The sequence below is a fragment of the Siphateles boraxobius genome, unplaced genomic scaffold (genome assembly GCF_051911475.1).
Source record: "Siphateles boraxobius isolate OS27281-9 unplaced genomic scaffold, OSU_SipBor_1 88, whole genome shotgun sequence".
Taxonomy (NCBI): domain Eukaryota; kingdom Metazoa; phylum Chordata; class Actinopteri; order Cypriniformes; family Leuciscidae; genus Siphateles; species Siphateles boraxobius.
In genome coordinates, this window is record NW_027509217.1 from 423,001 (window position 1) to 567,179 (window position 144,179).

A 144,179-nucleotide genomic window follows, 5' to 3' on the forward strand; every position below is an offset into this window, starting at 1 on the left:
AAACCGTGTTCAATAGAACAAAATTGACACTTCCTGGGAAATTGTTGCAGAATATCAGTAATATCTGTAAGTTTCTGCAATGTGGCTCTTTTTCCTCCACATAAACGAGTGTGTCTCAAGTGTCAGACGAAACACCATAAACGCTGTCGTGTTCTCTTGCGTTCGGGAACACACTCGCGTGAGACGCTTCTGGAGGGAATCAAACAAAGTCATTCTGATCACACACTTTGACGCCGGCGTTTCAGAAACTCCAAACCAACACCTGAGATGCTGTGATGCCATTGGTCCGCTGGTTACTCCAGTTATCCAATCACAGCCTCTGCTGAGGAAGTCGTGTGTTTTTGTTTAGTTTTTTGCATATGAAGTGGTTTATTTGGTAAATGTTTATGCGCATGTCATCTTATCAGATCCGCCTCAATTCAGCGCATACTTTTTAAATGCACATTTTGAGTTTATGCACATCCAGTGTCTTATGCACTAATGAGATGTTGCTTGTGTTTGCGTGCGGTGTGTGTGTGTGTGTGACGCTGTAGGAGGTGCTGAACATCCTGAAGGAGAGCAAGGCTGATATCTTCGTGGATCCGGTTCTTCACACAGCCTGTGCGCTGGACATTAAACACCAGTGCGCTGCGATCCCGCCAGGAAGAGGACGACGTGAGTCATTCTGGGAAGGATTGGACGCTCTGTGAGACGTGTAGATATTAATCCCTGTGTTCTGTGTGTGTGTGTGTGTGTGTGTGTGTGTGTGTGTGTGTGTGTGTGTGTGTGTGTGTGTGTGTGTGTGTGTGTGTGTGTGTGTGTGTGTGTGTGTGCAGAGATGTCCTGTCTAATGGAGGCTCTCCAGGACAAGCGTGTGAGACTCCAGCCCGAGTGTAAGAAGAGATTACAGGACCGGATTGACATGTGGAGTTACGCTGCGAAGGTGAACGTGCACACACACAACCAGACACAACACACACCACCAAACACAACAGATAACTGACTGGCAGAAGCAGAACAATATTATTATTCCATATGATCAATGTTAATTACAATTTAGCCATACTGTTCCAGAAACATTATGCTGTCTTTTAAAGGTCCCATATTGTGTAACTTTCTGAAGTTTTATTTTAGGTTTTGATGTCCTTAACAAATATATATTTGCGGTATAAGTACCAAAAACCATCTCAATATATGTTTACAGCTCCTTTCTTAGGAGCTCTGCCAAGAACAGGTCGGTTTTGGCCCGTCTACTTAATATTCATGAGCCTCTCTTCTGATTGGCCTGTTGTTTTCTGAGTGACGCACCATTGGTGACAGTTGTTCTGACATCACATTTATACAGAAGTCACAACGGCTCGTGAAAAGGCACAGCTACTTTACGCAGGCTGTGTGCATGTGTCTGTGGATCGACTGTTCTGAAACGTATATGGTGGTTTCATAGACCTCAGTTATGAACACAGCCAGGGCATTTCACACTATATGGGACCTTAAAGAGAGCGCTTTGTGGCTAAATTATAAACCTGCTTTACATGTATTATGAGGTTTGTATATAACCATTCTTACAAGAACGTTACCTCAGAATGACTGTCTTGCCTAAACAATTTGAACAAATCTTCTGAATTTTAATCAATTTGCCGAATTTACGTCAGAATGGTTTAACAAACAATTAACATAAAAAAAAATCGTGCATAAATGCAAGTGTTTATGAAAAGCTGGTTGTCGGAGTATTTGCACAAATCGTCAGAAAATTGTTGCATTCAATGCGGTGACAATTACTCTGAGGTTTTACAGACAAATTACATAAATCTAAAAGTTGCTGAACTGAATCCAATGCAACAGCGAACCATAAACTTCATTAATAAAATATCCATAAATTTACAGTTATTTGCACACAAATTGGAGCTTCCTGAAAACTGTCCTCCAGATTCACAGATAAACCTCAGGTTTGTAGTGAGATTCAAGACACGTGTTCACGCTCATTCACAATCAGCATTTTACACACGCCGCCTACGCATAATTTACTTAGAAAATCTTTGCATGAATTTTTGCGTTCAATTCAAGAGATTTTACGGGCAAATTACGCAATTCTTACTCATGTTTCTGTATTTAACTCAATATGCAAGTTTGTCCACATTTTCAACCGTTACGTTTCACGATTTACATTTGAGCATCTTTAGTAAATGCTTCAGTGAAAGATGTTTGTACGAACAGTTTGCATAAATCTTACAAAAAACTGTTGCATTCTATCCAATATGACGATTAACGCAAGCAAGATTTTACAAACAAATTACATAAATCTTGCTGAAGTTTCTGAACTCAATCCAGTGTTACATTTTATGCAAGAATAATCTTCCAAACAGTGAGCCTCATGCGACTCAATTTGTGCATAAAATGTTCCTTCCGTCAGTCACTCGTAAAGAGTGCTCACATTATATGCTCATTAATTATACATTAAATATTACATAATGTTGCAAGCACCATTTTTGTGAATGTGTGTGTATTTTGTGCGTATATGCACATTGTGTGTTGGATGTTGCTCCTGGTACTCCACACACACACACCGGAGTGTAGTATGCAGGAGTTTCTCACACACACACACACACGAGTGTAGTATGCAGGAGTTTCTCACACACACACACACACACGAGTGTAGTATGCAGGAGTTCCTCTCTCTCACACACACACACACACACACACCGGAGTGTAGTATGCAGGAGTTTCTCACACACACACACACACGAGTGTAGTATGCAGGAGTTTCTCACACACACACACACACACACGAGTGTAGTATGCAGGAGTTTCTCTCACACACACACACGAGTGTGGTATGCAGGAGTTTCTCACACACACACACACACACACGAGTGTAGTATGCAGGAGTTTCTCACACACACACACACACACACGAGTGTAGTATGCAGGAGTTTCACACACACACGAGTGTTATATGCAGGAGTTTCTCACACACACACGAGTGTAGTATGCAGGAGTTTCTCACACACACACACACACACACGAGTGTAGTATGCAGGAGTTTCACACACACACACACACGAGTGTTATATGCAGGAGTTTCTCACACACACACACACACGAGTGTAGTATGCAGGAGTTTCTCACACACACACACACACACACACGAGTGTTATATGCAGGAGTTTCTCTATCACCCACACACACACATACACGAGTGTAGTATGCAGGAGTTTCTCACACACACACCGGAGTGTAGTGTACAGGAATTTCTCTCAGACACACACACACACGAGTGTAGTATGCAGGAGTTCCTCTCTCTCACACACACACACACACACACCGGAGTGTAGTATGCAGGAGTTTCTCTCACACACACACACACACCGGAGTGTAGTATGCAGGAGTTTCACACACACACACACACACGAGTGTTATATGCAGGAGTTTCTCACACACACACACACACACACACAAGTGTAGTATGCAGGAGTTTCTCACACACACACACACACACACACGAGTGTAGTATGCAGGAGTTTCACACACACACACACACACACACGAGTGTTATATGCAGGAGTTTCTCACACACACACACACACACACGAGTGTAGTATGCAGGAGTTTCTCACACACACACACACACACACGAGTGTAGTATGCAGGAGTTTCTCACACACACACACACACACGAGTGTAGTATGCAGGAGTTTCTCACACACACACACACACACACACGAGTGTTATATGCAGGAGTTTCTCTATCACCCACACACACACACACACGAGTGTAGTATGCAGGAGTTTCTCACACACACACCGGAGTGTAGTGTACAGGAATTTCTCTCAGACACACACACACACGAGTGTAGTATGCAGGAGTTCCTCTCTCTCACACACACACACACACACACTGGAGTGTAGTATGCAGGAGTTTCTCTCACACACACACACACACCGGAGTGTAGTATGCAGGAGTTTCTCTCTCTCACACACACACCGGAGTGTAGTATGCAGGAGTTCCTCTCTCTCACACACACACACACACACACACACCGGAGTGTAGTATGCAGGAGTTTCTCTCACACACACACACACACCGGAGTGTAGTATGCAGGAGTTTCTCTCTCTCACACACACACACACACCGGAGTGTAGTATGCAGGAGTTCCTCTCTCTCACACACACACACACACACACCGGAGTGTAGTATGCAGGAGTTTCTCTCACACACACACACCGGAGTGTAGTATGCAGGAGTTTCTCTCTCTCACACACACACACACACACACACACCGGAGTGTAGTATGCAGGAGTTTCTCACACACACACACACACACACCGGAGTGCAGTATGCAGGATTTTATCTCGCACACACACAAACACCGGAGTGTAGTATGCAGGAGTTTCTCTCACACACACACACACCGGAGTGTAGTATGCTGGAGTTTCTCACGCACACACACACACACACACCGGAGTGTAGTATGCATGGGTTTCTCTCTCTCACTCACACACACACACACACACACACACACACACACACCGGAGTGTAGTGTACAGGAGTTTCTCACACACACCAGAGTGTAGTATGCAGGAGTTTCTCACACACACACACACACCGGAGTGTAGTATGCATGGGTTTCTCTCTCACACACACACACACACACACGAGTGTAGTATGCAGGAGTTTCTCACACACACACACACACCGGAGTGTAGTGTACAGGAGTTTCTCACACACACACACACACCGGAGTGTAGTGTACAGGAGTTTCTCACACACACACACACACCGGAGTGTAGTGTACAGGAGTTTCTCACACACACACACACACACACACACACCGGAGTGTAGTATGCAGGAGTTTCTCACACACACACCGGAGTGTAGTGTACAGGAGTTTCTCACACACACACCGGAGTGTAGTGTACAGGAGTTTCTCACACACACACACACACACACACCAGAGTGTAGTGTACAGGAGTTTCTCACACACACACTGGAGTGTAGTGTACAGGAGTTTCTCACACACACACACACAAACACACACCGGAGTGTAGTATGCAGGAGTTTCTCTCACACACACACACACACCGGAGTGTAGTATGCTGGAGTTTCTCACGCACACACACACACACCGGAGTGTAGTATGCATGGGTTTCTCTCTCTCACTCACACACACACACACACACACACACACACACACACCGGAGTGTAGTGTACAGGAGTTTCTCACACACACCAGAGTGTAGTATGCAGGAGTTTCTCACACACACACACACCGGAGTGTAGTATGCATGGGTTTCTCTCTCACACACACACACACACACACGAGTGTAGTATGCAGGAGTTTCTCACACACACACACACACCGGAGTGTAGTGTACAGGAGTTTCTCACACACACACACACACACACACACCGGAGTGTAGTGTACAGGAGTTTCTCACACACACACACACACCGGAGTGTAGTATGCAGGAGTTTCTCACACACACACCGGAGTGTAGTGTACAGGAGTTTCTCACACACACACCGGAGTGTAGTGTACAGGAGTTTCTCACACACACACACACACACACACCAGAGTGTAGTGTACAGGAGTTTCTCACACACACACACACACACACCGGAGTGTTGTATGCATGGGTTTCTCTCTCTCTCACACACACACACACACCGGAGTGTTGTATGCATGGGTTTCTCTCTCTCTCACACACACACACACACACACCGGAGTGTTGTATGCATGGGTTTCTCTCTCACACACACACACTGTTCCTCTTCTCCTCCACAGGTGGCTCCAGCAGAAGGCTTCTCTGACCTGGCAGGTCAGGTGTTCACGTCTCCAGCTAAGGGCTACATCCTGAGCATGCTAGCGGTGTGTGTGTTGCTGCTGTTCCTCATGGGTCTGCTGTGCGGCCGCATCACCAAGCGTGTGACGCAGGAGCTGAAGGACAGGTAGAGGGATCCGCCCATGGCCCAGACACACACTCGTCCCCGTCCCGGGCCGGGGGAGGACACTGGGTGACGGGGAGGCAGACTCGTGCTGTGTGTGTGTGTGAGTGTGTGTGTGTGGGGACCCAGTTTTAATTGCTACACACACTGTATTTCCCCTGACTGTGCTTGTCCTCATCGTCCCCGCGAGCGCTCCCGGACGCCCACTCATCGCTTCATCAGCTCATCACAGAGACTCGCTTCGCCCTCCAGCTGAACTGTTATTTATTGTTGGTGTTTTGGATGCGCGGGAGGTTTCGCTCTGGTTCGCAGGGACGGCGAGCGGTTTTCCACCTCCATGTTTTAGGAAACAGACAGTTACTGAAGATGTGCATATTGACCAAGATGGAGCGATTGAACGAATGCGTGTTTGTGCCTTTTTGCCCGTCCGAGTGAGAGAGCTGGCTTCGTGTGTGTGACAGGGACTGATGATTTTTGTTTTATCATGGGCTTCTTGTTTCTTTTTCTCCATGTCGCTGAGAACATTATTTTCCCCATTTTTGTTTGCAGCAGGGGCTATAAATATTTTCTTATTCTGTCATTTGTTTGTTTTATTTGATATGGGGAGGGTTTGTGTGTCATGAATTGTTGACAGCAGAGAACGGGTCTAAACTGAGCCACGAGATGATAATGATCCAGATGTTGATTCTGGACTGTGTTTATATATCATGTGGTACGAGCCACTCCATTCATGTTTCCATTGTGCCATTCTCACATTAACACACAACATCCATACGAAGAGTTTTCTGTCAATCAAAGTCACGGTTCTGACGGTTCACCCACATTGTAGATGTCATGTGATCACATCTGTGGATTATTCTCTGATGCCCTGCTCGCATGTCATTGGGGGAAGTTTTGGGGGAATTGTTGGTTTTAAACGCTCTGTTTCGTACAGATTTTTGAAATGCGCTTTCTTGACAGTCGGTCCATCTCTTCTGTGGTTTGGAAACATGTAAAGCTCAGTGCCGTCCATAAACGCCACAGTTTCAGCTTTATCATACTGTCTTTCCATTCGCAGCCATTGGTTTTTGTTGTTTATTTGTGATGCATTAAAACTGAGTTTTTCTGATGTGCTGACACTAAACACCAGTTATTGACTGGATTCATAGCTTCGAAACTCTTTTCCCTGAGTCACTGAAGGCTTTAATGCATAAACCCCATATTTGTTCCCCATTAAAACTAAATTTCACTCTTCGGAGTGACATCATACTATTAAAACCGCAATCGAGCTGTAACCCTTACAGTCCCTGTGCATCTCTGCCTTTTAAATTCATTTGGCTTTTGTATTATTGTTATATTTGTATGCTTTTGTAAAAAATGACATTAAAGTGGACTTTGGTTATAGTGTTTGTGCATTCAAGCTGTGCTTTAATAATCTGAATTCATATCATAATGCTGTACTGTCCGTACTGTAAATAGCTTTATGATTTTACTAGAGGATTGTGGGTCTCACAAACTCTGCCTTAACTTTGGCATTTCTTCTTTTCTTTGCAGAAGACTTGCTCAGCCATCGGTTGCTCCTAAAATCAAGGACAGGAAAGGATACATTCTTATTCATTAACAAAAATAGCCACTTTTATTCAAACCACATCAAATGGCTTGTGCTTAGTGTGTTTCTGCATGAATTAAAAAAAAATAATTCTAGGCCATACATTGAATGTATCCACATTGGCAAAGTTCTTTAAATCAAAAGATGTTGCGCTCAATTGCTTTTTATCTTCACGTGCTTTTCATACTCCTGCTTATAAATGCTTCAGTTCATCATGACTGATCTGGGTTGATCAAAGATGAGGAAATTGATTTCAGCCAAATCCTTTACGCTTCCATTTTTATCCATTTACTAGTTCAGTTGTTGTAGTTCTATCCACTAGCAGCATGAAAACAAGGTCCTTCATCTCCTCCGTCTGTAAATCATCTCTTTCAACAAGCTGTTTTTAATTGGTTTATATTGATACAAATTACTTGAACTGTGCTGTTTGTGTATTTGTAGTACCATATTCATTTAAACCATTGTCCGCTTGGACTCGACATTAGAAATAAACAGCTACTTTTGGTTATTTAATTTATAAATGCATGTCTGGTTCATATTTCACCCTAAAATAAAAACTAAGCAATTTTTTGAGCATTTAACCAATAATAGTAATACTAATTTAGCTTAATTTTTCTCACCTTGATCAGATACTTAAAAAAAAAAATTGCTTCATTTTGATTTAAAAATATATTAAAGTATCTGACCAAGCCAATCTCAATTTCATATTCCTTTGAGAACGTGACCTGCAAGTAGTTTGTATCAATTATAAGGTGGTTTTCTGTGTTATGGCTGTCGGCGCTGGGTCAGGTTTTTTTTTTGTTGTTGTTTTTTCCTAGACCTGTTTTTCCATTATTTTTGAACGAGTTATTACTGGAAAACGTGTGAGTGCGTTTCATCTGCTCACCGCCATCATTCACAACCAATGCTTTCTGTCTGTCAAGCTGATATATGACATAGAAATGATCAAATGATAAATGCCGGACTGTTTTTGTATTTCCTTTCCGTGCACAAATTTATTATGAAAGCATTTCTCCTGGAATCTGATCAAGCCGTGTACTATAAAGATATAACACAATAACTGCGCTTTTCTTTTGCCATTTTTCATTTTTTGTTCTGTTCAAGTCGAATTGGACCGTTGTTAATAAAATTGATCTGATGGTTTGTATCTGCTGCATTTTGTCCTGTTTGAACTTGAAAATAACAAGTGTGAATTGTGATTTGGGTGTGTGTGGTCTGTGAGTGTCTTCATATCCTCCTCCTCACACAGTAAAGGTCAGGAGTGTCGACACGGTGCGACATTCCCTTCAACCAGTTTCTGAACCTAGACTTTGTATGACATTCACTTTTCTGTTGGTGCTTCAGTGGAGCCACATCTGCTCTGTCGTCAGATAAAAATGAGTACTTGTGGAGGGAATTATTTTTATGTGTCTTTCAATGGAACCAGTGTGCTTCTGAAACTATTTTTGCCAGCAAAGTTTCTGGTTTTCTCTTCAGAAGAATCAATGACGTCCCACATTTTTTTGTGGATCTATTAATTCAAATTTTAATTTAATTTAATTTAAAACCTCTGTCATGAACAATTTCTGAATTAAAAAGGAATTAAGGGTTAATTAATTAACGTGAAATTGACTTTCATTAATTTTCTGGACATTTATGAAGATATTTTTAATGAAATCTGAGAGATTCCTGTCCCTCCATTGACAGCCACGCAACTACCAATTTGACGCTTTAGAAAAAGTTCATAAAGAGATCGTAAAACTAATCCATTTGAATTGAGCGATTTAGTCCAAAAATTCTGAAGAGATTCGGACGCTTTATATGAAAACATTTTTATGTGAATAAAAGCCTAAATTCAATCTATCAACTCACACATCAGTTGTGGTAAACGGAAGCTCAAGCATGTTCGCTTGACAAGCAAGAACCAATGAGGTTCATTCTTGTTACGCAGCACGTTTGAGCTTCAGCAAGAACCAATGAGGTTAATTCTCGTGTTACGCAGCACGTTTGAGCTTCAGCAAGAACCAATGAGGTTCATTCTTGTGTTACGCAGCACGTTTGAGCTTCAGCAAGAACCAATGAGGATCATTCTTGTTACGCAGCACGTTTGAGCTTCAGCAAGATCCAATGAGGTTCATTCTTGTGTTACGCAGCACGTTTGAGCTTCAGCAAGAACCAATGAGGATCATTCTTGTTACGCAGCTTGTTTGAGCTTCAGCAAGAACCAATGAGGTTCATTCTTGTGTTACGCAGCACGTTTGAGCTTCAGCAAGAACCAATGAGGATAATTCTTGTGATACGCAGCTTGTTTGAGCTTCAGCAAAAACCAATGAGGTTCATTCTTGTGTTACGCAGCACGTTTGAGCTTCAGCAAGAACCAATGAGGATAATTCTTGTGATACGCAGCTCGTTTGAGCTTCAGCAAAAACCAATGAGGTTCATTCTCGTGTTACGCAGCACGTTTGAGCTTCAGCAAGAACCAATGAGGATCATTCTTGTTATGCAGCACGTTTGAGCTTCAGCAAGAACCAATGAGGATCATTCTTGTTATGCAGCACGTTTGAGCTTCAGCAAGAACCAATGAGGATCATTCTTGTTACGCAGCTCGTTTGAGCTTCAGCAAGAACCAATGAGGTTCATTCTTGTGTTACGCAGCTTGTTTGAGCTTCAGCAAGAACCAATGAGGTTCATTCTTGTGTTACGCAGCACGTTTGAGCTTCAGCAAGAACCAATGAGGTTCATTCTTGTGTTACGCAGCTTGTTTGAGCTTCAGCAAGAACCAATGAGGTTCATTCTCGTGTTACGCAGCATGTTTGAGATTCAGCAAGAACCAGTGAGGTTCATTCTTGTGTTACGCAGCACGTTTGAGCTTCAGCAAAAACCAATGAGGTTCATTCTCGTGTTACGCAGCACGTTTGAGCTTCAGCAAGAACCAATGAGGATCATTCTTGTTACGCAGCACGTTTGAGCTTCAGCAAGAACCAATGAGGATCATTCTTGTTATGCAGCACGTTTGAGCTTCAGCAAGAACCAATGAGGATCATTCTTGTTACGCAGCTCGTTTGAGCTTCAGCAAGAACCAATGAGGTTCATTCTTGTGTTACGCAGCTTGTTTGAGCTTCAGCAAGAACCAATGAGGTTCATTCTTGTGTTACGCAGCTTGTTTGAGCTTCAGCAAGAACCAATGAGGTTCATTCTCGTGTTACGCAGCATGTTTGAGATTCAGCAAGAACCAGTGAGGTTCATTCTTGTGTTACGCAGCACGTTTGAGCTTCAGCAAGAACCAATGAGGTTCATTCTCGTGTTACGCAGCATGTTTGAGATTCAGCAAGAACCAATGAGGTTCATTCTCGTGTTACGCAGCACGTTTGAGCTTCAGCAAGAACCAATGAGGTTCATTCTCGTGTTACGCAGCACGTTTGAGCTTCCGCATGAACCAATGAGGATCATTCTTGTGTTACGCAGCTCGTTTGAGCTTCAGCAAGAACTAATGAGGTTCATTCTCGTGTTACGCAGCACGTTTGAGCTTCAGCAAGAACCAATGAGGTTCATTCTCGTGTTACGCAGCACGTTTGAGCTTCCGCATGAACCAATGAGGTTCATTCTCGTGTTACGCAGCACGTTTGAGCTTCAGTAAGAACCAATGAGGATCATTCTTGTGTTACGCAGCACGTTTGAGCTTCAGTAAGAACCAATGAGGATCATTCTTGTTACGCAGCTTGTTTGAGCTTCAGCAAGAACCAATGAGGATAATTCTTGTTACGCAGCTTGTTTGAGCTTCCGCATGAACCAATGAGGTTCATTCTCGTGTTACGCAGCACGTTTGAGCTTCAGTAAGAACCAATGAGGATCATTCTTGTTACGCAGCTTGTTTGAGCTTCAGCAAGAACCAATGAGGATAATTCTTGTTACGCAGCTTGTTTGAGCTTCCGCATGAACACATGAGGTTCATTCTCGTGTTACGCAGCACGTTTGAGCTTCAGTAAGAACCAATGAGGTTCATTCTCGTGTTACGCAGCACGTTTGAGCTTCAGTAAGAACCAATGAGGATCATTCTTGTTACGCAGCTTGTTTGAGCTTCAGCAAGAACCAATGAGGATCATTCTTGTGTTACGCAGCTCGTTTGAGCTTCAGCAAGAACCAATGAGGTTCATTCTCGTGTTACGCAGCTAGTTTGAGCTTCAGCAAGAACCAATGAGGATCATTCTTGTTACGCAGCTCGTTTGAGCTTCAGTAAGAACCAATGAGGATCATTCTTGTTACGCAGCTTGTTTGAGCTTCAGCAAGAACCAATGAGGATCATTCTTGTGTTACGCAGCTCGTTTGAGCTTCAGCAAGAACCAATGAGGATCATTCTTGTGTTACGCAGCTCGTTTGAGCTTCAGCAAGAACCAATGAGGTTCATTCTTGTGTTACGCAGCTCGTTTGAGCTTCAGTAAGAACCAATGAGGATCATTCTTGTGTTACGCAGCACGTTTGAGCTTCAGTAAGAACCAATGAGGATCATTCTTGTTACGCAGCTTGTTTGAGCTTCAGCAAGAACCAATGAGGATCATTCTTGTGTTACGCAGCTCGTTTGAGCTTCAGCAAGAACCAATGAGGTTCATTCTCGTGTTACGCAGCTAGTTTGAGCTTCAGCAAGAACCAATGAGGATCATTCTTGTTACGCAGCTCGTTTGAGCTTCAACAAGAACCAATGAGGATCATTCTTGTTACGCAGCTCGTTTGAGCTTCAGCAAGAACCAATGAGGTTCATTCTTGTGTTACGCAGCACGTTTGAGCTTCAACAAGAACCAATGAGGTTCATTCTTGTTACGCAGCTCGTTTGAGCTTCAGCAAGAACCAATGAGGATCATTCTTGTGTTACGCAGCACGTTTGAGCTTCAGCAAGAACCAATGAGGATCATTCTTGTGTTACGCAGCACGTTTGAGCTTCAGCAAGATCCAATGAGGTTCATTCTTGTGTTACGCAGCACGTTTGAGCTTCAGCAAGAACCAATGAGGATCATTCTTGTGTTACGCAGCACGTTTGAGCTTCAGCAAGAACCAATGAGGATCATTCTTGTGTTACGCAGCACGTTTGAGCTTCTGCAAGAACCAATGAGGATCATTCTTGTTACGCAGCTCGTTTGAGCTTCTGCAAGAACCAATGAGGATCATTCTTGTTACGCAGCTCGTTTGAGCTTCAGCAAGAACCAATGAGGATCATTCTTGTGTTACGCAGCACGTTTGAGCTTCTGCAAGAACCAATGAGGATCATTCTCGTGTTACGCAGCACGTTTGAGCTTCTGCAAGAACCAATGAGGATCATTCTTGTGTTACGCAGCACGTTTGAGCTTCTGCAAGAACCAATGAGGATCATTCTTGTTACGCAGCTCGTTTGAGCTTCTGCAAGAACCAATGAGGATCATTCTTGTTACGCAGCTCGTTTGAGCTTCAGCAAGAACCAATGAGGATCATTCTTGTTACGCAGCTCGTTTGATTAAAAATGTGTTCATCATATACAGGCTTCTCTTCAGAAAATGTGGACTTTACCGCTCAAATAATTTGGTTAGTTTTACAATCAATTCATTAACTTTTTGAAGAGTCAAACTGGTAGTTGAGTAGCTGTCAATAAAGGGACAGAAATCTCTTCGATTTCATCAAAAAGATCTTCATTTGTGTTTTCGAAGATGAACGAAAGTTTTAGGGGGTTGGAACAACTTGAGGGTGAGTAAATTATGACAATTACAATTTTTGGGTGAACTAACCCTTTAATGTAGAAATGTCAAGGTGGAGATCTTAAGTCTCATGAAAAGACTGAAATATTTGAGGAAATGATCTTTATTTTGTAAAAATATGTAGTGAAGCAATTGTTTCAATGTCATGTGGTGCAACTCTCCAAAAACTACACAAGTGACAATTTTAAAAGTGTTTTTAAAAATAATACACATTCATAGTATAAAGAATTGTATTATTTACTTGATCTTACAACACATTTAAAGTCAGTAAATGCTATTCTTGAAAATTGTTTTTAAACCCATAAAACCAACTTGAATTAATTTATAAAAAAAACTGACATTTTCAAACTAAATTTTAATATATTATTGTCTCCGACTAAGTTATTTGTCCCAGAAATATTTTTTATGTGAAATGAAGTAATTTTTCCACATTTCAAAATTACATGTCATTGTCTTAACTTCAACACTGCATAAATGTTTCGGTCCAAATGCAAGGTTTTTGTTTCCTATTCTGTGGGCTTAAATTACTCCGACCATTCGTACGGTTTCTTTTGTCCTGGTAAATTGGCACCTCAGGAATAGTATAATAGTGCCTCTATCTCTCCTCGGCAGGGTCAGTCCCCAGTATCTCGCCTGTGAATGATTTCCCAGCACTGTCTTCTGCGACTCAGAAGCTGTATGGTGAAACAAAGACGGTGACTTTCGTGACGTATCGCCCAAGCAGAACCTTTCTTTCCATCTCGCTCATCTGGATGTCGACCTCGAGCGTGGCGGGCCCCTGGACGGGCTTCACCAGCACCAGCTGCCCCGTCTGTCTGCCGGCGCGCTGGACGCTGAAGTGCTGAACTCCAGCATGACCCAGCAGCCCAAAGCGCAGCACGTCGCCCAGCACACGGGCCGCAGACAGGCGGAAGAGCACGGTGGGCGCCGACATGTTGGACACCACCGCCATGAAGTGGAAGTTAACAGAGACCGGGGCCTGCAGACAGGACTCGTCTCCCTGGACACACGGGTTACGGTCACAACGCCTGGGTGGAGGAAGAGAACCAGAATAAGGCGCTGGGAAGCCAGAACAAACTTTAACCTGAAATGATGTCTTGGAAATATAGCAAGTCGGTCGGCACAGAGCAGTTAATCCAGACATTTAGATTTAAAACAAATGTGGAGCAAATTATAACTTAAGGAAAAAGAATGCTAGCATTGCTACAATGCTAAAAACACGTTTCCCATCTGTTGCTTTATAAAAATCCTTTTAGCTACACCAACTCGGTTTTCAAATCTGTCAGTATGAACTGAAATTGAGCTAGCATAGATAGTTTGTTTACATGTTTGTGTTGTTTTTCTGTCTTAATGCAGCCTTCGGATTAATTGTCTGATATGACTGTTTGTTTTGGTGTCTTCTGGAATAGGATCCTACAGCCAGCTCTTGAGACCCGCTCACCCTGAGATCAGTGCTAATTTGAGTGACGCTGGCAGTGCTGTAACTTACAGCGGTGAGGTTTTGATGTATGTGGCGTTGTGGAAGCGAGGACAGTCCACCGGCTCACAGCGATGACCTCCGTATGTGTTAACACACACCTGCTCACTGCTGCAGTTATGGCTCGCCCTCACACACTCGTCAATGTCTACACAAAGCACATGATAAAAACAACTTTTTATTTAAAAGGTTCCTTTTATCTACTGTGAAAATATTAGATTTTAGTTTTCCCATTTTTAAGTTAGTTGACTAAAGTAAGTTAGTTCATATCTTGGTCAATCTAGCTTTGATCTGAATCCTAGTGAGCGGTTTTACTAAGGCAGCATTTTAAGGAACTGTCTCAAGATGACGTTCACCTTATTTTGGGCAAAATCTACGGCCACATTGTATTCCCAGCATGCCCTGTAAAGACCTCAGCGGCTGCATTCAAGCCCACTTTTTTATGCCATTGCCTCCCTAACTTTGTTCAGTGTCGTTCACTTAGATGTACATCATTGCTTGCGTTGCATGAGCGCCCACTACTGGCCGAACCCTTGCAATGTGTTTAAATTGAGCTGTCTCGGCACTTGATCACTTGTGGGTCAATTAAGTGCGAGTCTGGTAGTTGCTGTTGTGACGTCACAACCGTGTTGCACGGTGGTCCATGGATCTGCCTGAACTGTACGTATTGAGTAGACTTGCTCCTTTGGTCAAAATCGAGGGGTCGAGTTTGTGTCCAAATAAACTTCCCTCGCCCACTTGACGAAGTTGAACGCACTTCGCAATGGTGGTGGGGATCCAGCCGAGAAGTGCTTAGGGAAGTTCACGAGTGCATGTCTAAAAGTGGAGTTAAACACGGTGAAGGAAACCATCCAAGATCGCAGACGTGTGTGAGAAAAACATAGTTTAATCAAAAAACCGTTGATTTAAATATCATTCAATATAATTAAAAAAAAACTTGTCTTGAGTATTTTGTTTATTCTCTCCATAAAGATTTCTTTAAAAACTTTACGATGAATCACATTACAAACTGTTTGGAAGCAGAAGATTATGGGTAATGTAGTTTTCCACTGGGAATCTGGCATATACATTATTGTTGTCACCTCTGAAACAATTTTCTATGGAGACAACGAATGGGGTTTTCGCCTGCTGTTGCGAATCCCCAGTGTTTCAACAGAAGTGCTATTTATGTGGCGTGTAGAACTGATGTAGAGCGTTACAAATCACTCCATCACTGAGGAACGTTGTATTTAGGATGCTGCCCTAGACAGCAGCTGCATCTGTGAGCAGCACACTAGATAGGCAGCACACTAGGTAATGAAACAGACCCTCTGTCGTTAGTTTAAGATGATTATACAGAAGCAGATAATGCAGGTTTGGTGATGAACGCACCATGGCAGCTCCTGCTATCGCGGCCCAGGCGGTATCCGGCGGGACACTGGCACCGGAAACTTCCAGCTGTATTCACACAGCTGTGCAAACACAGACGGCCAGGTGGAGTTAGGCGGAAGAGCTCGCATTCGTCAATGTCTGAAATGCACACACACACACACACACACAACCACAGCGCTGCTGTCATTTAACTCCTAATACGACTGCTGTTGCATTTGCAAATGAAAACTGTTCAAATATGAAACTCATTAATCATACATCAAACCTACCATGCTGTATTAATTAATTTCTGTTCTGTTTCATTTCATTCATGATCACACTGAATAATTTAGCATTTTAAAAATACATTTAATTGACCATTGGCTGACATGCTCTTTTATCACTGGCATGAGAGCCAGTAATAACACTGATGAATTACTGGAATAAGCTGATTTTCATGGTTACGGCAGGTATTATAGAAGCAAAAATTATAGTATAAATATCTTATTCATATATATATATATATATATATTCCTGCAATTATAGTTGATTAATATATATATATATATATAAATTGAAGAACACAATTATTTGTTATATTTAAGAAATAATCCAGTTGCGAGTCGTAAGACTAACATGCAGTGGTCCGAGCAGAAGTCTGGTCTGCCACTGATCAGGATTGTTCTCCTGTGGACTCTCGTCAGATACTGTACATGCTCTGTGTAATACTGGATACAGTCAGAGTTATGTTTCTGTGGCAAAGAAAAATAACCTTTCTGAGAGTTGATAGACAATCAATACTGAGTGTGAAACAATACTGGGCAAACAGATTAATTGATTGTAATGTTAATTCTGCTACATTGAGTTAACTCTATTTACTGATCCAAATATTTATTATTAATTATGAGTTCAAATTAATTATTCAAATTTCCCTTCAGCTAATTTGCTACTATATCTGTATATGTACTGTATGTTTATGTGTATATACATATATGTGTGTGTATGTATATGTACTGTGTAAATGTGTATATATACGTTGTAATCAAAACTATTCAACCCCCATTGCAAATCAGGTTTATTGCCAAAATGTACAGACTTTCAGCTGTTTGCAATGAACAAATCAAACAAAAGTAATTAAAATAGCTCAATACAAGACTCTTCGAACGGGTTTCCCCCAAAATCCAACTGAAAATGCGACTTTTAAAGTCCCTTTGTGGTGGAAATCAAGTTATTAATGTTGTTTATATGTGGTGTTTTTAATATGCTTTAAGACAAGCCATGTGTAAATTCATAAGTCGACAGCATTGCTGAGTATTTTCTGCTTAAAACTGCAGTGAACCAAAGACAGACTCAAAAACACGGTTTGAAATCGCTGGTGTTTCTGACGTCACAAACTACCTTGTAACCAGGGGTTACTGTATTGGTTACTGTATTGTTTTCCCTTGCCACTGTTCTATAGGGTCGGACTCGGCAGTCTTACAAAGATCAATAACCGGATTAGTTTTAACATTATGGAAACATTATCGACATTAAATATTCGTTCAAAATCACCGTGCATTAATACAGTATCTATACCCGAGAATGCTTTGACGCGTTTCCACAACACATGCCTAAGGGAACGTCTGCCAATTCCACCAACTGCGTTAAACGTAGCCTATAATTTTTATTATTTAAAATTACTTTTCAAATTCCAAAGCTTGTAGAAGGTTCCTATTGGCAATGCTGATCTGGTAGCCTTGAGTAAATTAACTAATCTATGAAAATGATTCATAAAACTCATCAGTTGAGCCTATGTTTACTTTCTTCGCTGACACAGACGAAAATGAAAAGACTATCAGTCAAAGTTCAGCTTTAGGAGGGGAAGAAATATGGACCAAAATAAAACCATTAAAATATCAAGTAAATAAGTATTGTGATTTGAGGTGCCACAGTGACACTCTTGTCCCAAACATTATTGCTATACCACGAAACTCAATATGTTGTCCCACGGTGAGTCATTTTTCCCTGTTGCACCTACACAAAATGTGACGGTTCCCCCACCTGCCAAATCCCACTTTAACCACTGCTTGTAACCAATCAGATCAACGTGTGATCGTCAACGAGTGGATCTCTGAGCTGACTGAGTGAGTGGAGGTGGGGCTCATTTGCATATTCATAGAACCACATTCTAAATGAGGCAAGGGTGTCGAGTTACATTCAAGATATTTTAAGGCATGAAAAAATGTTTTTCACAGGAAAAAACGTTTAAATATGTCATTTTGGTAATCAAAGATGAGTTTTAAGGGATAAAATTATTAACATCAGGGCGACTTTAATGACTTCTGCAGTCTCAAAATTGTTCAACCCATTCATGCCAAGCATCTTTAGTACTTAGTATAACACCCTTTTGCTGTTATGGATTTCCTGATACTTCATTAAATCCATCTCTCCTTCCACACGCTGCAGGTTTCCAGTGCCGGCGGATATAAAGCAGCCCAGAGCATCACTGATCCATCATGCTGAACTGTAGACCGTGTTCATTTCAGCTTATGAAACTTCTGTGGCTTTCTTATTTATATGATTTTGAGCACTTTTGGGTCAGTAGTGGTGTACGTCGTTGAGTATATGCGTTTAGTACAGGCCTTACTATGCAAGCTGAGACCTCAGTGTCACCAAGTCTTGCTGCAGGTCTTTTTCAGGCACTCGAGGGTTTATCTGAACCTGACTTCTCAGAAATCTGGTTGCAGCCGTTGATAGCTTCCTTTCTCTGCCCTGTCCAGGTAGTGTAACCACTGTTCCTTCAACTCTGAACTTGCACACTTCGCTTCCAATGGTGTCTCTAGGAACATTTACTGCATTCGCTCTTTTTGTGTCCTGTTCCTTGCTTGTGAAGGGTGATGGTATCTTCTCTTAACTTTTTGGAGCATTATTTTGACTTTGTCACGTTTGACTGCATGTTAGAAATATGGCTCTCAACAAACATCGCCAGTTCAGATATTTCATGTGTTCTAGCTCAAGCACACCTGGTGCAACTAATGAAGCCCTTGATTAGTGAGATAACACCTGTTTTGCAGATTTGTGCTGTTGTGATGGACTCTATTCAGGGGGTTGAATAATTTTTAGACTGCAGAAGTCATTGAAAGTTTCATTTTCAGTTGAATGTGGGGAAACCACTTGAAACATTTTTTGTGTTGAGCTATTTCAATTACTTTTGTTCGATTTGTTCATTGCAAACAGCTGAAAGTCTGTAAATTTTGTAAATAAACCTGATTTGCAATGAATCATTTTAATAACAACGGTATGCAGTGTGTTAGAGTGTGTGTTGTGAGTGCGTGTGTGTCTGCGTGCGTGTGTGACCTGTGCACAGTGTGTTGTTGTGGCTGGAGATGCTGAACCCCGGCTCACAGCTGCAGTGACTGGAGCCCAGGAACTGGATGCAGTGCGACGGCCTCTCAGACGCGGATCCGTCAGTGTTTACAGGGGTGTCCACAACTGAGACCACACAAATAGAAGACAAACTGAAATGGCCCCACATCAGCACAACAGAACACTGGAATGAACTTCATTCACTAAACCAGTGTGTGACTGTTTAAGGCCCCGTCCACACTACTGCGTTTTCGTTTAAAAACGGAGACCTTTTGCTACGTTTGCACCTCCCGTCCACACTAAAACGGGAAAAACGAAGACCCAAAACGGAGAAGTTTAGAAACGCTGCAGCTCCGTTTTTCGTTTTGAATCTCCGGAGGGCGTTTTAGTGTAGACGGGACAAAACGGAGGAGTTTAGAAACGATGACGTAGAAGGTCACGCTCGGCTCTATGATTGGGTGTCATCACCCATGACGTATCCTTCCCTGATTCGTCAGCCACCCATCACATGTCCCGTCACCGGAAGAAAACAAACAAAAACATCCTGGACTACGTAGCTGATGTTAGTGAGTGCAACATGGATAACGAATTACAAGCGTTACTGACTTTGATGTCTTTGTTAGCAGCTGTTGTGCAAGCAAATTCTGCATTTTACAATGCTATAACTGCCTACATGCGCCGGAGGCAAACTATTATTCGAGCGATCTATGACAATTCCCGTGTGCAGCGGCGGTCCATGAAAAGAAATCTCTGGTCTTCGACATTTTCTAATCTTTGCAGAGGTAGCTAACGTTACTTGCTTCCTCGTCAAATCTGAGGAATAGTCCATCCGTTTCCTGTTTACACCGGCACGCGCATGCACAGTGTTGGAGAATGGTCACGTGATCCGAGTTTTCAGTCGTTTTAATGTGGACGGAGATCAATTCTAATACGCAGCTAAAACGCTGGTGTGGACGGAGATCGTTTTCGTTTTAATTCTCCGTTTTTAAACGAAAACGCAGTAGTGTGGACGGGGCCTAAGTAAGAGAGTTGTTAAAAGGATTTGCACACATTATCCGGCTTGTGTTTAATGAAAAGGTAGAAAGGGTTGCTTTGAATTAAAGCAGGTTTTATAAACTATTTGCACAAAAAATGCTCAGCTTGTGTTTAATGAATGATTCTTAAATTGTTTTAAATGTGCACATGAAAAGATTTTATGAATAATTTATTCATGAAACCAAAGAGGAAGGAATGCCTGAGTAAAGCATAAATTATTGTTAAACTGAATGTAATAATTTATGCCAGAGGTTTTACGAAGGATTTACACTAATTTGTTTGGCTCGTGTTTCACAAATAAGGCATAAACCGTTATACTGAATTGAATGCAAAAATTTATGCAAAAGATTTAATGAATAATTGATCTTGTGTTTCATGAATGATGCGTACATTGTTACACTTGACAATTAATGCCAAAGGGTTTTATGAAGGAATTACACAGATTTTTTTGCTCATGTTTTATAAACGAGGCGTTTATTTTTGCAATTAATTCAATGTTTTTGCTAAACGTTTTACAAAAAAATTTATACTATTTTGTTCAGCTTCTGCTTCATAAATTAAGTGTATTTTTTTTGTTTATTTGAACGCAACAATTTATGCAATATTTTTTGGCTTGAATTTCATGAATAAGCCATAAATTGATACATTAAATTGAATGCAACAATTTAAACAAGGTTTTTCAGATTTGTTCTGCTTGTTACACTGAATCAAACAATTTCACCAAACGAGATTCACAAACAATTTACACTTTTACACAATTTAAACTTATATTTCTGAAGTCTAGACCTGATATGATATGATCATATGATATGAAATATGACCAAGGCGGTTATATGATTTCATGTATAAAGACCCATATATTACTGTGGACAATTAATATTACAAATGTGTAAAATATTTAGTTTCTATGACATTTCTACTCAGTGCAGTGCTGAACTCTTATATAGAAAAGTTAGATGTATTTTATTCATTTATTTACTTTCAATCAAATAATTTTAATTTAAGTCTTTTTAATTTTAGTCAAATTTAATTTTACCAAACTTTTTTTTATTTTAATCAGTTTGTTCATTTATTTACTTATTTAGTTTAATCTTATTTTTATGCTTATTTTCTTAACATTTCGTAATTTAGTTTTGTCCAATTTATTTTATTTAGCTACATGAAACTTTATTTGTAATGATTTTGTATTTATTTAAAAAAAAAATCTAAATATAGAAATAACTAAATAAATCATTTTAGTTCTCAATTTTTTATTTTTATCAAATGTTTTTTTATTTAAAAATTGTTTATTTATTTGAATAAATTTATTTTAAGCTAACATAGGCTATTAATTCATTATTTATTTATTTACAATTTGATTTATTTAAATTTTTTGTTCATTTTAATCAAATGGTTTTTATTTAAAATTGTATTAATTTTAAACAATTTATTTTAATCTAACATTTACGTACAATTTTATTTATTTTAATCAAATTTCTTTCATTATTTTTACACTGCTTTTCCATGGACTTGCACTGGACCCTGAGGGTGTCTGGAGCCCAGTTTGAAAACCCCTGGTCTGGACCAAGCGTGCCGCACAAGCCCTGAAAAGTGAAGCCAAAGCGTCTCGATCGCCCCCCGGTGACCGGTCCTAGTATAGCTCATAAACCCCGCCTCCCCGTGTAATTCAACGGGACATGAGACCAATTAAACAATTAAATTACACTTCACATATCTTTTTTCCAAAGATAGTTTCTGTCATTTACTGTAGTTTCCATCACGCTGATGTAATTTCAAGTGTTTGTTTTTAAAATAAGTTTGTTTTTAGTTAGTTATTTGATGCTATAAAAACGGAGCTGTGGCGTACATGATAGACAGCTGTGATTGACAGGTTCTCTGAGCGAAGTGCTCACTGAAGCAACAACGGACTTTTTCTCTGCATCTTTGGAGGACTGAGGAGATTGGAGGTTTAAATTTAATATCTAAATTTCTATAATTAATTATTTCACACCGACATAATGGGTTATTCTGCAGCAGAGGCGTGAGCTTGTGATTGATTTGCGAGAGAGAGGGCGGGACCAGAGCGGGACGATGATTTCGTGGCTTTACTTCCTGCTCACTACTGCGCATGTCTGGTCCCGAAATCGCAACTGCGCAGACTCAAGTCCCAAGATGTCAGCGCCATATCGGGACAATGGCGGCTTCACTTCTCGCCAATGGAAGAGAGCGAAGGGGCGTCGTCCATCTTTTTTTACAGTCTATGTTCTAGACATTCATGTGTAAAACATCGGCTACATACTAAGTACTGATGTCAGAGTGTAGTGTGAGTGTGAATGACAGGTAAAGTGTGTGTGCAGTAGTCGTACCCCTGCAGGACGGCTTTGCTCCGCTCCAGCTCCGCGACTCCAGGCAGACTCTGGTCTCCGGCCCCGTCCGCTCAAAGCCAGGGCTGCACACGAAGTGGACCTCGTGTCCCGACTCAAACACACTCCCGAGGACCCGGCCGTTAGCCAGCGGTTCAGGAGGAGGACAGGCCGAGACTGGGAACGAGACGAGCAGTTCCTACAGCCTGTACTTCAACATTGACATGGTGTAAAGGACAGTGGTCTGTGTTGGGCCGTGGCGCTGCTGACCTGTGCTGCTGTGTTTGGCTGTGCTGTTCTGCAACAGGCCCAGTTTCTTGCGGAGGCTCCGCAGACTCTGTAGGAAGGACGTCTCGTGGGCCGAGAGGAGCTTCTGTACCTGCCGAAGAGCGTTCAGCACCTCCGTTCCACTGCGACAGGCCTGAGCAATCAAACACAGAAACACACAACACCAGCTCAAAACATATGAGGAACGGCTAATCACTCACATAATTATCTGTAGATAGTTTTATTAGACTTATAATATTTCTCTTAAAATATAAAAAGATAAATACTAAAATATAATATATATATATATATATATATATATACACACACACACACACACACACACACACACACACACAGAGTGCATCTGGAAAGTATTCACAGCGCTTCACTTTTTCCACATTTTTTTATGTTACAGCCTGATTCCAAAACTGATTAAATTAATTATTTTCCTCAAAATTCTACAAATAATACCCCATAAAGACAATGTGAAAGAACTTTGTTTAAAAAAAACGTTGCAAATTTAATAAAAATAAAAAACGGAAAAATATCACATGTCCATAAGTATTCACAGCCTTTGCCATGACACTCAAAATTGAGCTCAGGTGCATCCAGTTTACACTGATCATGCTTGAGATGTTTCTGCAACTTGTTTGGAGTTCACCTGTGGTAAATTCAGTTTATTGTACATGATTTGGACATAACTTGTACCGTGCCAGCCTTTTAGTCTAGGGGTAATAGGCATAGCCATAAATTATGGATAGAGAGAGAGCACAGGAACTTTTTGTCTCCAGCCCCAGTAACACACATCCAGAAAGAATGAACTTAAGTTGGTGTTTATTGAATCAAAAGAATATAAACTGGAAACATAAGTTCCAGGAGGGGGCAAAGGCCAACACAACAAACGAAAAGGTGTCTATTTTAACCATAACTTACCTATACATTAACAAAAATTAAAACAAATGAACTTGCCTATCTCCCTGACTACACATAACCAGGAGAAAACAAGGTTTCTAATGGCAACCTCCCAACAAGTTTCCTTAAAAGAAGACCTTAAATTCTGAACAAAGGTGTAAATGTAACTGGGAGCCAGTGTAAAGACCTGCACACTGGTGTGATGTGTTTATGTTTTCTGGTTCTGCTCAGCGTTCTGTATGAGCTGCAACTGTCTTATGGTGTTTTTGGGAAGGCCAGTGAGAAGTCCATTACAATAATCCACCCTGCTGGTGATGAAAGCATGCACAAGTTTCTCTAAGTCTTGACTGGAAACAAAGCATCTAATTCTTGCAATATTTTTCAGGTGACAATATGCTGATTTAGTTATTGCTTTGACATGACTACTGAAACGAAGGTCTGACTCCAGAGACACACCCAGATTCCTGACTTGATTTTTAGTTGTTTGACCCCTAGACTGAAGGTATGCGTTCACCTTGAGAACTTCATCTTTGTTTCCAAACGCAATGACTTCAGTTTTGTCTTTGTTTAACTGAAGAACATTTTGGCACATCCAACTGTTTACTTCATCAATGCATTGGAACAGGGAGTCAATGGGGCTGTAATCGTTAGGCGATAGGGATAAGTAGAGCTGTGTGTCGTCTGCATAGCTGTGGTAAGAGATTTGGTTATTTCTCATTATTTGGCTCATTGGGAGCATGTATAGGTTGAATAGGAGTGGCGCAAGAATTGAGCCTTGAGGGACTCCGCATGTCATGGATGTCCACTCAGACTTATGGTCTCCTATACTCACATAATAACCTCTCCCTACCAAGTATGACCTGAACCATTTTAGGACTATCCCAGAAAGCCCGACCCAGTTTTCCAGCCTGTCAAGAAGTATGTTGTGATCGACAGTGTCAAATGCAGCACTGAGGTCGAGTAGTACCAGCACTGATAATTTGCTTGTATCAGTATTCAAGCGAATATCGTTTATTATCTTTATGAGCGCTGTCTCTGTGCTGTGGAGCGGTCGGAAACCAGATTGAAAATTGTCAAAGTATCCATTCGAGCTTAAGAATTTGTTCAGCTGATTGAAGACAACTTTTTCAATGATCTTGGCTATGAAAGGAAGATTTGAGATCGGTCTATAGTTGTTTAATATGGTTTTATCCAGATTGCTCTTTTTCAGGAGGGGCTTGACAACTGCAGTTTTCAGGGAGTTTGGAAGAAGTGAGGAGTTTACCACTTCTAGGAGATCTGCTTCTAAGCAGTTTAACACACTTTTGAAAAAGGAGGTGGGGAGTGTGTCCAGGTTGATGTTTTAAGGTGCTGTACTGTTTCTTCTAAAATGTTACCATTCATTTCTTCGAAATCAGACATAGTGACTACTTTCTCAGGTTGTGGTCTGATCTGTCTGACACCAGCGCAACTCAAGGATGAGCTGATCACCTTTCTGATATTATTGATTTTCTCAGAGAAGAAAGAAGCAAACTCACTGCACTTGCTGTCTGAGAGCATTTCACTGGGAATCTGGCTTGGGGGGTTTGTCAGTCTCTCTACAGTAGCAAAAAACTTTTTACGTGTGTTATTTATGTTTCTGTTTATAATATTTGAGAATAAAGTCTGTCTAGATTTGCCTAGTTCCACATTGAAAGCACGAAGAGTGTCTTTATAGATGTTATAATGAGTTATATTATATGAGTTAATGAGTTATATATACAAGTTTTGTCTTCCGCCACATGCGCTCTGCTTTTCTGCATTGTCTTTTCATATTTTGCACTGCTGTTGAGTTTCTCCAAGGTGCTTTTTGCCTGCCATTCTTCTTCCTGACTTTCACAGGAGCAATATCATCAATTATACTTATAAGTTTTGAGTTAAAAGAATCAAGGAGAAAGTCAACAGAGTCCACAGATATGCTTGGTGTTAAAGATATGGTTCTCATTTAAGCATCTCTTCTTGACAGACACAGATCTAGCTTCAATAGTAGGAGAGATCAATATATCAAAGAAAATACTGAAATGAGAGCTGATTTTAGAGAGGCATTAAAACTATTAACCTTATCATGTACAGTAGGTATTTCATTCAAAGACTCAGATGCCCTTTATCATGTGTAGGTCCATTGACATGTTATGTAAAATTAAAAGAATTTAAAACCTCTAAAAACTCCACTGCTTTACGATCAGCTTTGTAATCGACATGAATATTAAAATCACCAACAATCAGGATTTTTTTATTATAGTTGGTAACAGAGTTAAAAGTTAAGAAAACTCGGATATAAAGCACAACCCGTGCTTAGGAGGTCGATATATAATAAAAACGAAACATTTACTTTCTAATATTTCTATTGCTAAATACTCAAATGTAGTAAAATCTTTGATAACAATCTCTTTACAGGCCAGTGACGGCAAAAATATATAGCGGCTACTCCGCCACCCCTCTTGCAACAGCAAACCTTTTGAAAAAAACGTATAAGCTGGTGGGCATGCCTCGATAAGAGATATTGTCCCATTTTGATCAAGCTAGGTTTCCGTTAAAAACATCAGATTTAACTGTTTCTCAAATAAAATATCATAAATAAGAAATGTTTTCCATGTAATTGATCTTATATTAAAAAGTGCCATCTTGAACCTGTCTGTCAAAGAAGCCTTAAAGGAATTATTTGAATCCTTTCTCACTATCGATACCAAATTTGATTTTCTCCGATGATTGTTTCGTCTATTTGTATTGTTCCTGGAGGAGACAACAACTTCAATGTTATTAACCGGCTTGCATCCCAGTTCTAAATTCAGAGGTTTCAAGATGTGGCTTCTTACAGGGATGCTACATACGGTACTTGTCATAAATTGTCCAATGCTGTTTTTATGTTTCTCGAGAAGAAGTATGCTCCATTCTACTTGGATGCATACCGTCTGCACGATAAAATCACGCTCTCTCCCTGAAGAGATTCCAATTGTTAATGAAACCCAAGTTCTGCATCTTGCAGAATGATTCTAGCCAGTTATTTAATGCAAAAAGTCTGCTGAAGTATTCATTACCTCTTCTGTATGTTGGCAGTGGTCCGGAGATTAAAATCCTTGTTCCCGGTGATGTGTTGCGCACAGCTTCCACCAGTTCATTAAAATCCTTTTTCAGAATTTCTGATTGTCGCAGTCTAATGTTATTCACACCAGCATGCAGAACAACTGTGTCCACTTTTTTTGTCATGGTTTAAAACCGTTGGGATGTGGACAGCAATGTCAATTACCCGAGCTCCCGGAAAGCAATGTTTTTTGCACAGTAGTGTGATTTGTCTGAACTTCTAAATGTCGGGTAACAGAGTCCCCAATGATAAGCGTTTTACCGGGTCAAGAAAGTGACGGCAAAGTCGTAGCATTTGGAGATCTGAGTGCCTCAAATCCATTAATCGTAGTGAGGTCAAACTTCGGGATTGTTGAAGTTAATGTCCTGGCTCTAAACTGGGATTTCCTCCGTTGGTATAGCCAAGGTCCATTGTATGAAGGAGCAGGTGTATAACAAACCTGAGCCGTCTTTATCCGAGGTGCATTCCTTTCATGAATGAAAATCCCCGGTGTAGATGTTGATGGTGCTTCAAAGCGGTTCTCCCATGAAGTATCCATGACACAGGAAGTTTCCAACAAAGTTTTCCGTTCACATAGCTTTGAATGCTTCTCCAGTAGCCATTGTATTTGTGTTTGTACGACTGAAAGTTGGTCCTCAATTGAACGTACCTCAAGATCTATTTGTGCAATTGAGCAAAACTCCGTCTCCGACTCGCAACACAGCCACGCCATTGCTGACGCCATTGCTAATACCGAATGTTGCCGGTATTCACATATTACCATGAGTTTAGACAGTTGGAAAAAGAAGAGAAGTTGTTGTTTTTCCTCTCTCTGTGGTGTGGCGTCCACCCTCTGGCTGTGTCTTCATACTCCGTCATTGGAGCCAGGTGATATGTAACAGGCAGCAGATTAGATGGGTTTGCCGTCCGGCTTGAGAAGACCTTAGACTTTCTTACATGTAATAGAACAGAAATAGAGAAAGATACAGGCACACTGGGTTCCCGCTTGTTCTGTAAACATTTGAGTACTTGTTCTGTAAACAAAAGTTACTGTTATCATAGCAGGGACCGACACATATCCCTGAGAGCTGGTGTCAGTTGTGTGTGGTTCACCTCGAGCCGCTGGAGGAGGGTGTGGGCCCTGGCGCTGTGGCAGAGGCCGAAGAGCTCTCACAGGAGGAGGGGGAGGGCGTGCTAGCCTTTGTAAGGCCCTTGTAAGGCCCTTAGCCTTTGGTCGCCCTTGTAATATGCTGTCCTGGTTTCCCTGGCTGTTTTCCAGAAAGTCGTCCTTGGGTGCTGAATCTTGGAGCAGTTCTAATATGTCACAGTCTGTCTGTGGTGAGCTCTGTGGGCAGGGCTCAGCTGAGATTGTGTCCGTGAGCAGAGGTTGTTGTGGCTGAGTGGTGTTATCATTGTCCTTGTGTGATGTGTCAACCGTATGTCCATTCAGGTGCTGAAGTGAAATCCTGTGGTCATTCATACTGTATCCAGGTGTGTGTGTGCCATTCAGGTTGAGTGGATTGGCACATACTGCAGAAGGAAATCTGAGGGAGAAGTAGATATTGTCCTTAAGAACTCTTGAACCAAGTTTCTTTGGGTGGTGGCCATCCTGTTGAAACAGTTGCCTCGGACTCCAGAAAAGATTGAAGTTTTCAATGAAGTTCACTCCTTTTATATTGCAGGTTTTTTCCAGCCATGTATTAAGCCCAAGAAACCGTTAAAACCTGTTTGTTCCTCTTGCTGGGAGTGGTCCACTGATGAATGTTTGAACTTTCAGACTTTTAATGGTTTCAAAAAGCTTAAGAAGTTCTGACTGCTCTTTATGAATATCGTTCTTCCCAACATGAATGATGAGCCGATTTGAAGTCTTATGTTTCATCAGAATGTTGTGAAGTTCCCAGTTTACCCAGAAGTTGTTGCTTGTGGAAGGCAGCACGTAGTTGTATCCCTGCTACTAATGTGCCTGATTATGGAGTCGCCCACTAACAGAGTCCTGGGCGCGGCTGCGCTCTGAGTTGAGTGCCGCTGTCTGCTCAACCTTGAGCCCCAGTTAGCATCAGTGTTATCTACAGGCTTATTCAGTCTGTGTTTGATCACATTCATCTCGTTTAGGGATTCCTCATCTACATTCATTAATAATTCAAAACTGTTCTCAAGATGTATAGGCGGTGGTAAGAGACCAGTGTTTGCAATCCTTGTCAGAGCCGTATCTGGGGTAGAGGATGCTACTGCAGCAATATGTGATGCTTGTGACAATCTGATGTCTCGAGTGCCTTTGGGTCTCGCTCCCTGTTTTGTAAGTCAAACGGTTTGTTTCTCTACACTCAGTATGGCCTGTCTAGGAGCACTAGATTCATAGGATTTACTGGCTGTAAGCTGAGGGCGTCCATGACGAAGCTCTGTTGTGTGTTTCCATCTGGTTTGGTGGTCCCATAAGTAACTTTTTTTCAAGAACTGCAATCCTGTGTAAAAGTCTGTGGCAGTCAGAGCAGCAAGTAGATTCTAGAAGAGGCATTTTCTTTCTTCTCCTTTTGAATGTACACAGCTGTGTTTTCCCTTCTTCGGGAGGTAAGCTGATGGCAGTGGGAGGCTGGTCGGATAGGAAACCCGGTTTTTTGTAGTAATCTTCCAGTTACAAAAGTTTCTAGTTTTTACATTGATGCCAAGCTATGTCGATTTAGCAGTGTGCCGATTTGCTGAAGTTAAAATTAGGAGATAAAATATAAAAGCAATAGAGCAAGGTTCGGAGCAGTAAGTAAGAGCGTCCGAACAGTAGCTGAGCAGGAAGCAGTGGTGTTGTGTGGTGCAGTGGTGTTGTGTGGTGCAGTGGTGTTGTATGGTGCAGTGGTGTTGTATGGTGCAGTGGTGCTGGCCAGAGCCCAGACTTGAACCCGATTGAACATCTCTGGAGATCTGAAAAAGGCTGTTCACCGACGTTCCCCATCCAACCTGATGGAGCTTGAGAGGTTCTGCAAAGAAGAATGGGAGAAACTGCCCAAAAACAGGTGTGTAGAATCATACTCAAAAAGACTTGAGGCTGTAATTGGTGCCAAAGGTGCTTCAACAAAGTATTGAGCAAAGGCTGAGAATATGTATGTACATATGATTTTTTCCGTGTTTTTTATTTTTAATAAATTTGCAAAGATTTCAAACAAACTTCTTTCAGATTGTCATTATGAGGTGTTGTTTGTAGAAGTTTAAGGAAAATAATAAATGTAATCAATTTTGAAATAAGGCTGTAACATAACAAAATGTGGAAAAAGTGAAGCACTGTGTATACTTTCCGGATGCACTGTATATACAGGTGCTGGTCATATAATTAGAATATCATCAAAAAGTTGATTTATGTCAGTAATTCCATTCAAAAAGTGAAACTTGGATATTATATTAATTCATTACACACAGACTGATATATTTCAAATGTTTATTTCATTTAATTGTGATGATTAAAACTGACAACTAATAAAAATCCCAAATTCAGTATCTCCGAAAATTTTAATATTACTTAAGACCAATACAACAAAAGGATTTTTAGAAATGTTGGCCAACTGAAAAGTATGAACATGAAAAGTATGAGCATGTACAGCACTCAATACTTAGTTGGGGCTTCTTTTGCCTGAATTACTGCAGCAATGTGGCGTGGAATGGAGTCGATCATGTCTGTGGCACTGCTCACGTGTTATGAGAGCCCAGGTTGCTCTGATAGTGGCCTTCAGCTCTTCTGCATTGTTGGGTCTGGCGTATCGCATCTTCCTCTTCACAATACCCCATAGATTTTCTATAGGGTTAAGGTCAGGCGAGTTTGCTGGCCAATTAAGAACAGGGATACCATGGTCCTTAAACAAGGTACTGGTAGCTTTGGCACTGTGTGCAGGTGCCAAATCCTGTTGGATCTGCATCTCCATAAAGTTGGTCATCAGCAGGAAGCATGAAGTGCCCTAAAACTTCCTGGTAGACGGCTGCATTGACCTTGGACCTCAGAAAACACAGTGGACCAACACCAGCAGATGACATGGCACCCCAAACCATCACTGACTATGGGAACTTTACACTGGACTTCAAGCAACGTGTATTCTGTGCCACTCCTCTCTTCCTCCAGACTCTGGGACCTTGATTTCCAAAGGAAATGCAAAATTTACTTTCATCAGAGAACATAACTTTGGACCACTCAACAGCAGTCCAGTCCTTTTTGTCTTTAGCCCAAGCAAGACGCTTCTGACGCTGTGTCATGTTCATGAGTGGCTTGACACAAGGAATGCTACAGCTGAAACCCATGTCTTGCATACGTCTGTGCGTGGTGGTTCTTGAAGCACTGACTCCAGCTGCAGTCCACTCTTTGTGAATCTGCCCCACATTTTTGAATGGGTTTTGTTTCACAATCCTCTCCAGGGTGCGGTTATCCCTATTGCTTGTACACTTTTTTTCTACCACATCTTTTCTTTCCCTTCGCCTCTCTATTAATGCGCTTGGACACAGAGCTCTGTGAACAGCCAGCCTCTTTAGCAATGACCTTTTGTGTCTTGACCTCCTTGTGCAAGATGTCTTTTGGACAGCTGTCAAGTCAGCAGTCTTCCCCATGATTGTGTAGCCTACAGAACTAGACTGAGAGACCATTTAAAGGCCTTGAGGTGTTTTGAGTTAATTAGCTGATTAGAGTGTGGCACCAGGTGTCTTCAATGTTGAACCTTTTCACAATATTCAAATTTTCTGAGGTACTGATTTTGGGGTTTTTCATTAGTTGTCAGTTATAATCATCAAAATTAAAAGGAATGAACACTAGAAATATATCAGTCTGTGTGTAATGAATGAATATAATATCCAAATTTCACTTTTTGAATTGAATTACTGAAATCAATCAACTTTTTGATGATATTCTAATTATATGACCAGCACCTGTATATATATATATATGTATATATATATATATATGTGTGTGTGTGTGTGTGTATGTGTTCATGTGCATTTTACAGAAGAATGCAAAGTCCGTTCCAAACAAAGTTTAAGGCTATTCTGAGCTTCATTACCCTGTCATTTGGATTGTTCACTGCAAATCTGGTTAGTCTTGGACTAGATCTACTCTGTGTTTTGGGAAAATTTAAGAGCCTGGTGTTAAAACCAAAGGCAAACACCACAGCGGTTTCACAGTGTGAAAAAAATATTTGCAGACTGAGCTGGAAGATTTTTTCAAGTGAGAATCATGATGTTTATGAACAGAGCTTAACAGGAACTTTGTTATGATTACTAAACTCATTGATATGCTATTGTTTAACATATATTTAAAATGTTGAGTATTCAGCATTAGGCCCTGGAGAACCGGAATAATATATTAAATGATTAAGTATTTTGATTAATAGACTATCATATTCATATTCATTCTTATATTTATATTGATTTTCGTAATAAAATGTATAATATTTAAATAAAATAAAATAAATATTATTGTTAAAATCATTAAATGATGAAATATTTTATAGGCCAAATATATTATAATAGATTATTATTATTATTATTATTATTATTATTATTACTATTACTATTATTATTATTAATGAATACAAAAGCTTTTTTAAGATCGTTTTCTGTTTCTGTTGATGGTTAGACTATACCCTATTGTTTTAAAGTTACTTACTTGCCCCTGAGGTGTGAAGAGTTGGCTTGTAAAAATTATCATGCAAATAAATACCACCTTCATCCTTAAAACAAAAGTCCTCAAAATCTTTTGAGGAATGTCAGAAAACTCGAGATTGCTGTTATTCTTCCAGTGTAGAATAGATCCAGTGCGAGTCCTGACTGAACATCTATGCTGTCTTTGCTTGTTTTGAGAAGATGTTTTCAACCCGCCCTTCAGATCAGAGCGCGCTCAAATCAGCACGCGAACGCGCGTCTGAGAGAACTCAAACGACAAATAGATTTAAGAAAGAAGGTATTTTAAAAGATACTCGGCGTATGAAAGATATTGAATTCGATGTCGATTTAATTTATTTTCCTTTGGATAAACATGGATATAGTATTTTAATTTCTTTCAAGGAAAAAAATCTAATGTTGCAAAATACACAGGAAACCCTGTCAGCTGGTACATTTTTATTAAAGGTTAATTAATAACTGATTTGTAATTGCATATAAGGCGGTTTTATAATAATAATGTTATGATAATAAAAATGTAATGGTATTTGAGTAAAAATATAAAGTATGTAAAGTGCTTTTTTTTCTAAATGCTCTTCTCTAGATCAGGGCCGATATTCTATGGTTTCAGTATATAGGAGCGCTCATCTACCAATGAGGGTATGATTAAAAAAAATTAAATATATTGTTTGTATACTATGGTAGGCGTGAACAAAACAGTTGGTTCTCGCTACCTATCAAGTCAATCCCTGAATATTGAGTTGATTTCTAATCATTTTAAATAACCAGCTAATATTCAGTATTTATATCAATTAAGAATATAGACAACTTTATAATACTGTAATTGTTTAGATTGGCAATATGTGGGTAAAACATTTTTTTTTCAACACGTAACGTTTTAAATTAGTATTTTTTTAAACAATTTTTAAATTTTAAACAAGATCTAAATTTCTCATTTTTTATTCATAGAGATAATGTTGAAAATGCTCCATGCTTAATGGAGGATTTCTGTGACCACCTGGTGGAAATTAAGCACTTTTAAAGTCACCCTGTAGTCAATAATTGTAGGCTATTCCTTAAAACTCATTTTTTGATCACCAAATTGACAAATGTAAATGTTTTTTTCCTTAAATGTCTTCATGCCTTAAAGGCCCCCTGAAATCAAAATGTAAGTTTTTTTAGCTCTTAGGATGAATATGTTAGCATTAATGTTATGAATAAGCTGATGTGTTCCAAAACAATGACAAAATTACTGGAGTAACATATACTCCGGTATATTGTTTATTTCGAGTCAGCGTGACTGTCCGGCACGTCCAAAAGCGAGTAACTTTAGAAAACTGGATCAGCTGACTCAATTTTGAATGATTCAGTTCGATTTGGTGAACTGGTTCGACCGATTCACAAAAAAAGAACCGGTTTAAAAGAACGATCCGTTCACAAACCGGACATCACTACCGTGTCACGTCGCAGAGCAATATGGGTTGGTGTGTGTGTTCGATTGCTCAAACGCTCGAGTTTTATTCCGTTTTCAGAAAGAAATAGCTAGAATTTATTCACACCTCTAACGTTACTATTGAATCCAACATATCTGCGCTAGGATTCGTTTCCTTGGTGCTGTCAAGTACGACTTGCCATCTGTGTTGTAAACTAAACGCCATTCAATATGTCCCGCCTTAGCTTCCTGATGTTTCAATGGAAATTACATCAACACATAAAACAAAGCTGCGCGTTTTAAGGCACTTCAGTGGGTCTTTAAAATATCTTGAATGTAACTCGACACTCTAGCCTCATTTAGTATGTGTGGTTCTATGAATATGCAAATGTGCCCCGCCTCCACTCACTCGATCCACTCGTTGACGATCACACGTTGATCTGATTGGTTAAAAGGTAGTTTGTGACGTCAGAAACACCAGAGATTTCAAAGCGTGTTTTTGAGACTGTCTTTGGTTCACTGCAGTTTTAAGCAGAAAATACTCAGCAATGTGTTTTTCCTGCTTAAGATTGGACACTATAACTATATCAATAAACATTTTCATTAATTTGTAAGTCATTATTTATTTAAAGTGTGTTGGCCACAACAGACAAATTGACACATTTGACATTTTCATGTAGAAAAAAGAAATATATTTATTGAAAATGTCAATTTCTTTAACCAGATACTTGAACAAACACATTTATTCAGTTTTTAAGGTATTACAAATTTCATATTTAATAAAAAAAGTAACATTTCATATCCAGCTGTTGCTCTCCGGCAACATTGCACCATCGTGGAATACCAAAGTTTTACTATCATATCATCAAATTATCATATCAATCATATCCATCTTCATCCTCATCTCCATCTTCGCTCTCACCCTCACAAATATGTAGAAAATAAATGTAGCCATAAGATGTGATCTGTGCACATGTGCTGAAACAGGGCACTAAATGGACCCCTGTGGGTCATGGGACCATTTTTTTGCACTTTCATTGATTAGTATTTGAGTTATTCTCCCCTCAGATAGGTTTGACCAATAATTGGGTGCCACATTTTATTAAAAATAAACTAAAATAGACCACTGTATGTTAACTGGAGCCAACAACATACCAATACATAGGGTTAACATGAAAATGACATGAAATTACAACTATAACCAGTAGATGGCAGCAGAGGATCACTCCCTTTTTATACTTCTTTCACGCTTTGCTTTTGGATTTATTATAAAAAGCAAGTTTATTGCATTGAAGTAAGAAGTATAGCAAGAGTAGGAAAAGTCACAAAGTCTCATGCCATTTAGATGAAAGGAATTTGATAAAAATAAATAAATAAACCCAGATTTTACAGTGGATGGGAAACCGTCTTGATTTTCTTCTGCATCATATTATGTAAACTGCATTTATGACAAAGAACTGCACAGATGCAGATAACATAACAATCTATCAATAGGCTAAATGCACACACACGCTGTCCTCTGCTGCACTGCCACGGATTGAAGAACACGCTGGATAACACAGGCTAATACAGGAATGAGCTGAAACTTGCCGCCGGTTGAGTTTTAAACGGGACTGAAGCAATCACTAATTAGTGTACAGATTATGGAGGTAATCGCAAATATTTAGGGGAGCTGGGTGGAAATTCATCCTAAATGGGCCTGGTAACGCGCCTGCTCTAGAGTACATTTTTATCGCCAACTATACAGTTTATAGACAATGAATGACTTTTCTGTGGTAACTGAAAGAGCGCCAACATGCCATTTATTGTTTGAATTTCACAATAAAACGTACAAAATTTGAAAGCTGAGACTTTCATATGGAAAGTAGCCTGCTCTGTCTACTGGTTGTCTTTTTAAGCAGGCTATGGACCATAGGGGAGAGCGGGGTAAGATGAGACATTTTCTTTACTTATGTGGTGATCGAGATAAGGGCAATTGAGGCAATGAAAGTATCTAAAGTTATGTCAGCATGTTTCCTATCATTTTAAATGATCCGAATACATCTATGACAAAGGGTTCTAAAAATATGGCTTCTCATAAAAAAGTGTTCATGTGGCTCAATTTCCCCCAAGTTAGGGGTAAGTTGCACCATCTGGGTGTAAACTGACCATCTAAATATATCTGAATCAAACCCCTTTTATAAATCGTTGTATTTCTTTTCTTAAAGCCAACTTAAATGGTAAATGGACTGCATTTTCTTAAAGCCAATTAAACAACATAAAACCAAGCAAATTAACTTCAATGTCTTTTATTGTTTGCATTTATGAAACAATATATTGAACACCAAAGTTGTAAACTTCCCAAAAACAGACTAAACAGAGAGTTTGTTGAGTAAAATTAAATAAAAACTGAATTAGAATGAATGAATAAATGTTACTGAAACTTATAAACATTTTAGTCATAAGGTTCTTGGTATGTTTTTCTGCAATGTCCAACATCTTAGGCCATTAGGGACTACAGGGGGAAAGATTCTTATAAGAGAAGGATTTAGTGTGTTTAGCTCAACAACAACAACCAAAAAAATATTAAATACTAAATCAGTCACATACATTGAAATTATACCAGTTTGTACTTCAAAGATTGGATCATAAATATGTTTAGACCTGGACAAATTTGCTTTAATGTAACAGTCATTACATCTGGTATGCTAATATTTTACTTTTACAACCCCCAAAAAAGTAAATGTGTGTCTTCCACACCTCATACAAGTGTTTGGTTGCCAAGATAAAGAGGGTGTGTTAACTTACCCACTGGCTCATCTTACCCCAATCTCCCCTTTCTTATACCAACATATGAATGGGTAGTTGTCCAGCTGCAAAGTTCAAAGGGGAGCGGGGGAAATACCTTAAAAGTGGCCAATGTATGGTCCTCTTTCTTTGACTTCGACAGAAAGTCACATGAGGATGAGTAGCGAAATGATGTCAGGATTATTTATTTTTGCTTCATTTATTTATGTTTTAGTTTTAGTTATAGATTCAATTATTGCTATCAAAGCAGTCAACGAAACGTTATATCTTTTCATAGAAATCCATTAATCATCTGAATGTGTTCCCAAGACTAACATTCTCAGAAATCACAGCTGTCACAGACCACAGCTTTTTAAATCCCAAACCCAGACAGTTTTACATCATCAGCATTTTATAAGCGTGATTTCCCCCGCTGGAGCTCAAAGCTAAAGGTAGTTTTCATCTGTCATCCTCTCAGTCACATTAGCGCAGAAACTGAGGGGGGACTCGAGGGAATGAGTTTAAAGCTCCCCGAATAACAAGAAAAGAACCAGTCAGCTGTATCATGTTAAAACGGGAACCGACAGTTTTATATTAAGTTTTCGTTTCATTGATTTCCTTAATAAGGAAAGGAAATGTGGCAAACGCTAATGAAAGAACAGAGGATGTGCGTGCGTGTGTGTGTGTGTGTGTGTGCGCGCGCGCGCATGTGTGTGTGTGTGTGTGTGCACGCGCTGAGCAGACAGTGATTTATGAGGTCTCAGCTGAATTTTGCTTTACAACTTTCATTTTTCCCGTCTGTATTTCTCCTGTCCTCTCCTGTAGGAAATGGATCCGTCCAGCAGCCCCTTTGAATTTGATGGTTCGACCCCCCAGTGTATAAGACGTAGTAAGAGCTCGGTCTCTCTCTCTCTCTCTCTCTCTCTCTCTCTCTCTCTCTCTCTCTCTCTCTCTCTCTCTCTCTCTGAGGTTAGACATATATAAAGAGCGCATTTCGAGGGAATCTACAGAGCAGATTAACAGGATGAGCAGAATATAAGACTGTAATGAGCCTGTGAGAAGCCAGCATCGCAGCCTTCAGTGTAAGTCTGTTATTGTTTGTCATTCTTCTCATTCTCTCTCACTCATTCTCATCAGCATTTACAGCGAGCTGAGATGTTGTCAGATGTGAGCTGGTATTAAGGAATGTCTTATTCTGTGTGTGTGTGTGTGTGTGTGTGTGTGTGTGTGTGTGTGTGAGTGAGAGAGAGAGAGAGAGAGAGAGAGAGAGAGAGAGAGAGAGAGAGAGAGAGAGAGAGTGTGGAGGAGGAGAGATAGATCTTTTATTACTACATTTAAAAACATGTCTTTCACATTTTACTAAAAAAAAATAAAAAATAAGAAGAAAGTATATTTTACGTAATTATCATTAGAATTAAAATAAATTTAACTCATAAAAAAATAAAAATATTTTAGCTAATAATTTTAAAAAAATAAATAGATAAAAGTGCTCAGACAGGATGGTTTTAATTACTATTTACTGTATTCATTTTTTATTTTTGGGTTGAAATAATACCTGGATATTTATTTTAGTATTATTTAATTGCTACTGTAATATTTATTAATATTTTGAGCTTTTATTTAGTTTTTTTATTTGTTTTTTTATTATATCACTTTAATATTTAGTAATTGTGTTATTTTTTTGTTTGTTGTTGTTGTCATTTTTTATTAGTTTTTGGTTTTGTAATATTTTTATTGAGCTTTAATTTTATTGAGATTTATTAAAGCCATACGAACACATGGTTAACATGAAAGAATTTTCCGTATTATTTTTTGCTTTGTGTTGTGTTTTAGGCATGTCTGTAAACTTAATGGATAATGTCCCGGCAGAAAATTAGCTATACATTTTTCAGCTTTTTACAGATTTATTATTTTTGTGTGTACTTTTAGTACTTGAACTCATTTTATTTCATTTCTAAATGTATCTAATTTTTTATAAGATTTTTTTTACCTATTATTTTTTTAATTAAGCTTTAAATTTTCAACAAAATAGATTTATATTTTAGACTTATATTTTATATCAGCTTTATGACAAAAAATATTTTATTTTTATTTTAGTACCAATAACAACACTCTTAAATCGACTACTTCAGGTCAGACCAACATACGTAATGTTGTAATGTACAGATCAGGAAGACGTCTCACAGTTTCACTTTCTACACTCTAATAACATATAAATCATTTAATATTAGACTACTGCTATAATATGAGACTAATATTAGACTACTGGACAGTGACTTTCTGCAGTCCTCTGATGATTTAGCAACTGCTATTCTACTAATGTGTATTATTTCACATGTCAAAAGAAGTAAAGATCAACTTTACAAAGTAAAAAGTGCACAGGACAAACACTGCAGGTGTTTTATTGTAGACATTACTTGTTAAATGGCCTATATCACTAGGACAATGATGCGTTAGTGGTGAAAGTGCACTGAATAGTGACAGAGATATTAATCTTGAGAAACAGATGATTAACTCTAACCAAGCAACAGATGTTGGGTAACGTCATTTGTGTTCATACTGACAGTGAAATAATGAGACAGTGTTTCTTAAAATATATTTGGACAATTTTCATTGTCACTAAAGATATATTGTATGTCTATTTTCGCCATTCTAACACACAATTTTCCCTTCTCCTGTTTGTTGATATTCGAGCACACATTCAGTGTGAGGCAGCAGCGTATGTTGCTGTGACAGGAGGAGTGCTGTTGTATTATTCAGCTCATTGTGCTGTCTCTCCTATTTAGACCAAAGCATGACGGGTGTTTTGCGAAGCTCCAAACAGAAACCCGGTATGAAGCGCCCTCGAAACCAGCCTTACAGGTACAGACACACACATTTCTCATTACTCACAGGCATATTTCTCAACTCGCATCATGAAGACATGTAATATCTGCTCTATTTTTGACATTCTGTCACTGTGATTTTCTCATCTTTGTCTTTCTCTTGTCTCTCCATCTCATTTCATTCCTCGCCAATATCCATTTCCGCGTGTTTTTGCTAGTTATGAGCTAGATTGGACAGTTAGATTTGTGTGAGGCTTTTCTAAAACCTTGTCTCACATAGTCAAACTTCTGACTATGGGCATAAAGTCTGGTTCAGTCGGCAGCTTGCTAGCCCACTTTTTTAGTGGCGCTGGATCCTGAAGCATCTTTCCCATTCATTTTTCCTATAGGCATTTAAAAAAGTCTGTGTTAAAGAGTTACAAGCCATGAATCAATCTAGCCAGCCAGCAACAAGATAATTTTAAATATTCGTCAAATTTAAAATAAAAATCCAAAATTGAATTCAAAAACAGTGGATTTGAATTTTAGGTGTGCATCAGGCATCTTTATCAGTGGCGCACGAGATGTGATGACAATGTAAGAGTTGTTGAGTTTATTTGTTTTTGTTAGTCTATCATCGAACCCACTTGATGCGACGCTGCTGTTCATTCAAATCATTGCAGGAATAGAGAAGATAAATGCAGAGAAGATCTTAGTTATGTCAAAACCTTGGCCAAGCTGTTCACATAGAACGCATTTTCTGCACTGCTTTTCCATTGTTTTCTATGTAAACATGCGCTAGACGGACATCTTTGACGTTGCACTCGTGTCTCGCACAAGAGAGCTGCGTGTTTAGAAAACATGTCTCGAGACTTTGGGGTTTTCTATGTCACTGCATCTCATCTTTTTAAATGCATAATTGCAAATGTTCATAATTGTTTATGCAATTTATAAAATAATATTTGATTTATAAATGTTAGTTTAAACGTTATGCACTTTCTTTGTACAGTCAGTCATGTTATTTCATTGCTTTGAATAAAGTTTAATGCAGTGCATTAATATTTTCCTCTGTGGCCTCAGGAGACCACCCAAAAGCTTCTCCCCCCAACTGCAATCATTTCTTTTAAATTCAAGTATAATTTGAATATTATTAATTAATAAGTATAAAATAAAAAATATTTTTTTAGTAAGTGCAGAACTTAGCACACTCGCCACGTCTTTAAAATAAAAAAAACATTTCCGAATCCTTCATTAAAATGCTTTATAATTGTACAAAATCCTTGTTAATTTACACATAAACTTCATCCTAGTCTGAAAGACTCTACATTTTAATATTAGAAACAGTAGCTTACTTATGGTATTAGATGCGAGATATATTATATATTCATATAAGCTTAATTTTTGACTCTGGATAATCTTTATTTATTTTTTTAGAATAGAGCTAATGGTTCCCATTCAGTCAGTCACGTTCAACATCATGTCAATACTGACGTATTAGGCTCTCGCCTGGGAGCAGAGTTTCCGCTAGAAAAAATGGTGCCGGTCAAAGTGACATTTTGATGATATGCCGGTCAAATATCGCCTCTTAATTAGTGAAGTTGAGGAAAACTGGAGGGAGGCTGTGTAATTTAAAAAACGACATAATCAGGTCGTATAGAATGCAACATGTTTATTAGCCTAACTTTCAAATAGATGGAAAAAAACATGAACGTCCGATTGGCGTCAATCAACGCCAATTGTTTTTACTATGATTTCACATTCATAGTTTAACAAACCAATCCCCCTTCCCCACATAAAATATCTGAATAGTAGCCTGTTGTTTTTACTCAAGCGAACTTAATTATACACTCTCAGTATGTCTCATTTAGCTGGTAACATTTAAATTGGCCACCGTGAAATGACTCCTTGTCAAATGAACTGGAACAAACAAATGGCTAGGCCTATAACATTGTCTCGCTTCATTTTAGGCTACTTTTTACGCTGTTTTGCAGTGTTGTGCAGCTGCCGACTTAAAATCAAAACTTCCCAGTGTCTCTTCACAACTTGTAATGCGGATAAGCCGCGTAACCTTGTTCTCCGCAAGGCGACTTCGCTGCTTCGTCTTGATCCGATTCTGCAGCGAGAACCCCCTCTCTGCAGGAACACTCGAGACAGGGATTACACAGGGTATCTTGGCGAGCTTGGCCCACGCTGGAACGTCTCACTCAATCGTTCGTTGTTTAGGTCTATATTACAGCCGTTTTAGGCGTGCGCTTTATTTGAAATGCAGCATGCGATGTTGTTTAATAACTTTCAAATGGTAGAGCCTGTTCCTTTATAACTTAGCCAACAGTTGGTGAATTTTTGCTTTATACATTTTAGGCTTATTCTCAAATTCAGATTGTGTTAGGGGGGCGGGATTATTAGGCAATTTTAACCGGACAATGTGACCGGAGAGATTTAATTTTGTCGGACATTTCATTTTTTTCCCGGCCAATGTCCGGTAATTACCGGACAACGGAAACCCTGCCTGGGAGCCCAATCACCTCTGAGTGGTAACTAAACGAGTCAATTGTATTACCCAATGAGATTTGCACACCGAGTCACTCCTACCCTGACATACGGGTATAAATAAGGCCGGCTCGCACTCACTCATTCATACTTTGCTTCGGAGCCAAGCGGTTTCGACTAAAGTGGATTCTTGTGGCAGAGAAACAGCTATTTTAATTGCTATAAAGAGCAAGTCCTGTGGGGATCTCGCCTGCCGGTCTGAGAGTGCATCCAGCGGTGGATGGAGAAGTACAACATTTCACCACTCAGCACTTCGGCGTGTAAGAGCAGATTTCCTAAAAGAGCAAGTAGAGGTGTGTGTTTCTGGATGCGGTCGTTTCCTGGCTTCATCTGACGGCCACGATCTCCTTCTTTGCGGTGGCATGAGTCCCCTCTGCTGTTACCCAGGCTGCCACCACTCATAGCAGAGCCATGGATCTGGTTAACTCTTTGGGAGGCCTGAGGGCACCTTGTGTCTCATTCAGCGCTCCAGATGTGGACCAGATGTAAATCGCTGCATTGGAGAGCCTAGCGGGCTCCTAGGGAATGGTTGCTCACGCTGAATCGGATTCAGAGTTGATGGTCATGCTTGCCTGGGCATCGGGCTCGAGTGGGTCTCTCCACCTTACCTTGAGTGCTCATGGTTGGATGATTGGTTCCTGGGTGGTTAACAGCCTCGTTCTGCCCTATAGCTTTTCTTCCCGGAAGAGCATGAGGAGATTTAGAAGTCATAGAAGGCACCTTTTACTGCCCGTAGCTGCTCTGTTGCCTCCTCTACTCTCATTGCCCTCGATGGCGGGACTGCATGGAGATCCCACAGGTGGAGCGAGCAGTTGCGGTACATTTATGCCCACAGAGTCCTGCCACCCGGCCGAATCCCCCACATCTCCAGTCCAAGGCCTGTAAGAAGACAGCAGCCCCGGCTGCCATGGCCATCCTTCAGGTCCATCAGGAAAAAACTCTCAACGAGCTGAAGGAGGGTAGTTCTGAGCCAGGGTTGATGCAGGAACTGCGCACCTCACCTTCCGGGTAATGAAAGTCACGTCACCGGCCCACAGACAATGTCCACCTCAGTGGTCAAGAAGCCCCATCTCTGGTTGGACCTGGCTGAGGTGAAGGACGTCAACAAAGTCTGCTTTCTTGACGCCCCCATCTCCCAGGCCAGCCTCTCGGTGACAAAGTTGAGGACTTCGCCTAGCAGTTCTCGGCAGTCCAGAAGCAAACTGAGGCCATAAAACACATCCACGACCTGAGTCCTCATCCCGTTCGCCCTGTCGCGCCCCCGCAGGAAGGTGAAGCAGCCCATCCAGGCCACCTAACCCTAACCCGTCCATCTAAGCTGCCCTGAGATCGGTGACCCAGAGATGGAGAGAGCTGTTCTGAACCAGGTCAGAGTGAACGACCGAACCTTCCCCCGGAGGAGAAACGGCTGGAGAATCTTCAGTTTAGTTATATTCCTGTTCCAGTACCCACTTTCTCAATAAAAGAGCAGTTTCCTTAACCTCTTCCTCACTCCCAGCCACCCATTCTCTCTACATGGCCCAGTCCTGAGATGGGCATGACCATCACACCAAGCTGTCGCCAGACATTCAGCCCCTGGTCAGACCTGGCCTTTCTCCGGGCTGGAGTGCTCTTAGAACAGGTGTCCAGGCATGTTGTTGTTACAACAGATGGTTCCAAAATAAGTTTTTTTTAAAGTCGACATTTATCAATGAACAAATAAGCCTGAACCTTGAGCTGAGACTGAACGCTGGTTGCCTTGTGTACATCTATTGTATATGACACAGTGCTCCTACATTATAGCTTATTTTTATCAGTTCTTTTTCTTTGGGTCGTTATGTTTCTCACAGATTTCTCTGCTACTTTATCTATAAAGTTATATTTCTCAGAGTAAAGATTACATTTCTATGAATGCATTAGAGAGTGAGCGATTGCGTCTGAACTGCACCTAGTAGCGTCTCTCTACTAATATTGAAGCTGTGGGTTTTAAAAAGTATGAAATATATGCTAGAACTTTTCAGTTTCTAAGCTATTTTATTGATAAATCACAGAACAATGTTGACAATACATTTCTGCGCTACTGAATGATTCTGTGTGCGCTACTGTTTGTGTGTGTGCGTAATGCACCTGTACAATAAGCTTTTTAAACGTGCCTTCACCCGATCAATTTTGAGCATCCAGAAGGAATAATCAAACATGTCTTATGGAGTGCTCTTGGAGTATGCATTTATTTGTCATTTAACTGCTGGAAACGGAGCTTAAAAGTGGACTTTTATACTAAAAGAGAAAGTAAAACATTTATTATCCTGTTGCGCCCTCTATAGGCCAAGACCAGTGACCAGTCAACATCAAGCTTACAGCGTCATGGCAGAGCATTAAAGTTGACTAGTCTGTTCAACCCCTACTCCAGAACGGGTTGGGGTTCTGTATGAAACGGGCGTGCAACTTCGGGGTCCTGGACGGGACCACGACTGCAATGGCATATCACTTTCAACCGTTGCCTCAGGGCAAGCACGTGTTGGTCCGCACAGACAACACTGCAATTGTTGCACAACTCGCCCACCATCTCCTCCTCCTCAGCAGCAGCTCAAGTCATTGCGTGCTGTTACGACAGCTCAAACTCCCAGGAGAATGGAGATCGCACCCCCAGGTTGTCCAGCAGAACTGAAGTCGATTCGGGGATGCACAGGTAGACCTGTTTGCCTCTCCGAAGTCTTCCCACTCTCACTATTCGCTGACCGAGGGGACCCTTGCCATGGATATGCTGGCACACAACGCAAGTAGCATTTCTAACTGCGTTTCCACCGCAGGAACTTTCCCCAGGAACTAGGGACTTTGTGGTGGTGCTCGGTGTGTTTCCACCGCAGGAACTAGGGTCTAAATGAAGTTCTGGGTTAAATTTCCCCCTCAGAAAGTCCCTGCTGGCAAAGTAGTACTTTTTCAAAGTTCAGGAATTTTCAGGGGTGAGACTTGGGCACTGAACAAGCTGATTGGTTGAGTTCATGCTCCATTTCGATTGGTTGACTCCACGCAGCAATTTATTTCAACCACCATTTTTTTAAATCTGTTGCGGTGTATGCAATAAGAGTTGTTTGCAATTCAAATCAACAATGGAATTTAAAAAATATGACCGATGGACTGATGACGAGGTTCAGGCTTTATTAAGCTTAAATTCAGAGAATGAAATCCAGCAGGAACTGTAAAGTAGTGCGCAGTCTTATGTCACCGGTCTAATTTGCCTAATCTTCACGGTACTTTAGACCGCAGGGGAAACGCAGACAGCAACAGGTCTGTGGGAAAAAAGTTCCAGGGAAAAAAGTTTCTGGGACAAATTGTTTCTGTGGAAATGCGGCTTCTGATGAACATCTATGATGAGCCCTGCAGACTAAATTGAATGTCCTCTATCTACCCATAATGCACTTTAAAAAGTACAAGGTCTATAATGCAGTTTCACAGTCCATTTAATCTCATTTACCTTCCTAAGCATCCTAGCAGCACTTAAACACACACTCTCACACACAGACGACAGGAATTTACTCCGCTCATCTGCATAATGTTACGGCGCGGCTTTGACTGGCATCTTCTCTCTTGGCTCTGGGCTCTGTGTGACTCACACTGCTGGGCTTATTTGCGTCTTGTTAAGTGTTTTCACACATCAGGAACTTTCTTCTCTATTTCAATCTCATCAGAAGATCTGACGTCTCATTGGTTATTGCCTGCGGTCAGATTCGGCGGTGGGTTGTTGTTACTGCATTAGTGTGCGCTGAGACTCAACACTACGCCTGGATTCGATCTGCATTTTAAACGCCCTCCCGTAGGGCCATGCATCCCGTTGTATAGAGAAAACCTCTCACACGCGTTTGGCAGCATGCATTAGTGAGGCACAGAGCCGTCTCTCCGGTGGCCGCTCTTTTTAGATTGGAGATGTGTGTGTGTCTGCCATAACAAACGTCTAAATTTAACCCTCAACTGTGCAAAATGTTGCCTCTGGCTAACAATCCCATTTTCTTCCATTTGGAAGCATATAAGAGAGCAATAAAGTGTTTCACAAGGGATTACTTTGAATAAACAATGAAAAGGTCTTTCTTGGCGCTCATCTTTTTCTGTCATCAGGTCGAGGATGCACACTTTTGCTGCTCACAGAAGATGCACCCTTTCAAAAATATGATTCACATTTGTCAATGAGTGAACATTTGAAAATCGTCATAAAATATTTGCATGTTGTATCGCAGCTGAATGAATATGGATGCAGCAATAGGGAAAACTGCAGTTCATATCATACAGTGGGCTCCGAAAATATTGGCACCCTTTGTACTCAAAAACAAGAGAGAAATACACCAATAAAACCAACATGAACACCAGGGAACAGAAAGTTTATAATATTTTTTTTAAATTAATAATAATAAATATAAATATTTAATAAAAAAAGTTGGATTATATTATACATTTTTATATTTTATCCTGAATTTTTAGAAACCTGACCTGACCACATGCAAAAAAAAAAAAAGGAAAGGAAAAAGTTCTGGACAAAAAGTAGGAGATAAAAACTCACAATTACTTTTTTATATTTTTATAGTATTGCAGAAACAAGCTTCCATACCATACAGCAATGCCTCCAAAAAAAGATAAATTATGTAAGTTTTTATGTTGTTTTTTTTAGCATGTTGCTATGCAGTTTCCGCACAACAAAGGAATAGCAACAAAATAGTCTATTTAAATCCCCAAGGAAACACAGGAGATCGACAACTAAGAACTAAAGAAAACTCAGGGCTTAAATAAAGGGGAGTTAAATTGGAATAAAACCACATGTGTTGTGCAATGAAATTTAACGTGTTGGTATGCGGTTTTGGTTTAAATGACGAAATATGAGTGACAGTAATAGTGATGTTGGCTTTTGCAGGTTCAGACACAGTGTTTGTGGCTCAGATCAGCAGCCGAGAGCAGGTTATTTTAAGAGCTGGATGTCAGTCTCGTAAGACTCTTTTATCCTAGAGCTTAGAGCAGCAATCTGACCCGCTCTGATCCCACTGCGGTCTAAGGTATATCTTCCTCAATCAACCTAGTCCTCCGAGGAAAAGTCATTTACAGCTCCCTATCTGAGGATCAGAGAGTCTATTTGGACTGTGTTGGATCCAGGGAAAACTGTAGGGCCCATAAAACAGTGGAATAGGACCAATATGCTGTTTGAACAACACTTGCACAAAGCAAAAACTCTGCACAAGTGTAAATAAATGATATGGTAATTTCTCAGTTTATGTACATATGCGTGATGGAGACTAATGAAATTTATAAGCAATTTTATGCTTGAGAAACTGAAAAGGGATGCTGTATATTGTTCATATATGAATATGCTTATTGTGAAGATAAACACATGTAAAGGTGTAATCCACCCATTAACTTACCAACCAACCAATCTACTTTACCAGCCAGACAACCAACTACCTATCAATCATTCAGTTAGCCGGCCAACCAACCAATCAACCAATCAATCAATCATTAAGGGTATGTTTACACAACAACGATATGCTTAAAATGGAGAAGTTTTTCGTTTGAGTTTTCCTTGTACAGACGACACTATTGTCAAAATTATCCCCAGTCACACGGATCCGAGAAAATGAATAAAAACATTGTATTCTGCTGCCAGGCCACTAGACACCGATGAAACACTATAGATTGAACAGGTAATACGCATGTGCATGACATCATCATCTTCAGAGATTCAGGTTTTTGTTGTTTACACGGAGACCGTTTTCAAAAACTTGCACTTTGAACCCCGTTTTGTGGGGTTGTGGGGTTCCAAGTTTGTGTTTTCAGGCCCCCAAAACGCTGTTGTCGTGTAAACGAATGGCCAAAATGCATAAAAGTTTTACGTTTTCAGTTGAAAACGGTGTTGTGTAAACAGCCCCGCAGTCAGCTTAACAGCCTCACACAACTAGCTAGCTGAATCGCTGTGGTGCTCACACTACACAACAAGGTTTCTTGCCATCTGTCATCATCAAACAAGTTTGAAAATATTGTTGTGACTCTGGGTTTTGTCACAGACCTTAGAAATCTGTCTGCGACAGCAAAATCTAGCCAAAAGTCGTTTAGTGTGAGCTTGCCTTAAATCAATCAGTCACAGACTAACTACCTAAGCAACAAACCAGTCAGTCAGTCAACCAACCAATCCATCAGCCAGTCAACCCAACAACCTACCAATTAACCAACAAACTCATCAATAAAACAGTCCGTCAGTGTACTCCTCAACCTAACAATTGTTATATCAACCAACCAGTCAACCAAACAATCAATTAGTCAATAAGTGAGTCTACCAAACAACCTACCAACTGTTCTATCAACTATCCATCCATCCAACCAGCTACCCAATCAATTTACAGGGGAGTGTTTCCCGTACAACGCCGTAACTCGCTGTTTTACTATCATAGTACGATGCATCGTTGAAGAAATCAACTAGCTAGTCCCGACTGTTTGCTGAAACCATGTTGTCGCAAATTGGTTAGTTAATGATGTCATCCAGGAGTGGAGTAATACCTACTTTTAATGAATCTGTTTGAGATCAAATTAATGCTAGACGTTCGGACAAGGCATCTGAGGACTATTTCTCATTTTTCTAATTTCTCTCTTTGTCTGAGCATTATTCCCACTCATTTGCAGAGTCCGCTTCACACACACATGATTTGTTACAGGTTTTACGTTGGATGCCCTTTCTGTCACAATCACTGAGAGTGCTGGGACATTCACAATCACACTCACACTAGGACAATTTGGTATATCCAATCAACCTTTCCTGCATATCTTTAGACAGTGGGGGAAACACATGCAAACTCCACACAGAAAGGCCTCCGGGCTCAGCCGGGGCTCAGCCGGGGCTCGAACTGCGGACCTTCTTGCTGTGAGGCGACCGTGCTTCCCACTGAGCCACCGTGCCGCCCGCACTTTTCTCAGTTATTTTGCTTTATTTCCTGAATCTTGGCTTGTTATTACATACTAGAGCACGTTTGCACATGCGCACTCTTCAAAAACTTTTCTATCAACCAACCAGCCAGTCAATTATCCAGCCAATCAATATGTCAGTCTACCAATCAACATACAGTCGATTGTTCTATGTTCTATCAATGAACTAACCAGCCAGCCAATTAACCAATCAATCTAGTAGTCAGTAAGTCACCATTTAACCTACTGGCTGTTCATTCAACCAGCCAGCCAACCACCAACTAACCAACCCATCAATCCATCACATTTAGCTGTTTTAGAGTCAAATTACTGTAAAGAGAAAGGATGATGTAAATAATGGCTGATAACACTTTTCAGGTTCAATTTGTTAATATCAGCAGTTAATGCATTAGGTATCATAAACTAGAAATGACCAGCAATTGTATATTAACAATTTATGAATCTAAATTCTGAATAAGGTACTGCATTAAATAATGTTACCATATATAACAGTATTGTTAAGTGTTACCGAACTGCAGAACTATTTGCTACCTTATCTGCCTCAAAACAAACTGTTTTTCATCCATTTATATTCGACACTTTAGCAAAGCTCAGCAGGAATGTTTCAGTTAACTCTCCATATTGTGATACAAATACAAATGATTATTTTTGATCTCTCAGGTCATATTGTAAGGCTTGCGCAAGCATCCACAGACAGCAGCGTTTACAGATTTCAGTTCTGTGGATGCAACAGTGCATTTGAGTTCTTGCCGTTATTTTCCTGTTCATCTGAAATGGCCATGTTTTGATTTTTAACTGCTGAAATAGCAAAAGATTTCCTTCCACTCCATTAACCTCCATCCTGCTTCTGTGATCCCCATTCATTTCAGCGAAACCACTTTCCCCCTGTGTGCACACTCAATCTGAATTAATCGATCTGAATAACCTCAGGGAGAGAATCAATCATGTCCAACACATGAAGGACAAGTGAGCAGTTTCACATTTACACCACGTCCCAATATCCGTTCAATGAATTTGTCCCATTTAACACCTTCTGTCCTGCAATGATTTACACAGCAAATTTAGTCAACAACAAACAGATGCACTAATGATACAGCAAACAATTTCTGAAATAGATCAGAATGGTTCATGCCAATTAGATTTTTTTTATTTTTAAGCTCATAAAGAGAGATATCATCGCCATGTCTTTATGGCTCCTGCTGTTCTACAATTTATTGAACTGCTTTGCAATAAAATGAAAGCTGATATCTGTCCAAATGTACATGAACGAGCGTTGATAAAACGGCATACAGTGAAGCGTTTGATCGAGACGCATCTGCTGCTCGCTCTCTCCCTGTGAGCCGTCAGATACAGACTGAACTCTGGATAATGAAGCTTGTCTGAGAGATCAGCCTGTCACTTTACAACAAAATCTCATTAGTTTGAAGAGACCTCTCCGTGTGGCGTGTGATCCCATTTCCTCCTCCGAGAGAGGCAGAAAAGAGCATTAGCAGTTACGGAGCCATGGCCTAGCGGTTAGTTCAAGCCGTGATGCTCATGTGGGAATCTGAGGTTTGATTCCAGCCTGCTTTGTGTCCCAATTCCATTACCTCTTGTTTCTCTATACATACTGTATTCATCCTTATGACAGTTACAAAAGTTAGTCAAGAGTAATGAGTGATTTTTTTGTCTTTTGTTGTTTGATTAACATTAAAACGCAGACAGGATCACAGCGGGAATATTCGAGTGTAATCTTGGATTATGCAACAGACATTATACAGCTCAGTGCTTTCAACCAGTTAATTAATAAACCATCAATTTGTTATATCGGCCTATTTCGTGCTATAGCCAATATGCCAAGGGTTGTAAATTGATCAAAAATCGTCCGATACATCGGTGCATCTAGTACCAAGTCAAATATATTCTTAATTATGCTGGTTTAATATGGTTTAAGATGAAATCTGCTGTGTTTTATGTAGGTGCAGATTCCATCCGGCCCTGCTTATGTCTCAATTTCTGTCAAGTCTCGTTTCTTTCGCCCTATCCTACCCCGTTTTTTTAATTGCATGCTCCATCACGCTCTTGACACGAGCAGCAGATTTCTCTCATCTGCTGATATCTCTCTCCGGTCACAAACCGCTAGGCCTCAGGGCATAATGGGAAAACTCTCCGGTTTCATAGAAACTGCTAATCTTTAAATAAAAGCCTTGCTACTTTTTAGAAAGCTCTTTGTTGCCAAGTTTTTTCCAGAGACGTTCGCAGCATGCCGAGGATGTGACAGAGCGTGTGAAGCGGGAGACAGAGTGATCAGTAAAGTGGCGTACTGCTAATGTATGTGTCATGCAGAATCAGCTGTGATGTTCCTCAGTCGCAGACCTGGAGTAGGCCCTAGCTGCCAATAATAACCAGGCCTTGTGAAGCACAACTTAGAGCATCGTGGAAGAATATCGTACTATTTCTTTCAGTTTGACTGATCTGGTTTTCATTTTCAGGGTTTTCGATTATCAACATGTTCCGGTCTCTGTGACGTGTGACTTTGCTCCTTTCGGACGGCCGTGTTCCTCTCCCTCTCCATCTTCTGCAGACCTGCGGCAAAGCAGAGACAAACCTCAGAGCAAACACAAGTCCAGGAGCAGAGGAACCCAGCGTAAGAAGCACCGGCGTCTTTCAAATCTTAAAGAGGCCATATTATGCCCTCTCACAAAGTCTTGATGTTGTTTCAGGCTCTACTAGAACAAGTTTTCCTGCTTGAATGTTGATTATTTTCCTCATATTCTCCATTGTTGCGGCTCCTCTCTTCCCAGTCTGTCAGTAACGCTCTGTTTACTTCCTGTCTCTATGAAGCCCCTCCTTCTGAAAAGCACACTGTGCTCTGATTGGTCGACTGGATCAGTGTGTTGTGATTAGACGAGCGCTTCGAGCATGTTTGGGAAATGTCTCGCCCCTTACCATAACAACCAGTTTAACACACTACTAACTAACTCAACCAGGCCCCGCCCCTTTATTCTGCGTATGAATTATTAAAATGAGGAATATTGTGACGTGTTCGTTCCCGGAAGAAACTCAAGACTACAGAGTTCAGAAACACTGACACTCATATAGAGAAGAACTGGAGCTTTCAAGAACTTTTTCATGCTCAAACAACAACATTACACACTAAAGAAAGATGAACATAGAGAAAAGCAGAATAGGTCCTTTATGGCATTAAAATTAAAACAAAAATCTAAATTTGAAAGTGTTTAGTTTTGGGGGGGGGGGGGGGGACTTTGAAAAATACAACTACAACTAAATACAACTTACTATATTCAACTAATACTATATATTATAGTAAGTATGTATGCATATACATACACAACTGTAAGGGGTATACAGTTAAAGACCCAGAACCAGATATGAAGAATGAAGACCCAGAGTCAGAATTATAAAAAATTAAAGAAAATATTTACTGAAGATAGTTTGCAGTTTCATCAGCAGAAGTCAGCTTCAATACTCGCATAGGAGTTCGTAGGCCGCCCCGCTTACAGTTACAAAGATCACAGCAGTTATACGATTTCCAAGGTCTAAGCTACGTCATTGCTTACAGGATGAATGATTCTCATTGGCTATGAAATAGATAAACACAGTAATTTTCCACACATATACAGATAGACTGAAGCATATCTCCATCGATTATGCAGCTGAAGTTAGGCACGTCATGACCTTCCAGGTCGCAGATTTGGGTTCCTGGGCGCCAGCATGTCCAGAACAACAACTCAGTCAATCTCCAATAATGCCAGTGGTTCCTTAACCTGTAACCAAGAAGACTAACACACACACCGACACACAGCTTTTCCAAGGTTGGATTTGGCCAGGCTCTCACTATAAACAGGAGAGTCCTCTCAAAACATCAAGATAATGCGTTCTTTCTCTGAAGGATAGCTAAACTTTAGTCTAACTGGAAAGAAAGGCTTTAACGAAGAAATGGCCCCTTAAACTATTGGCTTCAATGACCCCTATATGTTTAAACACATTGAAGACCTTTCTCAAACACAAAACAAGTCCCTATTTCATTTCTGGAAGCTGGGTTAAATAAGCAAGCACTGCATTCAGATATCAAATACAGACATTAAAGAATACATGAAAAGAACATTTCAGTAATCACAATGTTAACTTATATAAATAAAGTAAAATCTCCAGAGAAGTCATTCAACTCATTTGATATTTAGAAGGAAAAATATTGATTAATACCTTAATTATAATCAATCATTACATATACATTGAAGCAGCAGTGGATTCTAATCCGACCCCCTTCACAATTAATCAATTGACTTTTCTCTTCAACGAAAAACGGCAGAAAATATTAATGACATAATCTCGCACTAAGGGGAATATGCACTTTTTGGTCCAGTAAAATACTCTCAAGAATAAGAATTTGACTAATAATAGCAAATAGCAAATCATGGTTTTGCTGCGCTACATAAACTAAACCCAATTGTTTTTTTTATGTTACGCATAAACTTGACAATCTAAAGATGACAATGCTATTTAAAGTTAGTTAAACTGTCAGTATGTTTATAGCAAGCTCCGCAATTTGAAGTTAACTCTATCGCCCCCTTCAGTACTGGAGTCTGTCACTGTAATCTGTGTCTCTGTCTCATGATAAATATCAGCATGTCTCTCGTCTCCATGTTTTCTACCCCAGGATGTATGTTGCATATATAAGTGTGTGTGTGTGTGTGTGTGTGTGTGTGTGTGTGTGTGTGTGTGTGTGTGTGTGTGTGTGTGTGTGTGTGTGTGTGTGTGCGTGCGTGCGTGCGTGCGTGTGTGTGTGTGTACGTGCATGCATGCTCCTCTGCTGTCGAAGTCCAGATGGTTTCTTCATTAAAATCCTCCCTTCGCTATAGGACTACTCCCTCCATAATCAAACCTAGCCTATCACCGAAAGCAATTATAGCAAATTAATAGTGCATAACCAATAAGAAGCGTTTATAGTGCTTTATTACAAGGCCTAATAGTTTTTACTGCCAGCAGATCACAGTAGAATGAGTTTGCCTTTGTATCTGGGAGGTCAAACCGCTTTTTAATGGCTGCTGCTGAGCTGGAATGGTTTTTTTATCCAGCTGGGATTGGAGGGGTGTTTGTGTAGTATTACCACACTGTGCAAAAGCCCAATCTAAGTTTCCATCATTAGAGACATTAGAAGAGTTGCTGATATCTAGGCTTGTGCAGAGAATGAATTAATCCCTGAAACATCTCCTTATTTGACTCTTGAAAGTCCAGCAGTTTCAATTTTGTTAAAAAAAAAAACGTTTAAAGCAAAATTAGGTTATTTTTGTCCTTAAACCCTCATTCTCCCCTATTTTTTTTCATCAGAGGGGTCCAAGACCCCAGGACTTTTGTTGAACTTAAACCACGAATACACACACACATTTTTTTTTTCATTAATTCTGAGAGTTTTGTGGTTGAAATTTAAAAAAGTAACAACGCGGGTCAATTTGACACCCATAGGAATGAATGGAATGCGAGGAATGCTTCAGTTCACATAGAAAAACCACATAGAATAATCAAAATTCAAACTAAAAATGCTAAAACTTTACCAAAAAATTATTTTATAATGTCTACATGTGTATCTAACTTAGAGATGCGCGGATGGGCTATTATTTCATCTGCAACTGCACCGAATTTAATTAAAATATAATTTTTCGTAAGGTCATCCGCCCGATCTGTAACCGCCAACAGCGCATCTCTAATCTGGATGCATACTGAAGTGAACTGGCTTTAGGACCCAGCGGAACAGCTCATTTGCTCCATATAGAGATATAAGGCCATCTAGTGGCAAGAGTCATGAAATATCATGTTATATTATTTTATTCCACAAGAGGTCGGCAAAGACACCCAATGTAAGATATTGTGAGTTGAATTACAGTTTTTCTGAATTGCTAAAGCATATTTCTTCAAATCATCACTCAATTTCTCAAAACCTTAAACACAAAACCAAATTTTCAAACCACATACACAGAACCTCTGACACTTCTGGCAAAATCAAACAATTGCCTAAAAAAAAACATTTTATCTGTGCTAAAAATCAAACAATGCTTTCAGACCATACACACAGAGAGTCAATATTATTAACACTACAGATCATTCATTAAACACTACATCAAAAAATGGATAACACAGAATCAATAGAATGCAGTTACAGAAAAAGACTATATTGTAACAAAGTAAACAAATTTTGCAATTACGTAAAAAAAGTATAGTAATGACAGCTTGCAGTTGTAAGATGCATACATACTGTAGCCCATGCACTGCAAGAATAGTATTGTACTGAATATTGAATAGTAGACCTATCGAATGTCTGTATAATCACCACTTGCATACTGTGAAAATAGTGACCCAACTGCAAAAGCCAAAAAGGTTACAGTAAAAAACTCTAAATGAAAAGCATGTTACAGTACATTCAGAAGAGTTGTGCAACATTCAAACTCAAGGTCATTCATCATGTCTTCATGCTGGTCCGGCCGGAGGAGTTTGTCCACATCTCAGACACTGTCATCTCTGCAGGAGAAGGGAAAACCCTAAAGCAGACCCGGCCTTGACAACACTACACACCCCTGCTCTTCCTCATCCTCCTCCTCTTTTCTGTTACACATCTCTTCCTTCTCTGCCTCTTATATTGTTTCCATGCAACATTTTGAGTAAAGTTCAAATGGGACTCTGAACTGACTTGTATTATGTACAGTTGGTTTGGTCACATCATTAGGAATGTGAACGATTTTGAGTCGTTGTGTGTAAACGATGACAACTGTGTTGCAGTTGTGTTTAACTTTCACCTGCCTGTGTTTAGCATTTGAAACAAAAGTGCAAAATGTGTTTTAGTGAGTGAGAATGTGCTTAGAGTTTTGCAAAAAGAGTTCATGAGATTTGCTAACAGTGTTTTAACTACCTGAACTTGTTTAATGTTTTACAGAAAGAGTTATGCATTCGACAAATTGGATTAGGCTATTGATAATTTGGTTCAGAGAATGGGCTTTAGTGTTTTAGCAATTCAGAAAAATTGTAAAAGGGTTATGCAACGAATTGTGAGCAATTTTGAATTTAAGTTGAAAGAATGTGAGGAATGTATTTATTATTTATTGATCAAATCTAGTAATTTAAAGGTAAATAAAAAAATTGCATTAAAAAATATTATCAAAATGAAATAAAATAAGCTTTCTGGACAAAAAAAAGTATAATTGTAGGGCTTTGGTTCATTTTGCCCCTTGAGGGAAAGATGTGTTACAAAGTGCGAGGGAAGGATCAGGGTTAAAATGGTGAAAACACTCAATTGTGGCCTAACCAATGATGTGTGTTTGGGGCGGGGCTACATGTTTGTCCAACCAATGACAGGCGGGGGGTGGGACAGGTTGACAGCAGGGAAACAACTAATTTTTGCAGTTTGTTTGTTTTTGCTACTAGCACAGATGTATATATGCATATATGTACTTATTTCAATGCATCAGTATCATATGCATGTATGTTTACATACATTTATTAAATATATGGGAAACAAATATGTATGTCACATATTTATACTTAATGTTGTACATATATGCGTGAAACCAATACTAGCCTATACTGTAATATATGCAGATATATGGTATCATATATGGATGAACTCTAATATTTTCTTCACATGTTTGGACACATAAATGTTCATATATGTTGCAGGCATATATTGTGTTCTCAGATAAGTCAAATATATATATAGATATATGTTATGCTATTTAAAATATAAGTATATATATGGCCATATGTTACATTTTTGTATGGGAAGGTTTGTGTAAGTTAGCATAATGGCTACATCTTAGCATCTTAATTTAAAGCTGCAGTATGTAATTTCTACTCCATAGTGGTGCCAGTATACTTGTTTGATTAGCCTGACATAGCAATATTGGTGTAATTGTTTTTTACCCCAATGCCTTTAGTTTGGAGCGGGACCATCTGTCAGACCGATAGCTTTATTCACACCATGTCCTAATTACCACACATACTACATGCAAACCCAGAAGTTCTACATGGTGCTGTTGATGTCCTTGGACCAAAATGCCAATTAAACAAAACCACAATACAACAAATACCAGTCATTAATACATTACCATGCAAATACATTATTGATAAAATGTTAAAGTTTATTTAGCAGGACATTCGACATAATTAATCCAACTCTTTAATAGCTACATTAAACTGTATTGTATGTCCTTTGCTTATTTTTAGATTGAAATTGCATCATTAAGGATTAACAACATTCAGAAAATTCCAAGTTGTAATTACGAGTTCGAAGAGAACATGAGCCTTTTTTACAAGTCAGAATGTCATATTTACAGTAATTCCGACATGGTGTTAACATCCCTAATGACTTTATATATATGACTTTTTTACATTACCTAACCCACACTTCAACTTTAATGTAAGTACCTCTTATTTTTCAGCTGCTGCTGATTGTCACTGTATATGCTGAACTCAACAGATGCGCTGACCCTGTCCTTCTCTCTCCGCAGTAAGAATGGAGGAGCTGATGTGCATTAAGAAGGAACTGACCATGATTAAATCACAGATAGATGAGCTGCTGGACAGTCTGGAGCAGATGGACCCTCAAAACCAAGAGCTGTGCGGTAAAACACTCATTCTTTCATCATCAGAGCGAAATGAACCAGGCCAGAGACTAGCTCATATTTGTGATGTTATGTCTCACAGTTTGGGCAAGTGGGATGTCCAAAGAGACGCTGCCTTGTCTCTGTCCTTCATCTTCTGTTTGATGCCATTTAGCGCTCTTGTGTGTGTGTGTGTGTGTGTGTGTGTGTGTGTGTGTGTGTGTGTCTCAGGAGACGGTGTGGCGTTCTCTCCGCTCCACGGCTCTGTGAGCAGTGCGGACGACTCATCTGGTAGCTCTCCTCCCTCGAGGACCGACAGAGAGACACACAGTCCACAGACAGCAGACAACAGTGATGAAGACAGACAGCATGTAAAACACACACACACACACACACACACATGTTGTGTTTTCATGTTTTATAAGGACTTTCCATAGACATAATGATTTTTCTAGAAATTACCGTAACAGATTGTTTAGGCTTTACAACAGATCTAGGATAAAGTTATTGTCCAGCTAAAGATAGTCTTGATTGACGACACGACACCATTCTAACAGAAAAACCCCTAACACACTCCGGCCGCCCATCCACATAAAACAGTGCCTGATCTCTCGAGAATACACTCCCTGAAATAGGTTCGAAGGTGAAAATGATTATCTGTTTTCTCTGCACAAACCTCAAAAACGCACACCCGCGAAAACACAGACGGCGCGCACATGCGCATCACTTGTTCAGTCGATAGGTATGCGTGTTTGAACATATATGTGCGCAGACGTGTAGTCCTTCTTCACAAATCAACCCTCTACAAACTACTTGTCTGGGCTTAAAAATGTATAATACATAAATTTTTGTTATGTCTGTGTAGCCACGCGGACCGTAATTATCCCGACAACGTTTTATCAGTACAGAGGTAAAGGGAAGGAGGCCTTCACAGGGGAGAGACTAGTTGACACTTCAGGACTGCGTTGTTGTCGTGTCCAGGCGCAGGTCCTTCATCAGATCTGGATACGGCTTGGATCCGGCGGACTGCGGTAAATCTCGGGATGAACAGAGAGACTAATATTAGCGTAGACGCCATCCTTCTTATGATGTACCAAGTACATCAGGATTTATGGGAAGTGTTCCCGGTCCCGGCTAATCTAAACTATGCAGCCTAACATTGAATTATAGAAGTCTATAATGTGTTATGTGTGTGCTAAGCCAAAGAGATGTGTTTTTAGTCTAGATTTGAACTGACAGACTGTGTCTGCTTCCCGGACAATGTTAGGAAGACTGTTCCAAAGTTTTGGTGCTAAATAGGAAAAGGATCTACCGCCAGCAGTCGATTTAGATATTGTAGGTATTACCAACTTGCCAGAATTTTGAGATTGCAATAGACGTGAAGGACTATAAGGCGTTAAGAGCTCGCTCAAGTACTGGGGAGCTAAACCATTTAGAGCTTTGTGTTGACAGAACCGGGCTAATATGGTCATACTTCATGGTTCTGGTAAGAAATCTAGCGGCTGCGTTTTAGACCAGCTGTAGTTTGTTTATTAAGCGTGCAGGGCAACCACCCATAATAGGATTACAATAATCTAGCCTTGATGAACTAATTGTTCTGCATTTTTCTTTGAGAGCATATGACGTAATTTAAATATAATTTTAAGATGGAATAATGCGGTTTTACAGATACTAGACACGTGACTTTCAAATGAAAGATTGGTATCAAAGAGCACACACACACACACACACACCCAGGTTCCTAACCGACAACAAGGACTTGACAGAGCAGCCATCAAGTGTTAGACAGTATTCTAGGTTATTACGAGGAAGTTTTTTGTCCAATAATTAGAATCTCTGTTTTTTCAGAATTAAGTAGTAGGAAATTACTAGTCATCCAGTTTTTTATATCTGCTGTGCATTCCCTTAATTTTGTGAATTGGTCAATTTCATCAGAAATATAGAGCTGAGTATCAACAGCATAAAAGTGAAAACTAATGCCATGCTTCCTAATGATATTTCCAAAGGGTAGCATGTACAGAGTGAACAGCAACGGTCCTAGTACTGAGCCTTGTGGTACGCCATACTGAACTTTTGATGGATAAGACATCTCTTAATTTACTGCTACAAACTGATGACGGTCAGATAAGTATGATTTAAACCATGCTCGTGCAATTCCACTAATGCCAACATAATTTTCGAGTCTTTTTAAAAGAATGTTGTCAAATGTCAAATGCAGCACTAAGATCAAGTAACACTAATAGAGAGCTACAACCACGATCGGATGATAAGAGCAAATCATTTGTGGCTCTAATGAGAGCTGTTTCTAAATCCTGATTGAAAATCCTCGCAGATACCATTTCTTTCTAAAAAGGAACATAGTTGTGAAGATACTGCCTTTTCTAGTATCTTTGACATTAAAGGTAGATTGGAGATCGGCCTTTAATTGACTAATTCTGTAGGATCAAGTTGCGTTTTTTTAATAAGCGGTTCAATCATAGCCAGCTTAAAAGTTTTTGGTACGTATCCTAATGACGAAGATGAATGAATGATATTAAGAAGAGGATCTATGACCTCTGGAAGCTCTAAGTCGGTATAGGGTCTAACATACATGTTAGATGTTTAGATGATTTAACGAGTTTAGAAAATTCTTCCTCTCCTATAGCAATGAATGAATCGAATTTTTCATCAGTGAGACTACAATGCACTGCCTGATGCAATACTGTAGTAGACGGTTGCATAGTTATAATTTTCTCCCTGATATTATCAATCTTGTAAGTAAAGAAATTCATAATGTCATTACTGCTGTACTGCTTGGAAACGTCTGGAGTTGAAGCTTTACTTTTCTTTAGTTTAGCCACTGTTTCAAATAAATACCTAGGGTTTTGTTTATTTTCTTCTAATAGGGTTGAAAACTAAGCAGATCTAGCAGTTTTAGGGCCTCTCTGTATGCAATAGTGCTCTCTTTCCATGAAATGCGAAATGCCTCTAGTTTAGTTTTCTTCCAGTTGCGCTCCATTTTTCTGGCTGTTCTCTTAAGGGCCCGGTGTGCTCGTTGTACCATGGCGTTGGACTATTTTCTTTAATCTTCTTTAAGCGCAAAGGAGCAACTGTGTCTAAAGTGCTGGAAAAGAGAGAGTTAAAAGTTCACTAGATATTGTTACATTAAGCACCAACACTTCAAAAAATATATATTTGAAACTAGACTTATTAGTAATTCTGAAAATACTACTATAAATTACAGCAACACCTCTCCCTTTGCCTTTCAGACAAGGTTCATGTTTATAACTGTAATATGGGGGGGTGGATTCATTAAAAGTAATGTAATTGTTTGGTTTTAGCCAGGTGACTGTCAAACATAGCACATCTAGGTTATAGTCTGTAATCATATAATTAACAATAAGTGCTTTTGTAGTAAGAGATCGAATATTCAGCAACCCGAGCTTTATCATTTGTTCATTTGTATTATATCTATTTTTTATTTGTTGAACCTCAATTAAATTTTTACCCTTAGATGGGTTTGGAAGTTTTTTGTATTTCCTAATTCGGGGAACAGACACAGTCTCTATATGATGATATCTAGGTGAAAGAGTCTGGGATGGGATTTATCTGACCTTGGTGACGTGAGACACTTAGCAGATGGTCGGTTTAGCCAGTTTGTCTGCTTCCTGACCTGAACCCCAGTTCATGTTTGAGATCTAAGACTATGTGCCATATTTCTAGAGAGAAGAGCAGCACCATCCCAAGAGGGATGAATATAATATAATATAATACCAAAGCAGTATCTAAAGCCCTTGCACTCAATTAACCTCAATTAAAGTTTGGATGCGTGTCTCTAGTTCTGAAATCTTCTCCGTCAGCCTGACTATCTCCCTGCATTTATCACATGTAAATCCTGTGCTGACAGAGAAGGCTATGCTATACGTTACATGAAGTGCAAGTGACAATAAGAGAAGATGATGACATGACTCACCGTGTTTGTTGACTGATTCTTGCTCACCACAGTTGTTGATGGACTTATAAAAGGTGCAAGCGAAATAAATAAATAAATAAAGAGCACACGGATAACAGGCTAGCGAATTACCAGCAACAATTTAGATTGAAGCTAGCGTTGTCAGGTTAATATGTGATGTTATATTAGTAGTATAACATCTTAGTTATATTTAGTAGTATAAACAACAGGGAATGATAGTAAATATTGATTCAAAACAGAAAGATATACGAAGCTTACAGACGCAAACCAACTCAACAGCAGCAGCAGCAGCAGGCAGATTCTCCCCTTACACTAACCCTACCCCTAAACCTTCCCATCACACAAAACTTTCTGCATTTTTATATTTTCAAAAAAACACAATTTATTATGTTTATTAATACATTTCCCTTATGAGGGCCAGCCAGCGGTCCTCACAATGTAGGTAATATCAGGTTTTACTATCCTTGTGGGGACATTTGGTCCTCACAACTATACAGTGGGGGAAATAATTATTTGATTCCTTGCTGATTTTGTAAGTTCGCCCACTTACAAAGAAATGAAGGGTCATTTTTATGGTGAGGTTTATTTTAACGGATAGAGACAGAATAATCCAGAAAAATACATTATATAAATGTTGCAAATTGATTAGCATTTGATCGAGTGAAATAAGTATTTGATCCCCTACTAACCAGCAAAAATTCTGCCTCCCACAGATTGGTTATATCAGAGCCCGTCTAACGGAGAGCCTTGGCACTTCCTATTACCCCCATTGTATATAATCTTGGTTGCAGTTCCATTAGAATTCCACTGGAGGTGATCGCGGGCGAGTGCAGAATGAATGGGAGTCTATGGAGCTAGACAGCTAAATGTATCCCTTTCTCCTGCTTGTCGTTGAATCAACGTAGATTTTATTGTTGATTCCGCAAGTTCAATATAGATTATAGTCCAAAAGTCGAATGAACGAGTACTTATGTCCTTTCGATTTCTTACAGGTTAGGTCGTTGTTGGCCGGAACACGCTAGCATTCTGCTATTATGTGACGTCATCACATTTTTGAATGGATTTTTAGGACAGATAAGTGAACTTAAAAATGCAATTTTCAGCTGAGTATATTATCTTAGCCCCCCCCCTTTTGAATGCAACTTTCAAATTACTTGACAAAAAATTACATCCTGAGAAAAGTGGATTTCTGGGGGTGAAACCCCATAGACTCCCATTCATTCTGCACTCGCCTGCGAGCGCTCCCGCATGGACAGAGACGTGTTACTGCAGCCAGTCCAGAAACCGGAAGTAACCAGACAGTGCCAATTCTCTTCTATTGGACATTCTCTGGTTATATGCCCATGTGGAACACAGATTAGTCCTGTGACTTTAAGAAAGTATTCCTAATGTCAGCTCATTATGTGTATAAAAGACACCTGTCCACAGAATCTGTATCTTCCATTCCAACCTCTCTACCACCATGGGCAAGACCAAAGAGCTGTCAAATGTCAGGGACCAGATTGTAGACCTGCACAAGGCTGAAATGGGCTACAAGACCATCAGCAAGAAGCTTGGTGAGAAGGAGACTTTTGTTGGTGTGATTATTCAGAAATGGAAGAAATACAAAATGAAAAATCAATTGCCCTCGTCCTGTAGCTCCATGAAAGATCTTGCCTCATGAGGAAGGTGAGGGATCAGCCTAGAACTACACGGGAGGAGCTTCTTAATGATCTCAAGTAGGGGTGTCACGATTCTCCAAATCCTCGATTCGATTACATTTTCGATTCTAAGGTCACGGTTCGATTCGATTCTTGATTTTTACATTTATTTTTTTAAGCACAGGTTGCTGTTGCTCCTAAAAAGCTGACATCAGTTAATCGCAATCTCACACATCTCTGTTATTATCAATGAAGCTGACTGCACAATGAATCTTTCATAATATATAGCCTACACTTTGTTTGTTATAATTAGAGGATTTGCCAGCTTACAGAATTCAGCACTGAACAAAAAGTCCGTTTTGAGCAGTGAGGAGAGTCTATCTTAAATGCTTCTGATTGGCTATTGCGTTCAAGAAATCAACACATATGTCTGTGATTGGCTAAATCGCTCAACGCTGCAAACATGTTATAAATAGAATCTCTGGCCTGTACATCGTTTCTATTTTGTTTTAGTTGTTCTTGTTGCTTTTCTGCAACAGATAAATACAAATTTATTAGTTTTTATATGTTTTATTCATAGATATTTCTAGTTTGCGGGAGTCCGCGAATCATTTTTTTCTCCCGCACACACAGAGTGAGTGCATTACCGCCCGCGCTCGCACTCGGCCATCAAATCTAGTCCCGCGCCGCACTCTATTGCGTTGGGAGTGCACGTCTATAGATCAAGAGCCTGGCCCGAGGATAGTGACGGGAAATATCGGCCCGGATCGGGCCAAGTTCGGACTCGGGCACAGAATCTAAGTCGGAGGAATCACAGCCTTTCAACACGTGTGTTCATTGCCTCTGTCACGCGACAAATGAACAAAAGACTCGGAATGTCAAGTAATTATTAATGTTCCCTGTAAATTATTTTTGACTGCATTATAATGATTTCTTAATTCAGAATATGATCAAGATTGCGTAGGTGGATGTGTTCGGGGAATTTGCCTGTTAAAAGTTTTAAAGCCCCTGAAATGACTAGAAAAAAGATTAGTTAATTTTGATGTCCGAGACTGAACAATAGAGTCAGTAGAACGATCCGAACTTTCCATCACGGGCGCGACATGGGGGCGTGGAAGCATCGACGATTCCATTTTTTATTTCGATTTTTGAGATTGTGAATTAATTTCGATCGATTTCGATTTAAAATCGAAATCGTGACACCATTAATCTCAAGGCAGTTGGGACCACAGTCACCAAGCAAACCATTGGTAACACACTATGCCGCAATGGATTGAAATCCTGCAGCGCCCGCAAGGTCCCCCTGCTCAAGAAGGCACATGTTCAAGCCCATCTGAAGGTTGCCAATAAACATCTAATGATTCAGAGAAGGCTTGGGAGAAAGTGCTGTGGTCAGATGAGACCAAAATTTAGCTCTTTGGCATCAACTCAACTCGAGAAAAGCTGACTATGACCCCAAAAACACCATCCCTACAGTCAAGCACAGAGGTGGAAACATTATGCTCTGGAGCTGTTTCTCTGCAAAGGGTACAGGACGGCTTTACTGTATTGAGGGGCTGATGGACGGGGCCATGTACTGTAAAATCTTGGATGAGAACCTCCTTCCCTCAGCCAGAACACTGAAGATGGGTCGTGGATGGGTCTTCCAGCATGAGAATGACCAAAAACATATCGCCAAGACAACACAGGATATTCTGTCTCTATCTGTTAAAATAAACCTACCATAAAAATTATAGACCCTTCATTTCTTTGTAAGTGGGCGAACTTACAAAATCAGCAGGGGATCAAATAATTATTTCCCCCACTATAACTAAACATGCCCACTCACACACACACACACACACACACACACACACACACACACACACACACACACACACACACACACACACGCACGCACACACACACACACAATCCTGATGCTCAATTCTGACTCAAATACAGAGGAACAATGTGATTAAATAAATTTTACCCGTAAATTAAAACTGCATTTCCCTTTCGAATGGGAACTCATACAGCGTGACCGGTGTCTGAAATGCGTGTCTAAATGCGACAATTGTATTGGTTCGCAACAGCCTATAACGTCACTACCAGTACAAGAGTACAAAAGGGCACCTGAGGAACACGTCATCCTCTTCTTGTCTTTAGGCTCTTTGTCTGTATGCACGTATCAGACAGAAACGCCACGGGTAAAACGTGTTTGACTCCTCCAGCAAGCTGGATATGCTCACTTGAAAGAGACTGGTAAGAAGCTTTGTGCTTCTTTTTTCTCTCCTGAGGGATAGTAGTCATCGCTTGCACAAGCGCATACAGCTCTTGAGGGAGAGAAAGGCACTCTTAGCGATGCATTCATGGCAGCAGACTCTGTTCTTACTTGTTTTCTAATTAGAGCGATAAGAGTCTAGTGTTGAACGGAGCGTGTTCGGCTCTCGAGGGAGTTAAATGTCTCCTATGTAATGCGGTCGCGGTGAGAAGCTCCACCCATATCAGCGTTTGTACGAGCACATTTAGCCCTGGAAAGAGTTGAAAAAATTCTCGTAGCGATGCATTCATGACAGTAGACTCTGTTCTTGCTTGTGTCTCGTTACAGAGATCAGAATCTAGCGTTTGAACGGAGGGTGCAGCTCTGGAGGGAGTTATGCTGTGTGGTGCGATCGCTATGCTTGACTTTCTCTTTAGTGAGAGGTGAGCATCTGCACCCTGTGGTCTGGGTCCCGGAGCTGGCATAGCATCAAGGCGGGATCGATCGGGGGTCTGTAGGTTGAGTGTGGGAGGAGTCTGATGGGAAGTCCTTTCTTTTTTGGACTCTTCCTGCTAGCTCTGATTAAGTCAATATGCTGTGTACTCCATAGGGCTGGACTACCGATGGATTTGGCAAAGATAATATCTGCCTTCGGATGGTTCGGCTCAGGTCTTTAAAATGAGCATATGATTTCTTATCCAGAGTTGAAGAGTTTTTCTATCTTCTTCTGGTGGCATTTCTCCTCTGAGTTATTTAGCATGAAGTTGTATGGCTCTTGCTGAGCCTCCTTAATGTTATGGTATTGAAGTTATGGTTTTTGTCAGGTTGGCCCACTGGGGGCCTCCCTGACAAAGCATTATAAAACTACCCCGATTAAGTTAAGTTGAATGGCTTTTGCTAAACCTCCTTGACAATCTCATTTAGTCAAGTGTTGGTTGTACTCCCGTCAGAGGGTCTTCATACTGAGTACCCCACTCCCTAAGAGCTTTATTATCAGGTGAATGGCTTTCTAAGAAAAAAAAGTGCCTTCACCAGCATGATCATAGTTAAGCGTTAGTTTTCATTACTCCCCTCATACGCAGGGTCTTTATACTGAGTCCTCGCTCCCTAAGAGGTCTGTTCTTTGTAAAATAAAGTGAGTGGCTTTCTGAGGGCCTCTTTAGGGGCTTATGCACCGGGTAGTTCTAGGAGTTTAGTTCTAGGAACTAGCTACCAGGGTGGTTCCCAGAGAACTAATGGTTCCCTTAGGAACATTTTCCTGGTTGCATTCGCACCGCCAGTAGGAACTCTGAAGTGACGTAAGCCGCATTGTAGCGACTTTTATTTTTGACGGCGCTGAGAACGTCTGAGCCTGAGCTCACAGCGCTCGCATTTTCAGTGTTCAATACTTTATGATCTGTCTAACAGTCCTGTCTAATACGTTATTAGATAGAATTGGTATACATAGAAAGTAGACCGTGTATATGAAAAGTTATTAGCGTATGCCTTGTGGTTGATGTCCAGTGTTGCTAGCTGAGCATAAATACACAATCATGTTTCGTTTGGTCCCCTCAAAATTGCTTTTCTTTTTCCCCTCAGTGTAAAGATTAAGAGGCACATCTATCAATGTTTTCCATGTGTGTAAAGTTAGTTTCTGGAGTAAATATATGGGCTATAGTCTGCGTTTACAGTTTACTGTAGTGTACTAATCAGCTTATACTAACATAGCGGATAGTTCCTTTGGTGCTGGTTTAGACCCTTCTCTGTAGTAGGAGCTAAATTAGTTCCTCCAAAAGGATTTTCTAGAACTAAAATCGTTCCTAGTTCCTGTGGTGCGAACACGCCAAAATCCGGGTACTTCCACCAATAGTTCCAGGACTAAGAAAAGGTTCCTCCGGTGCGAAAGCCCCTCTTAATAAGTTATTTTGATTGAGCATTTCTTTTAAAGGGTCATCATGCTGACACCTTCGCTCTCTAGTGCTCCGTATGGTTAGGCATTGGAATTAACAAGGTTACCTCTAATTTTTGTGAGTCGTTTTGCAGCTCATTAGATCTCCTTCACTTGTGCCTCCATGACTGCGGTTGATCCTGCTTGGGTTCTCTCCTCTGAGCTCTGCTGTTTCGAGTGGCAAGGCTTTCTGTGAGCCTCCTCAATAAAATGTTTTTAGGATATGGAGTTATTAGAGGAGGATCTCGTTCTGGAGAGTCATTCTATGAGGTTTTCACTCTTCTACTACTAATATGATGTTTCAAGTGGAACGGCTTTCAGTAAGACCTAATAGGATGGCTTCCTTAGAGTAGTGTCGTCAAGCCTCTTTTCATTCTAGAGAATGATCAGGATGAGGCCTCCACTATCTAGAGCTCTTTCTTAAAACTAGCATTGGCTACTTTTTGAAAAGCAGAGCCAATAGGCTCTCGGTCTTTTCGAAGTTAGGCTTTCGGTCATCCATTGAGAGTCGTTTGTTTGAAGTCTCTACTTCCTTGAGCTAACCACTGGGATAGTGAATTCGAACGGCCTGGCTTTCCTTGCGAAAGGCTTCAGCTCTCCTAATGTGGGCAACAACAAGTGAAATAGCTCTCTGTGAGCCTCCTCGTTAAGCAGCCCTAGTATGAGGAAGTATTACCTTCCTTCATTTAGAGAGTCTTCCTGCCGAAGTCTGCAATCCCTGAGCTCTGTCTGGATAGCTATGTCCAGTGGTATGATTCTCCGGGACCCTTGGCAGGATGTCCCTAGTATAATACGTAGTTAGGCCTCCTCTTGTTCTAGAGAGTCAAGTTTGGTATGCAGAGTGCATTGCTCTCTCAGATCAGTTAATCTTTATTCATTTCCCGAAGGCAATTTGGTTGCAGCATACAAGCATGTCATACAAGAAAATGCATACACACAATACAAGGGAAGAAAAAAAACACAATTTCCTTTCTAAAAAGTACCTTCCCATAATTACCTTAAAGCTGCAGTCCGTAACTTTTTTGGGTTAAAAATTATCCCCCCCCCCCCCCCCCCCCGTTATTTTACTTCCCTGGTTTACAATCCTCTCAAGACAATTTTTGTTTTTCACATTTAGAGAATTAAACCTGCACAACAGTGAAAAAGATAACAGTGACTCAACATAGGATCTGTAGGACATACACATCAATGTTTTATCCACGTTAAATAACCTTATTTTCCGCAAGCAATACAAACTTTGCTGCCCCTTTTACACAAAGCTTCAGTATTTGGAGAAAAAGACAATTTGTTATCGAAGACAGTACACGGATACTTGTACTGTTCAACACTCTCAATACCCACTCCATTAGAGCCCATATAACCTGATTGTCTTGTGATGGGCTTTCAGCCTCCTGGACAAATTGTTTTTTTAGCCAAGCCTGTGTGGCACTCACCTCATTTAGAGGGTTGTTGCTGAGTGCTTTGCCCTACAGTATTCAACGGTGGGCCTGCTGGCGCCTCTTTTAACAACATATTTATTTCAAGTCGAGAGACTTTCTATAGGCCTCCTTGTCAGTTTTCCTCTTGTTCTCGAGGGTCATCATGTAGAGTATTCCACTCCCCCAGAGCTACTTCAGTGTAGAGACCTCCCGCAGTATTCTGTCCCACTCCCACAAAAAATATGTTACCCTCTCCCGCTCTCGCCCGCAACATTCATGTTTTGTCCCGCTCCTGCCCCCGCCCGCAAAAGCCTGCATAGAAGTATAAATAGATTTTTTTCTGTAGGTCCATACTTGCAAGTTAGCCTACGTGTTGCCACAGCCTACACATCAGCATAAATGCTTCAGATTAATTATTTGTTATTACATTTACATTTAATCATTTAGCAGACGCTTTTATCCAAAGCGACTTACAACTGAGGAGAACAATAGAAGAGCGCAACAGTATACAAGTGCTGTAACAAGTCTCAGTTAGTCTTGTACAGGTAAAACATTACAGGTTTTTTTGTTTGTTTTATGTCAGAAAAACAAATAGAATAGAATAGGCAAGTGCTAGTAATTGTGCTTATTAAAGCATCAACATTGACAAACCACTTTTAATTTAACATAAAAGCAAGCATAGGCTACTGTGTGCATGGTTTGGCATGGCAGAATGCGCACAAAGTGTGCTCCCTTAATAATTTCTAAAAAGCTGACATCTCAGTTCATCTCGATCTCACAAATCTCTATTATTATCAATGAAGCTGGGTGCACAATGAATCGTTCATAATGTCTACACTTTGTTTGTTATAATCAGAGGATTTGCCCGCATGCAGAATTTAGCACTGAACAAAAACTCAGTTTTGAGCAGTGAGTGGATTCTATCTTAAATGCATTTGATTGGCCGTTGCGTTCAAGAAATCACCACATATGTCTGCGATTGGCTACAGTGCACAATGCTGCAAAAACATGTTATCAATAGAAATTGCCTGTACATTTTTTTTTTTGTTCTTGTTGCTTATGTGCAACAAATGAATAACAATTTATTTGATTTTAGATGTTTTATTTATAGATATTTCATTTTGCGGGAGTCCCGCGAATCGTTTTATTGTCCCGCAACCTGCACACACACAAGCACCTTACCGCCCGCACTCAGCCATCAAATCTAGTCCCGCGCCGCACTCTGTTGTGTTGGGTCCCGCAGGATTGCAGGTCTCTAACTTCACAACGCTCTGCAAGGCCTGGAGAACACGTTTATGGGCTGAGCAGTGTGACTCCCCTCGCTTGGAGGGTCGATACTCGCTTGGAAGAATGTCTCTGGAATCCGGTGTGAAATGGTTACTGCCTGTTGCAATACCTTCTCATTGGAGGCCTCTGTGATTCAGCTGTTTGGTAACACTTCATTTTAAGGGTCCAGAATTATGCATTATTTAAGCATAAATAAACTAGTAATTAATGATTAATTTGTTCACAATTATGCATTAGTTAAGCATGAACACACTTGTAATTAATGATTAACTTAACATATATTTAGGACATATTAGCTATTGAAGGATCCACATTCATGCGATAAATAAGCTAGTAAATAATTATTAACTTAATGTACAGTAAACTCGTTTTAGCCATTATTTACAACTTAGCAAACTATATATTATGTTTCTGTAGTAATGTACTTAGTTATATTTCAGTGATTCCCCATCTATAAAGTTAACTGAACAATTTGAAGCTAGTAACTGTTAAATTAATGCTGGTTTACTGTTATAAATTGCTAAACTAGTGTAGAGCCGTCTAACTCGATCCAATGGCGGTATTCGAATTAGCGGTGAAGGTCTTTGCGTATTACTGTCTTTTCTCGCGGCAAAGTATTTTTGGTTAAATTCAATAAATTTTTTCATATGTATATACTCGTTATTTCATCTGACTCCATAAATGAAAAGGCTTTAATGATATCTGTGCATCATTAAATGTGAGCGAATGTTTTACTATTCTTTTAAACTCTTGAATGAAAATAATGTCAAAGTCAATTAGAATAATCAAATGTCACAATTTAATATGTCAGGTAAATGTATCATTACAATTTCATAATCAATTCAAAGATAATCAATGCAAAACATCAAATGCTCTAGAACAAAGAGGAAAAAGTTTACCCGACAAGAAATGCGTGAGGCTGAGAGTCTCGCAACTCTCAGCCTCACGGGCCGATCTCAGATACAGAAAAGGCCCGAGCTCTCGCTGCATTACATACCCAGACCTCATTTCAAATCTAAACATCATCCACAGTGGTAAGTCACCATTTGCTAGCAGTGGAAAATTACCATTCAGTCAAATGGTCAGAAGGTGTTAACTCAAAGACACACCCTCCATTGTGGAAGATGTTTCTAAACTTCCTAAGATATTTATTACCTTTTGGTTTACTTCTTAGGGAATGAGATATTTGTACCAGTCGCACCGAGACATTTCAAATAATACCAAACATGTATAAAACTCGATGATAATCATTCACATTAAACCATTTAGATTCTTGTGTGAGTTTGGGAGATCTCTGCCAGGATGAAGAATGGGGGAGAGAAATGTAGATTAGGATGAGGGAGGTGAGACCTTCGTCTCAATAGTGCATGAGGGGGAGTTCAAATGTTAATTTCCTTTGTTTTCTCAGAGAGTGGCCCTCTCTTAAACTCCTTCCAGTTTTTCCAGTCTTACACTAGTGTAATAAAGACAATTTGATCTAAATAAGCCAATAATTATGGCTAAACTGTCACTAATACAGTACTAATAAAGTAATAAATACTAATGCTTTCGAGGTGCCTGCCACACTTTAGACAACAAGAGGATGATGTGTTCCTCAGGTGCGCTCTTATACTCACGGCCACACTGGTAGTGACAACATAGGCTATTGCCGGCCAATACAATTGTTGCGTTTACACACATGCTTCAGACACCGGTCACGCTTAGGAGCCTTGTCCCCTTCTCAGGAACCCTAGGTTACATTTGTAACCCAAGATGTTTTATAAATGTACTGTTCATATTTCATTATAGATATTATGGCTGCTGTTAAAGTTCAATTAAAAATTCTTAAGATTGTGAAGCTTCTTATAATTACTGATGGAGGATTTGTATTCATTTATTATGATTTTACAGTAGTTGAGTCAAAACCTGTCAAGAACCTGCCCAGGTTTCTTGAGACTCGCCTAGTAACAATATCTGTAGTAATAATGGCGTTTTAATGTAAACTATGGTCACCTTGGTAAATTTCTGTTATTGTGATCGAGCAAACTTATTTTTTGGACTAAAACATCTTCCTACAATATTTCAGGATATACAAAAATGATATAATACTATAGCAATTTAAGATTTTTTGTTTAACATGTGTCCATGCATGTGTTTGCCAGGTTAATGACTATGAACCAGATTTGTTCTACATGTAAAGACTTCAGGTAAGTTAAAACCTGTAACTATTTGTGTTAAATAAACTGTATGAAACTGATATTTTTTTCTAACTGCTCTGTTGCTCTTTCTCACAGACACGCCAAGTTATTTGGGAAAAGCCACAGGATTAATCAGTGATGGTGTAAAGAAAAGGACCATTAAAAACGAGGAGATGTCTGGATAATTTCCACTGATCCGTTGAAGCTGTCATCTTGTAAACTAAACATGAGTGCAGAGCTGAGTGATATCAGCTCGTATCTTCACGAGTTCAGTAGTTCAGTGATGGACTGATGCTGAAACACTCATTCAGGATCATTGATTTCAGCTTGAAGTGTTTGAATCCAGTTCAGGAGCAGCTGTCCAAACACACCGAAACAAACTCAATTTTGTTGTCAAACGCTGCTGATAATTTTATGACTTATTTTAACTACATGGTGTTTTTCCACATTTCAATCAGTAAAGTACTGATACGATAATATTGAAGGAGATGGAAACACAGACACACCATGTTATTGCAAATATCCTACATACATAATTTTACGATATGTACGCAATAGTTATGGGTTACTGATATGAGTTGTTAAACGGCTGATGCCAATAACGATATCTAAATAAATCTATATCAACTGATAACCCCATACCGAAGAACTAACCCTTCTGCCCTGACATATATAAAATTAATTCAATTACTTATATTTATTAAATTTATGTGAGATTTAAGATTTAAAATGAGATGTATTTAAAACACTTATTAGAACCCAAATGTAATTTACTATCTGCTCATCAATCAGTCTGGCCAATTTAGTTTCATGACTAGATTTATGACCAGCATATGTCATTTTTTCATGTAAAAATGTATCACTTATGGAAACCGTTCTTTGAAATAAGGCATAACATGGTAAAGCGGTTTCCCGCTGCATGCTTGTGTATCTTTCGTAATATATATCTGTGATTATGTAAAATATAATGGGAATGCTACATTTGTTTGTATCACACAATTCTGAATGTATTCACCAACAGAAATAAAAATACATTCATGTATAGTATGCTGCCTGAATATAATAATGAAAGAGTTTAAATACTATTCAAAAGCCATTATCTGTACAATCATCATGGTTTTGAACCTGAAGGCAGTCTAGCAGAGGATAGAAGTTCAATCTTCATGACATTTTAACTACTTGTTAACTTTATAATTAATGATCTGTTGAGCACAATATAGTGTAATAATGTAAGTTAATGTTCCTAATGGAATAAAATGTAGCTCTGTCTCTCTGAAGACTGAAACCATTGATCTGAACTCCAGCTGTTTTGTCACTGTGACTAGCGTTAACCTTCATGTTTTTCCACTCATCTAAACAACCAAATCAAACAAGTTACTAGAGGTCAAAGTCCATCTGCCCTCTAACAGGATTTCAACTCGGACTTCAAGGTAGGATTGTAGATTCAGATATCTTGTCTTTGTTTTGTTGTAATTTATATAAGGTTTGTGATACTGGAACTTTTTAACGCCGGTTTGCTTAAATATTAACCCTGCATGTGTGCTTACGCTGGTTTGTTTTGTTGATTAACTCATTGAAACTAATCAAACAGTGTCCAGATCATCCTCATATAAACGGCGACACACAGCCAGATGACACTGACTTCATAACAGGTAAGATCTCAATATCTTCTTACTCAACTCTTCAGTCATTCAGTGAGTCGAGTCATTTTAAATGTGGTTCAGGTTTAACATGTGGAAGTTGCCCGTACATGGTCTTATAATAAATGCATGGGACGGGCTGATTCTCCTGTGTTGTAGGGTTGAGAGCGATGGGTTCAGTGAAAGGTCCCCTCACTACGCATGTGCTGAACACCGGGGACGGGGTCCCAGCGGCACGGATGGCCCTCAGTCTACACCGCCTGGACCCCCGCATGACCGTCTGGAGCCTAGTGACCGTCGGGTGAGTCCACGCATCTCATCTTTGGCTGTTTTTGAGCGTTTCAGCATCTCCCTGACGCAGTAACACTGGCTCAACCAATCATGTGAGTTTGGGGTGGGACTATCTGTTTCGAAAACCTGTTTGAAAATAGTCATTATTTTTGTCAATTCCGAAATTACACTTCACCTTTAAAACAGCCATTGAGCATTCATACAATTAATACAACTTTGTTGTGGCTCTCGATTCCAAAACTGCTGCAAATGTCTAATACTTTTGGACAAATTATGAGAATAAAACATCAATAATATTAGTAATAATAAAGCATTGCCTGTATCCTACACAGAGAAAGCAATGTCAGAATGTGTAGCGACAAGCAGTGAAAAAAAAAAAATCCTAAATGGCAATTAATATATTTGAAATCTTTCAAGTATTAAAAAGTATTAGTACTAATTATTTAGTCTCATTAAAATGGACTGTTGTATCCAATATTTAGTAAATTTTCATGTAGAGTTGTGTACAGGCGTGCATGCCAACTAGGTTTTTACTAAAAATAACACTATGAAAAATAGTAAATAATAACCACTGCAAATAGCAAACAGACCAAAACAGTATATTCTAAAACAATATGTTCACTATATTCAAAAATATTCTGCAAAAATAAACCAAAATAAATAAGAAAATATAAATAAAACCAAATTTAACAAATAATCTAATTGTATTTAACATTTTAATTACTATGACTATATTGTATACAGTAATTACAATTTTTCTGAAATTTTGAAACGTTTTTGCAGGGTATTTTGAACGTGCTGTAAAACAGCAATATTTCCAGGGAAAGGGACAAGTTCAGTCAGAACAGGACAACAAAAACCAGGATTGTCCTTAGTAAAAAGGGGTTTCTGGTCACCCTAGCTAGCATGCTAATGCTAATACTCAGCTCTGTTGAGATCACTTGTGTCAAGTCTTCGCTCTGTCCAAAAAAATGTTTAATTATTGTAACAGTGTTCTGAAAACTGTTGCTATCGAAAATGTCCAAAGTGGTTTGGGTCAAACTAGGAGAGGTTTAAAATAAAAACCCTGGAAAATAAATGTCATGATGTTGGTGTGTCACTGATTTCTCCAGAAACACGGATGAGGACGGACGCTGTCCAGGACTGATAACCAGCGACGCCTTCACTCCAGGAATGTACAAGATGCGCTTCGAGACGGGCCAGTACTGGGAGAGTTTGGGACAGTCCAGCTTTTACCCTTATGTTGAGGTTTGTACGAAAGACTAATGACGAACTGATTGTATTTACAGTCTGAATGCTAATGTGTTTATTCTTCTTGATTTAGATTGTCTTCACTGTAAGCGCTGCTGATCAGAGCTTTCATGTGCCGCTGCTGGTGAGCAGATACTCGTACAACACCTACAGGGGGAGCTAGAGAGCACACACACTGCATTCAACAAACTGAGCTTGAGTTCGCCAAGATATCCTCACAAATATGAGCTTCACACATCTGTCACATTCCAATGGGTCCAAGAAGTCACCTTAAAAATACCTAAGCGATCAGTTATCTGAACCTCATTCTGATGTTGTTTGTTAGTTATTCTTTTAACTGACAGTAAAAAATAATCAAATAAATCAATTCATGTAATTGAGTGTTTGTCCAGGTGTGAATTTATTCGTACTCTAAATTACTCTTTTAAAGACTAGGTTACAACAGACATTAAAGTCAACATGAAATCAAAATGGATCATTCTTATTTTTTATGGAATATTGCAGTGTTTATTATAGATAATTTATCTGTGCACATCATTATTGTGTTAAATTCCTGTTCCTGGTAATCTTGAATCAGAATAACTTCCTCTTGCAGCATCTCTTCTCTTCTCTGATGACGAGGGCGGGGCAACTTGTCAATCACATGAGATCAGCCAATAGCAAACCACAATCATCAAATCAATTCCCCACAGACAGAATATGGAGATATTTTAGTGTTTTGCTCTTATAAAAACTCACCCTGCATGCAATAAAGCCATAAAACGCACCCTGGACAGAAGATCGCAAAGAAAGAGCACAGGACATTGTCTTGTCCAAACTTTTCTCCTTCCTTATCTCTGCATCCCCCTCTCCCTCCTCCCTTCCTTTCCCCCTGATCCAAGTTCACTGAGAATGTCTATATATCACATATGATGTCTCTTGTGAATCTATTGGTTTTCCTCTTCATGTTTGGTATCATTTTAAATGTCTGTGCGATTGGTAAAATGGTCTTAATTTCATTGCAGTCATTGGTATTATGAGAAAGATTGAACACTTAGGAGAATCCTGTTCTCCTCTTTGGGTGGTGTCTCTTCAAGTTATCTGATAATTCTCTCCTCTCCCCTGAAACCAGGTGTTACCCCCCTGGGGTACACGAATAGACCCAAAACAACTCTAAAACATATTTGTACAAGCCTTTTGTTCTGGTCTGGGTATATAAGGGTAAGTGGCAGAGCAGTCTTGGGGAAACTGTAACCAGGAAAACCCCCATGCAGTGCTGGGTCAGTGGAACACACACACACACACACACACACACATACACACACAGCACTGTGTGTCTCTGTCAGGAATGTATTTCTTACTCTTAGAGTCATCTTTGAGCAATTGATGTTATGTATTTATTATTTCTGAATTGGCTTTTAATCATTTACTTGTGTTATGTTATAAAAGGTTATATTTGATTTATTCTGCATTATTCTGAAATCATTTTTCTAGTATGGATTAATGTGTAGTCTGGTGTTTCCGCAAATCTCTTCCAGGATAGATCACACTGAAGGCACTAATGAATGGAGCATGGAGCGCATCAAGGAGACCTTCCGATTTCTGACTACTGATTTAGCACATTGCATCTTGCGACTATTACAAAAATTACACCTTTTGTTATGAGCCAGCATTGAGTGGCATCTTAAGGGTAAAATAGTTCGCACTGCATCCTCTGACTATTTCAGAACTGGCTAGTTTGTGATCGTGAGTGCACATTCGCGACGTGACGTCTCAAAGCGTTACTGGGTCCTTTAATGAACGTATAATTGAAAGTATGGGATACTCAGAATAATTACAGATCTAAATTAAATCATAATTAATATTTATGATTATTTTCTAATAAGAAACACAATCTAAATTTTATTTTCATTTGAAATTGGAGTCAGATTAAGCGTAGAGCTAAAATAATAGTAAAACTAAATTCTATTAAATAAAGTGAACTTCACTGAAGCGCTGAAAACACATACACGCAAAATACCCTTGCCCACACCATTGGATTCTGTCGTTGGTTGGGCCAATGGGTGGTCTTTACAGTACATAGTTGGACGAAAAACTAGCTTTTAATGTACGCAATGATAATCTGACAACAAAGCTTAAACTATTCTCCGCCATTCCCTGTGATAACAATTATAAGTTGATAATAGGGGGCGACTTTAACTGTGTACTCAACACCGTGTTAGACATATCAAACAAGGCCCAACCCCTCACTAAATCTGCAAAAGTTGTCAATGATTTCATAGCTCACAATGGTGTTTCGGGACATTTGGAGATTCAAATTTAAAAATCAAAAAGTATTCTCCTACTCTAATGTCCATCACACTTACACTCGCATTGACTATTTTCTCTTAGACAATTTGATTTTGAAATTCTTAGGTGTAATTTTGGACCCCGAACTTAAAATTGATAAACGTTAAAAAACTATGCAAAACTGTAAAGACTAATTTGAACTGTTTTAGAATGATTAGACATTTCATACCCCTCAAGGCAGCTCAACTGTTTATGCATGCCATGATATTTTCCTATCTTTCTTATTGTGTTACTGTATGGAGACAGGCTTCACAGTCAACTGTTAAACCCATTATTTCACTATATAAACACACACTGAAAATAATGGATCAAAAACAAACAAAATGGCATCATTGTATAATACTGTAAAAATCCATGCACTTTGTAAATGTACGGGGTGCTAGAGAAAGACCGAACGGTAGGACAGTTTATTGATAAGCCCCTTAAAGGTGAATCTCAAAAATGGCCTGTGATGGGGCGCTATCTGTATATGAAAGTAGGCGTCTTTCAGATCCACTGTGAAAAACCAATCCCCCGGACGATCTTGCACGAGGATTTGTCTGGTATTTAGCATTGATTAGCATTGATTTTGGTTGAATGAAAATTGGGGATGGGCCACCTAGCATAGGGGGACCTATTACCCGTGTGTTGTGTTTTGTGCACATACTCATTTCTGGACTGGATAGAGATAAAGTGACAACTGGGGATGGGCCGCCTACAATCTCTTTTTGTGCTCTTTTTGTGGGGGGGGGGGGGGGGGGGGGGGGGGGGGGGGGGGGGCTACTGTGCAACGGGCCCATTGACTGCAGTAGAAAATTCCACAGCCGCCATAACTAAACAGGGAGCTGGGAGATTTAGGTGAGCTATTTTTGAGGGTTGTCCGGCCGCGCCGAGACTCAATACCTCTCTCTTTCCTCCTGCTGCTAGGAGGTCTTCGGGGGCTCAGGGTCCAACACAATCCTAGGTCGGGGGCCCTGGGTGCAGATAGTGCTCAGCCGGCCGTGAGCGGCGATAGGTGTCAGCCACAGGGCGGGGCTGAGAGACCCAAAGCGCTGCATTTTAAAGCTGAGGAGGCGACGTTCTCTTGGGGTGAATCGAGGCAGAGCTGGAGCGTTTGGGCAGGAAGTGCCGCATAGACTGTGACGACGTCTGCGCTTCAGAGAAGCGCTCCGAGAACACCTTAACAGCTGGGCCGAAGAGGCCGGTGGAGGGTCTTTGAATGACTCAGGATTCAGGCCAGACTCGTCCATAGCCTGGAGAAGCTTGGCCTGGAAAACCTGCAACACCACCATGGTGTGCAGGGCCGAAGCAGCCTGGCTGGAAGTGGTAAAGGCGCCTCCAGCGAGGGCTGAGGTGTTTCGGTAGGGGTTGGATGGGTGAACTGCTCTAGCTCTCCATCCAGCAGCGGTGGGCGGGCAGAGATGAGCGGCGACCGCTTCTTCGAGGGGAGGCAGCTTTTCGTATCCCTTTTCCACGGCACACCGTCAACAGAGGAGAGCGTTGCGGAAGCAGAAGAGCTTGTGCGCGCCGAGTAAGGGCCGCGCCATGACTTTGTGAGCTCATTGTGTACCTCAGGGAAAAAACAGTGCTGGCTTGTGATGGGGGGCCTGCTGGCGTCCGGGCAGAAACCATCCGTCCAACCGGCTCTTAGCAGGTTCTTCGGGCAAGGCCCACTCTCGCCACGACCGCGGGGAGGATGCAAAGCATCTCCATGTCGGAATTAGTCCTGGCCACACTCGCACTTGACTGGGAGAGAAGGGCGGGGTCAACTGATTCGCTTAAATCCATAAGCTCGGGCTGCCGCTGGCTGAGGCGCTGCTTCTTCAGCGGCTGAAGTAGGGAGGGAAATGGAAGCGAGGTCGAAGCGGTGTTGCCAACTTGTTTGAAGAGAGCTAACCGCGTCCGCAGCATGGAGATGGGCAGACCCTCGCACTGAGAGCAGCTTTCGGCAGAGAGTGCGGCATCAGCGTGCGCGGGAGTGCTCGCACTCCTTGTGGCCATCCGCCTCGTGCAGAAGAGAACCGCACGAGGTGCAGAGAGACGAGGCTTTTGCAAACAACACTCGTGCTCTCTGAAATTTGCTCTTTTATAAACTGTGTCGCAACGGCAAACACACAGTATCGTGAAAAAGGATATAGCGTAGTCGCCGGATGGCCACATGAGAACAGCGACAAAAGAGAAGCGGCTTCTAGCAGTGAAGAAGGCGTTGGTCCGCTGCAGTTAGGCTCGTTCTGGCTGATTAAGGCTTGATTTCACGGCGACAGCTTCGTGAGGAGGCAGAGCCGTGAAGGTCGCTGAAGGAAATTAACCTTAACGCCGGCGTGACCAGCTTGCTTTTTTTCTTATCAGTGCAAAAGAGACTCAAAATACTCTGTTGATTTTGATCTTACATATAAGTGTTACACATCATTCGATCATGTTAATTGTCTATTTTTTTGTGTATACTCACAATAAAAACAAAGTGTTGTGCTTTTTGTCAAATATAGAAAAATAAACATGATGCGAATTTTGCCTTCTCTGTCAGTTAAGTCCATTCTGAAACGCGCCCGAAAATGAACTAACTCAGCGAATACTTGTCACACAGGCACGAGAGATTTTTCTTTATGAAGCTTGAATTCTCTTCTTTTAAATGAAGTAATATATATAAAAAACAATTATTCTCAGTTTATGTAATCTGTATGAAAAGAAAGAGATGTCAGTCTTTTTCCTTTCAGCTCATTATAGCTTATTAAGTGTTAATGTGACCACGCTCACAGAGAGCGCACTATTCAAAACCAAATGATCTGAGGCAAGCCATGCAAACATGCCAACGCCCACATCAGCTGGATAAAACACATCAAGTTTAATAAGAATCTTGTACTTTACCTCGTCTTGCTACGCTTTGAGGAACAATACTATCGTAATAATCCTGGAAAAGTTACCTCAGAATTGCTGGTAGCTTCATTTCGAGGAGCAACAGATGCAACTAATGTAGTATGTTATTTATTCTTAAGTGCTTTGTTTTAATCGCGATACTGAATAGTGTCTGTAAAACCCAAAAAGACTGTTTAAATATGAATTGCGTGTCGGTGTGTGAATGAATGAATGGCACAGTTTACTACAGCTGTACAGTGCGCATCTGTGCCGTTCATTCACTCTCACACCTACATTAGTAAACATGTTATTTTTACATGAACACATCCAAACTATATTAGTATAGCCTACTGAGATGAGTAAAAATAGACTGAAATATGTTGAAATAAAGTGTCTTTGTATAAGCAACAAACTGCAAATTAACATTTATATGCTAATATATCATAAACACGATATCTTACAGACTATCATATGTTAATTATATAGTATGGGATGTTTTGTCAAAAATAAAGTAGGTATATTGAATTATCAACTAAGATGTTATTATAGTGTTTGTTCCAATATTCAAACTAATGAATCCTTACCTTTGAAATACGTATGATAAAATGAAAGATGACACTCGAAATATTGTTAAAATTGTAATTGTTTTAGAAATTGTAACCAATTACAAATACGTTACAATTACAACTTGTAAAATATATATATAATGTATTTTGTCCTCGCATTCTTTGGTACCCAGTGACACCTGTGTGAAAGGTTTATTATGCAACTCATTATGCAGGTCATTGTCTTCTCAGGTGTGAATCACACCCCCACGCATCTTGCCTTTCCAAACAAAAAGTGTCTTACAAAATTTAAATCAATGTATTGTTTTATGTGAATGATTAGGCAGGATGATTTTCAGATCATTTTGAAGCAAAAACTCTAGGCGACAACATCCACTAGTCAAAAGTCTTGTGGACACATATTTAGTATGTATTTTGTGGCCTTATTTCAGAAAGTTTAAGTCTTAGTTTTTTCAGTAACCATGCATAAACAATATTCTCTCAAAAATACAAACATGTACATACATGTTGCTCACATATTATGGTAGCCCTGTTTGTGCTAAATAGAGTGTAATGACAACTTTGCCATTAATATGTTTATAAGCAACTGAAAAGCACAAATGTCAGGGCATGTCAAAACATCTCAAGGACCCCAAAAACACCTTAGACCCCAGAGGGTTAAATCTGATACTATGGTGAAATAGTTTGGCTTTTATAGCCATAGGCCACGCCCACCCTGAAGGGCTCTGACGTGCTTAGCGCGAAGCTGACTGATTGGTTCGCGCGTCTGAGCCGCCTCACCGTAGGGTGTGCAGTTGCTGTAGCACAGCCAATGGGCGAGCTAGACGCTCTGCTCGTGCTTGCTGTGCAGCTGCACTGCATTTTAAAATATAGGCTTCAATACTCTCAAGGAAAGGAGTTTCCCCACTGCGTATTAGCTACGCATTACGAAGCGACCATTCTTGAAAGGGAACCTGCTTAAAGGGATAGTTCACCCAAAAATGAAAATTCTGTCAGTAATTACTCACCCTCATGTTGTTCCAACCTCGTAAGACCTTCGTTCATCTTCGGAACACGAATTAAGATATTTTTGATGAAATCTGAGAGCTGGATCACTCCATAAACCTCTAAGGGATTGAAACTTGCCAGCCAGAGAATACTTTTTGTTCGCTATAACAAACAAAAATAACGACTTTATTTCAACTATTCATTTCCTTCTCTGTGGGCCTCTAGTCAGTTAACGTAGTGTGATTGCATAGAGCTACGTCATACGTAGGCTCACTATTGGCCGACGCTAGTCATGTGTGTGATGCGTGTGACGTACAACACAGAAGCACTGCACTATATCACTAGTGAACTGACTCGAGTCCCACAGAGAAGGAAATGAATAGTTGAAATAAATTTGAATACACAAAATGTATTCTCGTCATTTGATAAACTTAAGATTGAGCCACTGTAGTCACTTGGACTATTTTAACGATATCTTTAATAACTTTTTGGGGCTGGCAAGTTTCAATCCCTTAGAAGCCTATGGAGGAGTGATCCAGCTCTCAGATTTAATCAAAAATATCTTAATTCGTGTTCCGAAGATGAACGAAGGTCTTACGGGGTTGGAACAACATGAGGGTGAGTAAATACTGACAGAATTTTTGGGTGAACTATCCCTTTAAGATAGGCTACTTGATTTATTATTCCAATATCCAAATATGATACTAAATCTCACAGAAAAAAGGGCTTTTATTTGAGACGTGCTGTCTTTGCATTTGTACATTGCACATTTTAAACAGGACAAGCAACCGTTTAAACCGTTTACCTTCAGAAGTCAGAAGTACCGTGACTACTGTACTGTCCTCGCTTATGAAATCCGTCAGACGGCGGAAAAGGGATCGAGCGGGATTTTTATTGCTGCCGATTTTCAGTCTCTTTTTAATGATAGGTCTTACGCATCTGTCAATCATCCTCGCTTGCTATTTGGGGAATGAACCCAGCGCTATGATTGGTCGAACTCTTCTTCTTTTGCTGTTGCTTGATTTGAGGACTGCGCGTGAACAGAGAGGTGCGTCACCAGTTTTTTGCGTAGGTTAGAGTGACAAATCGTACCAGCGTACTTTGAGGTCAAAATGCGTATCCACTACGCAAAATGCGTACAGGTTGGCAGGTCTGGTGTTGTTTAATCTGACACAGAGACACTGACGAATCATCATAAAGCCCAAATCCAGCATAGAGGGATTCAGTGAATGTGGTGTTGAATGTGTGTAAGTGTATGAGTGTGTGTGTGTCACAGACACTGTAGAAGGACAGAGTTCCGGCCGACATGTCCACATACACTCCCGCTCTATTAGAGGATGAACGGGTGTCAGGTATATCAGTGTAGTTATTATTGTGCCAGACAGTAAATCTGTAATTATTGCAGTTCAGACTCCAGGATTTGTCATTGTATCCAAAAATAGAGTCATATCTCTCTCCTTTCCTGCCGATTCCTTTACACGTCACTGATATTTTAACACGCCCGCTCCATTCAGCCTCCCAGTAACAGCGTCCAATCAGACTCTCTCCACACAGAACCTGAGGAGCATAATCAAATCTCTCTGGATAATCAGGATACAGCTGCTTCTCTCCCACACGCGTCACCTTCATGTTCTCATCAGACAAGAGAGACGAGTGTTTGCTGTGTTTGGATCAAGTCTGAGATCGCAGGCATCTGAACACAAGAAGAGAGAAACATCTATAACAAAACAACAGTCACCACGTGTCTGTGTGAGTGTGTGTGCTTGTAGACGTACACTTTTGTGGTCCTGCTGTGATCCTGATTTCTCCGCCATGATCCACACTATAAACACACATTAATGTAGATATTCATCATGCACACACCTACGTTCAGTATGTCAGTATTAGTGTTTTACATACTTGAGTATCTGCAGTGAGCAGTTAGGATCCTTCTGTTTGTCAGAGAGTAGCTTGACTCCTGAACCTCCTGGGTGATTGTAGCTCAGATCCAGCTCTCTCAGGTGTGAGGGGTTTAAATTCAGAGCTGAACACACATAACCGCAGCCTTTCTCTGTCACCATACAGCCAGACAACCTACAGAATAGAGCAGAGCAGTGTATTGTTGGGAAGAAGTGAGAGGGCATGTGAAACTTTATCAGCTCCAGCTCTAGCCTTATACCTGCCTTGTGTTGCTGAAGGACACCTGTAAACTACAGCAGACAGACAGCTGTTGTGTTAGCCATTTTATAAAAACAAGCCAGGATCGCACGTGATACTCAGCATAACTGTTTACTCAGGAACTGATATCATAACCACTGTGTACCCACTCCTATGTCTGTACTACAACTGTACCATTAGACTGAAATTACCCAGTACAGAACAACAGCGAGACACATCACTGACTGCTGCCTTCATTGCTCTAGTCAAATCAGGATGGACTTTACTAACTACATTAATCATTCTCCTTAGTTTAAACAATGGCCTCACTAACATACTGAAAACATATTTATTTTATTCAGTAAACATAATTATATTACTCTGATAGACACACACAAAATGTGACTAGATCATATTTAGCATATGTATATTAATTTGTGATGTCAGAAAAGGATCAGCTCTTCTCAAGGTTTTTCTCTTCACTATAAACATCTTACAATGTTTTTTTTAAACTTTTGGCTGTTCACTCTAGCTTTAAAATATTATGACACCATTTTCAGTAAAGTAGTTTGGAAAGTACTTTGTGAAAAGTGACTTGACATTGCTTAGTTTCTCTTTAATTTTTTTCTCCCAACAAATTAATGAAACGATGTAAAAATCAAACCTCAGGATCTGCAGCTGACAGATTGGACTCTTCAGTCCATCCGAGAGTAGACTCACTCCTGAATCCTGCAGGTCATTGTTACTCAGGTCCAGCTCTCTCAGGGCACAGTTTGAGGATTTTAGAACTGATGACAAACTCTCACAACACTGGGCAGTGAGAATACAGCCAGCAAGACTAGAAGAGATGAAATAATAACAAATAAAATAATGAAATAATAAAGACATGCTAATAAGTAAGTTGCCAGTTATCTTTGTTATTTATTTTACCATAACAGCTCGGATCACAATAAGATAAGCTCCAGAGTGTGAGGGGATAATTTGATAATTTTACCGTTCAGGTACCTGACTGTTTCTTTAGCTCCAGCTGTGCTTCAAACACTCTAAAACATTAAAAATGCAGCAATGCTTTGCTGTAATTAATTGTATTAATCCAGTGAGATTTTTATATGCACAAGGAGTCTAACAACAGCCGGTATGCTCCACACACAGATCTCACTATCATCAAATCCATCTGGGATTACATGAAGAAACAGAAAACACTGAGACAGACTAAATCCAGAAGAACTGACGATGAAAGAACATTTAATGTGTTCTAGCTCAAGCAAACCTGGTGCAATCAGTTTATTTGGACAAACTTGCTCCTCAGAATCACAACCTGTAAGTATGCGTCTAAAACTGTGTCTATTAATGCAGATTGTCTGTCATTCTTACTACTTTGAGTAAAGATAAAAGATGGAGCAAGATTTGTTTTACCAACGTTTGTGTTACATCAGTCATTCACGCTAGAGATCGGCTAATGAATGCACCGGAATTGACAGAGTTCCCACATGTTCACTGTAATAAATTAGAAAAATACACATTGGTTTGTTGATGGATATACACTTGTTAATGCTGATGGTGAGGAATTACAGTTGCAGCATTTCATAATGTACCTCAAACTGAGTAGCATATTACTGAGAAATGTCCTGCTCAAGTCGTCCTAACGAGGGAGGTTTGGGTTGAATAACTAGTTCTTTCAATGTTTCATCATCAGACTCGAGCTCAGATTGATATGGCAAAATCGACGGCCTCATTCGTTACTTTCTTTAGTTTACAGTGTGTACAATCGCTGAGCTGCAGGAAGCCTCTGGATGGAGCTGAAGTTCAGTTATGGCAATATGCATTTTTGATTTCGACACGCGCTGTATTGACCAATTAACCAATCATAACAGACTGAGCTGTCTGGCCAATCAGAGCAGAGTAGCTCGCAGAAAGGAGGGATTCAGAGAGATTGATTCATCCATGGAGTCGTTTGAGAATCACTGAAAAATGTGGTGATGTGCAATGTTTATTATGAGAAAATTAAAGTTTTTTTTTTTTTTTCCTTTGATGCATGTAAACCTGTTGTAGGAGACTCCAAAACAGAATTAGGAGACTTTAAAATAGCATAATAGGGGCACTTTAAAGAACGTTAACCTTAAAGAAATTTTAGATGTTGAATTTCAGAGGAGTTTTGAAAGCGTAATGCAAACTGCTACGAAGACGCTAACCAAGTATTTGTAGGTAGAGCAGCGAGCTCATTGGCTACTGATACAGCAGAAACCAATCACATGTGCCCTATACTGAATGATGTGATTGCAAGCAGATTGAGTTAAAGTGCCCCTATTATGCTATTTTAAAAATTCCTAATGTTGTTTTGGAGTCTCCTACAACAGGTTTACATGCATCAAAGGTAAAAAAAAACTTTTTAATTTTCTCATAATGTACATTTGCACATCACCACATTTTCAATGATTCTCAAACGACTTGTCAGATGAATCAATCTCTCTAAATCCCTCCTTTCCGCGAGCTACTCTGCTCTGATTGGCCAGACAGCTCAGTCCGTTGTGATTGGGCAACGGTACAGCGCGCGTCAAAAACAAAAACGCCCATTGCCATAACAACGTCAGATCTGCTTGTCCTGAGTCTTCCTACACCGTAAACTAAACACAGTAACGAACAATGACGTTGATTTTACCATATCAATCTGAGCGCAAATCCGAAGAGGAAACATTGGAAGAACTATTCATTCAACCCGAACCTCCATCACAAGGACGACTTGAGCAGGACGTCTCTCAGTGATACACTACTCAGTTTGAGGTAGACTACATTATGAAATGTTGCAACTGTAATTCCTCACCATAAACATTAACAAGGGCATGTCCATCAATAAACCGATTATTTTACTTGTACTTATTTATTTACCGAGTATTTTTCTAATTTATTGCGGTGAACACGTGGAAACTGTATCAATAACAGTGCATAAATTAGCCAAGCTCTAGCGTGAATGATGTAACAAACGTTGGTAAAACAAATCTTGCTCCATACTTAATCTTTCATCAAACTAGTGAGAACGACAGACAATCTGCATTAATAGACACAGTTTAAGGTAATAGTGGCCCACAACTGATTAGCAAAAGTATTTTAGTAAGACATGAGATGTGAGTTAACCAGTTAGCAGGAGACCTAACATTACACAATATAAAACTCAAAACTAAGTATTTTGAACACCATCTTTCAAGAGCAAGCGTTTTGCGAATCTTGCACTGAACTCCGAGATTTGACAAGCAGTCGTCAGTAAAATAAAGGGAGCACAGCAAAAGTTTAGGATTATACTGCTTTTAGATGCTTTTATACTGCCATGGATAGATTTATCATGGTAAAGACGAATTTTACACACTGATTCTTCACATGCTCGTCCTTGGGCAGTGAAAAAAACTGGCTTTACCTTCACATTGTAGAGCACAGTGTCTTACCGACATGATGCTGTCCAGTTCACAAGAATCAGCAGAAGTGTTCGAGGGCGTTCAAGTTTTCCCTGGTGTCTGCGCACACAATAAGTGGGTGGGAAATATGCTAATGTTTCGTCTTGACGTCACAACGAAACGGTGTATGATTCGTTTTGAAAAACGATTCATTTAATTGACTCAGAGTCGACTCTTACTTTTGAAAGACAATAACTTTATATATGGTGCACTTTCAGATTTAAAACTTTGCATGATGTTTTCATTCACTCAGAGCTATGTTACATACTACATGAAAGGTCATTTTCAAAAATCCATAATAGGAGCCCTTTAAGGACCTATCAGCCTGCGCCATCTAGAGTTTCATGACAGAACTTTGTATTGATTACGTTATTGACCATAATATTTGTGATTATGATTTTTGCCATAATTGAGCAGCCCAATAGATGGTTTTTCTTTCACCAAAGATCAAACATGGTTATGGTAAAGAGTTTATTATTCCTAAAACATGCTCAAATTGGCTTGTAATAGGTCCTATTTAAACATGATTCTTCATTTGTTTATAATTAACACTCACAGGGCCTTTCTGCAGTTGATCACAGCTGGTATCAGTCTTCTTCTTCCCTCATCGGATGTGTTGTATTTCAAGGGGTTCAGCTCATCTAGCACCTCATCTGACATCTGAAGCATGTAGGCGATTGTTGAGCAGTGAGCAGCAGAGAGTTTCTTCTCTGAGTGTTTGTCTGATTTCACAAACTCCTGGATCTCTCTGGATAGAGTCTGATCTTTCACTTCCAGCAGACAGAGGAACAAATTGATTGATCTTTCAGTGGAGAGTTCATGTCCATCTTTGATCTTCTCTTTAATATACTGAGTGGTTTCTATGATGCTCTCTGAGCTGTTCTCTGTGTGCGTCAGTAGATCTTGTAAGAGTCTCTGATTGGACTCTAGTGAGACACCCAGCAGGAACCGCAAGAACAGATCCAGCTGTCCATTCTCACTCTTGAAGGCTTTATTGACTGCACCTATAAGCAAATTTTGTACTGAAGCAAAATTCTTCAGCTTCTCCATAGTTGCATTTATATGGTAGTAAAACACATAGAATGCAGCGAGAAACTCCTGGACGCTCAGATGAATGAAGCTGTAGACTTTCCTCTGATAAATCACAGATTCCTCCTTAAAAATCTCAGTGCAAATCCCACAATACACAGAGGCGTCATTGACGTCTATGCCGCCGTCTATCAGGTCCTCCTCATAGAACATCACATTGCCCTTCATCAGCTGATGGAAAGCCAATTCAGCAAGTTTCACAATCACTTCTCTGTTGGACTGCAGGACTTTCTCTGGATCTCTCTCTTCATACTTCTGATTCCTCGTGTGGATCTGAATCAGCAGGAAGTGGATGTACATTTCAGTCAGAGTTTGAGGTATTTCTGCACTCAGATCTTCTTCCAGGAGCTTCTGGAGCACAGTGGATGAGATCCAGCAGAAGACGGGTATGTGGCACATGATGTGGAGGCTTCTTGCTCTTCTGATGTGTGAGATGATTCTGCTGGCTTGATGCTCATCACTGATTCTCTTCCTGAAATATTCCTCCTTCTGAGGCTCATTGAATCCCTGAATCTCTGTCAGACGGTTGATGTATTTGGAGGGGATCTGATTGGCTGCTGCTGGTCTGGAGGTGATCCAGATGAGAGCCGAGGGAAGCAGATCTCCTTTCATGAGCTTTGACATCAACACACCCACTGATGAAGTCTCAGTCACATCAGCAACTTCCTGAGCGTCTGTAAACATCAGTGTGATTCTGCTTTCATCCAGACCATCAAAGATGAACACAACTTTACACTCCTCATAAATCTTTGAGTCTAGATCCTCAAGTTCAGGATGAAAGTCCAGCAGAAGTCTGTGAAGACTGTACTGATGATCTCGGATCAAGTTCAGCTCTCGAAATGGAAGCACAAACATGAAATCTACATCCTGATTGTCTTTTCCCTCGGCCCAGTCCAGAATGAACTTCTGCACAGAGACGGTTTTCCCGATTCCAGCGATGCCTTTAGTAAGAACAGTCTTGATCTGCTCTCTCTCCTCGTGTCCTGGTTCAGGAGAGGCTTTAAAGATGTCATTGCAGGAGATTGGAGTGTCTTGTGAGTGTTGTGTTCTGGCTGTTTTCTCCATCTGTAAAACCTCATGTTCTTCATTCACTCCTTCAGTCTCTCCCTCTATGATGTAGAGCTGTGTGTAGATCCTGTTCAGGAGAGTTTCATTCTCTTGGAGATTCAGTCCCTCAAATAATCTCTCATATTTGTTTTTCAAGCTGGTTTTGAGTCGATCTTTTACTCTCAGTTGTTCATCATTCACTGGTTGAGGAGAATCCTGGTCTCCAGTCTGTTCATCTATATTCCCACTGCGGAGAAGAAAAAAACATCTATTAAAAATCATTACAGACAGCAGTCTTGTATTTTTCATATATTTGATGTCTTGTGTCTTGACTCTGGGATCAAAGTTAATTTTCCATCACTGTAATTTTGACCATAGATTTTAGGTAAAATCAAAACTCATCTCTCAGCGTGCATTCAATTATTTTTTTCTCTCACATGAATTGTCGTGTCCTAGTTTCACTCACTAGCTATAGTTAAATCACCCACTAGTTATACATGTTCACACTTACATTGGGTCAGATGTCACGGCTCCATCACTGAGGTCAGGAGGATGATTCAGTGATCTGTCACTCTTCAGAGACACACAGCTGGGTTCTAGAAATGAAGCTCTCTGAGTCCTTCGCATCATTTCAGAAGCAGCTTTTTCTCTTCTCTCCATATTGAGAAACTGACACCTGGCCTGTATATAAAAACACTGAAAAAAAATTGCAATATATCCATGATAATTTCTTCTTTACAAATGCACAAAAGACATTTGCACTGAGAAAAATAATAAATTAACTTTTCGCTTCAACCCCCATGCGAAAAGTTCATCTGATTTAGTCAAGCAATGTGCATGATGGTCAGACAAACATGAGTCAGTTTAATGTGAGTTCAGTTCAGTTTAGTTTTTTTATTTCTTTATAAAGAACATTTGTTAACAACAGAGTCGTCCAAAGTTCTGCACAAAAGTAAAAAAAAGATACAGTGCATAAAACAAATAACAGAATAAGACAAAATCACAAATTTACAATAAAACAATAACAATAAAATTCACACATAGAAAAGTATTTACAGCAATTACTCCAGCCCATAAGCCGTTTTAAAAAGATAAATCTTAAAGGGTTATTTCGCCCAAAAATGAAAATTAGCCCATGATTTACTCACCCTCAAATCATCCTAGGTGTATATGACATTCTTCTTTCAGACGAATACAATCAGAGTTATATAAAAAAATGTCCTGGCTCTTCCAAGCTTGATAATAGCAGTGAATGGCCGTTTCTGTTTTAGGCCCCATCCACACTACTACGTTTTAGTTTAGAAACGGAGACCTTTTGGTACGTGTGCACCTCCCGTCCAGACTAAAACGGCAAAAACGAAGACCTAAAACGGAGAAGTTTAGAAACGCTGCCGACCCTGTTTTGCGTTTTGAATCTCAGGAGGGCGTTTTAGTGAAGACGGGTCAAAACGGAGTACTTTTGAAACGAGAGGCTCATGCTCGGCTCTCTGATTGGGTCATACAACGGAAGAAAACATACAACAACAGCCTGGACTACCAGTTACGCTAGTGCAAGTAAATTCTGCATTTTACAATGCTATAACTGCCTACATGCGCCGGAGGCAAGCTATTATTCGAGCGATCTGTGACAATTCCCGTGTGTAGTGGCGGTATCAACCGTACATGGAGCGTCGGTTTTGGGTTAAGCCGGGAAGAACCAGCGCATGGTGGGATAATTTTATCAATGAAGTTGTGGTTCCTGAGGAATGGTGCGAAAACTTTCGAATGTCCAGATCGGCACTCATCAACCTCTGCGAAATCTGAGGAGCCTTCTGAAGTGCGATCCGTTCGTGTAAGAAAAATATCCATGTTTAAAACTTTATCGACTAAAATAAATAGCTTCTGGCAGACGGCCGTACGCAACGATTTACGGTGGAAGACTAACCCCTGACCCGACGCACAACATAATGACGAACGCGGACGCACAGAGGATAGAGCAAAACAAAACACCAGTCATGAATTAGAAGTCTAACGCAACAATTTTTAAAGAGAAATGTTGGAAAAGCTTGAGATTGTTGCCCAGGCCTGTTTGTTTGAACCGCGAGAGGCGTCTAAACTTACGATACTCCTACGTCATACATGTGTCACTGGTTGCTCTTTTGGCGTTAAGTCAACTTGCGTAGTATGTGTACGGCCGTCTGCCAGAAGCTAGTTATTTTAGTCGATCAAATTTTAAATATGGATATTTTTCTTACATGAACACATTGATTCATTTCAGAATGCCTTTATTAACCCCGCAGAGCCGTGTCGAGGACTTTTATGATGGATAGATGCACTTTTATAATGGATAGATGCACTTTTATGACGGACAGATGCACTTTTATGATGGATAGATGCACTTTTATGATGGATAGATGCACTTTTATGATGGATAGATGCACTTTTATAATGGATAGATGCACTTTTATGACGGACAGATGCACTTTTATAATGGATAGATGCACTTTTATGATGGATAGATGCACTTTTATGATGGATAGATGCACTTTTATGATGGATAGATGCACTTTTATAATGGATAGATGCACTTTTATGATGGATAGATGCACTTTTATGATGGATAGATGCACTTTTATGATGGATAGATGCACTTTTATAATGGATAGATGCACTTTTATAATGGATAGATGCACTTTTATGATGGACAGATGCACTTTTATGATGGATAGATGCACTTTTATGATGGATAGATGCACTTTTATAATGGATAGATGCACTTTTATAATGGATAGATGCACTTTTATGATGGATAGATGCACTTTTATGATGGATAGATGCACTTTTATAATGAATAGATGCACTTTTATGATGGAAAGATGCACTTTTATGATGGATAGATGCACTTTTATGATGGATAGATGCACTTTTATAATGGATAGATGCACTTTTATGATGGATAGATGCACTTTTATAATGGATAGATGCACTTTTATGATGGATAGATGCACTTTTATGATGGATAGATGCACTTTTATAATGGATAGATGCACTTTTATGATGGATAGATGCACTTTTATGATGGATAGATGCACTTTTATGATGGATAGATGCACTTTTATGAGGATAGATGCACTTTTATGATGGATAGATAACTTTTATGACGGACAGATGCACTTTTATGATGGATAGATGCACTTTTATGATGGATAGATGCACTTTTATAATGGATAGATGCACTTTTATGATGGATAGATGCACTTTTATAATGGATAGATGCACTTTTATGATGGATAGATGCACTTTTATGATGGATAGATGCACTTTTATAATGGATAGATGCACTTTTATGATGGATAGATGCACTTTTATGATGGATAGATGCACTTTTATGATGGATAGATGCACTTTTATAATGGATAGATGCACTTTTATGATGGATAAATGGACTTTAATGGACTTCAAAACAGAAACTGCCTTCACTGCCATTATAAAGCTTGGAAGAGCATTTTTTGATATAACTCTGATTGTATTCGTTTGAAAGAAGAATTACATATACACCAAGGACGACTTGAGGGTAAGCAAATCATGAGGTAATTTTTATTTTTGGGCATTTTTTATTTTAAGCAACGATTCAAAAACCTGAAGAGAAGTGGCAGATCATATATACAAATGGCAAATTGTTTCACAACCTTGTGTTTCAAGTACATCATAAGTACCGACAGCAATGAAGTATTTGATGACTTTAGAGGCCTATTGGTCTGATGACAAGAAATAAGATTAGACAGGTAGGATAGTGCCAAGACAACCAGGGACTTATACACAAACAATAATACATTAAACTGAATTCTAATCTCAATAGGAAGCCAATGCAAACAAATCAAAACAGGAGTACTTTTCCTTATTCTGGTTCCTGTTAAAAGTCTGGACGCAGCATTTTGGAACAGCTGGAGGCGAGATATACAAGATTGAGCAATTCCTAAATATATTGGGCCTTATTTACGGAACAAATGTACAACAGAAAACTGGGCGTACGATCATTTCAATGCAAAACTTGGCATTTATAAATATGGACGATGGCTACAATCAAATCTCACGTCAGGTCTCAGCTCGTGTACTCAAGTTTTTGAGTTATCGTGAACTTGCGTGCAGCATATAAATCTAGTGGAGGATTGTAATGAGAGCATTTTGTTCATTTAGATTATTTTCCTGACCGACAACCGAAGCTCATTAGTCGATCATTAACCGTTAAAATTAGAGTGTCAAATTGAAATGTATTTATTTAGAATAAATGGTTGTCTGAGACCTATTAATAATACCACAAATGTTTTTTCTTCCCAGGGGTTTATTTTACATGCACAAATAGCAGCATAAACAACAGAACATGAGGATTCACACATCACGCACCTGCAGCGCTTCTGTGAACGGAGAAAAACAGAATAAAAAGTATAGAAAAGGAATAAAATAAATAGGACTACACAAAATATATTTCACTTAAATAATTAACAGATTAACAAAAGAAAAAATAGTGTGATGCTCGTTGTATGTGACACTCTAAAGCAGTGGTTCCCAAAGTAGGGGTCAGACAGCGTTGGGGTGTCGCAAGATGGTTACATTTTATAACAATTAGAAATAGCATATTTTATCCATAATTGTAACAAAATACTAAAAATAGTGGTTAAATTAAAAATAAAAAGCCATCAGCCTTTCGATTTTCCTTGACCGTTAATCCTAAAGTGATGACAGATTAACTACAATTAACGGTCAATTTACAGCACCAAGTTACCAAGTTAAACATTCTGACACGTAGGTAATTTTTTAGGCGTTAAGCTTAGGATAATATTTTTGTCGTAATGAAATGTCGAAATGAAACATTGGTTAATATCGACCAAAGACAACGAAGGAAGGCCAGCAGAGGGGCAAGCGGAGGAGAAGTACCCAAGCGCGAGTCTCAGGTTTCGATGGGAACCAGGGGCCGTATTCACAAAGAATTTTATCTTACCACTAGGAGTGCTCCTAAATCGCACTAAAATATTTTAGCTAGGAGTTTTCTCTTAAAAGTTATTCACAACGCCTTTCAGACCTACTCTTAGTAAAGAAAAATGACAACTCCTAAACTAAGAGTGAGTCTTCGTTGCTATGGATGACGTCATTACTCATGCACGAGCTTGACAGAAGTGACCACCTTGATTGGCTGATGATTGTAACGCGGGAATGATTCCAAACACCTCCCCTATGATGATGAGTGACAGGTGACAGGTCTGAGAATGCGTGCGCTACACAAGTAGTGCGAAGGACGGAAGATGATGAATAACTGAATAAATAGCCTAAATGAATAAAGAGTAAGGAAAAATAAATAGCCTAGTAGCCTAATGAAACATATGGATTGATGCAATATCTTTGCAACATTATTGAATTAATCTGTCACTATGCCTCTGCCTACGTTTGCAAAGAGAAGAACATTTTAATTTGATTCACAATGAAATGTTACAATTAGTTTACATGCAGTGAGTAGTTTTGGTTGTTGTTGGTGGCGTTGTTGCATCCCTAGTTATGCCTACAATGCAAAATTGTTCCCTCGTGATTGGAAGCTCCTGTAGCCGCCGCATACGCATTTCAAAACATCGCAACGTGAAATGCCACAAAAAGCGGTTTGTGAATTGGTCTTAGTGAGTTAGGAGTCCTCTCGACTTCTTTTAAGCTGTCCCAGACTTAGGTGCTACTTTTAGGGCTAAAATGCTTCGTGAATTACTCTTAGTCAAAAAAATTAGGAGTCCTAAAGTTACGAGTGACACGCCCATTATTTTTAGGAGTTGCTCCTAAATTCGCCAGTTAGGAGCTACTTTTAGCCTTAAAATGTGTTGTGAATACGGCCCCAGAGCTTCTAACAGATCGATGCAGTGACGCAACGACTTTACCAATCAGCGATTGGGTCTTTTACTTAGAAGGACAGACAGTTTCTCACATTCATAAGTAATAGGAGTGAACTGATTAAAAGGATCAGCTTCGAAAGAGAGTGAGAGAAAGAAATCTATCATGTAGCTTATCACATCATACAAAGTTTAAAACATTTAAATAGACAGATCAAGTAGGGAAGAGACACGGTTTTCGAATATTCGATTAGTTGATTTTATAATAGAATATCGAATAGGTTGTGCGATTATTGTCTTTAAAAAAAATCCCCATGTTTTTGGTTCTGATGCGGTGGTGACACGTTCATACCACCAGAGGGTGGCGGTGCCAATAACGCATCTAAAAGCTGTCAATCAACTCTCAGACAACAGAAGAAGAACAAATTGTCTCACACTGTGTGGTCTATACATGCATGTGAGCGTGCATGTGGGGGAGGGTTGCGATTTTCGAATAATAATCGAATAATACTCAGTGATCTTCGAATATTATTTCTGCTTGAAATGCCCATCTCTAATATCAAGTAGTAATTAATGTATATGAATCTTAGTTGATTATAGGATATTAGAGCTGGTTTGGTTGCTGAGTGACGGAGACGAGCAGAGACCTGTTTGATTTGTGATCGTGCTGTGCTTATTCCATTCATTCGAGTACCATATTGTAGAAGGCTTAAATTATTTAAATATAGATACAATAATATACGATATCATTCATAATATATTTCTTAATTTCGGTCGATGCGATATAATTCTGATATCAATATGAAAAATATAAAAGCCTCAGAAAAAAGTGCCAGGAATGCCCAAAACGGATGTCTGTACCTACAAACTTCTGAAAAATGTATTTGCCAAGTCTATTAAACCTCCTCCTATAAAACTATATAATATTTTATCAAATAAAAAGGGTACAAATAAATTAATGTTCACCTTTTATTTGTATTTAGCCTTCATCCAAGCTAGAAATGTGAAATCACTGTCAAATAAACAAGACTCTCAACTTATTAATATCTTTAAATTTTAAACTATAATATAGGCTGATTATATTATTCTTATAGATTGCAACAAGTGTGCTTCATCCAGGATAAAGAATATTAAAAGTGCTCAGAGTTGCTGCAGAAAACAGCAAAAAAGAGTGATCAACAACAAAAACACATTGCTGGGGCAAGGACATTGAGTGCTTATGACACCCTGTGAATGTGGTGTTCACATGAACGCTAAACAAGTGATCGGGTTGATGTGACCGTTTATATTTCACAAACTTCATATCGGAATATATATTTTTGACATGCGCTCACTGTACAAAAGAGTTTCCCGATGTTTTTGCATAACCATTCTCCTACATTTGTTCTATATTAGTTTTAAACAGCAGGCTTAATATTTATCCGTTTCTGGTCTTAATTTGTAAACAATGAGCATATGAACCGTTGTGCCGTGCTGCTTATATTTATCCCGCAGTAAAAATGCCCAAAACCAGTCGTCTGTGGATGAGAATCGGGAACTAGGACTCGTGGGACGTTGTCCTGCTTCACTTCACAGTGATCAAGTGTTTACATGTCGGATTAGAAAAGGAATAAACCTATTTCATTCGGATCAAGCTCAATCTGGTCGATTAAGGGGTTTACACGAAGGCTTTTCAGTCTGATTAAGCCGTCAATACGATTACTAATGGTTACATGTAAAGTGTCAGTGACAAATGCTGCTATATTATATTATAGTATATTGAAATATCGGAAATGTGTTTAAAAATCATATCACCGTTATTGAAAAAAATTATATCGCGATATATATTGATATTGAATTATTGTCCAGCTCTATTTATGACCCTATGATTTATGGCCTCACCACACGGACCACCCACAACATGCCCACCTTTCACCTTTGACCCTGGGTCATCCTCTGGGGGGTCCATTTATGCCCCTTTTATGACCGGTGTATATTTGGAATACCCATGTTGATTTATGTCCATTGGTATGATCTAGGATCTAATTTTAAGATTTAGACTATTGTCTGATATCAGGTTGGGTCTGTGTGCCACACGCAGGCATCAGCTCCCCCCCACCCTCTGCATTCCAGCACAGGGGGATTGCTGGGGACAGTGGAAGTGAGAAAAGAGTTTTTCTTATAATGAAATGAAGGAAAAAATTTAACAGAACATATCATGCGGATGAATCACACACACACACAAGCAACTGCCTACCAACCACCCAGAATACCCTAGCAACCGCCTAGCAAACACACAGAACACCCAAGCAACCACACTTACCCTAGCAACCCCTCAGAATACCCTAGCAACTAGGGGTGGGCGATATAGCCTCAAAATTCTATCACGATATTTCAAGAATATTTGCGATAATGATATTTATGACGATATAAATATTTTTTTTGTTGTTGAAAATTTTCTTATGTTTATCTCGCCTAAATGTTTGCTCACTCATTGCGTTTTTACAACGTGGTAATTTTGTTGTTAAGAGTTTACACAACACAAGGAAGCTTGATTTCAATCTTTGAATTAAATGTTAAATGTGTGTAGGTCTAACACCAGTATTCAGAAATACTACAGAAACATAATAAAGTAATCAAATGTAAAATAACACAGTCTTTTAGTTCTGTTTCCTGATTAAATTAAATACATAGGCTAATAATTCTCATTCATTACAATTAAAGCTATCTTTTGTTGTTTTGACGACAACATTAATGACAGACGCATAGCCTATGGCTGCTGTCACTTTTACAGCTAGTGCACGGATCCATTGCTGTTTTCATTATACTGTCTGTCACACTGTCACATGCGTTTTATATATAACCGACTGTGTTTATGAGTATACTTACCAAGACCGGAAGTTTTACACAATTTTGCGTTTTTCCCCCAATTAAAGCGATATAAACCGCGAAAAATAACTTTAGTTTCTCGCGAGCTGTAGGCTACTCTATGTATGCACGCAGTGCAACTCTCTCAGAGAGTGCGCGAGTAGCTTACTGGATAGTTTAAAACCGCTTGAATGTTTAAACTGATAAGAATTAAGAAGACTTGAAAATTATAAACTTTAGTTACGATGCACTGATGGCCCGATTGTGCAAGAGACCATTCAGTCATGTCCCGACTCCTAAACGCGCGCGAGAGAAAACGCGCGTCGGCAGCCCCGCTGAACACTCAAGCTGTTTGTGAAATTGCTAAATCGTCATCGGAGGCTGACAGGCTGCTCTCGCGCTCAGACAGGTGTTGTTGTTGTGTGTGCTAGGGAACGTAAATGCGCCATACGTCATTGCGTCGCTTTATCATTGATATCGCGATATGACACTTTTTTATCATGTAAAAATGTATACCGGTATTATCGTGGACGGTATGATATGGCACACCCCTACTAGCAACCACCCTGAACAACCTGGCAACCACCTGAACAAGAATAAGCCATATCTCAGCACCAGAACATTGTACAGACATGTTTGTTGGCTCGTATGCAATCATGTACCACACCCTAGCAACCGAGTGGCAAGTTTTGCCACTGCAAGCACCCACTCACATTTTCTTCTGGAAATGTACATTCTAGTTATTATTATTCCGCTGTAAAACTGATCGGGCAGACCAAACTGTAAGGCCTAGAGACTTAAAACCTGGCCAGGTTGTAGGTCTGAATTTGGGGAGAACCTCACAAGGTATGAGCTCGATTGGAACCTTAACGCGAAACCTATCTTAACTCCTACATCGTTTGTCGTAGACTCAAGTGCCTTATATCATTGGAAACCTTTCCGAAAAATCTACTTTTTCGTACTCATAGCCCATTTGTCAGATTCACTCGAAACTTGATATGCATCATCTAGGGACCCTCATGGCAAAATTGTCAAAAAAATTATGATCGGTGATTCACGCTCACAATGGGACACCAAAACGTTTGAAGTAGGCAGGGCCACCTTCACTAAAATGGCTATAACTCTTGAAAGCATTGAGATATTTTCACCAATCTTGTTCTACTCATGTACATCCATTTTGTGGTCACACAAAAAATCTGCAGTGATTCACCATTTAGTGGCGCTGTAATACGAAAAAGTCATAAAACCGCTATAACTACGCAACCGTTAGTCCGATTGACTAAATTGAAATTGGCATATAGTGTCTTTGTCCAAGGTGCCATGTCTTTCTAAGAGGACATTGGCGTATCTCAAAAAACATGGCTGCCATTAGCCAGTGAAGTGTGAGCACCTATTAGAAAAGGTTAACGGAGGCCTATCGGAACAAAACACGGCAGGCATGTTCGACTAATGGCCATAGAGGTTGGTCAGAATTTTTAAAGAAATCGTCCACTAGATGGCAGTAACGAAGTTTATGGCTCTGTAATCAAGTGGTGTTTCACATCCACACAATATGCATACCATTTGATAGACCTCCTCATACTGAACAAATTTGCTTCAAGAACCATTGTTGTCAATCAGATCATTTGTTAAATATTTGAAAACTCCTCATAGGCCGTTTGACTGATTTGCTTGAAACTTCACATGTATAATCTAGGGATCCTCATGGCAAAAAGTTATCAAAAGAATTTTGACCGATAAAACGGTTTAGCAGATACATTTTTTTTATATATTTCTGGTATGGCCCATTGTGGGTAACATGTCTATATACAGGTCCTTCTCAAAAAATTAGCATATTGTGATAAAGTTCATTATTTTCCATAATGTAATGATAAAAATTTAACTTTCATATATTTTAGATTCATTGCACACCATCTGAAATATTTCAGGTCTTTTATTGTTTTAATACTGATGATTTTGGCATACAGCTCATGAAAACCCAAAATTCCTATCTCAATAAATTAGCATATCATGAAAAGGGTCTCTAAACGAGCTATTAACCTAATCATCTGAATCAACTAATTAACTCTAAACACCTGCAAAAGATTCCTGAGGCTTTTAAAAACTCCCAGCCTGTTTCATTACTCAAAACCGCAATCATGGGTAAGACTGCCGACCTGACTGCTGTCCAGAAGGCCATCATTGGCACCCTCAAGCAAGAGGGTAAGACACAGAAAGAAATTTCTGAACAAATAGGCTGTTCCCAGAGTGCTGTATCAAGGCACATCAGTGGGAAGTCTGTGGGAAGGAAAAAGTGGGGCAAAAAACGCTGCACAACGAGAAGAGGTGACCGGACCCTGAGGAAGATTGTGGAGAAGGGCCGATTCCAGACCTTGGAGGACCTGCGGAAGCAGTGGACTGAGTCTGGAGTAGAAACATCCAGAGCCACCGTCCACAGGCGTGTGCAGGAAATGGGCTACAGGTGCCGCATTCCCCAGGTCAAGCCACTTTTGAACCAGAAACAGCGGCAGAAGCGCCTGACCTGGGCTACAGAGAAGCAGCACTGGACTGTTGCTCAGTGGTCCAAAGTACTTTTTTCGGATGAAAGCAAATTTTGCATGTCATTCGGAAATCAAGGTGCCAGAGTCTGGAGGAAGACTGGGGAGAAGGAAATGCCAAAATGCCTGAAGTCCAGTGTCAAGTACCCACAGTCAGTGATGGTCTGGGGTGCCATGTCAGCTGCTGGTGTTGGTCCACTGTGTTTTATCAAGGGCAGGGTCAATGCAGCTAGCTATCAGGAGATTTTGGAGCACTTCATGCTTCCATCTGCTGAAAAGCTTTATGGAGATGAAGATTTCATTTTTCAGCACGACCTGGCACCTGCTCACAGTCCCAAAACCACTGGTAAATGGTTTACTGACCATGGTATTACTGTGCTCAATTGGCCTGCCAACTCTCCTGACCTGAACCCCATAGAGTATCTGTGGGATATTGTGAAGAGAAAGTTGAGAGACGCAAGACCCAACACTCTGGATGAGCTTAAGGCCGCTATCGAAGCATCCTGGGCCTCCATAACACCTCAGCAGTGCCACACAGGCCCACCCACAAAAATAACTGGGCCCCTGAAAAGGTCCAGTGAATGGGCCCTCCCGCAATTTGCTAGGCTACTCATATCATGCCTGTGCTCTCTCTCTCTCTCTCTCTCTCTCTCTCATTAACATACATTTAACTGAGAGAGACTTACTCAGTGATGGGGGCTACATTGGTACACACACACACACACACACACACACACACACACACACACACACACACACACACACACACACACACACACACACACACACACACACACACACACACACACACACACACACACACACACACACACCAAGGTTAACAAACGATCTGCACTGTAAATCCGAATATGTTGGCAAAACTCAAAACATTTAAAGGGGTGGTTGATGATCGATGATGATTTCACTATGATTTCACTTTTCTAACTTTAGTTAGTGTGTAATGTTGCTGTTTGAGCATAAACAACATCTGTAAAGTTACAAATGAAGCATGAACACGTTACAGTGCACCCCACAAACACAATCAAGCCTTCGAAAAAGGGTGTTTTACCAATCGATTGCCTCAAGTTATGAAATTCAAAGTTTAAGTAAGCAAAACTGGCAAATTGTATTTTGTACTTAAACATTTCAAGGTAAGAACAATTAAGATTTATGAGTACACTAATTAATACATTTAATATGTCCAAAAAACAGGTGATGTCATACTTTCGTAGACTCACTGTATTCCGGACACTTTGCACAGTAAAAGTCCCGTAAGATATCAATCCACGGAAAAATAAACCTGATTGGCTCGTCTGTCTCTGGGGACATGCCTTCCACATGTTCCAAAGTTTGATTGACACATTTTGAACTAATCATTTTGGAGAAATCTTGAAAAAACTGCCGGGAGACGCAGTGTCCGGATTACAGTGAGGACTCACGGTGTTTCGGACAGGGATAAGGAGGAGTCATTTCTAATATTAAACATACATTTAACAACTACAAGCTGGTGAAATATTGATATTAATCTTTCTTTATATGTTGTATATTTATTATTTATAGCCAAGTGTTTATACACTCTTTTAATCGACGATTGCTTATGGCTAATAAGTAACTTAAATATAACTTAATGGCTTGAAATGTTGTTAAATTGCATGTAATACTGCAATTCCAGATAACGTGAAATTACACAGATGTGTTGAAATGACCTTTAAAACAGCATTTAACATTAACGTTAATTTAACTTGAGGTGTTTTAATGAGGGTGCAGTGATGCGCCGCTGCCGTTCAAATTCATGTCGGAAAAAAGTCCTCATTGAACGTGTATATCCCTTAAAAAGTACAATTATTTGCAAATTGTAACTCATAATTATTTTATAAGAGAATAAGAATGTTTTTTGTCATTTTCTGGTGGGTGGTCATGTTTTTAGAGCCGTTTTCTGCGGAGGTATGCTTCTCCCCTCTTCTGTCCTGCCGGAAAACCCTCCCCCCGCCATTTTCTGAACAGTCATTGGTGTACGTTAGAAACTCACGTTGATTTCTTTGAAACGACTGGCTCTTGAAACATAGGGTTGGTCGGAATCGATAGAGGAGGATGCAAAGATGACACGGATCTATATAGAGTTGCCATTACTTGAAAGTGTTTATTTATAGAATTTGCGGAAAAGTTCAAGTGTCCGGAATACCGTGATGTCCGGAATACAGTGGGTCTACGTTAGTGCTATCGTGGCGTAATAATCTGTTTGGTTGTAAAATGTATTACCTGAATGAAATGAAATCGATTGTATCGTCCTGTGGAATCATTAATTCACAGACAGCTTACGAAGATGTTCAACTAATAAAGATCTTCATCGCTGACGCTGGGAAACAATATGATGCATTTGAAGATTTGCTCTCACTTGACTGTACAGTAGTCCACGGCCGATTCATCCAACGCTTGTGATGTTCTTAAATCTTCCTGTTAGACAACTTCGAGTCAAGTGTGAATTGAAAGCGCTTCAGACGATTCAGTGCGTGCAGGAACTGAACAGATCATTCAAACTGATTTGCGAACCGATTTAGACAGATCTGCAAACTTGTTTGATGAAGTCTTTGAACAGAATCGACTCAAAAGAGTGATTCATCTGTGAATTGAGCATCGCTCATGCCCAGAAAAAAAGATACAGCGCGCTTGGAATAAACTACGCATTTAACACGTATTGCATTAAAATAAAGTAACGAGAGGAATGTCACCCAACGTAATGAAGTTTTTTTTTAATTAGAAATGTACTCGAGTACTACATACCTGGCATACCAACTAAATGTAGGCTACTACAATAGCTAATAATTATTTTGTTCATGTCACTTTGCTGCTGACCGCAAACTGGCGCGAAGCACTGGCGTTTTTGACGTTACATTATGTAAAAAAAAAAAAATAGCCTACTCAGACCATTTTCTTGAGAGGGGTGTTTCATTATGACACAGGCTACATTTTACTCAAGCAGCATTAAATAAAATGCATTTTTTCTCACTTTTTCAAAAATGAATGGTGCTTTTTTGGTTCAAAATAAAATATGGTAACCTGTTTATATTTAGAATGAACATAATTATTGCTGGACTGCATGGGCCCCCCCTAGCGGCTGGGCCCCAGAAAACGTGCCCCTTTATCCCCCCTTATGGACGGCCCTGTCTGTCGTTGCTAAGCGCAACCTTCAGCTGCGCTCTCCGTTACAGCAAGGATGTTTTTATTTCGATGTGGTGCGGACGCGCTTGGAAAAAACGAGCGCGTCGCACAGCGACCGCGTCGCTTCCATTATGAGCGTGCATACCGCGCGCCTACATTTGAAATAACGGGCTTGAGCGCGCAAAAGACGCGATATGTGAACAGGCCCTAAAATCCAAAACAAGTAGCGTTCTAACTGAATGAATACAGCAAAACTACCTATATTCCTTACTGAGCGCGAAGCAGCAGTGGAGCCAGCCACAGGTGCGGTTCCCGAGTGTTCTACGTGACGCACTAAACTGTGGCGCTGTTACAAAATAGCCTAAATTAAAGCATTTAAAGTTGGGGATAAAACATAGGCTAATTATATTTAGAATACAGTAATATATAACTGCTTATAAAGGATTAAATATCAAGGAGTAAATCAATGAAAATTTCTTTCTATTGGTAAAAAAAACAAAAACAACTGGTCGACCAATCAGAATGTCAGTCGACCAAGACGGCATCGACCGAATAGTCGACTAAACGACTAAAGTTGACAGCCCTATATGACACATTGTTAAAATGTCTCAATCAGGGATGTAAATATGACAAATATGTAACACACATGCAAATTATCTATTCTGGATTCAAAACCGTGATTTTTACTTAAAGGCAACAAGTTTGCATCCCTGAATATTCAGCTGATCATGTCCCTTTGTTATATTTGCATACAGTGCATCTAAAGTGCATGCATATTTATTATAATCATATAATCAATATTATAAATAGTCTAATCATACTTTTTTCCCAAGCACATTTTATCAATTCCAACCCCAATCATTCTTAAAGGGTAACTAAACCCCTGGTCAGAGCCTGACTCCACCCACTGGCAATATTTGAAAAATGCTGTAAAAGTGGGCGGAGCCCAGCGGAGGGGGGCGTGCACCTGAGACGCATGTGTCTGTATGGAACTTGCCTACCTCACCAACAACCCCTTACGTCACAAACCACCCCAAACATCCAATAGGAAAATTCAACTGCAGTAGCCACCGTTCAACTTGAAGAGGGCAGCACTCAGACGTTATTACACCATATTTTGTAGAATTAAAACACTTTATACACAAATGTCAAAAAAGTAACGATCAAATAGTGAAAGTTGAAATTTGATCGATGACTGATACAGACCTTTACAACTAAAAATCAACGTTGAATCGACGTCTGTCTGCTATCTGGGTCACCACAAGCGTTTCAATGTACAATTTCTCACCGACTTTATGCACATGACAAATAAACTGAAAGCAAATAACTGACCGTAAAGTGTGATATATGTAAAAGTTTAGAAAACGAAATTGTGTCTTAGACCATCCTTCTTGCTCTTCAGTGTTTCCTGAAGAAGTCGTAATATCTTCTACCTGCTCCGTCAGAGCTCACTTGACTCGGTGGCATAAAAACCCAGAAGTGGATTGAGTTAACGGTTAGTGACTTTTTTTTTTCTTTCTTTCTTTTTTGTAGAGCTCGAGTCAAAGCGAATGTTCTGTATTAATTTGTTCTTCTCGTTAGAAACAGCACAGAAGAAAAAGGAATACAGCAATATAGAGACGTGAGCAGGGCCGGAGTGGGGCCCGCCAGTTTCAGGATAAAAAGATTATTTTTTTTAAATTTTTTTTTTTTTTTTAATTATCAACAAAAAGTTTGTACAAACATTTGTGTATACAATGACATACAACATATATATAACAAAGATTTTCATACTAGGGGGCTATTGTTGATTTACATGAAGATATTAAAGCAATTACAAATTTTCAATGTTTTAATTGCTTTTTGCTTCATAGAAAATCGGAGTGAATCAATATAAAGCTCAATTTCTTTTCTGAATGAAATAAAATAAGGTCTTTTACAGGAGAATTTACATTTATGAACATAAAAATTTTTTCAGGCTAAAAAGACCGGCCCACTTTTTCCATGGTGGTGGAAACTGGATAAATAAAAGCAAAAGTTCAGCTCTTACTATGTAGTATTATCTTACTACACGTTATGGAGAGAACTATGAGAAGGGAAAGGGTTTTTAGGGACCGCAGTAACCTACAGGAATTATATAATAATGAGGACTTCATCGGTCGGTTTCGTTAGCCCAAGGAAGCTAGTCTGACAGATGAATTAGCTGAAGTACTGAGCCCTGCCACTTCAACAAGTCACAGCATCCCAGCCTTGCTACATTTTTCTTTTTTGGCATCTTGTACCATGTTTTTGTATCTGTTCTGTACGTCTTCAATGCTTTTTTTTGTTTTGAAAAGTGTCTTATTTTACCCAGAATACATTGCAGTGTAGTCCTGCTTAAGATAGTCATAAGTGCTTTGTGCAACGGTCTGATTTAGATGTCTATCTGAAGTCTGACTACCTACTATATCTAAGCCATAGCCAAAGTCTATCTTTGTGAAACCGGCCCCAGAAGGGCATATACCAGGGGTGTCAGACTCAGATTAGGCAGTAGGCAGGATCTGTTGGAATGAAACCTCATGGGGGCCGTCATTGTTGTCATTATCATTTTTTTGCATGGGTATCATATTGTGGTAATTTACTCCTTTACTACACCCACTTCTGAACAAACAATACATATTGGTTTATCATGTACCGTCATAGGGCCTGTTCACATATCGTGTCTTTTGCGCGCTCAAATTCGTTATTTCAAATGTAGGCGCTCATAATGGAAGCGACGCGCTCGTTTTTTCCAAGCACCGCATGCACACAAGCACACACTAATGTGTGTTTTTTTTTTTTTTTTTTTTTTTTTTACATTTGATTCAGTTTCTGTTGTTAAATATCCCTAATGTAGGATAACCTGAACAAACCCTGTGGTTTACATTGATGTTAAAATAGTGCTTCTTATTATAAAACACTCTGATGTTCACTTTATAGAAGTTGTAGCGATGTTTTCTTGTCACAAAAAGATTGTGAAACACGTAGGCCTATATGGGTTAGGCTATATAATTTTAAATATAGCCTATTTATATATATATAGCCTATTTATATATAAATATAGCCTATTTTTTCCGCACCGCATCGAGATAAAAATATCTCAACTTTTCAGAATGCCGCAACTGATGGTTGCCAAGCAACGACACACACCTCCGGAACGCAACCACCCGGAGAACGCGGCGCGCCTAGCGTTTTCTACGCGTTTTTAACTATTTTTTTTACAGTCTATGGTTTTTAGGCGCTATATGTGAGCACCGCCATATACTGCGCTTTCTTACATTAAATAACTTTAATTCATATTTACCTCTCTACCTGTCCCTGTAGTCATCATGGCCTCCTCATTTTCAGCGGGGGACTGGCTTATCTGCTGCTCAGAAGCTACAAAAAAATAATTAAGAGGTCATTTTACTGCATACACAGATCAAGCTTGAGTTTTGTTATAAATATTTGCAAAGTCTATGAATCGCCATATATTGGGTGATACAAAAAGGCTAATATTTTAATTAAATGTAATATTTTGCTTGTGAATAGGTTGACAACGCTACAACGGTATTAAGGTCTCATTATGCTTGTGCGTCAACTCCTACGGCGTCGTGGCCGTTTTATGGTTCTGCGTCAGGTTGAGTTGTATGGCGCTCGAAATGTTCCATTCGGCGACAAGACTGACAAGCACGACAGATAACACACGTGTATACGTGCGTGTACGTCTCCATTTGTTTTATATGGAGACGTACACGCAAATATCACGTCACGTAGACACGTCAATAACGTGTAGCTGTTGATCTATGCAGACGTCACGGCGGCGTCACGTTAGAAGTTAACGTGTGGATTACGTTTTAACGTCTGCACGTCTGCCCGCCTGCACGTCTGCCCGTCTGCACGTCTGCCCGTCTGCACGCCTGCACGCCTGCACGTCTGCCCGTCTGCACGCCTGCACGTCTGCAACGATCTAAGTTTACAAACGTGACTACGTGCGTCTGCCATACGTCTGGAGATATCTATTTTTCCTGATAGATCTTTTTCCTCATAGATTTACTGTTATGAGAAAAATACCAAGTAAAACACACATTTGTAAATATTTCTTTTAATGTTTCTGTAATGAGCAGTCTTTAGCTTTTAAAAAAAGAATCATTAGAAAACCAGAATGCCTGTAAATAATCAATGTTAATTTCATACAATAAAAAAAATTTTCATACAATAAAAAAAATAGTTCCAAACAGCACCACAGCAGAACAATTGCAATTGTCTAAAAGGAGTAGTTGTGTGGATATTAAATATATAGCCTCTTTGTGTTTTTGAAAGAATAGGTTGAACATTAACCAGTAATGTCAATAGAGCAGTGCTTGCCGCCATCTACTGGCGGTTTTATATATTTATATTTAGTAGTTTCATATTTGTTTGGCCGTGCTTCTTTCATTTCGGCATTTACAACACGGTTTAAATGAGCTTGCTAGAAGTTAGAACGATTTTTTATAACGTCGAAATTTAGAATATAATTCCATCCACTGCCACTCTACTATATATATATTTTTGTATTATTATTAAATAGCCTATTCCCATGCATGCTCGTGCATAATTGATACAAAACGAAATTCACTTTAAAGAAAGTCTTTCAAAAAATGAAGTGGTCAAAATCATGTCTGACCCACTTCATGTCTCCCGTCATATTTCGGATCCTATGATGTTGCTCTTACTCATGCTGTTCACTGTTCATAATCAACATAAACGAAATAAAATAACAAAAGCCTATTATAATATTTAAACAAATGTGAAACTGGCAAAGTGCGGATATTGAGCGGACAGTCACGGTGAAAAGTAACTTGAAACTTGTTTTTAAATGGGAAGCGCGTCTTGGTTCACCCTCCGCCTGTCAGAAAATTAATAGCCTATATGCTTTATTACACAAAACGAAACGTTGAAACATTATTATATTTATTAATGACTATATGCTACAGATTGGGGCTGCACGATATTGAAGAAAAATGCGAAATATTATCTTTAAAATAGGCTATATTTAAAATTATATAGCCTAACCCATATAGGCCTACGTGTTTCACAATCTTTTTGTGACAAGAAAACATCGCTACAACTTCTATAAAGTGAACATCAGAGTGTTTTATAATAAGAAGCACTATTTTAACATCAATGTAAACCACAGGGTTTGTTCAGGTTATCCTACATTAGGGATATTTAACAACAGAAACTGAATCAAATGTAAAAAAATAAAATAAAATAAAAACACACATTAGTTTTCACGGTATTAATTAAATATAGGCCTATACTGAATATTATTAAAGCTACAAAAGTTATTCAGCCAAGAGCAGTGAGTGGTTTTCTCTTGTCTTTTGCTCATGACCAGTTGCAAGCCGTTGCGATATGCATATTGCGAAATACATTTGCGATATTTCGATGTATTGTTCAGCCCTTCTACATATGGAGGCTTCATATTTTATTGCTATTTGGTATGTATTGTTTTTATCATTGTGTTGTTGGAGGAATTGAAACGTTTTTGTTACTCATTTTATGAAGTAGGCAATATGTAGCAGGGCAGGCTATGCAAAAGGATTGTGGTCTAGTTTGTATGATGGACTATCTAGCTACTTCAGTAATAATACGGGATCTTATTGTTTTGGTGAGAAGTCTGTTTCTCAGATCATAATAAAAAAATGCTTGCCCCCCATATGAAAACGAAATGAGTAGCCTACAACATAGTCCTAACAACGATAGAAAACCAGAACCCTTAAGACGGATCGCCATTCAGATCTACAATCTACTACGTCTTTCCATCTACTTCATAAGATGGGCTGAACTTTGAGGAAAAGGCTGGGGCTGATTATAATATTATACAAAACGACGCTTTTTACGCTGTCTTTGTCAGACAGAAGCGCCGCAGATTACGGCGCACTATGGATGGCCTGCGCCGCAGAAACGCCGTCATTGGCTGGATAAAAAAAAATGCTGAATGGAGATAGCTCCAGACGGGCAGACGTTAAGACGTGCAGACGTTATCCACACGCACGTTATCACGTCTTTAAGTTTGGTTAGGCCGTGTGTCCACCAAAGCGTTTTTTCACGCAGCTGGCGTAAAATTCCAATTGTTTTCAATGGGAGCGCCGCGTTTTTTAAACGCCATGAGCGTAACGAGGCGCTGAGCGTGTATTTAACGCTCAAGTGCTGAGCGCCCGGCGTTTTTTACTGGTCGCCGAGAGTTGAAAAATGTTCAACTTTGGGTAAAACGCTGCGCTCATCACTGTCACTTTTTACACAGCCGTCCAATCACAGTGGAGGAGGGGCGGGACAAATACCACACGACCAACTGTCACAACATCCTTTCTGTACAACGACGTCAACCAGCAGAGCTAACCGAACAAAATGGATGAAAAATACATTTTTAGTATGAAACAAAATTATCTGCGAAATCAGTTACAAGTAAACTGTGCTGCTGATATTCTGTATCATAGCAACGAATCGTCTCAACTGAAAAAACGCAGCGCTGCCGAAACGCTCTCAAGCGCCCACAGCTAGGCGTTTTCAGCAGAGCGTCCAGCGTTTTCAGCCGACTAAAAACGCTTTGGTGGACACACGGCCTTAGGAATCAAATGACACAAAGCGAGCGCCTTAGAGTTGCATCGCGTTGCATCCATAGACGTCTCTATATGATATCTATGGTTGCATCTGACCAATCACAGCCCTTGTGGTCTGCGTCGCCACGACGCGTAGTTACAATTTTTTGGAGGTGCACGTCGAGCTACGGCGGAGGGGTTCGCGGCGACGCGGAGGGGTCTGCGGGGGTACGCCGTCGATTCGACGCAGAAGCATAAAACAGGCTTTAGCCGAATAATTACGTTGCAGCGTTGCTAATGCTAATCATCACTACGCCTAACTTATCTCTATTTACCTGTTGCCACTTGTGTTTGTCCTCTTGAAAATGAATCTGTAAGCTTGGCACATTTTGCCGCTTCCTCCTCCAAAGCCTTTCTTTTTTTTAACCTGGCTTTTTCAGCCCCTCCTGGCCTCTTCCTCCCATCCATCCTCCCTGACGCGTACCGTTACAGTAGGGCCGACCCAGCTATCAGTAGCCTACCTGAAAACGTTTTGGCAAAGACGGGCTATGGACCCAACCAACTCCATTTGGGAAGGGAGGGGGAAAACTCCGTCACATGGTACAACCCTTGCAGAGGCTGCGTAAGTTTAAAAAAAAAAATTATTCTTCAACAGCACAAACAAACAAGGTATAACAAATCTCTGACAATAACCTCCATTGTTCAGCCTTAGGTTGAGCATCGCTAGTACAGAAAAAAAACTACTAGAACAAACAAATAATTAAATAAAAAGCAATACAAAAATAAATGAAATGAAAAATAAATTAAAAAAATAAATAAAAAGGGACTTTTAAATTAATTTAACATATCCAAAAAATAAATCAATTTAAGGGCTTTCTGATGTTTAACTAATTTTAAAGATTTGCACAAGAGTTTAACCTCATTCATCCAGTGATTAAAATTGGGTTTAGCTTTAAACCATCTGCATTTGTGTATGAAAAACTTTCCAAAACATAACAAGAAATTAATAACAAAATCACAATCTTTGTTATCCAGACAAACACCAAACCTAATCAACTTCACCGTGAGAGAGTTCAACCCTCCTAGACCTTAACCAGTTCTGCACCTCACTCCAAAAAGGTTGCACCATATCACAATCAAAGAAGACATGCTCCAAATTATCAATATTTTTTCACAAAAAACACAATTATTCACCTCAAAATTAAAATTTAATCTTAAAAATTCATTAGTAGGATAAATCTCGTTTAAAATTTGGAAGTTCACCTCCTTAGCTTTAGGAGGAAGGGGAAAAGACAAATAATTTTTCCTAATTATTTTTATTTCAACCGTATCATAATCTTAAAGCACGTAGTGCCTTCTAAATGGGTTTGGGTAATTAGCATAGACATCATATAGAGACTAGATGCCCTATTGGCCGCTGTGGCGCAAGAAATGCGGCCGCCATCTTAAACTGGTCATACTCCTATTTGCGTTGCATAGCAACAGTGGATGCCAGAGCACTGTGCAGCATATTCCTGCTCAAATCGGCGGACTATCACTCGGGGATTACTTTTCACAAGTAAGATTTAACATTTAACATTACCGTACTATTGGTTGTATTTTGTGAGTAAAATATTCAATGTGTCCTGTATCGTAGCTACGTGTATGACCTTTGCAGCAAAAAAACCCGCGTGAAAATCAGTTCGGTATTCAGTGAGATATGATTAATTAAACGCGCTGGCAGCTCATTGCACCTGCCAAACAGATTACACTGAGCGGAGCGGGTGACCAGTTTAAGATGGCGGCCCCACGGCTCGTCCGCGCCAATAGGCAGTAGCGGTCGATGGGGCGTCTATCTATATGATGTCTATGGTAATTAGCCTGTAAAATAAAATTTCAAATAACTTTATTTGTACATTTTTTATCACAAAAATCATAACCTTCTAAGGAGAGCTGTCTCAGTTCTGGGGAGATTTGAGAGTACAACATGTCTTCTTTAAGCATTAATCTTAAAGGAATTGGTATGGCTCTAATCATTCTATTAAAAATATTAACGGTACACTGTACTTGGAATTTCTCACAAAAACTCTCTATACAGTAACAGATTTCCCTTATCATCCAAGAAATGGGCAATAGCCCAAATGCCTTTAGATTTCCATTCCTCAAGATATACAGATTTTCTGCCAAACTTTATATATCTACTATTCCAAACTGGAGTGTTGTGAGGCGTGAAGTTATGTTTGAACAATAGTTTCCAATAGAGCAGCACTTGCTGATGAAAGGCTGCAAGTTTAACTGGTAACGAGGTGCACTCAAAGTCACAACATAGCAAAAAATGTATTCCCCCCAGTTTGTTAAAGATAGCATTGGGGACAATAAACCAAAAGGAGTGGCTATTTTGAATGAAGGATTTTAACCATTTCAATTTCAAAACACCATTCATAATGTCAAAATCGATCGCATTCACCCCACCATCTTCATATTTTTTAATCATGTCATCCTTTCTTATGTACGGACTTTTATTTCTCGAAATAAATTTGAAATTCACCTTATTTATTAATTTAATCATTCGTGTCGATATGGGCAAGGAGAAGGCTGGATAGATGAGTCTGGACAAACTATCTATTTTAGATAAAAGAACCCTTCCAAATATTGTAAGATCGCTCTGCAGCCATCTATTTAGTATGGACTTACATTTATCTATGTTATTCAACACATTTTTATTCTCCATAATATCTTTATCCTTAGAAATAATAATCCCCAAATATTTAACTTCCCTTTTAATTTGTATATTAGATAATGACTGCAAAGGAAACTCATGCAATGTTAACATTACACATTTCTTTAGGTTTAAATGTAACCCGAAGCTTTAGAAAACTGGATAATAGACCGTAAAGCTAGTGGAATTTGATATTCATTTTTTAGAAACAATGTTGTATCGTCAGCAAATTGACTTATAATTATATGACTATCCAACACTGTAAGACCTTCAATACCATTATTTTTAATCAATATCGATAATAACTCTTGCAACCATTTTAAATAATAATGGAGAGCTACCACATCCCTGACGAATCCCTCTTTTAATGGGAAATCTTGAGCAGGTTCCATGTCCTAGAGCTACAGAGCTATTGATACCGTTATATAACATTTCAATTAAATTTATAAATTTTACTCCAAAACCAAAATTATGTAAGGTTTTCAAAATAAAAGGATGCTCAACAGCATCAAAAGCTTTGTAAAAATCCAAAAAAATAAGAAACCCACTCACTTGAACCATTTCACTATAATCGAGTAAATCTAGAACCAATCTAATATTATAATGAATTGACCTTCCTCCCAAAAACCCTGATTGTGTCTCACTAATTATAGTAGAAATACCCTTTTTCAGCCTAGCAGCGATAGCCCCAGAAAAGATTTTATAACCAATGTTAAGCAAAGTGATAGGCCTCAGATTGTCTAAGACTCTTTTATCTTTACCAGCTTTTGGAATCAATGTAATCAAACCTTGCTTCATACTTTCAATCAACTCTTTTTTTTTCAATACTTTCTTTTAGGGCACAGAATAATAGATTTCTAAAATCTCCCCAAAAAATTTAAAAAAAATTATTAGTGAGCCCTTCTGTCCTTGGGGATTTGTTTAAAGGCATCCTCTCAACAACTGAATCCAATTCTTCTATTTTAAGATCCGAATCACATAAAACTTTGAAAGAGTCCTCAATACGTGGAATATTGTTCTGAATTTGAGCAAAGAAAAAGACCTGGGCCCGTATTCATAAAGAATCTTAATGCAAAGAGTAGCTCCTAGTGACAGAATTCTAAGAAAATTCTTAGAAATGTGGGCGTTTACTCCTAAAATTAAAGACAAATCCTAGTAAAGAAAAAAGTATTTCAGAAAGCATCTTAACCCTTAAAAGAGGTCTTAAGGTCAAAATGGTTAGGAGCACGGACGAGGACTTTTAAGAGGCTTAAGAGTTTCTTTAGCAGGGGAGAAAATGGCAGAAAGACGAAGAGGGAGAAGAAATGCATTGCAGACAATAGATGACAGTGAGTTAATAAGACACTATAGATTAGATCGTGCAGGGATCATGTTTGTGACCGATTTTATTAGGCCCCATCCACACTACTGCGTTTTCGTTTAAAAACGGAGACCTTTTGCTACGTTTGCACCTCCCGTCCACACTAAAACGGGAAAAACGAAGACCCAAAACGGAGAAGTTTAGAAACGCTGCAGCTCCGTTTTTCGTTTTGAATCTCCGGAGGGCGTTTTAGTGTAGACGGGACAAAACGGAGGAGTTTAGAAACGATGACGTAGAAGGTCACGCTCGGCTCTATGATTGGGTGTCATCACCCATGACGTATCCTTCCCTGATTCGTCAGCCACCCATCACATGTCCCGTCACCGGAAGAAAACAAACAAAAACATCCTGGACTACGTAGCTGATGTTAGTGAGTGCAACATGGATAACGAATTACAAGCGTTACTGACTTTGATGTCTTTGTTAGCAGCTGTTGTGCAAGCAAATTCTGCATTTTACAATGCTATAACTGCCTACATGCGCCGGAGGCAAACTATTATTCGAGCGATCTATGACAATTCCCGTGTGCAGCGGCGGTCCATGAAAAGAAATCTCTGGTCTTCGACATTTTCTAATCTTTGCAGAGGTAGCTAACGTTACTTGCTTCCTCATCAAATCTGAGGAATAGTCCATCCGTTTCCTGTTTACACCGGCACGCGCATGCACAGTGTTGGAGAATGGTCACGTGATCCGAGTTTTCAGTCGTTTTAATGTGGACGGAGATAAATTCTAATACGCAGCTAAAACGCTGGTGTGGACGGAGATCGTTTTCGTTTTAATTCTCCGTTTTTAAACGAAAACGCAGTAGTGTGGACGGGGCCCAAAAAGACACAATAACATCTCCGACACCGCGCAGGAATGGCGTAGTGCCAGAAATGAAATCACTACTGTACATTAAGATATTTGGCAGCTGGGAAAATGCATCAACGCAGCAGTGATGATTTGGGTCTGTCACAAACTTCTGTAAGCAGAGTGATCACAAACAATTACAGCACTTTCAGAACCTCTTATTGTGTCGCAGTTCATTTAGTTTTCACTGGACATTCCCACCTTGCAGGCTCAAAAAAATGCATTTATGAATATAGCAGGCTTCCACACAAGCAGGGGGAATGAACCGTAAATAATTTATTATTAACCGCTATAAGCTCCCACGTCTGCTTCTGTGCTGTGACACCCGGCCTGATCTTCCTTTAAGGATGGCCTTGTGTTCATCCACTAACTGGGCTCACAGTAAACACTGTTCCTCTGTCCAGTTGAGCTTTCTTGTCCTTCTTGTTTTTTTTTTCTTTTTTTTTTCTTGTTTGTGTGTATGAGAATGGTCAAATAGGAAAAATTACGCATGTAATTTCAAAGTGAAGGCTTAGAATAGACCCTAATCACTCTTTTTTTCCTTCTTGGACAACCAACCAATCACAGTCTTCAAAAGATTGTGTCATACATAGCAACGGGGTCAGCCCCGCCTCCTCACTTAGATGAAAGTTTTTGTCTTTTCCTTACTCAGAGTTGCTCTCAGATCGGTCCCGAATCGCTCTTAAGCTAAGACTCCTACGTAAAAGATTTTAAGCTAAATTAAGAGTTTTCTAAAAGGATTCTTAGATTCTTTAGGAATACGGGTTCAGATTCATAGGAAGAGAAATCTGAGGAATATAATTTAGAATAGAACTGAAACACTTCTTTTTCAATTATTTTAGAATCTTTGCATTCCTCTCCTTGGATCATTAAACTACTGACAGAGTTCCTTTGCTGTCTATTTTTTTCTAAATTACTGAAGTATGAAGAGTTCTTTTCACCTTCCTCAATCCACTTGGCGCGCGATCTTATATAAGCACCCTGTGCCCTCTCAAGATACAAATTATCTAATTTACTTTGCAGCTCCATCACCTTATTTTCATAATCATTTAAAATAGGTTTGTTACAACACTGACTTATTTCACAAATTAAATTCCTTTCATATTCTCTTTTTTCTTTAATTAGTTTCTTAGAGAAACCAATGGAAAATTCACGAATTTTAAATTTTAGAAATTCCCATTTACTTATATTAGAATCAAAAGAATCATGTATCTCTATATCTCTTATTAACTCCTTAATTTTATTGCAAAATTCTTCATTTTGTAAAAGGAAGGCATTGAACTTCCAGTATCCTTTGTTTCTAAATTGCTTAGTTGTGGGTTCTAAAACGAGATCTATGAAACAATGATCCGTTAACGGAGCTTTAGAAATTGTAGATTTTACAGCATATTTTAGAATGTTGTCGCTGACCATCCAATAATCAATTCTAGATTTGCCCTCCCCATTTGGTTTAAACCATGAAAAGCATTCAACCTCAGGATTTAAATATCGCCAAACATCACTCAAATTATTTTCTGTCACTAAAAAATCAACACTATAGCATTAAGCCGCCCCTTGTTAAGTCTGGGAGGCCATCTATCTTTCCACTCGTCAGGAACCAAATTCCAGTCCCCTCCTATTAAAACATTATCAGATGGGTACCTCACTTTAGTTTCGGGGATCATATTAGAAATATCTTCTAATAATTTCTGCTTTTGTGCTGCATTATTAAATCCATAAATATTAATTAGAATGAAAAAAATACCATCAATTTTCAGTAGGCTACCACCATCAACCAGTGCCCACTTCCATCAGCTTTATGAACGATGACTTCCCCAGGACATTTGTTGAAACATATTGCCACTCCTCCAGAACGGTTAGACCCATGGCTGAAAAAAATCTTCTCCCCCCATTGATTAGTCCAGAAAGATGCATCCGAGTCCGAAGAATGAGTCTTTGTAGAAACACACAATTAGCTTTCTGCCCTTTACAAAATAAAAAAAAAACTGCTTTCCTTTTAACAATGTCCTTTAAGCCACTAACATTCAAAGAACCGAAGATTATTTTGTCCTTAATCATTACACTAGAACAAACAAAAAAACAAAAACGAAAATTATAGAACTATAAAACCAAAAATCGAACCACTTGTAAGCTCACTCAGTCACTGTATGAACCGCGACTTTCAAATAGAGCTCTAGTGTCCCGTTGAAAATTTTCCAACTAAGATACCTGATAAATTTTCCAACTAAGATACCTGATTGACACTAAAATGTATAATTTCACCCGTCAACGTCGATCCGTCGTCCTTCAATGAAGCCATTTGGACCGCGATAGAACGCAACCTTTCCTGCCCTCCTTGCTTGATCAATTTGAGGCCAAAGCTTTCGTCTGTCTTCCAAATCCTCTCGAGGAAGCATCTCCGCGAAACGAACTCCTTCCGTCTTACAAATAGGAGAATTTTTGCTTCGACGCCAGATTACATCCTTCACCCGTCTTTGAGTGAACAGCACGATGACATTCCTGTTTTTATTGTCTTCTTCCCAGCCTATGAACAATGTCAACAGCCTCTTCCATCTTTCCCTCAATCTCAGGTGCAAATTTGCTGAGAATCTGGATGACATGTGATCTGATATCTTCACCTTTTTTTTCTTCAATGCCTTTGATACGAAGACACCATCTCATTCTATATCTTTCCTGTTCTCTCACCCTCTCCTTAAGATCATCATTATCCTTGCGAAGAAGCTCATTTTGAATCTCCAAGTCCTTGACTCTTTTCTTGCACTCATTTACCTCTTCTGTGTTGAACTGAATCGCCTTTGTTAAGCTTGCAATCATGGCGCTGCTTTGCTTAGTTTGCTCGCTTAACTCCGCCAGCTTCTCATCCACCCTCCTTTCAAGTTTCAAAATTGCCTCCAAAATGGTTTCGTTGGAGATTTCCACCTTCTCACTGTCCGCTGTAGGCTTGACCTTTTTTTTCACAGGATTTTTACTTGGCGTTGCAGGAAGAGAGGCCTCACCGCGTCCTCTTTTGCTGTTTACAGAGACCTCCATTGCGTAGTCGTGCACCGTTTCTCTAGACTCAACTTTCTTTTCAATATTAGGCGACAGATCTTTTCCTTTGGGGTCTAGTTTTAGTTTAGCAGGTTTAATTCGTTTTTGTGAAGTCATCGCGTGACAAGACAGTTGGAGTTACTTACTTCAGACAAACTTTTGGGAACAACTATAACGAGTTTCAGAAAACACGACTGCTCAACTCGCCATCTTCGTACCGCCCCCGAGGCTGCGGAAGTGTGTAGAGAAGATCTTTCTTTTGCTGTCTATGGAGAAGATAGACTAACGTGACAAATGAAGAAGAAAAAAAGTAGGTAAAAGCTGGTGGCTTGTAATGAATTCTTAGTGTATAAGTCCCTAGGTGGCGTAGTCGACAAACAAAAATTATATTAGGAATTATCGTTTAGATTAGGCTGACTCCCGTTTTGCCGGTAACCGTTCGGTCACACTTGCATTTGTTCTTGCCAGTTCCTTAACAATCACTGGAGCCTACAGTAGGATGGCAATTTCAAAACACAGCTTCATGAAGCTTCGAAACCTTTACGAATGTTTTGTTCCAAATCAATAGTTGGGGAGCTTGCCACAATGTAAAGGGAGAAATAATTTAGTTTTGATTACAAAAAAAAGTGTGTGAGTTCTGTCCCTATAATGCATCACCAAAGTTCACAATGGTTATTTTGCGCAAACAATTACTGCAACAATTATTAGGTATACAATACAACTTTATTTGTATAGCACGTTTAAAAACAACCAGTGTTGACCAAAGTGCTTTACAAGGCCAAAAAGACAAACAATAAAATAGAAAACATAAAAAAATAAAAAAAATAAAAAATTAAGATATATTAAAAAGCTATTGAAAAAAAATAGGTTTTCAAAGTTGATTTAAAATTGACAAAGTTTGGGCGGATCTGATGTAAGCCGGTAGGCTATTGCATAGCTTGGGGCAAGTTTATCATCAAGTTTATAGCAAGTTTATCATCAAGTTTATAGCAAGTTTATAGCAAGTTTATCATCACGCTTCAAAGGTAAGTAAATGTGTGTCATCGGCATACAGATGAAAAGATACCCCATATCTAGATAAAATAGAGCCCAAAGTGGGCGTATAAAGATTAAACAGTGCCAGGTCAAGAATAGAGCCCTGAGGAACGCCAGACCCCAGTTTCATTTCAGACGAAGATTGTTGCCCGATGCAGACTGAGTAACTCCTATTAGTTAAATATGAACGGAACCAATTTAGCACCCCGAAAGCCCATACACGCGTCAAGACGAGAAATGAGGAGGTTGTGATCGACCAGGTCAAATGCAGAGCTAAGATCTAGCAAGACCAAAGCCACAGATTGCCCGGTATCGGTGGTAAGCATTATATCATTCATGACTCTTAAGAGAGACGATTTTTAAAACCAGACTGAAATTTCTCATAAATAATATTATCAGTCAAAAAAGACCCGAGTTGACTCAACCACTTTTTCTAGAATTTTTAAGGGTAAATTTGAAATTGGGCAGAAGTTACTCAGAAGTGTAGAATCCAAATTAGTTTTTTAAAGACAAGGCAAAACCAGGCATGTTTTAGACAGTCGGGAACGATCCCGGTGTGAAGACATTTGTTGATGATGGACAACTAATCAGCACCGATAACTTGAAATACCTGCTTAAGAAAAGTAGTGGGAATCACATCCTGAGAGCAACTAGTGCAGATGAGTAATGAGTTATAATTTTATTTTTTTGCCTCATTTGTTTGTCATTATGCTAAAGAAATCAACAAACAAACTTAAATTGAATTGTTATAACTGAAATATCTCTGTTTATTTATCACATGTAAAAACATTAATACATTTCATTAAGTCTAAAAAATAAACTTAACAGCAATGCATCTTTGGTAAACCAGTCTTTTCATTTGTAATGTAATTTTTAATTATTGAAAATGTTTGCAACATTAGACTAATATAAATTCAAATGTGCAATGTAGAAACCGATCAACATTTATATGTGGACAAACATGCATCCATGTAAATATATTTCCAATAAATGGAGGTTATTTTTTTATAACAGTGTTTAACATTACAGTTTCAGTTCTTCTTTTATTGGTTTGCCTTAAGGTTTGAGCAGAACACGCTTTCTTGTAAACCAAGTCTATTCCTGTAATACTGTGTACCTGTTTGTAAAACAACATCAAAGCTGATCACATGCATTGACTCTAGAAAAGGAAAAAGAGAAGATGTGCATTATAGACAAGCCTTATTTTCTAACTAAACCTACAACTGACAAAAGATCAGTTCTTACCGGTTTCACTGCTTTTCACAAATGGCTGAAGAGAGTCTGATTAGATATAGAAATAATCAAACGTAAATTAAGTACCTAAGTGACATAAATTTGATGTTGAAATGATAACATTATCAACATGATTTTGTGTAATAATGATTAAACTTACTTACGTTTACAAAAACTAAATACAGTAGCTGCAAAAAGACTTAAAAAACTGACACACCTGAATTGTTTGGAAGAAATGCAGCAAGTCCGAAATCAATTGCAAAATTGTCTCACTTGGAGACTCAATATTAGTTTTAAGGTTTTGGTTATGTTTCATTCATTAAAGTTGTTGACTTTCTAACCCTTAAACATGTATAAATGTCTCCTTATTAATCACAATAAACACAGGAAAGTAACCTTGGAGCAAAAGCATTGACTTTATATGCTTATAAAAAGTAATAATAAACAATGTCAAATAATACAAAAGCTTTAAAATGATATTATGCTTACTACATTTATGTTGTGGATATGTTCAGACTTAAACTAAAATAATAAAGCAATAACAAAAACTAAAAGTTCTAACTAATTCCTTTCCTCTCTGTTTTGTATAACTGTGTCCACAGCAATTTTCAGACCCAGTCCCACAGCGGCACCAGCTCCAATTACAACTAGAGGTAAAGCCTCTATGACACATCCTGCTATTGCTGTTCCTGTTCCTACAGCTGATCCAACTTTCAATGCAACATCTATTGCCTTTCTTTTCATCTCTTCCATTTTTATCTTTCTTTGAGCGTCTTCAAACATTTTATTTGTGTAATTGCTTCCTCCATTTTTCACGACCATTTTGTCTATCATGTTCATCAGTTCAGTGACCTGAGTGCGGTTCGTCATGTCTTCATTGTTGAACGCGTGATATCTGCCACCACAGGTGTTGGTGAGTTTCCGTAGATGCTGGCTCTCTCCTACATACTGTTGCAAAGTTTTACGCCTCAGCTGATCAGCGTGAGTGAACAGAACGATGGTGTAATGTACAGCATCTTCTCCAAAGTTCTCCTGAATCTGTTTTACTGCGTTCACCTCCTCCGCTGTGTATCTCGCACCAAGACTGATCACCAGCAGAAACACATGAGGACCAGGAACTGACAGATCAACACACTGATCTATCTGTGTCTTCATTTCATCTTTAGTCAATGATCCACAAAAACCTGGCATGTCAATGACAGAGATTACTCTTCCTCCTTGCCGTGTAATCTGTTTGCTGGACGTGCTTGTAACTTGTTCAGGTGAAGCCTCTACGTGAAACACTTCCTGTCCCAGGATGGTGTTTCCTGTTGAACTCTTCCCTGTTCCAGTCTTACCCATCAAAATAATCCTTACATCAGACACTGAAAATCAAGAAATATCATTTTATTTCAAATAGGATTTGTTCCTAACAGCAGGTGGAAGTTGACGCAAAAATGTTGCACTAGGCTTATAGGCTTTATTTGGAAAGTTGGTCAAAGTTGTTTCGGAAAGATGCATCAAAGCAATTCATGATACAGAGCTTCATTTAACAAGCAGAAAGACTGAATACAAGATCTTAATTATTAAGTTACCATATGTTTTTCTGTGTCAACCGTTTTTCTTTTAGCCAAAGCTACAACAAGAAAAGCTTTGCTTTCTTGCAAACAAGAAAAGCTATTTTTCATAATCATTAATGATAAAGAATAATCAAAACCAATTTAATCAAATATTATCAAAATCATCAAAAAATTATCAAAATCAATTTCAGAAGAATATTAATTATTATACAACCTGCATATACAGTTTTGAACTGTCATTGCACTTTTGACTGATAACCAGTCTTTAGGATAGAATACCACCTTCTATAGAAATATACATTGTTGTCCAATGAAAGTCTGACTAATTTGAAACATGTTAGAAGCTAATATCACTTTCAGAAACAAACTGTGGGGGGAAAGTTAAAGTACTCACTGAATGTAAAATCTGAGTAATATGACATTCTGGGATTGTCATTTGACAGTAATGCCTCTGTGGAAAAAATCAAAACACAAAAAAACATGTTGTTTACAGTTTTTAATTATTATTATTGCATATTCATGTTACTTAAAACAATTTTAAATATTGTGATTAAATCACTTACCCCTATCACTCATTTCTGAATTTTTCTGGAGATTTTTTAGCTGTAAATGTTGTGTATAAGCTTCACGGTAAATGATTAATCATTAAAATGATTAAAAGATTGATTATTTAATCAAAATAGCTTATGTATCTTGTTAAACGCTTGCCGATGATCTGCCCTTACTGCCTCAGCTTACTGTCAAAAAGTCTAGTTTCATCATAACAGGAAGAAGCAGAAGTGTTAGGTGGAGAGAGAGAGAGAGAGAGAGAGAGAGAGAGAGAGAGAGAGAGAGAGAGAGAGAGAGAGAGAGAGAGAGAGAGAGAGAGAGAGAGAGAGAGAGGGAGAGAGAGAGAGAGAGAGAGAGAGGACTCAACATGCAGAGAGTATAATGGGCTTTATTTAATTAAAAATAAATAAATAAATGAATGAATGAATAAAAATGACAAAAAAAAAAACACCTTGTAAGGGATAACAGGCCTGGGACAAAGTCAGGGCTGTACGAATAGTTGCATATAGCACTGGTGCTACACAGTTTGAAAGTTTTGTAGCACAGGTCACACAATTGCACATATAAGATATCTGTTACCATCTCTGAAACCACAAGTAGTGCAGTTCATCTCTTAAACAGGCGTGTGACTGTGTGAAAGAACATTAATGTTCCATACAGGGCACACAAAATACAAACCTTAAGCAGAAATGTTTTCAGACAAACATTTTATTTGCCCAAATTGGCAGATTGCAGGAACATAACACCTTTTGCTTAACATTAAGTCAATTTTTTTATATAGCCAAATACACTGTTAGCCCGGATTTTATATCTAATAAAGAATTTAATTACAATTGTGTGTGTGTGTGTGTGTGTGTGTGTGTGTGTGATCTTTCAATCTGCTGTGTTTGCTGCAACATTCAATAAAGCTTCTCAACAAGTTCACTTTGTGTCTGACAACATCATTCAACTAACAGATGAAGATGCAGGTGCTTTTCAGAAGGTTGATGTAGCAGTAAATGTCAAATAAAGCTCTTGGGGTTTGAACATGGGGTGCTTCTCAATATCCCTCCTCGTCTCCTCTCTCCTGCGTCCTCCATCCTATGACCCGGAAACCGATGAAGCACAGCCATCTTGAAGGACATCTCAATTCTCTAATTGCACCGCGAGGAGTCGAGGATCGAGGAGTGAGAGCTTCCAGAGGAGTCATGAGCGAGGATACACAGCTGTATCCTATGCGGAAGTGTTTTATCGACTAAACGTGACGCACGTATATATTCTCCTCCCCCTTCACATCGGTCACAATCATTTGAATTTATACTTTACCTTTGCAGTTTAAATTAACCACACATCTCACATATTTCAACAGGGTATCTTGCTTTATTATTATTTATTATGAATTTCTTAAATTGCCAAACTTCAACTACATAAGGGCAGATCCTTTGAGCGCTGCTGATGACGCTGTGGAGTGACTTTGAGTGATCAAGTCTTCCAATGTATAAAAAAGCTTTCATTCGATTCCTCCGTCCTCATTTTCTTTCCTTGCATCCTTCCCTCGCATCCTACAGGGGTGGAGCTGAGACACAAGGAAAGGAAGCGAGGATGCACAAATAAGAATTGAGAAGCACCCATGGTCTCTGGAGACAGAGCTGCTCTATTCTGAGAGATCACAATCACTCCACCCTGACAATGCAAATGGCTTTTCAGTCTCACTCTCTGATTGGTTACATGATCTGGACTGGAACACAACAGTTTCACTTCTGCAAAAGAAGCTGATGGTATTTAAAAAATAAAAATATAATAAAAAATAATTTAAGGATTCAAAGGTTTTATTTGTCACATACTCATACAAGATGCTCAGTGAAATGTTTTTGTGACATGTACTGTACTTCTGTGCTCCATTTTAATAATAAAAATAAAAAAATAAAAATAAAATAAAAGAATACAATAGAATACAATAAATACCAAACAATAAAGATTTTAACAAAAGTTACACTTAAGAGGTTATGGCTACTCCACATGTGCAATAGTAATACAATCAATGAGAAATAGTTATGAATGAAGAATATAAATGAAACCTAGATCAACAGCCAGATGTACAAATGTTGAAGTTCAATGACTGGGATAAAAATGTTAAAAGTGTATTAAGCCCCTTTCAGACAGACATTCCGGAAAATACACGGATAAAGCGACCCGGGATTTGACCCGGGTTCGTTTGATTTTGCTTCATTCACACTGCCAGTGATTTGCCGGAATCAGAGAGCGAGTTCACACACAACCCGTGTATGTTCCGGAAAGAAGCGTGACGTTGGATGCGACGTGTAAGGTACGTTTCGAAAAGCGGAAGTGTTTGCATTGCTTTGAATAACATGGCAGCTGATCAGGCATTAGATGTTGCTGCTCAAACTTTGTTGTTTATGTACAAAATGTTTCGTGGTCAAATCACAATTTTATTTTCGATTTTGAGTTCTTTTCAACGTGTTAATTCGATACGGAATACGCTGGAAGTTAAATTGGCGGAGAGTATGAAAGAAAATGAAGCAGCAAGACGTAAAGCACGGAGACACCATCGGATGCTAAAAGCTACAGTTCTTTGTACACGGCTCATGCAACTCTCGGGTCTCAACTTCAGTCCAGTTTGCAGACATTTTTTCGTTCTTTCTTGTATCGGTGACGAACACAAACTTTCTTCTAGAGTAACTGAGTTGCACGATAACTACGTCATTGCAAAGGCTCGTGCATCATCACTACGACACACCCCTTCTAGGCATTGGTTCTGGCTTTTGTTCACACAGCGCGCGTTCCGGGTCTGAACACGGCAATGTTACTAGGTCCCCAACCCGGGATCGATCCCGGCATCAATCCCGGGTCGTGTTTGCGTTCACACAGAAGGCACTCTGGCAATTTGCCGGCAATTTGCCGGGTTCAAAGCGCTGTGTGAAAGGGGCTTTAAAAAGTTAAAAGTTCAGAGTTCAGGGCTCTGATTGCCGCAGGGAAAAAACTGCGGGTTACAAACAGTTTATTGCAAGGGTGATGGGGATCCTTGATAATCCTTCTGGCCCTGTTTGTACAGCGTGTGATGTATAAGTCATGCAGAGGGGGAATTGTGATGCCCATGGTCCGCTCAGCGGTCCTCACCACCCTCTGCAGGGCTCGCTGGTCCCCACAGGAGCTGCTACCGTACCAGACAGATATGGCTCCAGTCAGTATGCTCTGTACATCAGCATAGTAGAAGGAAATCAGGATCCGTTGGGAGACCCTGAATCTCCGGAGCTGTCTGAGGTGATAGAGGCGCTCTCTTGCCTTTCTCACCACGGTGTCTGTATGTACAGTCCATGATAAATCCTCGGAAATGTGCACTCCGAGGTATTTAAAACTACTCACCTTCTCCACTGGTGTCCCGTCTATCAGGAGAGGGGTGTAGGCCCTGCGACGTTGTGGGCAGAAGTCCACCACCATCTCCTTGGTCTTCTCCCCATTTAGCAGTAGGCTGTTGTCCTTGCACCACGTTGTCAGGTCTGACACCTCCTGTAGATAGTCCCGCTAGTCGTTGTTAGTGATCGGGCCCACCACAACCGTGTCGTCCACAAATTTCACGATGGTGTTGGAGTTGTGCCTGGCGGCACAGTCGTGGGTATACAGTAGTACAGCAAAGGACTCAGCACACAGCCCCGAGGGACACCAGTGTTGAGGACGATGGGGGTGTGATGTGTGCCCTCCCGCTCTGACAACCTGAGGCCTGGCAGTCAGGAAGTCCAGGATCCAGGCACACATTGATGGGTTCAGCCCCACGTCATACAGCTTAGTAGCCAGCCTGCTGGGGACTACAGTGTTAAAAGCTGAACTGTAGTCTATGAACAGCAGTCTGACATAGCCCCCTCTTACGATGTCAAGGTTGCAGAGGGTGGCATGCATGACCTGGGAGATGGCGTCATCTGTAGATCTGTTGGAGCGGTAGGCAAACTGCAGTGGTTCTAAGGTACTTTGAAGAGAGGAGCAGATGTGGTCCTTTATCAACCTCTCAAAGCACTTCATAACCACCGAGGTCAGTGCTACGGGGCGGTAGTCATTCATACCGGCTGGGGAGGCGTTCTTGGGCACAGGGATGATGGTGGACATCTTGAAGCATGTGGGGACTGTGGATTGTGCAAGAGAGAGATTGAATATGGAGGTGAACACTGGAGCCAGAAGGTCAGCGCAGGTCCTGATGACTGGTCCGGAGATCCTATCCGGGCATGCCGCCTTTCTGGTGTTCACCCTTTTCAGCTCCCTTCTCACGTCATGCTCAGAGAGAACAGGGCTGAGTGCTGCCCCACTGGCAGAACTCCTTCTATCTGCGCTAGTCAGGCCCGCGTTAGCATGGCCAGCGTTAGCATTGCTAGCTTCGAAACGTGCATATAAGGAGTTCAGTTCATTCACCAACGTCGCGTCCGCACTCACCATGCAGGGGCGATCCCTTTTATAGTCCGTGATCCCATGTAATCCCTGCCATATGCTTTGTGTGTCCTTTTTCTGGAATTTTGCTTCCATCTTGTTCCTGTAGCGCCGCTTAGCATCCGCTATGTCCCGCCTCAGTTTGTAGCATGCAGCCTTGTATTCCCTCATGTCACCCGACAGCAGTCCAGCGTTGTAAGTGGTGGTGCGGTCTTTCAGTGCAGCGCGGATGGATCTATCGACCCATGATTTTTGGTTCGGAAAAGACTTCACCATCGCCGTGGGTACAACATCATCTATCAGTGTGGCCACAAAGCTCGTAACCACATCCGTAAACATACTGACGTCGTTGTCTGCACTCTCCCGGAACATCTCCCAGTCCATGTCACTCAGTGCGTCGCGTAACGTCTCCTCTGATTCGGCTGTCCAGCGTCTGACCTCTTGCGTCACTACCGGCTCTCGCATCATTCTCTGTTTATATTCAGGGATAAAGAAAACGGCGTTATGATCAGATTTCCAGAAAGCTGGGATAGGAATGGATTTGTACCCTTTTTTAAAGGGTGTATAGCAGTGATCTAGTGTCTTGTCATTCCTGGTGGGAAACTTGATATGTTGGAAGTAATTAGGCAGAACTTTTTTAAGATTTGCCTTGTTGAAGTCCCCTGCCACTATGAGCGCAGCTTCCGCCAGTCTGGTCTGTAGTCCAGTTGTCACGTCGTGTAAAACCGACAAAGCCTCGTCGGTGTCTGCTTGTGGTGGAATGTATACAGCCGTGGAAATAACTGAGGTGAACTCGGGAGGAAGGAAAAAAGGGCGACACATAATCGTCAGATGTTCCAAGTGATGGCGAACAGGAACTCGAGAGGATTTTGGTCCCCTTTGGGCTACACCAGTTGTTACTTATCATGAAACAGACTCCTCCACCTCTTATTTTACTGGACTCTTCTGTTCTGTCCATGCGGAAGACAGAGAAGTGCTCGGCTGGAGTAATCGCTGTGTCCGGTACGAGGGAAGTCAGCCAAGTTTCCGAAAGGCAAAAGATGTTACAGTCCTTTATGTCCCGCTGGAACATTATCCTAGCTCTGAAGTCATCCAACTTATTTTCTAGAGATTGAACGTTTGCGAGCAGGATTCTGGGCAAAGGTGGTCGATGGGCCTGAGACCGTAACCTGTCTAAGCAGCCCCGCGACGACCTCTGTGCTTCCTTTTACGCCTCCATCGGGTCTCGCCGCTATTATTATTAGGGTTGTTGTTGTCTTCATCCCTCAGTATTTCCACAGGCCACGACGGAGAGTCGGATAAAAGGTCAGTAAAACTGCTTGTTTGCAGCATTCTGATACGAAAAAGTGCTTCTCGGTTGTATTGTAACATGTCCAGAAAAAGTACAAAAAAGAAAAGTACAAAAAAGTACAAATAAATTGAAATAAAGCACAGTCATACGGGAGCAGTCACGGCGGCGTCTGAACTCAGTCGCGTCACCTCATTTAAGTGACTGAATGCAGTCTGCTCAGTTTGATTGATGGGGATCATATATTACACCTAACATAATTTGACCATGTGAATAAACGTAAGTTAGATGGACTCAAATAAGGAAGTTTTTCTCCTGACCACGCCTTCCACACATTGGTTTGATGCTGCGAGTCAGGTATCGCCATTTTATCGTGGTGTGTGTGACTTCAAGGAGCTGTTGATGAAAAGTTGGAACTTCTTTTAAAGCAAGTTCTATGGACATTTTTCCCGATATTTACCTTTTTATCGTTTCTTTGTTTTCCTCGAGAGTCTGTTTGTGAGCAGTGAAAATCAGTGTTTGTTTGTTTGTTTTTTAGCTAGCTAGATTTCTCACTCGCGTGCAGCGGACATCGTTGTGCTTGAACCCCTGACCGCCGAGTTCGACGTACGTTTTTTGTCTTTTCTTCCCTATTGTTTATTTTTCACTGGAGGAGTGGTTGTTGAGATTGAGAGTGTAACTGTTCGAACCTCCGGCCGGCGCCGAACACCGCGAGGATCACAGCGCGAATATGGTGGTGAGTGCAAAAATTTAACGACCACATTTTATTTCGACACAGCTATTGATTGAAAGAGTAAGTTAAAGTTAATTAATGGGTTGAATACAAAAACGTATGAATGTAATACTGTTTTATCGAAGTTCATAGCCCTCTTAACGACTGACTATCTTGTTTTGTGTTGCAGGTCAAGAAGAGATGCTTTGGACCTGCAAGTATTGCCCTCATAACTGTGAAAAGAGAGCACATCTATTTAAACATTACAGGCTTAAACTTGCAAGTTATACATGAACAGAACAATTTCCTTGTTTACATCTGAAATGTATGTACATTTAAATAACTTTATGAACAATGTTCAACTTATCCTGCCATTCACACCAAAACTCCAGATTAGCAGTATGTCATGTGGGTTTACGGAGACCTGTTCTGAGGCTGATTAGTGTATTCATCTGCAAACGGCACAGTGCACAATTACATGTAAACCATAAAGTCAGGTGCCATTATAAAGACTATAACTTTAATGTTTGCTCCTCACAGAAAAGTTGTCAACGACAAGCTTTGACATCAGCCTGATGGTACTTCAATGGCCAGCTATAGGTAAACCATATATAGATGCATTCAAGACATGTTTTAATTAACATAATTATGAGATTCCAGCTTGTAAAAAAGCGCTCCCGTTCTCGTAAAAATCGTAATTGCAACTTGTAAACTGGGAATTTTCTGATCTCCTACTTTTACCACATGACCAGCGTACCACTGCTGCTGATTCATTTAGCCTTGGATAGTGTTGCCTTCAAAATGCAAAATTCCCAGTCAAAGAACATGAACAACGTCAGAGAACAACGTCACATTTTGTCATCTTGGAATTACAGTAATACGACATGGCGTGAATGCAGCATATGACTTTGAGTATTTGTATCTGACAACAGAATCATCTGATATAATGTATCTGTCTATCTTTTTCTTCTATCTTTTTCTTCCTCTGTTAGGATGCAGCTGACAAAGACTCATACAGACAAACTCCAGTGAGAATCCTCTGCGTTGATCAAGAAGGTCCTCAGCTAAACCCAGAGAGGATGGATTTGGAAGAATGTTTGGTGATGAACTGACCAACCTCAGGCCTTCTGTGTCCTTTTTTGGGGACTGATTTAGATGGCCCTGGAGTACCCTAACTGTATGAAAAACAATTTACATTTTATTCAGCAGGTAATGCTCAGCCTGGGAAAAGGTGAGCTGGCACCTAAAATGAAATCCTCATGAGTGTAAACAAACCATATAGTTTTGGTGCAATTTGTTGTGATTCTGAGATAGACTGTTCATATGCTTTAAGCTAATTTGTTAAAACAAACTAGTTTTTCTTTTCATGTTTTATGAGGACAATGTTTTTAGGGCATGGAAAATTCACGTTTTGTTGTATTTCAAAAGAAAATTTGGAATTGAAATAAAACATTTATTTACTTTTTTTCTTAATTTTTCTTTTTTAACAAATAAAAAATAAATCAATTGACATAAATTTAACTTACTTCGTTGATTGAACTTAAATATATTATGTAATAATAATAATAATAAGTGTAATAATAATATAGTAATATGATTTTGTGATTTTATAAAACATTTTAATATAAATGAACTCAAATTTTTCAAATTACCATTACTTAATTTTTTAGGGAAACCAGTTTGCTCCAATTTTTTAAGCAGATTAAACTTGTCCGGGCTAACAACATCCATCCATTTTGGTTGAGCGCTTGAAAATACGGCTTAATTTTCCTATAAATCATTAGAAAGTTCTACCCCTGGTTTCACAGAAAAGGCTTAAAGGGACAATGTGTAGTTTTTTAGGTATTTTATTATCTAAAATGAATATTTTTATTCATAAATATGTCCTCAATGGTGTACAAATTCCTCTGCCAATTATCTGACTTATCCTCGTAAACGAAGAATTTATTATCTTTATATACATGTGACGGGTAGGTCCACGGAGGCTTCCATGTCGTTCCGCCATCTTGAAAAACTATAATAGCAGAGAGGGTCAAAAAGTACTAGGCCAACGCGTTTCCACAACGCGTTTTCGTTCAGAGCCAGCGTGACGTGACTGAAAGCAGCAGAAACGGAGGAGCAGAGCAGCGAGAGCAGTTGTCACTGCCCCGGCAAGTTTAAAAGGCTGCATTGCATTGCTATTTTTAATGGCGGACCATATATATGCCGAGCCACATCGAGAAGAAATCCTCGTTGCTAAAAAAAAGTCCAAAATTGAACGTAAAAGGAAACGTGACCGGAGATTACAAAAATGTAAAACTCGACGAAGTGCTATTAGAAGACATCCTGTCATAGCTTTTTGGTACATAACAGCTACCGTAGATGCAACACGGATTTGAAAAAGCGAGGCGCTGGAGAGCACAATTCGTTTGAATGCAAAATACAATTTCACCGCTAGATGGGAGAAATTCCTACACAATGTCCCTTTAAAGGTGCAATGTGTAAAAATTTTGAGTATCTATTAACAGAAATGCAATATGACACCCATAACTATGTGTTCAGTGGTGTATAAAGAACTTACTTAATAAACCGTAATGTTTTTATTACATTAGAATGAGACATTTATATCTACATAACCGCGGGCACCCCCTTCTATGAAGGTCGACATATTGTGACGTCATGTTTCTACCGTAGCCGAACGCGAACAAACAGCGCTACAGAGCGCGTTTCGTCACTACCTTGAAAGAGAAGCAGCAGAAAGCTAGAAGCTAAACACAGTGAGTAGTGACTTTTCCCTTTGTCAGTGGTGTAAAATATGTAGTTGGATTGTTTCATGTAACTTAGTTCTTCTCCCTCGCTGTGTTATGGCTTTGCTATGTGGGGATAAATGTGCTGGTTACGTTCGTGAGACAGCTGATTAGTACTCTTGTCATTGACCGTAAAACAGTAACGTTACAGGAATCACCAACCCGTCGATCACGGTCGACAAGTCGATCTTGGAAGCATTTTAAGTCGATTGCGAAGAGTTTTCAAAATCAGAGGAAAAAAGCCTATTGTGTGTAGTAAATAGTGTCTAGGGGACGCGGAGGCGCGCGCGCTGTTACAATCACGCCATTTTTGCCGCGCGCACCTTTGGGCTCATGCGGACGCGTCGAGTTTAAACAAGGCTTTACGCTTTAACCAGCTCAGCCACAGTAACAGCTCATATTTAGCCAGCTAAACTTTTACTACCCTGTTAGAAAAAATATATAGTTGCATAGTTTCATGCGGTTCTTCGCCCATGCTGTATTATGGGTTTGCTATGTGGGGGGGAAATGTGCTGGTTTCGTTTGTGAGACAATCAGCTGATTACTATTATTATATTATATATTAAGACCCTTGATCCTCACCTGACTATGGCTTTGTAAACTTTATCCATGATGTGGTTAATGGACTGCGGTACAGAAACAGTGACAATGTTACACACTCTTGGCTTACTCTGGCTATTCTCTGCTGTCTCAGACGACGATATGTTTGTCTGGTTTCAGCCACCGTAGCTTCTTTGAAAGGGAGGGGTGAGCGGTGGGCTGAGCCCTCAGTGCAACTCGCAGCTGAACCGCTAGATGTCGCTAAAAATCACACACTGCACCTTTAAGCTAGTTCCAGACTAAAATGCATGTTTGAGCCGTTTTAACTGAAATCAACTAGTACTGATTTTGTACCTGAATTGTCCTTTAACTAGTTACAGGCTTTAAGTCCACAGATCAGCAACATTCACCATGGATTTAGCCTAATGTAGTAACACTACCTGTAATCATGGAAGTTTGGCAGGAATTGTACAATGCTTTCAAGTAGGTCACACATCTTTTTCCAGCGCTTTAAAACTAAAACAAAAATCATATTTAAATGTTATTTTTAATGTGATGACCAAAACATTATTTGTTCATCCTTCAAAGATTACCCCCATTTATAAAACTAAAAGTTTCAAGATGTTGTAAAAATATAAGAATTTTGGGAACCATTACACCCCTACTTATTACATATGTTGATCTACCTCAACGTTTACATTGATTGTTCTACATTTACACTTTTACATTGTTTCTTTAACACTTACTTTTTTATCTTAATATAAGACATAAAGAAGATATATTTTTTTGTCTTAAAAAAAGGTTATAAAAAAATGTCAATAATTATCGATACCGAACGATATGAAACATTATATAGTGATATTTATTTTAGCTATATCGCACAGCCCTAAGTTTACACAGGGTCCTCCACCTGAATCCGTGTATCAGTCATTTTTTTGTTTAATATTGAAAGCAGAATAATGAGACAAGTTCCTTTTCGCCCCTTTCCTGTAATTTGTCAGCCGAAGATCAAACGGTGTCGTCATCAGTTCTTCCTCAGTTCCGACCTGCAGAATAATAGTCCTCAGCTGCAGCAGCTGATGTGCGGATTCTTAACGCGTTTATTGCAACTAGCTACATCTTTTTCTCACCAAACCAGACTAACGAATGGCTCAACACAACCCGTACCGGGGAAGAGCCTAGACAGGGCTTTCTTCTGTATAGACCAGCAGTTCTCAAGTGCCAGGGGATCTGTGAAATAATTAGCTATTGTCCTATTTTCCAGACTGTAAAGTCACGTTTTGTATCACGAAGCACGCTGTGATTTATTCCTAAGTGATTTAGGCCTATATAATGCATTTTACTTCAAATAATCTAAATGTTAACTTTCAAAAGTAGGCGTGCCAAGAAGGCTTATTGCTGTATTTAGGTTCATTTTTGGTGTGCGCCAGAAAGATATTCAAGGAAAGCGAGACGCGCTAAAGCAGCGCATCATGTTGTATTCTTTATTTTTTAAAAGCATGACATTTTGAAGTCATTTTGAATGTACACAAATAAAAATATACATTTTACTGTTTCGAATCATAGAGTATTAAGTTATTTCCCCTGCTGAGGAACATATAGCCTACAAGTGATGGTCCAGCGCTTTGCACGCTGATACAATTCTGTTATTCCAAACTAATTTCCCTTGCTCTGAAGATGCTGATTTAGCCTTAGGGACTCGATTAAAGTACGAAACCTTCTTTATAGTTAGCATCCAAACGTTACATTGCAAATATGGAAACTTTGGACCGAATGAGAGATGCGCGAACCCAATGTCGGTCCAGTTTCGATTAAAATAAATTCGTTTGGGCTTGGCGTTTAAAATAGGCTAAATGTTGTTTTTAATAAAGTGCACATTAGGCTATTTTTATAGGCTACTATGTAGGCTATATTGTTATTATAGGCCTAGGTGGCTACTTGTTGTTGTTTTCTAAATACCATAAATGGATTTGAAATAGCTACAGCCAGGGGAAGTAAAATACGCACAGCCTCGGCCTGTATGTTATTAATAGCGTTTATAATGTTGTATTTTTGTATTTCATTTACCGGTCTTTTACAACATTTCTGAATAGGCTAATAATAAAATGCGTTTTTTACAACAATGTGACGTGCGCGTGTGTTTCCCTCGCAACATGAGCTGGTGCGCCGCGCACAAGCGCGAATCCTTGAGATGTAAATTATAGGCTAATAAATTTGAATAAAACACAAGGCCTACAGCCCTGTCTAGGCTCTTCCCCGGTGTGGGCTGTGTAGAGCCATTTGTTAGTGTGGTTGTTTGATTAGAAAAAGATGAAATGTTGTTGCAATAAAGACCCTGGGGTATCGCCAGTCATACAGCCTCTGAGCAGGATTCCTCTAGCTCTGCGGGAGGAAGTCACTGCTGGGCCTCAAATGATGCTGGACATGGGGGTGATTGCGCCAGTCAATGCGGCCCCCTGGATTTCTATCCTGGTCATCGAAAAAAAAAAATCTGGTGGAATTCGAGTGTGTTGACCTGCGCTCTGTACATAAAGCTGTTATCCCTGACAAGTACCCTTTACCGAAAGCTGAGGAGCTGACAACTCACTTCTATGGTTAGATGGTCTTTACGAAGTTGGATTTGTGCCAGGGTTACCTGCAGGTGCCACTCCACTCTGTCAGCAGAGACCTCACAGCATTTGTCACACATACTGGGGTATTTCGTTACACTCATATGCCGTTCGGCCTAAGCTCCTCCCCCATCTGGCTTCAAAAGGTAATGGCCACCATCTTGGCTGGTATCTTCTGGTCTTCCTGGATGACATAGTTGTTCATGCATTGGATGTCCAGACCTATAACAACCTTCTCAGTAGGGTGGTCAGTGCTCTCATGGCACATAACCTTACACTGAATGGAGAGAAATGCACGTTTGCAGCCTCAGCCATAGATTCTGTGGGGTTCCCTCTCACATCTAGGGGCAACGCCCCTCTTCAGTCAAATATCGAAGCGATTTAAAAAATCCCAGAGCCCACCTCTGCCTCCCAGGTAGCCTTGTTTCTGCAGAAGCAACGCACGTTTGCCTTTCTTTTCGGAGCCAAGCGGTTTGTTTGTAATCCTACTTCCAGTTTGCAGTGAGTATACAAGAAAACGAGCATTCTTCAGGAAGAAGCCTCTTTTCCCCGGTGTTGGTGTGATGGCACTACGGTGGTGGCTGCAATCTCTAACAGCGTGAAAAAAATAAACAAAAGCTGTTTTCACAGCTTTGAATTTTGCTGTTTATACAGCCTGTGAGTTGCAAGACTTTAAATGACCTTCAATGCACTATTTCCATTCCTCCGTGTGCTTCAGAACTTTAAAGAGAGAGAGATCATTTCCTTGAAAGAGCAAGAACGGGTGTGACGCTGCGTCTTTTTAAAGATGTCATTCCAGCCGTGTTTCTCGATGCAGTCATTTCCTGGTGCCGGCTTACGGTCATGATCATTGCCTCACGTGATTGGGGGCATTCAGCCCACAGGGGTAGAGTTTTTGGATGAGTCATGCACCCACTGCGGAAACATGACCATCTCTGTATTACGGTTGAGGAGAGGTGGGGTCCCCTCACCTATACCTCGATCTAGTTCCTCTTCTGGGCTTCAGAAGAGGGCTACTTCAACGAATAGCCAGGGTGACTTGAGGTTCACAGTGAAGGCTTCCCCTCCAAGGGAATCTCCGTGGGCCTCTCACACACTGTAACCCGTGGAGTTTCCAGCTGAGGGTGCTGGTCCTACTTGTGGGGGAACATTCATTTGATTTGGAGCTCCCCCGACGACCAGATGAGACCAGGGTGAGCTTGAGTCCTCCGGGGATGAAGACTTGGCTGCATCGCCCCCTTCGGGGAGAGTAGCGTTGCCCAAGCCTGACCCAGAGCTGGCAGCTATGCTTTCCCGGGCCGCCAAGAGAGTTGAGCTCAAGTGGAGGCCTCCACCATGCCCAGAACACCCAAGGTTGGATTATTGGTTCTTCAGGGCAGCCCATGCTGGTTCTCAGCACCCAGCCCTGGTACGATTTTTCCCAGAGGTGCATGAGATCGCAGTCCTACTGACAAAGGACACGATAGAGCCGGTCCCTCCAGCTGATATGAAGACCGGCTTCCACAGCCCATACTTCATTGTACCCAAGAAAGGCGGGGAGTTATATCCAATCTTGGACCTGCGAGTCTTGAACAGGGCCCTTCACAAGCCCCGATCAAGATGTAAATGCAGAAACGCATCTTTGGATGCATCCGTCCCAGAGACTGGTTTTCAGCGATCGACCTGAAGGATGCGTACTATCATGTCTTGATTCTCCCTTGACAGACCGTTTCTACGCTTTCTGTTCGAGGAGAGGGCATATCAATACAGTCCTACCCTTCTGGCTGAACATGGCGTTCGCATCCTCAACTATCTCTCAATCCATCCCAAATCATCAGAAATTACAGCAACACAGCTATCAGCACTGTACAATTGTTTACAAAAGTCTCTTGCTAACTTTCTCATTTCAACTGGATTTGATGATACTGATCCATCCTGACGACGGCGATGACACATCTATTTTTGATTAACACATTTTCTTTCAAGGTTGAAAAAAAATGCACTTGGAGCATCAATGTTTTTTAATAGAGCAAAATCTTGCCCTTATCAATGCTCCTTTTGCCTGCTCTAGTAGAAAAGAATTCAGTTCTTTTTTAACACATCACAATATACCCCTTCATTATTAGTTACAAGATTTTTTTCTAATAACTTAATGTCCTTTTGTGAAGTTTTTACTGTTGTTTTAACCATAGTTGATGTATGAAAAGCATAGCCTAATTCTGGGAAAATAATCTTATTATATTCACCTTTCCCTCATCCCACCATTGACAAATATTTAAACTTCCAGTTACTCCAAAACCCTGTAAAACTTTCACGGAAAAAAGCATCATAACAATTTAACATTCAAATGTCAGTAATAGATGTTAGTGTCTTTTTTACTTTTAAAACCAAAGTGATCATATGGTAATCTGAAAAACCATTTGGAGAACTAAAAGCATCAATTAATCTATTGTTCCACATTTCTTTCATATAAAACTGATCCAATCTTGCACCACAAACTCTATTATCACACACTTTCAACCATGTATACTGTCTCACATCTGTATTTCTTGTTCTCCGCACATCTATTAATTGAGTTTTCATGCATAACTTTTAACAATGTGATACCTGATTGACTATGAAGCTCTGTAAAATCAGTTGTGAAATTCTAATCCCCTCCAAGACATTACAAGACACGCACTATCATCATAATTCTGGATGAAAAGATCCTGCCGCTCTTGACCACTATTGGGGCCATAGACATTAACAAACACAAACATAGCTCCCTCATACTCAATTTGTGTAAGTAATAATCTACCTCCAACAACATTTTCTACATTTAAATTTGTGGCGAGCAGGACGAGGCCGAGGAACGAGAGAGAGCGGTGCGAGGCCGGTGGCGTGATTAATGATGAACGACACCTGTGAGACGCACCGGTCTCGTATCGCTCACGGAGGAGCGGAAGCATAAAAGGAGCGACGATAGTGAAGATCAAGAGAGGAACAGGCCTGAACCTGTGTTTGTTTCTGTTTTGTGTGGCCAGCAGTCGTCCGTGAGCGGCTGCTGGCTCATACTTTTTATTTTTGTATTTGTTTATTTATTTTATTAAAAGTGTTGAATGTCCGCCTCCTTCTTCCCACAATATCTGAACCTTGGTACAAAAATGTTAACATTCATGTTTGCAGAAAATAAAATAGAAATCCCTGCACTATTACTGTATGTGTCCCATGGCTCACCTTCCCACCAAATACCCCATTCAATTTCATTATCCTTATTAGTATGAGTCTCTTGTAAAAAAGAAACATTAACCTTTTTTAATTCTAAGAAATTCTGAAACCTAATTTATCAATTTAAATGGCTAATTTACCCGTCTACCCTAAAAACAGGATAGACAGGAAGAGACAGCAAAGTGTAAAAGCCTGCTTTTTTCTGCTTTAGCTTTAGCAGGCATTACACACACACACACACACGCACACACACACACGCACACACACACACGCACACACACACGCACACACACACGCACGCACACACACACACACGCACACACACACGCACACACACACACACATATATATATATTATTATTATTTTTTTTTTTTTAATTGCTAACCTTGCAGGCTTGCCTTCAAGTGGCTATGCTAAAGTCAATAAACAGTTAAACCTGAAAAAAAGACAACATGGTTCAGTAGTCACAGAGAGTGACCTCTAGTGTCAGAGCAGTTAAAGCTAGGGTATACGATTTCAAAGATTGTTCATTATTAATATCCTCGTTTAGATGCTGGTTATGGTTATATAGTACAATCCTAACAATATGAATAGAAAAAAGAATGAAAAAAATCCATTCACTCTATTGGCTGTACAGCCGCAAAAAAGTTGACCAATGTAAGCTGTCAGGCCGGACAGCTTACATTGGTCAACTGCTCTCATCGAATTACCAGCTCCACTTGAAACTCCGCCTGGCGCTCCCGTCTCCACCGCACCCGCCCCCGCCCCCCTCCTGCGACATGAAATTGCGCGTGTAAGCAGCTGACAGTCTATGGTAGCTAGCTAAGTAGCATATCAGCAATGGATAAATAAAAAAAAGACAGCAGTAAGCGTCCCCTGCTTGCCTCTACAGTAAAGTTAAGACGAAAGAGAAAGTCATTAGAGGAACGAGCAGAGATTAAAAAAAAATGTTAAGAACGCCGAACTTTGAGTAGGATAAATATAGGGTTCACCATTGACCGTTGGAGGAAGCTTCAGGGAGATCTGGGACTGAAGACCGACGCTGACACGGCTGACTTTTTGTTGAGCAGGTAAACATTTATTTATACTTTAATGGTGTGACGTGTTACATAAATAGCTTTTTATCAGTTTGACAACTTGCTCATGCTGCCGGTCGGCATTGGAATGTTAGCCGTTTAGCATCGCGATCGCCTATCACGGGTCAAAGTAATTATATTTCTTGAAGTCCTTGACACAGCATACATCTCAGTTCCCATGTTACTACTGGTGATCACAGCTTGACTGAGTGAGGTTGTTCAATTCGTTTCCCGGTGGGAGGGATCAGGTAGCACAGAGGGGAGGGGTATGTGTGTGGAGGGGTGGGATGAGTTTTTTAAAACTTCCCTAACGTCTCAGGCTTTCTCGACCGATTTTTAACATCGTATACTATAGCTTTAATGATATGCTAAAGCCCGCCACCCTCATGACCTGATTGGTTACAAGGTAGTTTGGGACTTTAAGCTTAAAATAACACAACTAGGCTATTGCTACTGTAGGTCAGCCATTCCTGTCAGATAACACATATGGCATTCAAAATATTGTGGATCAGGGGCCGTATTCACAAAGAATTTTATTTTACCACTAGGAGTACTCCTAAATCCCATTAAAATATTTTAGCTAGGAGTTTTCTCTTAAAAGTTATTCACAACGCCTTTCAGACCTACTCTTAGTAAGGAAACATGACAACTCCTAAACTAAGAGTGAGTCTTCGTTGCTATGGATGACGTCAATTCTCATGCACGAGTTTCCTCGCAATGATCACGGTGATTGGTTGTTAGATGACAGGGCCGTCATGTGGAACATAACACAGACGCAACAAATCATGGAATTACAACATCTAAATATGTCTGTGTCCTACACAAAATAATAATAGTAATGTCATCGAAATGCATATATAATGACATGTTTGTGCAGGCCCCAGTGAAGTATAATTCTAAAAAGGCAGAAAGAGAGAGAAAAGTGGTGAATTCAATTCAATTAAATTAAGGTAGCCTAATACCCTAATGAAACCGCCACGGCGCCACTTGCCTAATAATGAAAAACGACACTTGCATTAACACTTGCTTGGTTAATTGACATCCTATTAGTATAGAAGCTTGTTTCCGCCACTGAATAAAAATAAATTAAAATAATTGCGACTTTTTTATCTCATTGCGAGATATTAAGTCAGAATTGTGAGAAATAAAGTCGCAGTTGTGAGATAAAAAGTCGCAATTAGCTTTTTTATTTTTCATTCTGTGGCGGAAACAAGCTTCCATAGCCTAAATAGACTACTTAAAGCAAGTAAATGTTGCTCCTATTGAAGTAATGTAATAGTTGAATGACGGTGGATTATGAACTCGCCAAAACGAAAAAGAAAGCCCAACTGGACGCAGGATCAGTTACTGCTGCTGGCCCAGTTGGTGCTGAAAAAATAAAAAAATAAAAATAAAAGGGAAATTCGACACTGGGATATCAAGTAAAACTAAGCGTGAGACATAGGAGAAGATTTGTTTGCAGATCAATGCAGCATTCCCGCTTGTGTCGCAGACCCCGGACGACTGCGAGGCGGTGGTATGCGCTACAATCCTTTGTTAATAGGTCTTAGAGAGTTAGGAGTCCTCTCGACTTCTTTTAAGCTGTCCCAGACTTAGGTGCTACTTTTAGGGCTAAAATGCTTCGTGAATTACTCTTAGTGAAAAAAATTAGGAGTCCTAAAGTTAGGAGTGACACGCCCATTATTTTTAGGAGTTGCTACTAAATTCGCCAGTTAGGAGCTACTTTTAGCCTTACAATTCTTTGTGAATACGGCCCCTGATCTTCTGAAGATTAATTAATGGCAAATGTTCCCAGTTGAAATATTCACTGCTTAAATATGCACGTCAAAAATGCAGCCACTAAAAATTAAGCACAGGTAATTTTTTATTCCATTGATGCAGTTCAACATGTGTTATGTATCAAAGATACAGTCATTATTATACTTGCATAAATTAGCGTATGAAACATTAAGGCAACGACCAAAAACGGACTGGTTTCCTCGCTGCCTTGTAAGCCAATGCTAGATGCTAATTCCTGCTAGAAGTAAGTTCCTATTCACTGTAATCGCATGGAAAAGGTCAATAATTACACAATAATTTCTGGGTGAACTGTTCCTTTAAATTGAATGATTTCATTGTGCAATTGATCTACTGTAGACGATTTGATGTACAGAGTGAAAGAGAAGGAAGTTTCAACTAATAACTCAACTGTTGTTTTCATGTTGCATGTCAAACTGTAAATGCCACAATAATTGTTCCTGAATTGTATACTGTAAAACTGCATGATGCCCTGAATCTAGAATGCAAATTTAGCCTCAATGCAACATTATGTCTGTATATGATTCTTTGTTAGTTTTCCTATCATGCTGTGGATGTAACTGGAGTTTTATAAACTGTGATTTACAGCAAAATAGACGCCTCCATAAGCAAATTCTGCATGACGCTTGCCAAATACCTGTGATGATGATGATGATGTTATGAAACCTGCACAAAATATGCATAAGTACACTACATAATTAAAAAGAAAGCCCCAAAGCATGTAAAACTCTGAGATAACTGCTCCAGTATGAACCCTATCAGAAAGTGTTTGATGTTAAACACACACTGCCTCCGGCTAACAGCGGCTTTGCTGATTTCTCGGGCTGCGGCTGATCGTGCATGTAAGAGGATTTTGTCTTTTTCTTTTTTGTCTTAAAGCATTTGATTAATTAATGAAAATGTCACAAGAATTCTCAGGGGTACAATGAAATGTTTTGAAATTTTAATCACCATCATCTTGAAGATCAAGTGTATTGTTTGTTCATCACCTGACATTTTGAGAGAATGGTTCATCCAGAAGTCAAGCCCTGCTTTCTTCTATGGAGCACAAAAAAGTAAAATAAAATAAAATAATAATAATAAAAAAGAAAGCATTTGACTAAAGAGCATTTGATATATGCCAAAGAAGATGTAATCAGTACTCAGGTCTATTTTCCTGAGAGAAAGATTGTATTTTAAATCCATATCTGCTAAAAGTTTTTTTTCCTTCAGGAGTAATTAGATTAGCTTCACAGCTAGGACTAAAAGCCACAATAAAAGCCACTGAATGTTTAATTTACAAACATATCTAAATTATTTATCATTATAAGAGCACATCAATCAATCAGAATAAACAAGGACATTATGATTCTGCATAATTCAAATAATATCTGTAATAAATCACACCTACTGCTTCGAAAGATTAAACTGGCCACGTAGCTTACGTCAATCACAATCACATACTAATTTTAATATACGAGGCAGAGCACTTTTACAGATTTATTTTATTTAAACGCAAATCTAGTTAAAGCTAAACTTTCAAATAAGGAAGATGATTTATTTGCTGCACGTGAAACCGATTGATGGCGTCACTGATTGCACGTCACCGCGTCAACGGCGCGAACATTTCTCAACAGCAGACGCGAGGTAAGAGTCGCTTTCCTACTCTATGGATAAATGGGAATGTATTTTACACCACACCACAGTTGTTAACACGATATTTCACGTATTTAACCTACATTCAGCCATACAGACAACATGCGTGTCGTTATAAACCCTGCAGCAATCTAACAACTTGACGCGAAAACGGCGCATCCGATGTCAATAAAATGCTTGAACCGTAATTTTATGATTGTATGTAGTTAGCTTGCAGACTTACTGCGCACGTGCTGCTGTAATCAGTGTGGACCTTCTGCAGTTTTAGATGAAAACAACTAATTATTAACGTTGTACAACAGTTATGCGATTGGTCTAACCACACTTTCACTGTTCGGTTGAATTTTCCTGCGGCTTAACTTACATCGTTAGGTTACTTTGCCCAAAAATGAAATTTCTGTCATTTATTACTCACCCCATGTACTTCAAATCTTCGGAACACAAATTAATATATATATTTTTGACGAAATCCGAGAGCTTTCTGACCCTCCATAGACTGCAACGTTATTACCACTTTTTGAGGCCCAGAAAGGTAACTTAGCAAAGCCATCTTAAAATAGTCCATGTGACTCCAGTGGTTCAACATTAATGTTATGAAGACACACGAATACTTTTTTGTGCCCCCAAAAAACAGACTTTATTCAACAAATTACATGCAATTTACATGTTAGTCTCTGATGCTGTTCACGTGATCACCACTACGCATGCGTGATGCTGAGCAGGATGGCCAATAATGAGCCGGTGTGGTGAAGAGATGAGTCCCAGCTTAGGACCCAATCAATCCGATTGGTTCAAAACACGTTTTATCGCTTTAGTCCCTGGTTACAAATCAGACAAAATCATTTTGATTTGTCATTAATGTCTTTTAACTTATGTTTCATATACAAGTATATAACCGAA

At 39.7% G+C, this 144,179-nt stretch overlaps 6 protein-coding genes and 1 pseudogene across 10 annotated transcripts in view; 4 read left to right on the forward strand and 3 right to left on the reverse strand.

The window, feature by feature from the left end:
- The window catches only part of glg1a (golgi glycoprotein 1a), a 66,964-nt gene extending 58,306 nt beyond the window's left edge, over positions 1-8,658 (forward strand). For 2 of the 4 annotated variants that reach the window (XM_077222516.1, XM_077222515.1), the window contains 4 exons: positions 534-654; positions 816-922; positions 5,763-5,926; positions 7,457-8,658. In XM_077222516.1, coding sequence (XP_077078631.1) covers positions 534-654; positions 816-922; positions 5,763-5,926; positions 7,457-7,523 — 459 coding nt within the window. In that variant the 3' untranslated portion in view covers positions 7,524-8,658. Of the gene's footprint in view, positions 1-533; positions 655-815; positions 923-5,762; positions 7,310-7,456 lie in introns of those variants that run through there. The other 2 variants (XM_077222518.1, XM_077222517.1) reach the window with 1 other exon arrangement.
- A 4,927-nt stretch (positions 8,659-13,585) lies between these two features.
- On the reverse strand, positions 13,586-32,817 carry LOC143731914 (fibulin-7). Its single transcript, XM_077222519.1, has 7 exons — positions 32,650-32,817; positions 23,030-23,180; positions 22,763-22,936; positions 19,374-19,508; positions 16,059-16,196; positions 14,700-14,835; positions 13,586-14,238 (listed from the first exon to the last, which is right to left on the reverse strand). Exons 1-7 carry the CDS (start codon positions 32,710-32,712, stop codon positions 13,878-13,880), a joined length of 1,158 nt encoding a protein of 385 aa, XP_077078634.1. The 5' UTR covers positions 32,713-32,817; the 3' UTR covers positions 13,586-13,877.
- A 4,851-nt stretch (positions 32,818-37,668) lies between these two features.
- On the forward strand, positions 37,669-73,403 carry LOC143731915 (uncharacterized). The gene is made up of 7 exons (XM_077222520.1): positions 37,669-37,729; positions 39,627-39,702; positions 51,599-51,753; positions 57,626-57,739; positions 57,950-58,089; positions 72,326-72,370; positions 72,458-73,403. Exons 1-6 carry the CDS (start codon positions 37,669-37,671, stop codon positions 72,359-72,361), a joined length of 582 nt encoding a protein of 193 aa, XP_077078635.1. The 3' UTR covers positions 72,362-72,370; positions 72,458-73,403.
- A 244-nt stretch (positions 73,404-73,647) lies between these two features.
- On the forward strand, positions 73,648-75,923 carry urahb (urate (5-hydroxyiso-) hydrolase b). The gene is made up of 5 exons (XM_077222521.1): positions 73,648-73,791; positions 73,953-74,013; positions 74,161-74,302; positions 75,405-75,540; positions 75,617-75,923. The coding sequence occupies exons 3-5, from the start codon at positions 74,172-74,174 to the stop codon at positions 75,704-75,706; spliced, it is 357 nt and encodes a 118-aa protein (XP_077078636.1). The 5' UTR covers positions 73,648-73,791; positions 73,953-74,013; positions 74,161-74,171; the 3' UTR covers positions 75,707-75,923.
- A 7,044-nt stretch (positions 75,924-82,967) lies between these two features.
- On the reverse strand, positions 82,968-111,545 carry LOC143731902 (NLR family CARD domain-containing protein 3-like; annotated as a pseudogene). Its single transcript, XR_013200999.1, has 8 exons — positions 111,259-111,545; positions 107,665-107,738; positions 90,486-90,655; positions 88,395-90,221; positions 85,057-85,230; positions 84,156-84,329; positions 84,032-84,078; positions 82,968-83,949 (listed from the first exon to the last, which is right to left on the reverse strand). The product of XR_013200999.1 is annotated as an NLR family CARD domain-containing protein 3-like (transcript).
- A 10,144-nt stretch (positions 111,546-121,689) lies between these two features.
- Positions 121,690-123,429, reverse strand: LOC143731925 (GTPase IMAP family member 2-like). The gene is made up of 3 exons (XM_077222528.1): positions 123,251-123,429; positions 123,082-123,138; positions 121,690-122,492 (listed from the first exon to the last, which is right to left on the reverse strand). Exons 1-3 carry the CDS (start codon positions 123,261-123,263, stop codon positions 121,690-121,692), a joined length of 873 nt encoding a protein of 290 aa, XP_077078643.1. The 5' UTR covers positions 123,264-123,429.
- A 19,820-nt stretch (positions 123,430-143,249) lies between these two features.
- Positions 143,250-144,179, forward strand: part of tdrd12 (tudor domain containing 12) — an 88,160-nt gene continuing 87,230 nt past the window's right edge. The window contains exon 1 of the mRNA XM_077222503.1: positions 143,250-143,270. The gene's annotated coding sequence lies outside the window, so the exon portion shown is untranslated. The remainder of the gene's footprint in view (positions 143,271-144,179) is intronic.

Excerpts from the sequence above, each read along its gene's own strand:
- LOC143731914 (XM_077222519.1), bottom strand. The coding sequence starts at position 32,712 with ATGAAGGTGGTATTTATTTGCATGATAATTTTTACAAGCCAACTCTTC. Across the intron at positions 19,509-22,762 it reads AGCAAAGCCGTCCTGCAGGG|TTGTGGACACCCCTGTAAAC; the intron begins GTACGACTACTG and ends GTGTGGTCTCAG. Across the intron at positions 16,197-19,373 it reads CAACAACACACTGTGCACAG|ACATTGACGAATGCGAGCTC; the intron begins GTCACACACGCA and ends TGTGCATTTCAG.
- LOC143731915 (XM_077222520.1), top strand. The coding sequence starts at position 37,669 with ATGGATCCGTCCAGCAGCCCCTTTGAATTTGATGGTTCGACCCCCCAG. Across the intron at positions 37,730-39,626 it reads CCCCCAGTGTATAAGACGTA|ACCAAAGCATGACGGGTGTT; the intron begins GTAAGAGCTCGG and ends TCTCCTATTTAG. Across the intron at positions 58,090-72,325 it reads GTGATGAAGACAGACAGCAT|GTTAATGACTATGAACCAGA; the intron begins GTAAAACACACA and ends TGTGTTTGCCAG.
- urahb (XM_077222521.1), top strand. The coding sequence starts at position 74,172 with ATGGGTTCAGTGAAAGGTCCCCTCACTACGCATGTGCTGAACACCGGG. Across the intron at positions 74,303-75,404 it reads TGGAGCCTAGTGACCGTCGG|AAACACGGATGAGGACGGAC; the intron begins GTGAGTCCACGC and ends TGATTTCTCCAG. Across the intron at positions 75,541-75,616 it reads GCTTTTACCCTTATGTTGAG|ATTGTCTTCACTGTAAGCGC; the intron begins GTTTGTACGAAA and ends TTCTTGATTTAG.
- LOC143731925 (XM_077222528.1), bottom strand. Across the intron at positions 122,493-123,081 it reads TTACTCAGATTTTACATTCA|TGTCTGATGTAAGGATTATT; the intron begins GTGAGTACTTTA and ends CTTGATTTTCAG.